This window comes from Aotus nancymaae, unplaced genomic scaffold, assembly GCF_030222135.1.
Source record: "Aotus nancymaae isolate 86718 unplaced genomic scaffold, 86718_ANA_hifiasm-v0.15.2.pri h1tg000008l, whole genome shotgun sequence".
Lineage (NCBI taxonomy): Eukaryota > Metazoa > Chordata > Mammalia > Primates > Aotidae > Aotus > Aotus nancymaae.
Window position 1 is genome coordinate 3,628,660 of NW_026988419.1, and position 144,179 is coordinate 3,772,838.

The window sequence follows — 144,179 nt, forward strand, 5'->3', positions numbered from 1 at the left end:
CTCAGCCTCCCGAGTACCTGGGATTACAGGCATGTGCCACCAGGCCCAGCTAATTTTGGTATTTTTAGTAGAGATGGGGTTTCACCATGTTGGCTAGGATGGTCTCGATCTCCTGACCTTGTGATTCTCCTGCTTTGGCTTCCCAAAGTGCTGGGATTACAGGTTTGAGCCACCGCGCCGGGCTCTGTAGTATTTCTTTTGAGGCAGGCCAGCTAGCAATCAAGTCTTTCAGTCTTCATTTATCTGAAAATATCTTCATTCAGCCTTCATTTTTGAAGTACAATTTTGCTGGATATAGAATAGTTGATTGACAGTTTTTTCCTTAAGCACTCCTACTATGCCATTCCACAGCCTTCTGGCTTCTATAGATGCAGATGAGAGAAGCCAGCCATTAATAGTATTATTGTTTCCCTGACGGATGGGTGGTTTTTCTCTTGCTGCTTTCAAGATTTCCTCTGTTAAAACAAAACTTTTCGTCAAATTAAATGTAAAGGAATGTAATGTAATTGAACAATGAATGATTCATGAATCAGGCAGCCCCGAGTCACAGCAGATTCAGAGAGACTCCAGGGGTGCCTTGTGGTCAGAACAAATTTATAGACCAAAAAAAAGTAAAGTAACCTACAGAAATCGTAAGTGAGGTGCAGAAACAACTGGATTGGTTACAGCTCAGCCTTTGCCTTATTTCAACACAGTCTGAACACTCAGCAGTGTATGAGTGGTTGGAGGAGGGCCACTGGGATTGGCCAAGGCTCAGCTATTGTTACAGGTGCATACTCCTAAGTTAGGTTTTCAATCTTGTCTACCTATTAAGTTAGGTTGCAGTTTGTCCACAAGGGCTCAAACATAGAAGTACGAGTCCTTCTCAGGCCATAGTTAGTTTGCTTTAACACCTCTCTGCATGTTCAACATATTTGAGGACCTACCATGTGGATCTCTTTGCACCGATCGTACTTGGGGTTTGTTGAGTTTCTTGGATGCGTGGGATAATGTTATTTCACATATGATCATGTTGTTGATGGTAAGCCTTTCCCATCATCTGGTGCAAGGGTGGATCTTTCAGATTCCTTCTAGAACAAGGTTTGACTGGGTTGCAGCTTTAATCAGGTGCATTCTCTGTGGGGAGCCCAGTCCCCAATCTCCTGAGCCACTGCCTTTTGATCTTATAGACTGGGAGCCAATTGGTTTCAATTTCAGCTATTTTTGGTTCACCTTTGGATTCAACTCTGGCAGAGCCCAGAATCCAATCACTGCACGAATGTTTCAGGCTACCCAGTTTCTGTCTAGTTACCATCCTCTGCCCTATCGCTATTTTCTTAGCAAAACTCAGAGGAGGTTATTTCCGAGCCAAGTGATCTGTTCTTGTGTTTGAGGCTTGTCCAGACTCCAGTCTGTCCCACAAGCCCTGTTTTCCAAGATCTGGCTGACTTCCCCTGTGCTGGCAAATGCTCTCATCCAGATGAGGCATCACCTCCAGGTACAGAAGCTGCCCCAGCTTCCCATTCACCTACAAAAGCCTCAGAATGCTCTGGAATTTACTTCTTCCAGGTTCCTTGTTGCTACCACTTTTTGCTAGCTTCATAAGAAGCACGCTCGTTCTTATTTTGCTTGTTTTCTTCTTGTTACTACAAGACTGCAGTCTCTTGTGACCTAAATCCGAGCTGGAAGCAGAGGCCAGATCAGGAGTGCTTTCTTGGGTGTCCTGAACTTCAGGGTTACTGCTCTTGAAATCACCATTGCAAAATTATAACTGAGACATTTAAATAAATCTGACCTAACCAATTCCATCTTGCTTCTAACCTCCAAGCTGTCCTTGTTGATTCCTGGGTGTGGAACAAACTGGGAGAAATTTAGTTTATAGTTTAAAACAAAGACAATAACAGCCCTTTCCCAAAACAAACCCGTCTTACCTGGGGACTAGACAGCCTCTACAGGACTAACACATTAGCCAAAAGAATAGAAGTTATGGTTTAGGAGTCATGTAGCTGGAGGCTGCAAGATTCTGACCCTCCCCACATCGCTCCTGGGAATAACGTCACTATTGCAAAACCTAAGATCAGTGCTCGAGATACTTTGCAGATCCTGCACTTGATGGATCAGCTGGCACCACCTAGATCAATAAACTGGCTCGTCTCATCTTGTGGCCCCCACCCAGGAACTAATTCAGGGCAAGAGGATGGCTTTGACTCACTATGATTTCATCTCCTACCCAACCAATCAACATTCCTGACTCACTAACTCCCCACCCACCAAATTATCCTTTAAAACTCTGATCCCAGAATGCTCAGGGATACCGATTTGAGTAATAATAAAACTGGCTTTGTGAGCATTACTCTTCTCTGTCGCAATTCCCCTGTCTTGATAAATTGGCTCTGTCTAGGCAGCAGACAGGGCGAACCTGCTGGGCTCTTACCCACTGTGCTTCACTGTCCTGGCAGTCCTGACCTCACTGTGTGAGAGTAGAAGGACCGAGGCACAGCCACACTCAGCACCATGCCAGCTGGCAGCAGGGCTCAGCACACACTAGCTGTAACAGTGGCTACAAGGCACAGTGGCCCAAGCAGGGAAGGCACCAGGATGTTTCTAGCACAGTAAATGCCAGTGAGTGGCTGTGCTTTCATCCATCAAACAGGGGTGATGAGTCAAGGCAAGCAGTGTCCTAAAGGTCACGGCTACACACATGACACCCAGTGATGTTTCCAAGCAAGCGTGTGTTAAGCTGGGCACTCTCTGAGGTCCTCACAAACCCTGGCTTATTTAGTGCTCACAGAAGGCCTAGGAGGTAGCTCTTACTCTCTCTGGCCTCCACGAGGAAAGCAGGCTGGGGAGAGGGAAATGCATGCCCTGCTGTTGCACTTCGCTTCAGTGCCTGCATGAACTTGACGTTTCGTCTCTCACATTTGCAAAATGTAGTAATATTTAACCTGACAGGTTTTTTTCACTGAGACAGTTATTAAAACTTTGTCCTTCACAACTGCAGGTCCAGGTCAAAGGCCCACGTCTTACATGAGGAATAAAGGATTTGCTGTCTTTCTGACCTCACAGACATTCCCATGTATGTCAGGGAGAAACCGCCTGTGGTGTCCATGGGGACAGTCGCTCACCCAGGCTTCCTCCCTCGCACCTAGGGTTGCCCACGGGGGTCTCGGGGACCCTTTCCTCAGGAACTGTGATTGGATGCAGGTGACAGAAGCCATGTGGCAGTGGCATGGGGTTCTCCTCACTCCACAAACGCTACGAAGTAGGGAGTCCACGCCTGGGCCGTGTCCAGGTCCACACCAAGCCTTTAGGATGCTTTCACCCCGCCCAGCCCTCCAGAGCCCAGCAGTCATCCTCAGGGTCCTGTCTCCATGCCTGGCTGGTGGTGGTCTGGGGCATATTGAGCAGGGTGATGCCATGTGTATTGCTTCTTCCCTGGACTCTCAGGGGGGCCGAACTATCAATCCCTGGATTGGTGTTCCTTAGAGTCACCCAGTGAACTAGGAGGAGTGCCTCCCTGTCACCACCTCCCTGGGTGCCAGGCTCAACAGCAACTGCCTCTTGCAGAAGCGTCTCCCGTGCTTTCCAGGGCTCAAGGAGGGTCACCCTTCACACTGCACCCCAACAAGCTGCCGCCCTTAGGAAGAACTAGGCCTTTGAGGGTCACTGCCAGGCCTGGAAGACCTGAGTCCTGTGCTCAGTGGGGAGGCAGAGGCTCCCACCGCCATAGGAGCAGAACGGCTGCCTGTCAGCTGGACACCAAACATCACCTGGGGACTCTTGAGTGTCCACTTTCTAGGCCTAGGCCCTGGGCGGGGACAGGCCCTCTGAGTGGAAGACAGGGCCTCGAGTCTGGCACAGGCCTTCGACACAGCAACAGGCTCTCTGAGCCACAGGGACAGGACCTCGGGGCAGCAGGGACAGGCTCTCGGGCGCAGGGACAGGCCCCCTTGGCAGGTCTGAGGCGGGCTTGGCGACGATCCTGGCCTGGGCAGGCGCCTGCACTCAGGACTCCCCAGGGACCTGCCAGTTGCTTTCCCAGGCTCCAAGGCCCCAGCCCCGGGGTGCTGCCACCTGGCTCCAGGGAGTCCGAGGATCTGAGCCACTGGAGGTCTCCCTGGGTAGGGCCACCCTGGGCGGAAGGACAGGGCAGCCTCCTCTTCAGCTACTGGGACCCTCTGCGGGGACGCGGCCACGTGAAAGCCTCACACCTAGGAGCCCTGGCTCGCCGCAGCGTTGCGCTGAGCCCTGGGTGGGGTCGGGGTGAAAGGCGCGCGATGCCGGCTTTCGACCTGGCCACGCTCTGGCTCGGGGTGCGGGGACGCGTGGCGAAGCCCACAGCCCAGCCTCCGCGCGGGTGGCCATCGGCGCGGCCTCGCTGAGCTCCCGGAGATCCAGTATCCCGGCGACGCCGCCGTCCGCCCGGGTGCGCCCCGGAGACGCCCCCCTCGGCCCGGGCACTCGTCTAGGCTGTGCGGCCCAGCCCCGCCACCCCCTGGAACGCGCACGGGGGGGGCCTTCGTCCCCGCGGCTGGGGTCGCCCCCCCACAACCCCGTGTGGTCCTTGCGGCCCCACCCCAGACCGATGGACCCCTGGCGGGTGGCGTGGACCCTACAGTTTTTGAAGCCTGCTCCGAGCCTGGCCCTGGCCGTGGCGCAGGGGGGCGGGATATTCCGGTTCTAGCCTATCAGGGGACGGTGGCAAATCACCTTTCCTGGCCGGCGGTCCTGTGACTGTGGATCAGAGCAGATGGGATTCCGGAACCCTTGACACTGCTCAGGCCCCAGCAACGTGCTCTGGAGGTTCTGGAGGAAGCCGGGCATTTGGAAGAGGGCGCAGACAGCTGGGCTGAAGAAAAGATGTCGCACCCACCTCCCTGCCACTTGCCGCTGTGTGGTCTTGGCTTAACCTCTCTGTGCCTCTGTTTCCTCCTCTTAAAATCAGAATAGAGTAGCCATGCTTCTGAGTGTCCTGAGGACTGAGTGAAGTAGCCCTTGCGAAGCCCTTGGCAATCACTCAGTAAACATTAAGGAGGATTGTTGGCTGTGAAGGAAGAACTTAATGAATGGGGAATCTCCTGTCATGGTGCTTTAGGAAGATGTAGTTGGATTTCTCAAATGAATAAGGACAAGGTTAGCGAAGATTTACCTGTCAGTTACCAGAACACTTAAATGAAATGTACCTGTATTCTGCATGGCTTCCTCATAAAATTGCATTTCTGTTTCCTAAGAAGGGAAACGAACTTTCTTGCAACTTTAGGAGGCTTGCTCTAATAATTTCAAGGATGTTTGACTTGCAACTTTGAAACTAAATCGTTTTAAGGTAGAATGTAATTTGCTTTCGGTTGGATGGGGGAGGAATGAACTGTGATTCCCACATTGGTGGCTTAAGAAACCAGGGGACATTGGTACCCTGAGTTTGAGGGTCCTGATGGGTGTGCCTCCATCTAGTTCTGTTTTGGACACAGTGCAGGTGAGATTGTTGTTGACATCTGTGTGTTGCAGCGGGTGGGTAGTTGGTGTATTAGTCAGTTCTCATGCTGCTGATAAAGACAGACCCGAGAATGGGTAATTTACAAAGGAAAGAGGTTTAATGGACTCACGGTTCCACATGGCTGGGGAGGCCTCACAATCATGGCCAAAGGTGAAAGGCACATCTTACATGGTGGCAGACAAGACAGAGAACTTGTGTAGGGGAACTCCTTTTTATGAATAAAACCATCAGATCTCGTGAGACTTAGTCACTATCAGGAGAACAGCATGGGAAAGACCCACCCCCATGATTCAATTACCTCCCATAAGTTCCCTCCCACAACACGTGGGAATTATGGGAGCTATAATTCAAGATGAGATTTGGATGAGGACACAGCCAAACCGTAACAGTTGGGAAGTGAACTCTGGAGAAGGTGCTGCGTGTGCTGCTGTATCCCCAGATTCCCCTGAATCCCCCATGCCCTTGTATTTGGTAGCACGTGCAGGGTGTATGTAAATCACCACCCCCACCCCAGCCAGATTTTCTTATCATTTATTTTTTCTCCCACCTTTTCATTATGAAACATTTGAAGCATACAGAAAATTGAAAGAATTTTACAGGAAAAAAAAAAACATATAATAGAAAAGAGACAAATCTTCATGCAGAAAAATTTTAAATAATTTATGTAGATACTCCGTTCTCAAGAAGGTGAAGCATAACTCCCTACTTGGTAGGTGTGGGCTGCACATAGTGACTTCCTTCCTCAGAGTACAGAACTGAAAGAGGGAAAATAAAAAGTGATTGTGGAGAAACCTGACAAACACAACCTCAGCCAGGTGATCAAGGTCAACATCAACAGGGAGAAGTCAGGTCCATAGTGTGCACCCTTGATATGACATGATGAAAACAGCACTTTACACTGGGAGCCGTGGCTCACGCCTGTAATCCCAGCACTTTGGGAAACGGAGGCGGGCAGATCGCTTGAGCTCAGGAGTTTGAGACCAGCCTAGGCAACATGGCGAAACCCTGTCTCTACCAAAAGTACAAAACATAGCCTGGTGTGGTGACACATGCCTGTGGTCCCAGCTACTCTAGAGACTGAGGTGGGAGGATCGCTTGAGCCCCGTTCGAGGCTGCAGTGAGCGGAGATCGAACCACTGCACTCCAGCCTTGGTGACAGAGTGAGGCCCCATCTCAGGAAAAAAAAAAAAAGCACTTTATCTGTATGGTCTTCCTCCTGAACCCCATACTCTCATCCTACTCAAAAGAAAAACAGCAGACAAATGCCAGTTGAGGGAGATTCCACAAACAACTGACCAGTACTTTTCAAAACGTCAGCAAAAACCAAAGTCTGAGAAACTCTCCACTAAATAGAACATAGGGTCCTGGATGGAATCTGGGAACAGGAAAAGAACATCGGGGATATAAGGAACTCGGAATAAAGTATGGACGTCACTTAATAATAGTGTATCCATAGTGGTTTCTTAATTTTAGCAAACATACCACAGTCATGTGAGATGCTAATAACAGGGAGGATGGGGTGCAGAGTATATGAGATCTCTCTAAGTTCATTAGCAAACAAAGCAACCAGGTACCTACCACCTAAATTCTACCTTTCACGTTACTCTCATGCATCTGTCCCGCCCTCTGTCATTCTTTTTACAGCCCCCTTAGACTATCCCTGACTTTTTGCTCAAAACGGTGTCCAGGAAGCTCAGGGCAGTTGGGTCATGACATCCCAGGGTCTCTGTTGTTGCCCAGGTTTGCCCTAAGAATACTCCATTTCCTCCCGCTCAGCACCTGCTAAAAACAAGGAGCTCTACTGCCACCCAGTGGACGTTTTTAAAAAATGAAAGCAAGTTGACTGCAGAGAGAGCTCATGGGGACTCGCAAGGCAGAGGAGCCCCTTTCGGCATCTTTGAGCTACAACAGCACCTGGGTTAGCTCTGCCTCCACATGGACCCTAGCCCTCTCTCCACTGTCCCCATCCCAATTCTTGTCTCAACCAGGACGTTTCCTAAATTCTGGCTCCAGTTCCCAGTTGTGCAATCATTTTGTTGGGCTAGAGTATACCTTTCAAAAATCTTTTTAAAAGAGGGCAGAACATGAGAAAATCTGGAGTTTTCCAGTTTTGTTAGCATGTTTGATGGCCATGAAGAACTGTTTGGTTGCAGATAGTTTGTCCTATCCAGCTGCTTTTGAAAGGTAAGAGTCAGGAGGCATTGGCTGACTGGGGGACAGAGAGCCTGTGTCTGGGGTTTCAGAACACAGGGAATTATGGGAGCTACACTTTTTTTTTTTTTTTTTTTTTTTTTTTTTTTTTTTTGAGATGGAGTTTCACTCTTATTACCCAGGCTGGAGTGCAATGGTGCGATCTCGGCTCACCGCAACCTCCGCCTCCTGGGTTCAGGCAATTCTCCTGCCTCAGCCTCCTGAGTAGCTGGGATTACAGGCACACGCCACCATGCCCAGCTAATTTTTTGTATTTTTAGTAGAGATGGGGTTTCACCATGTTGACCAGGATGGTCTCGATCTCTTGACCTCGTGATCCACCCGCCTCGGCCTCCCAAAGTGCTGGGATTACAGGCGTGAGCCACCACGCCCGGCCGGAGCTACAATTTAAGATGAGATTTGGGCAGCAGAAGCTGTGGTCAACAGCGGCTCTGCTGAGCTGGGCTTCTCCGTACCTGGTGTCAGGCTTTGATGTATACTTGGGGGCCAGCATCTCTTAAATGTTGAGGCAAAAGAGACAGAAAGGATGCTTCCGGAAGGGTAGGCAGCACTGTTAGCTGCCCCACTGGCCTCCTTTTCCAGGAGAGAGGCCTGTCACCTGGCTGACCATGGGCATGGCTGTGAGTTAGAAGAAACAAAATGAGCATGTCTTAGTTTGGGTTACCCCAGAAGCACACCCTCAGACAAGGGTTCCAATGTTGGTTATTTGGGACTTGATCCCAGAAGACACGACAGAGTGGGATGTGAGCCAGGGATGGAAAGAATCTCACAAAAGGTTTCTAGCAAGCTGGTTAATGCAGTGGGTGTCGGAGCTCAGCCCTGCTGTGGGCTCTGGAAGGTGGGAGTGCAGCTCTCCCAGCTGAGGGCCAAGGACACTGGGGTATTTACCCACCAGCCATCATTATCTTCATCAGCTGAGGGCTGATTCTGGGGACAGTCATTCCTGCATTTGGGGCCAGAGGGGAGTGCTGAGGCAGAGTCACAGGTGTTCACAATTAGCAGAAGTGGGTGTCAAGGACAGGGTGTGGGGACTGACAGGGTTCAGATGACACAGGTTGGCACCCGACCCTACCTCATGCCCTGGATCTTCAAGGAGCGAGATCCCAGAAAACTTAGGGAGAGCCCAGGACCACATAGATTCAGCTAAGGGAGGGCCGGATGCGGTGGCTCATGCCTGTAATCCCAGCATTTTCGAGGGTGAGGTAGGCAGATCACCTGAGGTCAGGAGTTTGAGACCAGCTGCCTGACCAACATGGAGAAACCCCGTCTCTACTACAAATTACAAAATTAGCTGGGCATGGGGCGCACACCTGTAATCCCAGCTACTTGGGAGGCTGAGGCAGGGGAATCACTTGAACCCGGGAAGCAGAGAATGCAGTGAGCCGAGATGGTGCCATTGTATTCCAGCCTGGGCAACAAGAGTGAAACTCCGTTTGGTTGGGGGGAAAGATTCAGCTAAGCATGAGAAGGTGCCCCTGAGGTTAGGAGGGGGCTTGGTGCGGTGGGACTCTCACTTCCTTTTTCTCCACACAGGCGAGGACTTTAACATGACGGGGATATATGCAAAGGTCCCCATGAATGTGTGTGAGCAGTTTCTGGAGCGGGGTCTTTGCTCCCTGGGACTGGTTTGGGCTGAAGGGGACTTCAGGTCTTCAAGCCACAGCCCATGGGAAAGAAAGAGGGAGCCGCGGAGTGCAATCTTGCCTGGAAACTTCCTCTGGGCAGAAGCCTTCCCAGATGACTTGCGGCTCTTCCCGCCTTTGCATCTCAACGAGACAGAAGACTCAGCTACCAAAACATAGAGCCAGACCACGCTGTGCCATGGAATACCAAGATTTAGGTGATAATAAATTATTACCAAGGGAAAGGGGCTTTTAGGAGCTAAAGCTCATCTGTAAAACCTGTCAATCTTGTGCAGAATGTTGAAAAAATGTCAATCTTTTCCTGAAATCTCTGGGGTCTTACCACTGAAGTGCTACCTAGAAAAAAACAAGTTTAACAAACTGCAGAGGATGAAGTCTCCTGCATAGAAACCAGGGGGTCACCATCCTTGGAGACTTAGCTCCTGGGGAACGTCCCCTCAGGTGACACATGCCCCACCTTCCAGCCAGGGTGGGGACAGGCACTTGGCTGCCAGTTCTCGCAGACACGAGCAAGGCTTTAGAGGACAGGAAGGGCACACACAGCGTGACAGCGACAGCCAGCCTTGTGCAACCACCACCATCCTCTTCACTCAGCGTGAATGCCAGTGGCAGAGTTCCTGGAGGCTTGAAAGCTTATGGTCCTTATTAGGCACTTCCTGGGTCTTAAGTGCTTGGTGGCAGGTGTGCTGGCTGACAGTAAGCAGAATGTTAGCAGGTAGAAGCTGATGGTTTCGTAATGAAAAGCTCCAGTGGGATATGTTCAGACTGTTCCTGAGGTTTTCTGCAGACTTGGTTTTCGGGAGCCAGCAGGACTGAGATTGCTGAGTGAGGAGAATCTTACCCTGTCCTGCATGTCTTCTGGAAATCAGATGGTCAGTGAGCATTTGGCCCTGAGAAATGTGGTGAGGACACAACAATGGTCCGGGAGAACTCTCCTGACACATCCAGGAGCACCTGAAGGTTGGTGCGTCCTGGCTGCCCTCTAAAGGACTTTGGCATATCCGCGGGTTGGCTTTCTCATGACCTCGAGTGGCTCTAGCCTCCAGAATGAATGTGGTATTGGGCACTGACTGCGGCCTCAGAGCACTTCCCTGACTGTGGGGGTTGGGGGACCTTGTTGGATCCTGACTGGGAAGGCTGGGTGGGAATCGCACTACTCCTGAGCTGCCTCAAGTGCAATGTTCTGGGGCTTTCTTGGCAAGGGGAGGAGGGCATTTGATTGGTAATTGTGTAGGAAGCGGAATTTGAGCTGAAGCGTGAATCCAGTCCTCAGCCTGGAGAGCCTAGGAAGTGGCAAAGTCACAAGTTATGACTTAATGGGCCTTTGTCGCCTTCGGGGAACTACAGCATACAAGGAGATTGAACTACTTGGCAGAAATAACAAATAGGACCTTGTTACCCGGATGAAGTGTTTTTGGCAAGAGCGCGTCCCATGCCTTCATTCCAGAGAATAAAGACTTCATTTACTGATGGGTTAAAATAAAGCCGTAATTAAGGATTACAAGGCACCCTGGAAGACAGATGAGGGACGTTCTTTATGGCGGCAGAGTTCTTGTTCCTGCTTCCATGGTCCTCTCGCCTTCACGATCATTTCACTCTAGTAACCTGTAAGTACTCCGGGCTGAGAGCCCTAGTTCAGCCTTGCAGTGTTGACAACAAAGAAGCACAGAACCAAAGACCGAGGAGCTGCTCCTCCAACGTAAGGTCTAAGAAACGGTGCCATTTAATTTTACTTAGGAAAGGCAAGGAAAACATGGGCAGGGGGAGGGTCAAATGAAGCCCTGAGTAGGACAGGTGGACAAGAATGGGTGTTAACTGTCTCTCTGCTTTCAGCTGGTGACAAAATTCGTGCTTGTGTGCCTCCTGATGCAGCTGTTCACAGTAACACAAACACAACTGTCTATAATACATCATAAAGACAGACAATGCTGTTTCTCCAAAATTTTATTTTAATTTAAATTACAGGGCCAGCCAGATATTCTGATAAGAAATTCACTTTTCCTCAGGAGAAAGAAAATGCTTTCATGGCATTGTTAACAAATGTATACATCTCCACTTTTTTAAGGGTTAAAAATCACATTAAGTCACTGCCTTAGGTAAAATTAAACCTTTATAACACAAAAAGAAACTACTTCCAGTATCATAGTCTTGGTAATATGAATATATTAAACGATCATAACTTCAAATGCAACATTTCATCCTTAAATGTTTTCACATTGTTTTGCTTAAAAACAAAACCCAGGAAGTCTACAACCTTCAGATTCCAATGCGAGAGTAACACATGAATGCCTCTGCCACGCTGCACCCCTCCCCTACTGTCTTCCACCGAGGCCACGACATCACTGCCAAAGTGGAAGCTGTTTTACTGTTTAGGTTCTAAGAATGAGCTTGGCAGGGAGACATTTCTTCCACTTGGTGTAATCCATGTTTTTACACTAACTCCATACACACAGCACGACACCACAATAGCCAGGACGCCACATCACCGCCAAGTCTGCCTTCCTAAACATCCAAGAGTTTCTTTTCAAGGAGACTAGATTGCCTTTCCTACTTTCCCTAGAAAAACATGAATTAATTCACACAGATTCTGGTACAGACAGTCTCAGGAAGAGCCAATTAGGATACAGACTGCCGTTTTAATAAAAATAAAATATACCTCTATGTTCTGGAACTATCTTCCTAGCTGGTGTTCCTCGAAGGTTTAAAAACCTGCTGAAACAGCAACTGGGAGGCCTGTTTTACTGGCCGATGTATAATTCCATTAGTTAGAGAGGCTAGCAAAGAATAATCATATCAATTTCTTAATCAGCTGCAGCCATGCTAAATTTGAACTGGCAAACTCTGATTTGTAAGTTGTTAGTTGTGATCTTCGTATCACTAAAATGAACAGATACCATTCTAATAACTTGACATAGATAGAGTCTAGAAGACATTGTTCTGCCGTGGTCACAGTAACAAAAAAGTGGTGCAAAATCAGTTACTTTATAAATACTGATAATTTGCAGCATTAAGGAACAGGACATTAAAAAAAATAAATTTCCCCATAGGACACCTATGACTAGGAACTCTTCTTTTTCTAAGAGAAGCCGAAGTTTTCGTTATTCAGTTTCACAACTACTGTACTGGGTTACTTAGTCTAAGAAAGAAAAGGTGCTCTACAGAGGTTTCCCACACACACACACAAAGAATCAGCATTAACTTAGCGTAATCTCTATCATTCACAGATCTGGCGGATTCGTTAACTCACTTCAAATGAATAAGGCCAATAGGATGCAGGAAGGTGTGGCTGACTGAGCTCCAGGGCTGGATCTAGGCTTATTGATGGCACCCCATTAGGTAACTGAATACAAAGGATTGGTTTACTTTTTTTTTCTTTTAATGCTGTGATACTTAAATGTTAAATCAGCATTTTCATGTGATCTGAAGTATTTCAATTACATATGAGCATTCATTGTTTTTTGCAAAAACTCAGTATTAGGTAATAGTTACATACTACTACAATAACATTCCTCTGCTGTACAAATTAAACCATTTAAAAGAAATGAGCATTCTAATAATTATATACAAAAGAAACCTGTAAGCAGTGTTGAAATGAAATGCAAGGTGTCATTGCTAGCTCTACTGTTTTAAAACATCTTCAAAAAGTAAAATTAACAAATACTCTTCAACATATCCAGGTTTACAAGTCTCAAGAAAATCAAATGTCAAAAAATTCTAGAAAGCTGTGAAAAGCATATATACATTTTCCTTATGACCTTATGAGGCTTCTTCACACTTTTAAGAAGTTGCTAAGTTTCAGTATCAATTTATTTGCATGTCAACTTTATCTGCCCCGAAACTCCCATTTTTGGATACAGTTCCCCTCTGATTTCAGATAAAGCTCTGCGTGATCTTCCTTCAGCGAAGGCGCGCGATCTGACGCAGGGATGCCAGGTGTGCGCATGCCACACTGCACTCAGATCACCAGCAAAGATGGGTGCAAACACATAGGTCTAATCTGATCGTATCAATGCCCTCTTCCCTAAACCACACTCTCATCCATACATTTGCCTTCATGAACCCAGCCATGTTCAGAACTCCCGCAGCACACGGAGTCTTTGAATTCTGAAATGACACAAAGATCAAGAGAAAGCCCACATGTGCCCTAGTGTGCAAGCAGCAGCAGCTACGATCTCCAACCTGGACTGAAAAACAAAAGGGTAAAATGAAAAACCGTTCACTTAACAGTAGATTAGCAGTAATGTTCCTCATGAATCAATAAGAGTGCCTGATGCTCAATAGCTAACAGCAAACGCTGAATTTGGATTTAATATAGATGTTTATTGGAGATTAAGCTTCTTGCTGAGCTGGTCTCTTCAAATCCCTGATCTGTTTAACTAAATAGGTCTTCTCATCATTAAACTGCTCATCCTCCGTCCTGTCATTCTGAAACTTGCTGAGGAACTCTATGAGTTTGGTCTGGTTCTTGAGGAGGATGTCTAGGATGGGCTGTGTCTTGTTAGGATTGGCTACAAACACCTGCATGGAGAGAAATGCACATCAGGCACAAAGAAAGAACAAAATGTAGAGACACACGTGAGCTGCGGCCACAGCACAGAAAAGCACGCGTCTATGCTCTCTGGGGCTGGTGGTGAAGTCGGGGTAATCAGGTTTTGCTTTAAGCCTTATTTTACAATTTGGAGAAAAAAATCATAATAATTACATGTTTTAACACAACGGCTGATAAACTCACTCTGCCAGCCCTGAAACACAGTGTCTAGTATTAAATACAGACTTTGATGTTAGAATAAAATGGGCAGAAATTACTTCTCAGCACAAGAGGTCAGACTGGATTTTAAGAATGAAACCTCAGGACAGTCGCGGTGGCTCACGCCTGTAATCCCAGCACTTTGGGAGTCCGAGGCGGGTGGATCACGAGGTCAAGAAATCGAGACCATCCTGGTCAACATGGTGAAACCCCGTCTCTACTAAAAATACAAAAAATTAGCTGGGCATAGTGGCGCGTGCCTGTAATCCCAGCTACTCAGGAGGCTGAGGCAGGAGAATTGCCTGAACCCAGGAGGCAGAGGTTGCGGTGAGCCGAGATCGCGCCATTGCACTCCAGCCTGGGTAACAAGAGTGAAACTCCGTCTCAAAAAAAAAAAAAGAATGAAACCTCTATAGAAAGCATGAATAAATGCTTTTGTTTTACAGTTAATAATCTTCTACGCCAAAGATAAGTGACACTGCTCTGTAAACTTTCTTGTTCCTAAATCCAAATAGTAACCTCTGTTTCCAGGTCTACCTTTCTGTTGAAGTCATAGCACACAAATATGAAAAGTGACTGAACTTAATTATGTCACCTGGATTACCAAAATGAGGCTCACAATTTCAGTTATTTGTAAATGGAAGATGAACAATTTGAGTGGAAAGCGTCACTGATGGCTTTACTACTCTACCTTAAAAACGTGAAAGGCCTCAAACTGGATGTTGCGACTTTTGTCTCGCAGCAGGTTCATCATTAACTTGAGGTTCTCAGGTTTACTGATGTATTTTGTCATAATTGTGAAGTTGTGTCTGTCTAGTAGTAGTTCACCGAGAAGCTGAAAAGACATTTAAACAATTACTCTTACACTGTCATTAAGATTTAAAGAAAAATCAAAGTTCAAAAAAACCAATGTAATTTATAATCATCATTAAGTATAGAATATTAGCAGGCACTCAAAAGCCTGAAGAACCGAACTGAATTATGACCCAAAAGCTATCAAGGACCCACTCTCTGCCACCTTTCCTCGAGGAGATGACATCTAGGGCAGGCCTGACACTGCTTTCTGCAGGGGATGTTCCAGACGCCCCTTCGGCCCAGGGTGGGAGACCGTCACAGCCTACTACCTATGCATGCATCTGTGCTGGCTCACTAAAAAGAAACTATTCAAGAAAATGGTCAAAAGCAAAGTTATCAATTATTCCTGTTAACTAACCATAAACTTTAGCTTAATTTAAAACAATTTTTAAATTTTATTTAGCAGGACTTCCCAGGATAAAGGGTTTTCTGTCTGAAGTTTTCTGTATGTGTACGCTGCACATGCCGCAGATTCAATTTTTATTACAGCTAATTCAGAAAGATTTACACCAGTGAGTATTTTTCTGCTCCTCCTCAAGTATCCTGAAGACAATCCAGTGTTTCTTACTGACCCCTCATCATCACTAATGATGCCAATTATGCTAAAAAACATCTGTGTACTTCAGGGTTTACTAATTTCTGGAGAGCTGGTTATACCGTATCAACTCCTAGCTTTTAACCTGTTATGGCACACTCTAGATTTTCCTCTTCCTAAAACCAGCAGTCACTTCTTCAGGTTGCAGGCAGTGGGGCAGGTGCCAAGCTGCGGCCCTTGCGGGCAGAGGCAGAGCAGTGGAGAGCTTGGTCCCCGGTGCCAGAATGCCTGGGTTCCAGTCCTGGCTCCCCACTTGTGAGGGCTAAGGGAAGAAAAGGTGCGGACAGCGCCGCGGTGTCTTTGCTTTACTGCTTTTGTTGCTTCCCGTCGGGGTTTCTGGCTATGTTCTAGATAGCTGAAGTCTCCAGACAACTGATCTCTGGGCAAGTAACTGGTCATCATAATAAATAAAAAATAAGCTGATGTGCAAGAAAACAAATCTATTTTACCTAGGCTTTATAAGGAACTCATAGGAAGAACTCAAAAGCTTAGACAGACTTCATATCAACGTGAATCACAAAATCTATTCTTACGGTGAGAAGCAGCAAGTATCTACTCTTAGGAAGACTCGAAAGTTAGTATCATGTGACTTATAGCTTTCATGGTATTCTTTTTCTATCACAGAAACCAAAGAAAATCTGAAAATGGATCATTTCAGTTATCTGAAGGAAGATGGCTTTAAACACATAATTCTTTTTTAATTTTTTGAGACAGTTTCACTCTTGTCGCCCAGGCTACCGTGCAGTAGCACAATCCTGGCTCACTGCAACCTCCACCTCCCAGGCTCAAGCAATTCTCATGCCTCAGCCTCCCAAGTAGTTAGGACTACAGGCTTGTGCCACCACACCTTGCTAATTAATTTTTGGGGATATTTTTAGTAGAGACAGGGTTTCACCATGTTGGCCAGGTTGGTCTCGAACTCCTGACCTCAGGTGATCCACCTGCCTTGGCCTCCCAAAGTGCTAGGATTACAGGTGTGAGCCACCGTGCTCAGCCCAAACATGTAATCCTTTACTAAAAAACTTGAAGTCTTGCACAGGAAATATAAATTTTCTGGCAAAACAAATGTGGGAATAAATAAATGCCAATGTGGCTACAAAAAAGAGAGTGCAAATTAAAATCCATCTTTAAAGTACTAGTGGTGTGGAAGCCACTCCGCGTGCTCACGAGGCACTCACAGGCCCACCACTAACATGAACTGCAGGAGCCAGCGACTTGCTTTATATCCACTCCTAAGGGCTTGCAAATTGTGGTCTCAGCCTTTCTTTTCATGTTGGTAACTCTGAATGGCAGAAGGGTCTTGAAGGCCTTTCTCCTTATCCAAACAGCCCAAGAATCCAACATTTGGTCAAAGTTGCCAGTAACCCCCCTCACTTCCTTCTATAATGGCCCTAGAAGCTACTATCCTAGACTATCCTGCCTGGCCTTTGTGGCCGTAGAAGATACTGACTCCAGTGAACTGTGTGCATTCGTGTAACCACTGGCAAGAGTAGTACACCTCAGCTGTTTGAGGATCACAGAGCAGGAGAGACCCCAGGAACCTCCGCTCTATCACACAGATGTCCAGGGAGGAGAAACTCCGCCCACAGCTGCCAGAAGTTCTATCCAACCCCCAAAGATGAAAGGACAGCAGATGATCCTCTAGCCAGGGGAGGCAGGAAAAAATCTTTAGGGATCCCCAACACTAGACGAAGAGGATGGTTGGGAGGCTGGGCCCAAGCAACAGCAATGAATGGAGAGCACGGGGCCTGGCTGGACTGTGCCCATGCCCCAGCTGTGGCTGTCACGGATCCCCTGCTGCAGGAATTACAGCCTTATCGGAAAGAAGGAATATTCTGGTCCAAAAGAAAGGACTGATTGAAAATGTGGATGGTGGAGCGTTCCTATCAAAGGACACAGTGTTCCAGATGCTCCTGGTGTCCTTTAGTCTTTCCACAGAAAGACAAGGTCTTCAAGGGAGATTTCCCCACGGTAGGAAGGGGATGAGGGGATGGAGTCTTGGTCTATTGGTCCAGACACCTATGAGGGGAAGAACTGTGGGCAGAGTCAAATTTTAAATGGACCTGGCAAAAAACTGAATGAAATTATGACTTCCCCTTTTATCTATACCTGCTGTCAGGACTGTTTACTGACAGAATGGAGGGTATGCATTTATCAACTGCTTTAAGAATTTTCTGCAGCAGGGTCAGCAAACTATCAAGGGCCAAACGGTAAATATTTTAGATTTGCAGGACACAGGGTCTCTGGGGCATCTCTTTAATTCTGCTGCTGGAGCTCAAAATAGCCACAGACAATAGGTAAATAAATGAGCACGTCTTTACTCCAGTAAAATTTCACTTACGAAATAGGTAGTTGGCTGGATTTAGCCCATGGGTTGTAGTTTGCCTTGTTCTAGAGTTTACATCTTAAATTGAACATCTGATACAAAGCAGCCAAGCCTGTCTACGGTCCATAGCCTCACACGCACACCGCCTCTCCCACCCTCACACACCTGCCTGTGCTGCCCAGGAGCACAGCACCTGCAGTGCCTTCATCTAGTTGACAGGACAATGGCTCAGAATCTCAAATAATGCATCGCTAGGAGACAGAAGTCTTCTTCAAACTCCTGTTCATTCCCTTTGCGTATCTCTACCTTACAAGGAGGCAGGAAAAGTGCCCGCATGGATCACTGTCCAACTCCATTCGTTTCTGAAAAATCCTAACCGTGGGCAAGGGTATTTATTTCTCCCAAAGGTCTACAACCCATCCAGGACATCTCCCTTTCCCCAAATCCAAATTTCAAACACAAAGTGCAGAAAAATAAGCTATATGAAATGGTCTGTCTTACCTTGAGTGACTGTCTTTTTGTCACATAATTTTCTGAATGAAGTAACTTCTCATATTCACTGAAAAACTGAGAGATAAGAAAAAATGTATCAGGATTATTGCAAGGAAAAACAAAGACTGGTAGGTAACATTGTAAATCAGCTTAAGGACACAATTCTCATACCATGAAGGCCGACGGCTTCCCTAGCTCCCCTGCCATTCTGTTTCATGTCTTCCTCTGATGTGATTGCTCTGAGACCCTCAGGTGATGCCACCAATCCCCTCCATGAATAGGGCTCCTGGGACTGAGCTGCCCCAGTTCCAGCCAGGCCCATAGAGAGAGCTTAAATCCAGGGCTGTCACCCCAAACGCCATATGCACGAAGCCTGACTCCCTGACCCCACGCTTCTGCTTGTTGAGTCTGCTCTCGTATCTTGGTGTTAGATTGAAAAATTCATATTTTTTATAAAGAAGAACTCAATTTGCTCAAAGCACAACCACAAAGAGGAAAGTTACCTGCTCTTTCAATGTATCAGACAAACAGAGAAAATAATTTAGAATAGAAATTTAGAGAGGAGAAATTCAGCACTATGTTAACCAGGCAGATGGCCCACAGAAGGTGGAGCTTAGGCTCAGATCTGACGGATGGGAAGAATTTCACTCAGAAATGGAGGGGAGAACGGAGATTTCTGGGGGATAAAAAAGGAAGGGCAGAGCACGAATGAAGCCCCGGAGAGAACAAATGCCACAGACTGAAGAACTGACAGGTCCACTGAATCTTCAAAACAGTGGTCACTGGCAAGAGTGGCATTGCTGGAATGGTGAGGGCTAGAAGCCCAATAAAGCAGAGAGTTAGAAAACTGAAATGATGGGCACTCGGGGCCAAGGCTATCCTTCAAAAACCTAGTAGATAAGGTCAGTTGGCCTTACGATTTTATTTTTTGTCTGTCTGTAAACCACAGATAGGTTTAAGACATTCTAAAAGTCTGCAGCACTAGGATGACTGCTGCATCTTGGTGCTTTCCTGAGACTTTCCTCTGGTCATGGCGAGTGAGTGCCAGGGAATGCCAGCTTTGTCATCTGTCTGTGGGAAAACTATGTGTGTCCAGGATTTATGATGGGTCCTCATTAGCCATTCATCTGTGGTCTAGAGCAGGGGATGGCAAACTACGACCTGCTGCCTGTTTGTAGAAAGTTTTTCTGCAACACATCCATGCTCATTTGTTTACTGAACATGAATTCACTGATATGTTTATGTATTATTTACCGCTGCTTTCACAGAACAACAGACAGGAGAGTTAACAGAGACCACAAAGCCTCGAATATCTGCTTTATTGGTTTAGAGCTAACACAGAATTATACATGATTTCTTTTGCCTACTTCTCGGCAGTCTGTAATAGTTGGCCATCTATTTAGTAAGTATTTCAGTTAGATTTCTCTCTTTTCAGAAACAGCTGTTAAGTCTACCTTCTCAAATGATCATCAAACTGAAGATCAAAACAACTGGACCTGCTTTTTCAGTAACAAAATATATACACCTCAAGTTCTTGATAGAAAATGCAAGTTAAGATTTCCTGCTGCATAATTCTTTGAACAAGCTTGGTTGCAAGAAGTTTTTCATGGAGAACTGCCTGAAGAGTATGTATGTAGTCCCTGTTTCCTTCCGGTTACGTTAGATTTTTTCTCTGAATTAGGACAAAGGATAAGTAACGAACCTAGATCCCTGCCCTCCCGCGCACTTCTGGGTTCCTCAAAGACTGCTTTCAGGGAACTGCATCGGAACTGGGCATTTTATTTACTGCAGAGCCATGGCAATGACTGTCCACTACATGACACTGTAACTTGACTCTCCTTTAGGAATGCCAAGGGGAGAAATTGGTTTCAGGTTCCAGTGTTAGGAAAGGCTACTTTCCTTTTGGGCAGCCAGCATATATTTTACTCTACAAATACTGTCATCTTTTAACTGCTTTTCTTTCTTTCTATGCTTTGGTTATTAGAAAGCTCAGAGCCAAAGTGTACCAGAATTTAGAGCATGCATTTTGGTGCAATAATCTCACCTGTGGCTGTAAATTACCCACACCCCTCACTGCTTCTCCCTCTGTAAGATCTGACTGCTTTCCATATATTTATTAGTTGCCTCACATACATTTTTCTAAAATCCTGTTAACTGATGTCATCTACTAATAACATACAGGAAGTTATTTTACTGAAGAGTAAACAGATTTCACTGTAGCAAATGTCTTGGAAATTAGCTAGTCTGTGACTCTGGTAGGCCTTAAATTACTGGTATGTTAAAAAATCTTTGTGGTGATGATAAATAAGCTAACATTTATTAAATGCTTTCTGTGTTCTGGCACTGTGCCATGTTCATCACATAAACATTCTGATCCTCATGATGACCCCGGTAGGCAGGTATTATGAAGAGCCTTGTCCAGTGTGGAAGACCCTGAAGGCACAGAGGGTATATGAAGGCAGTGGCTGAAGTCTTCCTAGTCCAAGGCAGGGATGGGACTTGCAGCCAGACTCCAGGCAATCGAAGGCTCAAGTCCATGCTTCTATCTACTGTAAAAAGGCCCTGATGATGACAAGGCTCCCATTTTAAAGCAATGAACATACAAGAAGAAACACACCCATATCCAAATATACATGAGCTGAAATAAAAGACCAGCAATTTGTAAGTCATTTATGAGGCTACTTCTGAGGGACTTAGGTGCTCAGTGTTGTGTTATGATCTTACTGGGAGTGGAGGGCAGGGGGAACAGACAGGAAAAAAAGAACACAAAAGAATGAGGAAGCATATATTTTTGCCTCTAAGAATCTCATAATGTATTTGAACAGCAAAGTGAATAATGAAGTATTCATAATACTTAGGATTTCAAAAATTTAAATAAGTAGTGGGAAAATTAAAATCTAAACCAAATCTTGCAGGATAGATAGGAATTTTAAGTGGATTGTCATTCTTCTAACTTCTCTAAGGGTACCTATCAGAATCTTCGAGGATGTGTAGTTAAACTGCATTACAACAGTGTGTTTGTGGGTATCGTGGAAGATCCTCCTGAGGCTGCAGAACTGGCAGTGGTGGAAGAGATCGTTTCACGTGGCAGCCCTAGAGGCGGCTGTGCGGGTCTAGGGAAATCAAGTAATTAAGCACTCTGGGAATCATTTACAAATCTCTGGGGGACACTATTACCAGGAACATCTGACATTGACTCAGTGCTGGAAGGGACCTTACTGACAGGCTAGTCCAATGTCCTCATTTTACAGTAAGGACGGACTTCTAAGTCCCCAAGCGGTTAACTGCCTTGGCCATGGCCACAAAGGAGTTAGCAGTAGAGCAGGAGCAGAGCCGGGCTCCCATCCCCTCTGGCCAGGGCTGCTCTCATCCTGTCAGCTGCTGCCTCCCTTTCTTTCTATTTGTATGCAGCAGAAATGTGGGGCAACTGATGGAAAAGGAAGGAAAAGTTAAAAAGTCAGATAATTTTCCTACTATCTTTACTATCATTTTAGCAGCAAAATGCTCTATTTTCCTCTTTAAAGCAATAAAAGCTTCAAAGGGCAGTATGTCAATCAAAAAGATCTACTTCTGACCAAATAATATTCCACAAGCTGTTTTAGTAGAGAAATAACTACAGCACCATTTATAAACATTACATATACAAAATAAATATTCTAGTATAAAACCTAATTTAAGGCTTTCATTTCTGGTAACAGAAGTTACAATTTGTTATTTAAAAATATTTCATATACTTACTCTATCATAATGTTGTTCCAAAAATTCTGCACTGAGCAATTTATGTCTTGTAAGTAAATCCTAGAAAAAGAAAAAAAAATTTTTTTTACAGTTGTTCTCCAAGTTTTCAAAGAGAATCTTAAAACATTTCACACCATTTTACCTGATAAAAACTGTTGTTAAAAAATCACCATACTTAACATTTGTTTATGAATTGTATTAAAAATGTTGATTCCATAAAAGCAAAATACATTCATTATTTGAAACTGCAATTTTAATGATTATGATGAGTCATGGATCTATAGCTCATTGATGGAAAAATTATAAAGGCAATGGAAATATAAACTAAAAGAAAAGAATAAGGAATTGTAGTGAAATTAAAGTTAATTCTCCCCAAGTGAGCTGGTTATTTAAAAACAAAAACAAAAACAACACCAAAGCTAACAGTAGTGGTAAATTGTCAAACAGAATTCCACGCCCACTTAGCGCTCCTGCAGAGAAAGAGGAAATTTTATTAGAATAAGTATTAGAGGCTCTATTTTCTTCCTCCTAAATTCAATCACATTCAGTTTCATAGCGAATGAGGATTTTTTTAAAGGTAGAACGTGTTTTAAAAGCCCCATCATATTATGAACATTAGCTTCTAGGTAAGCAGAATGCTGGTGTGATAACGTAGAATTAACAATGAGTGTGACCTCCAGTCTGATTTTGTATTACCATGAAACAGAACCCATGCCTCACCCTATAACTTTCCCAAGGATAAATCATTCAGAAATATTTACTATGTGCCAGGTAAAGTTCTAGGTGCTAGGGCTTCAAAGACAAAAAGATGTGATCCCTGCCTTCAAGGACCTGGAAGTTAGCAATGGACTAGCCTTGGTCTCACTGGGTGGGAAGAGAAAGGGAACAGGTGACAGCAGGAGTGCCTGGCCAGCAGCTGCTAAACTAATGGATCAACGTCCTTTGTACCACTGCTAAGGAATACAATGCCAATCACCGCCTTTCTCCCAACCAACTTTCCTAGTCTTCTTTCCTGTTTATGTTTGAAGGTTGCCCAGGTTACCAAGAACTGGTGTTTCCTGAAGTATGCCGACATGAAATACTGGTTCAGAGAAATGCTTTAAGAAATGTCCCATGGTCAAACAAACGAGGGAAGTGCCACAGCTCACTCGATGTCAGGTCGCAGACTCTACAGGGAGCTCTTTTGTCACCTACTTTCTGTTAACATCCTTCCTGAAAAGGCCTCTGTACAGGCTTTCCCTGCTCACCCTTCGGACCGCCACTCCTCCTAACTGGGCACCAGCACGAAAGCATTGGACACAGCTGTGATTTTACACTGGTTAGTGGGATTATTTGATTCAAGTCTCTCTTATACTACACTGTAAGTTCCATAAATACAAGGATCAGGTCTCTTTTTATTAACCTTTGAATCCCCAGCACCTATGTAGTGCCCAGCGCATAGTAAGAGCTTTATATTTAATAAATCAGTGAATGAACCAATAAAATCAGGGAACATGTTTGGAAAAACGCCACATTCAGCAATCTTCAAAGTATGCTTTTGTGAAGGTTTCTAACCCCACCCCAAAGACAGTTGTTCAAACTGCTGGATAGGGTATATGTTGTATTTCCTGATTGTAAAAGGGATGCCCAGAACGACCTACCCAATTTTTCCCAAATCCTCATGGAGGATTGAACAGACAAAATTAGAAAACCTGGAGTTTATTTTGAGTACCCTCAAGAGTTTGGCAAGAAGTGCTACAACGTTTCCCCTCAGGGGAAGGAGAAGAGGAAAGTGGTTAGAGAATTTCTATTATCGTGGTACCTTGGTCCATGGGGTCACAGATGCAAAGGAGCGAGGAACATGAGGACCTGAAGGGGAATGTATCAAGTATGGACAGCACCATTTAACATGCTGTTGTGGTGTGTTTATGGCTGGTGTCCTGCTGTGGAAGTGCCACAATGGCAAGGTTTGTCTTAATGTTCACTGCTGAATCCCCCACACCTAAAGAATAGTGCCTTGCTGAAGTGGGTGCATCACCTGAGGTCAGGAGTTCAAGACCAGCCTGACTAACATGGTGAAACCCTGTCTCTACTAAACACAAAAAATTAGCTGGGCGTGGTAGCGCATGCCTATAATCCCAGCTACTCCAGAGGCTGAGGCAGGAGAACTCTTGAACCCGGGAGATGGAGGCTGCAGTGAGCTGAACACCATTGTACTCCAGCCTGGGCAACAAGAGCAAAACTCCGTATCAAAAAAAAAAAAAAAAAAAAAGAAAAAGAAAAAGTGCCTGGCACAGAGCAGGCATTGAGAATCTTCCCATGTAGGAGAGATTCTATGTGTTATCATCTGGAAACTCAAGAAACTGCTGCCAACCAGAAATCAAATCTCAATGGCCTTTGGGTGGGAGAGACTGAATGGGGCACTCAAGAGTCTGCTCAAGGAGGAGCTGGACCCAGGGCATAACAGGATGAAAACCCTTTGCTAAGAAGGGTCATTCAAAAGCCTGGAGTGGGGTTGGGGGGTAAAACACCAGCAGGAAAAGAGCAACTGCTAAGAGCCAGCAGAGAGAAAAAGGTGAATGAATACTAAGCTGGGGAAAGGAGGAGATGAGGATGTCGGCAGTGCCTCTATCTGCTGAGATGAGAAGGAACCTTAGCCTAGTGACTGCAGCCAAAAACTTTAGACAGCTCAAACTGGGGTGAGCATGGGGTGTGTGTGGAAACCAACAGAATAGAATATAAAGGGCAAAAGGCATGTGGACCTGCAAAGTTTAGGGTGCATGTGACCCAGACCAGCAGAATTGCTCGGTCAGTCAGCAGAGGGAAGAAGAAAAGGATTCCTGATCTTCCATCTATCTGAATTCCAGTCTATTCCAGGCCCTCATATAACAGAAGAAAGACTAGGAATCATTTCCCAAGTCCAGAAGACTGAGCAGCCAACTTTTAGGGTGGGCTGAATTTAAAAGCTTCCTAAAAGCTTGAGTTTAGGCCAAAACATCACGTGACTAAGACAGCCCTGAATCCCTGAAGAAATCCTGCTTACCCGGGGGCTTATTTTCACACTTTGACAAACCATTTGACCCTATTTCCTACTTGATGTTTGATTGTGTCTAAGGACAAGAAATTCTTCCAGCTGTGTGGTTCACCTCTGGAACTTTTATAGTGAGAAAGTTCTTCCTGTGCTACGGTCAAACCTAACACCAAGTTCTTTCTAGGAACCACTGAGCTGACAGACACATACTAGTCCATTTTCTATGGGCCTTGCTTCAAATACAAGTAGTGATCTCATGGCAGGCCCCTACCGAGTCTTCTCTTCTCCAGGCTATGTAAGTCCAGTTCCTTTAACCACTCCTCCAATGACAGGGTTTTGAGTCCCTCTCACCATCTACTGTCTTCTGAAAGTCATCTATTTGTCTATGTGCCTCTTAAAGTATAGCGCCTGGAATGGAACACATTTATATGTTGTTACCTAATAAGTTCACAGTGGAATGAGACTATCAAGCTCCTTAGGCTACACACTACACGGTCACATGGAGCTCCGGGGGAACGCATTATCATACTGCTTAATTGTATTGGAGGTATTCAAAATTGTTTACTCAAAGTGGGCTCTGGGAGGCAGCCTGCCTGCCTGGGTCCAAAGTCTGACTTCCTCATTTATTGTCTGATTTCAATCAACATTTCCAGGCTGCACTTTCCTGTAAAGTCAGTAATAACAATACTTCCTTCCTAGAGTTAAGTATGATATGAAAATATCTACATTCTAGTAATTACTATACTTGGTATCTCATTTTGTATTAATTATTATTGTGTGCTTCCTCCATCCCACATTTTATACAGTTGGGTCCTCAAGTGGAAGAACTCAGTTATCTGTATTTAATGTCATCCTGCTATATTCTGGTCTCTCTGGATCTTTCTAAGTTTTAGGATCCTCTGTTATCTGCTGTCCTTCCCTTCACAGCTAACATCTATACATTTAGGGTGCCTTGTCACCCTTTATTTCAGTCATTAATAAAAACATTCAGCTGTGCTGGGTGGGGAAAGCCCCATGGAGATTCACTAGAAGGTCCTCTGTAGGGTGACGGCAATTTACTTGCCAATAGCGTATGGATATGACATACAACTCGTTGTGAATCACTATACTGAAACTCCATCCAGCACAGCTATTTTACAGTTTCCATGAAAACAGATTTGTAGAAGTATACATGTAGTATATCCTTATAATGAAGGAATAATTCTAACAGCTAATGTTTACTGCACAGATACTGTGCGAAGGCATAATAACTGATATGCTCATATTACCTGCATCTGAACAGATGAAAAGACTGAGTTGAAATCAGCAGCAGAGCTGGTTTGAACCCAGGCAGGCTTTTAACCCCCAATCCACCAGTACTGATGAGATCAGAATGACTGAACCTCCTCTTAGTGAATGCATGATGGGTGTGGGTACAGTTTCCTTTCCAAAATGCTCAGAAACCATCTCTTTAGAAATACTTTCTAGAAGCTTATGCGGGTATAGTATCAAGCTGCAAGTTCCATCAGCCTTCTGGGGAATCTACCTTCTTTCATTCTAGAACACTGGAAACATTTTTGGCCTTCTAATTGCCCCTCCCCATCTCCTTAATTCCTCAAAAAAAGAAAAAAAGTTAACAAATATTTGGCCATCTGAATTTTGGACATATTTAGAGCAGTTGTTGTTTTTTTTTTTTTGAAACAGAGTCTCACTCTGTCACCAGGCTGGAGTGCAATGGCATGATCTCGGCTCACTGCAACCTCTGCCTCCTAGGTTCAAGGGATTCTTGTGCCTCAGCCTCCTGAGTAGTTGGGACTATGGATGGGCACATGCCACCATGACTGGCTTTTGTATTTTTTAGTAGAGACAGGGTGGGGCAGGCTGGTCTCGAACTCCTGACCTCAGGTGATCCACCCACCTCGGCCTCCCAAAGTGCTGGGATTACAGGCATGAGCCACGACATCTGTCCTAGATCAGTTTTAATTTCCTTTTAAGACTCAGCACCCGTTTCAAGGCTATGGATGAGCCACCACATGTGTTTGAAAATTTCTGTGTGTAGAGCACGTTTTCTGGGAGGGTGCTCTTGTCACATTCTCAAAGTATGGCATTAACCATAGATCTATTCTCCCTTTCCATTATAAAAATATTCTCTGCAAAGAAGAGACTAGCAGCAAGGCAGGAGAGGGCTGCAGCTCTGTGTCCCTCCTTGTTGGCACCTCTGGTGTGCAGCTGGGAGACTGTTCCTGCTGGTCTTTCTTCCTCCTCTGACTGGAGTTTCTTTCAGGGAGGAGTAAGAGGGTGACTTCTACCTGTCTGGTAGTTTAGCCACCCTGAGATTATGATGGGAGGTCTGTCCTCTCTTTCATGTATTGTCTTGGTGTAGACTCTGGTGAATTTTGTTTCTTGGAGAACCCTCTGTCTGGGGGCCTCTCCTCTTTACTAGCTCCTTCCTTTGCATGCAATCACGAGCACCTGAGATGCACAGTCCAGGCCAGCTCCCCAGTGCTCTCTCTTCCAGAGTTCACCCTTAGGACGCTACCTTGTTTTATGAAGCTTTCCCTTTATCAATTAGGGGTGACCTGCCTGGCTGCTCAGTCCCCCTCTCTGGCCACCATGACCTAATAGGGCCGATTTACCCATAGCGATCCATCACTGCCATTTTCTCCTTGGTGAGAATTATCAAAAGAAGTAACCCTAACTGAAATGAAAACTATCAGCAAGGCCAGACAAGACTCACTGCAAAGGCCATTTTAGCATGTAGTCAGCGTCTCTCTCTCACCTCTGGGCCACCTTTACCATCTGTGCCAGAAGCATGTCATCCACATCCTCCACAGGGTCAGGGGTCTTGCTGCATTCTCCCACACCACTGTGGCTGCTCAGTCCTCTTGCCTCACCCTCATGTGCCCAGAGTGCTGCCACCCTCGGGTTCCTGGCTGTCCTTCAACACAGGGGAATCTCTCCTTGACACAGGTGCTGCTACGCCTCCCTTCATGGTGGGTCTGCTGCTTCTGAATGGGGCACACCCTTCCACCGATGCATTATAAGCATGAGTCCTAGCCCACCACCTGCAGTGACAACTAAGACATTATACCGACCACTCTATGTTATAATCTCAAATTCATTTTGTTTTGCTTTGTACACTGACATACAAATAACTGGGCCCTCACCCGAGGCTTCTGATTCCCTCTTTAAGATGTTTGGGCAATAAATCCCTGGGGGCCTCTCACACTATGACCTGATTCTTATTCAATGTAAAACCCTAATGATCAGGTCCCCAGGTTTCATCCTATCTTTAGGGCATTTATTCATCCTGAGGTGGGACTTATTTCACTCAGACACTAAAGTGTGTGCTCATTATCTCGTGGCCTCTTCATAATCATAAAACTGGACCCTCCTAAGAAAGGTGGCCACTTCTCATTGTGACAGTGTTCATGGTTTCTGAGCATGGTTGTCTGCATGTCAGTATGCTACATACCGGTTTACATTAAAATAGTTCTAAATATTTACTGATAAAGTTAGGCAACTTACATAAGGGAAAGTAATCTATAAAGACTTGCTCTCATTGTAAAAAAACAGATTCCTTCTTTATTCATATACTGTAAACAGCACAGAGCCTTGCAACTCAAAACAAGAATCTGCATCCTATACAGTGCTGTCACATCATGTATGTATTTAATTATACAAATACCCACCAATGGGGGGAAGGGAGACGGGGGAGCGGGGAGGATCCACTATGATTTGAATAGTGCAGGTGATTGTGTCCACACACTACATGCAATAGACACGATCCAGTGTGGGCAGGAGATGGGAGAGGTGAATCCACTGTTTCCTTGGGCCTGTCCACAGTATGAGTATCTCTGTCCTGAATGTGGTCCTAATATTTCATGACATGTATATTCCAAATTAACATAACCCTGAACAGAAGCCAACTACTTCATCTGGTGCTTAACCAAAAAAAACTGCTACACAATGTTTCAACACAGGAGAAAAGGTGGTTGTTATACATGCTGTACAGTATGCCATACTTAATCATAATTTAACAGCAAAGTAAAATTTTGAGCATACAGGACTTCTGTCTTTTAGACAGACTTTAGAATCTAACTTTTCCACCCTTTTAAAGCTGTGACTTTACTGCACATACCTGTATCACACAAACACATATAAAATGTATCTTTCTCTTCCCACTAGAGGGCAGCCACGTGTAGATTTAGAAGGGCAATGAATGTTTAGAAAACCAGCACACCTGTTAATCTTTCAAGCATATTTAGAATTCTACAGTTTTTACGTTACCTTGAATGTGGCAAATGCATCTGAAGCTATGTCAAATGTTGACATTTCGACATATCTGAAGAAATCATAAAACTGTTCTGACCACAAAATGATTTTTGCAAGTGGTTCATGTCTGATGCATTCTCTTAACATTATTCCACAATTTAAAGCTATTTCTGGAGATTCATACCTGCAAAAACAAAAAACCCACATGATTGCTCTTTCAAAACTCCAACATTGAACAGTTCAAACTTTTAGGACAGGAAGTTTTCAGATATGTGTCCTAACTGAATGACCATCGCAGATTACAGAAGCTATTTCTCTCAGAGCAGCACTTGTACTCAGGTAAACTGACTCTAGAGCGCGCACACACACTACTTGGTGATGACTGCCTTAAATCAAAGAAAAATAGCCATACGAGTGACTGTGTGACCAAAGGTTTATTATTTAAGCAAAAAGATTTCAGGAGAAGTATTTCGGGTTATACCACTCCATACAGGGGGGTTAGCTATTACAGATGGTGCTCGTCACACTCAGAAAACCCAAAAGCTAAATCAAAAAACAGAAAACAAAATACTTCCCCAAATTCAGAGTATCTAAATAGGTCTATAAATATATAGGATTTATACCTTGTTGCTTCAATTCAATACTCAACATAGTACTTAGAGACTCTCCGCCACATGTAAACACTACCAAGCTGATAAGCCTCCTCCTGAGGACTTCACAGTGTCCCCATCAGAGAGCCTAGGGGCCATGGAGCAGGCGGCCCCCCTCATCAGCTCTCTGCACACAGCCTTCTCTGTGCTCATCCCAGCGTCTCTCACTGCTTCTTCCCCTACCATTAGTGAGAATACCTCTCAGCCAAGCAAGAGAGGCCTTTCCCCTTCAACATGCACAAGCCCTCTGACTGGACTCTGCCGCCCCCTCAAACATGTCACTCTCTTCTACTTCCTCTCCAGCTGCACACATTGGCTCTTTCCACCTCACATTCTCCTCTAGTTTCTTGTAGTCACATTCCGTTTCCCAACATGCTAGTGAAATAACTAATCGCCCAGCAAAGATTCCCTTGGCTAAATAGATTCTTCTACTTAAGTGTCCCGACAGTGCTGTAAAAACCAAACCAAACCCTTTCATGGTTCTTCTTTTTATCTCTCTGACTGTTCCTATTTCTTGCCTGGCTGAGGTCTTTACCTGTAGCCTACAACCTGCTACTGAAAGCCCATACAATCTCATGGCTCCCACCACGACTACTAACCCCACCTCTGCCTCTACCCCTGAATTAGAGTTAGGCATTTTCTGTTGACTATGGACAATTTCAGTTAAAGGGCTACTATAAACTCAACGTGTCTCAAATCAAATCTCATCCCCCTCCAAAAAATCACCCCCTCAACTCCCCTGCTTCCTCATTTCTATAATTTGGTGTCATTATTTTGTTTCAGTTATACAGTTCTAAACCAGGTCTCACAGAAATTTCCATATTCTGTATCTGTGCTGTTCATTGTGGTAATACTGGCCACATACAGCTACTGAGCACCTGAAGTTTGTCTAGTGTGACTGTGGGGTTGAATCTTAACTATTATTTAATTTAAATTAATTAATCTGGTTGGTAGCTACTATATTGCACAGCCCAGTCCTAAACCTTTCCTTCTTTACTCCAAATCTTCTCACCTTCAATGTCAGGTTTTAAAAGCCTTCAAAGGCTTTTAAAACTATTTCTCTGATTATCTTTAGTTTCATTTCCTTTTATCCATTCCCACTGTTACACTAATTCATACCTGGACAACTACAAATGCTTCCTAGTCAGCATCCTTGTTCAAGCTCTGTGGTAATAAATCTACCCAACACACAAGTGTATCAACAGCATTTCCAGCTCAGAAGCTTAAAATAATTTCTTCTAGCTAATCAAGTAACTTCTGGACTTACTGTCCAGTCTTCCCCCATCGGATCTCCTGTTCTAGCACAACGCCACCTCCCACCCTGCCATACAACTTTCCAATTCTCTCCTTATTGCTGCCAATCATGGTATATTCATTACTGCCCCTGTACCTTTGTTCCCAGTCATATGCCATTAGGATGCCTTCTCTCTCTTTTCTGCCTATGTAAATTCTAAACTACTAGGAGCTCCAATCTCAAGTCTCATTCCTTTTTATCAACCCTTGCCTTATTAACCCAAATCACATTTTATTCTCGGAAATCCTGTAGTACTAACTTGTTATCTAGTAGTAGTATCCTCTTACACATATGCTCATCATAGGTCCTCAACAAGATAAAGCACATACTCCTTGGCATCAGTAGAGGGATGAAGCTAGGGTGCTGACCGGCTCTTACTTGATGGAAATACCTGCTTACAAAATGGCTGATCATACAAGTCATCTTTGCTGATATTTAGTAGGCAGGAAGGACAAGGGTAAGATAGTTTGGTATAACAAGTTGAGCAGGTTTTGATGGAGGCTTGTCAAGCTTGTCTAAATGATTAAACCATAAACCAATAAGTACAAGGCAAACAGTTATGCTGTATAACCTGTGAGCACTAGAGTGAACAGCACATTAACATGTAAAATGCCAGTAAAAAAAATCCTATCGCCTCCAAATGTAGTCTAACACTAGCAGTAAGACTTCAAATGCATGCTAATATTAGCAGCATAGCCCTCCAAATAAATATCTAACACAGAAGCACTTGCAGCTTAAGAAGAGAATCACATTATATGGAAGCGGTCTAAATTAATCAACAAAAGTACAAAAATCTTAAAATGCCGTTCACAGGGCTCCTTGAAGAAACAGCTGTTTCCAGGTCTGGCAGGACTCGTACAAAACGAGCAAGATGGTTATCCTATGCCAGAAAGCAAGGAAGCTATCACAAACTGACGGGGCCTTGCCAAAAGAACACAGAAGCCAACTTCAAGGAGCTCCCAATGGCCAAAGATGGGGTAATCTGGACACAAGAAAGTAATGACTGGAAGGGACTGAGACATATCAAATATATTTTTTAAAAAAACTTGAGTTTAAGGACAGGCATGGTGGCTCATGCCTGTAATCCAAGCACTTTGGAGGCCAAGGCGGGCGGATCACCTGAGGTCGGGAGTTCAAGACCAGCCTGACCAACATGGTGAAACCCCGTCTTTAAAAAAACAATAAAAACAACAACAAAAAAACCTTGAGTTTATAATGACCCTTAAAACAACTCAATGTTTATCTAAGGAAGTGGTCCTATCACCAACTGATTATACTAAAAAATAATACCCTATTATACTAAAAAATGAGATAATATTTTGACATCACTAAGTCATCAAAAAAAGGAAGGGTTCTTCTTTATATAAACAATTATATGAAGAAGAAATAACACAATTGGGAAACTGCCATTCTGAATCTAGGCAATGATTCTCAATGGAAACTAAAACCATTAGTGAAAGGTCAATGAGAATTTTGTAATGGGCAGATTACAGACTGACAATACCTACATCCACTGGTCAATCCAAACATCACCAGAAATGGGATAACCAGTGTCACCCGATATGAAGCACACACCACCATCTATGAACTTCCTCCCCACCTTGCCCCCACCAAAGTGAATCTGAATCTAATAAAAAAGCCAGATCTAACTATCCACCACTTAAATTGATAGTAGATAGTGGAACACATTCAAGAAGCAACAGAAATGCAAGTCTAAAATAGAAAATATATGATTTTTCTACAAAACAAGCAATCCAGGCTTCAACAAAGAAATGGCATAATATTAACTGTTATAGATCAAAAGAGAGCTCAGAGTTCTATTAACCAAATTTAGTTTGTGGACCTTGCTTGGAACCTTTTTTTTTTTTGAGACCAAGTCTTGCTCTGTCGCCCAGGCTGGAGTGCAGTGGTGCAATCTTGGCTCACTGCAACCTCTGCCTCGTGGGTTCAAGTGATTCTTGTGCCTTAGCTTCTCAAATAGCTGGAATTACAAGTGTGCGCCACCACGCCCAGCTAATTTTTATATTTTTAGTAGAGACAGTGTTTCACCATGTTGCCCAGGCTGGTCTCAAACTCCTGGGCTCAAGTGATCCACCCGCCTTGGCCTCCCAAATGCTGGGATTACAGGATTACAGGTTGAGCCACCACGCTCAGCCTGGAACTAATATTAAATAAACTAACTGTAAAATGCTCTTTTTGTGAAAATTGAGGAAATCTGAAAATTGGGCAATATACATCAGGTTTGCAAACGGTATCATAACTGTGTTATACTGTGTTTCGTACTGTGTACTAGGGACACATACTGAGATGATGTCACGTGTCGGACGAAAAAGGAGGCAAGGAACAAGAACGACAGAACATTCCTAACTGCTGAAGTGGGTTTAGGGTAGGAACTGGTATGTCACATTATTCCCTCTAGTTGTATGTACATGTTTCACAACAAAGGTGGTGGGCAGGGCTTCTGGTTGATCCACCAGTTGCATTCTCCACGCTACCTCCTGGCTGGAAGTGTCTGCCCTGGACAGCGTAGGTGAGAGCTCCAAACTGTAAATTGTATCTCAAAAGTCTTTCTTTACATGTCATTTAACAACATTTATGTCATGCCTCTGATTACTCTCAGGTGAAAATGTCAGCAGCTAACTAATATACTGATTTGAATAATCACTGGTTTCTATGGAAAAGGAAATATGGGCTTTAAAAATACACAAAGGCACCTGAAAGCTGCTCTAAGAACACCAAAGTTTCACACTACCCACTATGTGTTTACACATACAACTCTGAATTGATACAACAAAAAGTTAGATGCCAAAAGTTCTGTAGCCCAACATCTGAAGAAGTAACACAGATGGTTAGAGAAAGAGGGAAGCAGAATGCTGGCGTGCAACACAGGCACTGACTCATGCTTTGTCTAAACAAGTTTGAACTTGAGGGAAGTGTTAAACCGCAGAGATGTGAATCAGACTGAGGCAAGCTATAAAGCCAGGAGGAGGACAGCAAGCTGATTCACGCCAGTGGTCACGTCAGGAACATGCCTACCCACCAACTTAATAGAACGGACCCCACCAATGCTGGGACAAACAGATGCACACCATACTTGGGCTGGCACACGACTCTGGTGGGAAACAGCAGGAGTTTACCTTGTCAGTCAAGAAGCCTCATCAGGGAGAAGGGCATTTGTTTCTATGGTTCAGTCTTTAGGCTTTTTTGTTTTTCTCTGCTTTTAAACTGACAAGACCACCCAAACATTAATGCCTGCTTAGACCAGTAGTAATTCCAGGAAGATGCATTGTGAATTGCCAAATTATATGGATAAGTAAGTGGACACACAGAGGTAAAAATCAAAGGGCACTAATTCATAAACATGTACTTTGCTGACTCAACAAAGTAAAGCTGTAGAGAAATCATGCTCCACTTAAGGGGCAGCTTTTACTGTTTTATGGTGTGCATATTATGTCCAAAGGAGATGTCTTTCAATATATAACTTAACTAATACTTCAATGAATTCCTACTTTTTAAAATCCTAGAGAACAGAAATAAGACCACAGAGGATTATTTTTTTTCCTTCAGTCATGCTGAATTTGTGAATTTAAAAGCTCAGAATTCATCTAATTCTAAACTCCCATCTATAGGGTATTTTCAAATTCAATTTAGCTCAGAGATTGAATTTCAAGGAGGAAAATGTGTTCAAAATCTGTGGAAAAATTATCTGACTCAATTACAGAAAAAATGCTTCCCACATTCAGCATCCTGCTTTTTTCCCAAGGCAACCTTTCCTTTATGTTCAACTAATAATACGAATTTTATTATATTGTACATACCCTTTCAATAACATGAACAAAATATTCTGTTGGGTGCAGATGTATTCAACAGTAGGAGTTCTTGTACCAATTTGTCTTCTGAGAATATTGTTGAAAATTTGAGCCACGTCTTTTTTGCCCTATTAGGAATACAATCATTAACATGTTTTCCTGACTAAACATCAAAATGCCCATTCACCCTCCCAAATGAACTCGAATAAAGTGATTGTATTTATTGTTATGACTGAATATGACTTTAACACATTCATAGACATTATTTTATCTCTTCATTTGTAATTCCAAATTCTAAGTTTACTAGCATACTACTTTTAACATGAACAATGTGTTGACAAATGTGTTGACTATATTCCACATATAATTTCAACCATTTCTAACTCTCAGGATCATGCTGACTCTGATATGAGAAACAAAACTCTGCAATGCTAACAGTCTAAGGGATCTGAATTCCAGCCAAATGGAACAAGCAGCTTCAAATAAGATGCTTATACTGGGAACATTATATGTGCTTTCCTTTTACAGTGATGGAAGGAAAGGAAAATATACTCTGCCTCTATATTAATTCTGTATAAAGCTGAGCTTTAATGGCAAGTACATCTATTTCCCAATTAAACTAGGCCTATTTAGGGAAGACTTTATATAGATTAATAATGAAGGCACTAAGTATCCAGTGAATCTTACAATCAGAAAGCTGCACAAGAAATTAACAAATGGAGAGAACTGGACTTCAAGCGGCGTTTCTGAACCGCCACTTCTTACAAGGCCAACAAGCCCATAGGAGAGTGAGTGAAATGCTAACTTTCCAGCATATACCTAAAGCACAGAGATCATCCTGCACTAGCTCAGGAGCAGTAATGGCAATCTCTAAGACCCAGCCTTAAGGGCACACTTGTCTTTTAAGTTGACATGTATTAAATTCAGTGTCCAGGTCTGGTGGAGGCAGACAAAGGAGAAGGAACCCAGATGTTCCACTACATCCCCAACTTTGCAGAGGAAATAAAAATTGCTTTTGGAATTTGATACATTATTAAAAATACATGAAATCAGCTATATAAATGGAAATATTGCAGTTCTATCTGCTCTATAGGACAGAAATAAAATTTTATTTTCTTTTATTATCAGTATTAAACTCAACTTATGAACCATACCCTCTCATCCTTTTCCAAAATTTAATCTGACTGTACATCTGTCACTTTCTCCCCTGGAACATGTGCCTGCCTTTCAAGCACCTGTACAGACATCCATTCACTCAGGCTGACAAACACTGGGGCTTAAAACAAAGCACACGGATGACAAAGAGTTAAAGAGGTATGGCCATGCCACAGTGCTTCATGACCATATATGCGTCTCGACTACTCAGATGGTATCCAGGATCATTATTCTCACTGTCAAATTCACTAAATATTTAACATGGCGTGATCCAACTGTATTAACTTGGGAAACAATCTCAAATGCCTACCAGGGCTGGGCAGGAGACACAAATGGGCCCTGAGACAGAAGTAAGCTGTGCCGTCTCCAGCAAACACAAGTGTGGATGCCCTGTGTTGCTACTCTGGTCTAGGTGAAGAGCCAAGTAGGACTACAGACCCAATATTGCTGGAGTCAAATTTTTCAAGAGAAGCCAGAAATGCAGACCTGTGTATAAAATCTCCTGCCACTTAAGTATTATACTAATTTAAAATTTAAAAGCAGTGCTAAGTAAACGAAATACACATGATCTCTGGTTACAATGAATTAGCAGGTAAAGAAAAGATATAACTGGATGTTCTCTAAGACTGTATCTGCCTCTGAAATTCTAATATTCTATAGTTGTCTTTAGATTGTTTATTCCTTGAAAGCCAAGGGCCAGTGAATTATCAGAACACGACAGTGATCTAAAGAGCAGCTGTTTATTAAATACAACCTAAATGAAAGGGCATAATGACTAGCTAAGAAACTCCACATCCAATGTGATGAAACAGAGAGAGGAACCCTGTCCCAAGCCTGAAACACCCTTGGGTTCCTGGCTTTGCTCTGCTAATTAGGCAGGCAGCCCAGGCATGCTGACATTCGAGGTCAGTAACCTTGAGCCAAGAGCCCAACAGGAATCTTAAGATGTTCCAAAAGAGAAAACGTATGGAAAAGGATTATAAATAGGGTACTGTTTTTAAAAAATAAGAAACTGATTTCTTACCTCAAAGTCAATGAGCTGTAAATCGGCTACCAGGGTGCTAAGGAGCCCACTATTATAGAGTTCTTGAGCAAGCTGAGCCACTGCTTCTGTCTGAGGCTCTTTTTCATTTGTGCCATACAGAATTTCTTTCATGGCAACCAGATTTTTGGAAACTTCTTCTGTAGCCTAATTTTAGAGAGAGGGATTGGGGAAGAGGAGAAAAAACAATTCACTTTAACAAACATATAACACATCAACATTTGTCAAATCACACCTCTATATTATAGACCCATGGACCTATGAACAAGAAGCAAAGTGGGCAAGCTCCATCCTTGCCCTCAGGGGCTGAGTGCTACACACGCGTGCACATGGGGACCAGCATGCATACTCCACAGGAAGGCCAGCATGTGCAAAACAAAGACAGCCAAACACTGAAAACCGTATTTATGTACGGCAGAAACAAAACAGGGAGAAAGCTTCAGTTCCTCAAGTGGGAGACAAACATCACCTAAGAGGCAAGTGGGCTAATTCCTAAGAATGAAGAGATTCTGACAGATGGCATGAGCTAGGGATGAGGGAGAAGGGAAAGTACACAGCCTATCACAGAAAATGTGGTGGGAATAAGGGAGAGTGAGCAGAAAATGGCTCTGAGTGCAAAGCTAAGGTGTTAGTGATAGATAAAAAGTCATTAAAGAGCTTCTACTTCTGCTCAAGACAGAGGAATAAGGGCCAGATTTACCATTCCCCATGCAAAAGACTAATAAGTAGGGTAAGATATGTGAAACGACTGTTTTTTTTTTTTTTTGAGACAGAGTTTCGCACTGTTGCCCAGGCCTGGAGTGCAGTGGTGTGATCACAGCTTACTGCAGCCTCAACTTACTGGATTTAAGCAATCCTCCTGCCTTAGCCTCCTGGGTACCTGGGACCAGAGGTGTGTGCCACCATGCCAGACCAATTTTTGTATTTTCAGTACAGATAGGGTTTTGCCATCTTGCTCAGGCTGGTCTCAAACTCCCGGGCTCAAGCACTCTGCCCAACTTGTGCTGGGATTACAGGTGTGAGCCACCGTCCCTAGCCGAAACAATGACTTTTAAATACTGGACTTCAGGCAGCACAAGACAGCGATCCCTGAGAGAAGGAAACAAATGAGGGGAACTTCATAATTACCCCAGTTTCTTGCTGGGCCACAGCACAAGGAGGGGGAAGCCAAGAAGACTAGAGTTTACAGGGCAGAGTGGCAGAGAGGTGAGAACTGCACAGAAAGAGCATGGCAGAGACTTGCAGAGCCCACTCATGTCTTTAACTGAGTACTGATAACCACGTGTGTACGGAAAGTAGCCAAGGCTAGGGATCAGGACCTTGGCGCTCACACAGGGCTGGAAATAGCTCTTGTTTCCTACCAGCCTAATGGAAACCTCATATTCATCAGTCATCAAGCAAGTACTCAGGGGGTTTTGCCTCAGTAGTTACACAAAATTAATCCTAGGTCAAACCCTGCTCTGGTCCTGCCCAACAAAGCTTAACAGCAATCCTGGAAAGGACCAAAACTGGAAAACATGACTAATAATAATGAGAAGAACTAATCAACAGAAACAGCTGTAGAAATGGCACAGAGGCAGAATTACTCAACAAGGACATTAAAATATTTACTACTACTGTATTCAATATGTTCAAGAAAAATGTAACATGTTAAGTAGAGAAACAAAAGCCATAAAAAACACCTGAGCAAAACACTTAGAAACAAAACTACAAGGTCTAAGATAAAAATTATACCAGATGGGATTAATAGCAGATTAGATAGTACAGAAGAATAGTAACATAAAGTTTAGATAGTTTGTAGGCTCTCTCTTAGTAAACACAAAGAGAGAGCCTACAAACTATCTAAAATGAAACTCGGGGAAAAAAAGGACATCTCATTAGTGAGCTAGGGGATAACATTAAGCAATCTCACAGATATGTAGCTGCAGTCCCCAAAGGAGACGGAAGGGCAGACAAAATATTTGAAGACATAATGGATGAGTGTTTTCCAAATTTAATAAAAACTGTAATTCCATAGAGCCAAAACATTAAAAAATCCCAACCACGAGAAACAGGAAGACAATACCAAGGTATAGAATAATCAAATTGCCTAAATTCAGTGATAAAGAGAGAATCTTAAAAGTAGCCAGAGGAAAAAATATTATGGACAAAGAATCAAAGAACAACAGACTTCTTGACAGAAATGATGCAAGTCAAAAGATAGTGGAGGAACATTGTTAAAATACTGAAAAACACAACCAAACTGTCATCTTAGAATCTTATACCTAGCAAAAATATCTTTCAAAAACAAAGGCAGAATAAAAAGTTTTTGAGACACAGAAAAGTAGAAAAATTTCATCACCAGAAGACTTGTACTTCACGAAATATTTAAGGGAGTCCTACTGGCTGAAGAAAAATGATTCAACATGAAAATCTGTAAATACACAAAGCAATGAAAAGCAATGGAGATAGTAACGTGAGTAAATATTAAACAAAAATTTCCCTATTATTTAAAAGACAAATGGCTTTTTAAAGCAAAAATAACAATGTATTCTGGCATTATAAGTAAGTAGAACAATAACATATGGTAACAATAGCTCAAAGAGGGGTAATAGAGGTATACAGGTATACTGTTGTCAGGTTCTTATAGTAACTGAAGTAGTATATTTCCTGAAGATGGACTATAGTAAGTTAAAGGTGTATACTATAAGCCCTAAAAGCAACCACTTAAAAAAACCCCAAAACAAAAAGATTTATAGCTAATAAACCAATGAAGGAGACCGAAGTAGAGTATTAAAAAGATGTAACATAAAGGCTATAAAAACTTATATAAACTGAAGCATTTATGATCAGAGATATACTTCAGGGAGATTACTTTGCACAGATTCACAAAACCTCAGCATTTAATAGTACTTAGAGGATCATATAGTTTCATGGTACTCAGTTACGTAAACTTCTAACCTTCCTACCAAATCACATTGCTTTACCTTATATTTCCAGTAATGCAGGATTAGCAGAATTCAGAATCAGAGAGTGTTAGACAAATTTATAATCAGACAACCATTGCTTCACTACACTGTTGGCTGGCCCTGGGTTTATACTGCAGATCAGGCAATATTTTAACTTTTCTTCCACATAAATCTTGTATTTGAAGGCAGCTTGCCTAAATTCCCTAAATTGTCATCTTCTTCAGAAAACCTCCCCACAGGTTCTTTGATTAACCTCCTAAGAAAGGCAGAGCTAACATTTCAGCCCTATCCAGAATGGTACAATGCAGAAGACACCAGACCACCACTCCTCCATTACAAATGTTAGTGTAGCCCAAGGCTACCTTTTAAGAATTTTTGCAATTATACTGTATAACTGACTAAGGGAGAGCTTACAGTGAACAGAAAGTCTTTGGCTTTCACAGATACTGATTAGTAAAGACAGGTCTTTCCAAATGTTAAACTGGGGTGAATGACACTGCAATGAAGACTGTAACTCTTCTGTTTAATTTAATCTTATTATCAGCCCATCATTCAAGATTATGGAGGTAACTCTGGATTCTGATGGCCATCCAATGTATTAGCTACTGCTCTCACATTTGTATCATATGAGAATCTCATATGCGTGCCTCCCATGACCTGCCTCAATCAATGACCAAAATGCTGGAAAGAAATGATGCATAAATAGAGCCCATCATCATGCCTTTGAATCATCATGCTCCTTTCAGTAATGATCTACTACAAATCTTGGGGCAGGGCTGCTCAGTCCTGTATATATGCAACTATTTCCAAGTTATATTCAAAAGGTCTTTTGTCAAATACTTTGATAAAATTATACTATTTCTTTCCTATTTCCTGACCATGAGAAAATAAAAATATTTATTGTACTTCTGAGTTGAATGCTGTCATGGACTGGAATTCCCTCACCAGCTGACACAGCACCCATCACCTACATTAATCCTCACCTACTTTTGGATCTCCCCATCCCCATGCCTTCTTAGGAACTCACCCTGCCTGTAACCTCATCTCCTCATAGAGTCAATCTCCCCTCACCTAATTTCTTCCTATCAGTTTTAAACTTGATCAAGACTCCACTTGACAAAATCACATAAGCCCTCTTTAGATTCTACAACTCTCTCTCAGCTACTACCCACACCTCATAATTAAATCTCTCAAAACATTTGCCTGCATTTACAATGGTGCATGTTTTTTTCCTCATTTACTCTTCAGCCCAATTCTTTTGGCTCTAGTCAATGACCTGCATGCCATTAAATACAATTTTGTGTCTTTATTACACCTGAACTTTCCACAGGATTCGAAATTGCTGATTACACCCTCCTCTAAAAACCATTCTTCCAGTCCTCTGTGACTCACCACCATCCTTATTTTCCCTCCTTACTCTCTGGTTGCTCCTTCTCTGTCTCCTTTTTGCCTCATTCACCCTAGGCCATTTAAACACAGGGAATCCCTCAAGGCAGGGTTCTAGGCCTCCTTCTCATTCTCTACACTCTTCTTTGGTGATTTCATACACACCCACTACTTTAATTAACAGTTAAATGCAGATGGTTCATAGATTCCTATCTCTAATCCAGTTCTTTTCTCCCAGGCCTTATCAGTACCTTTGTGCAGCCTTCTCAAAACGTCTCAAATGTCTCCACTTGTAATGTCTCAGGGTATCTCAAATCGAATACATCTAAAATAGAACCCAAGATCTTGCCCTAGTGCCTGGTATCCCTCCTTGTTCCCTGTTTCAAGTGATGATACCACTACTGATGTTATTACACGTCAGAAACTTGGGAGTCATCTTCAACTCTCCCCTCTTCTTCACCTTGCCCCAATATCTAATTCATCACTGACTCCCAAATCCATCCATTTATCCTCCTCTCTACCATCACCACCCAAATCAAAGTTCCCATAACTCTTGCCTAGATTAATATATAGTGTACTAATTGGTTTCTTTGGATTGTAGGGGGCCTAAAGGGGATGCATTCTCCACATCACACCCAGAATTATCTTTTCATAACATAAATATGATTAAGACATTGCCGTTGCTTAAAATGCTTCATAAATTATTGATGAATGGCTGAACATCAGCATTCCTGATCACAGGGATATAAAATCCAGAATACAACTGGATGTAGGGAAATGTGATGTTATCACACCATAAAGTCAAAGGCTTCCTATGTTTAATTAAGGCAGGCCATGGTGGCTCACACCTGTAATCCCAGCACTTCGGGAGGCCGAGGCGGAGGATCGCTTCAGTCCAGGAGTTAAGAGACCAGCCTGGCCAACATGGTGAAACCCTGTCTCTAGAAAAATTACAAAAATTAGCCAGCCATGGTGGCACGTGCCTGTAGTCCTAGCTACTCTGGAAGCTGAGGTAGGAGGATTGCTTGAGCCAGGGTGGTGGAGGTTGCAGTGAGCCAGGATTGCACACTGCACTCCAGCCTGGGTGAGAGAGCCAGGCTCTGTCTCAAGAAATGAAGTAGAATATTGAGTTGATACAGGGACCTAAAGGAAGCACAACCTTTAACATCTCACTAAGAAAGCTAAGGGAAGAGATCTCAGCAGAACCCAGAAAGAAACGTAGCTACACCAAACAAAGACTGTGCAATACACTTAACTCTGGCCAGAAAAAGAACAGGGCACAGCCTACCTGGTTTATGCCTGGAAACATGCGGGAAGGAAGGGACCCGACTTGGACTCCCACCTCTTAACTTCCTCCAGGCTGCTGTTGGATCATTGAACAGGCAAAGCAAGATCATAACTGAGCAAATCTTTTAGTCATTGACAGAAAAGGAAAAATATTAGAACTGAAAAATCAGAATCTCTGTTCAATACTGGACAAGAATGGGTATAATGGCTGACAGCTGTAATCCCAGCACTTTGGGAGGCCAAGGTGGGTGGATGGCTTGAACTCGGGAGTTCGAGACCAGCCTGGAAAACATGGTGAGACCTCATCTCTACTAAAAATACAAAAAATTAGCCAGGATGGTGGTGCATGCCTACGGTCCCAGCTACTTGGGAGGCTGAGGTGGGAGGACTGCTTGAGCCTGGGGGCCAGGGGTATGGGGCGGTGCGGAGGCTGCAGTGAGCTGAGATGGTGTCACTGGGTGGCAGAGTGACAGAGAGACTCTGTCTCAAAAAAAAAAAAAAAAAAACTAGACAAGAACAGACTTTCCTGTAAGAATGGGCAAAGAAATAAATCACCAGAGATGTGAAAACGTAACTGCAGTTTAAAGGAAGGGAGCCAGCTAAATAATTACAAGCAAATGTCTTCCTAACAAAGAGTTACAGCAGTGAGCAAGGAAAGAGACTGGCTGAGTGATTCAACGCTAGCCATTTTACTTAATGAGCATATGCCCCGAGCTTGGGTCTCGGTGTGCACCCACAGCTCACAGTGTGGACATGTCCTCAAGATGAGCCCAGTGAAAGCCAACAACTGCATCTGGTGCTCCACTGAAGAAAGAGCAGTCTGTTTCAATGCTGGAGGAAACACTCGCGGTGTTGGAAATCTTGAGTCATAGTACGCCCACACTGTTTACTGCTCTGTATGGACAATTAAGGGGTTTTCAAAGGTAAGTTTGGTTGTGATTTGCCTTGTGCTCAATTTAACTAACTCCTTGTGGTCTCACAGAGAAAATACTCTGGGAGAATACATACCAAACTCAGTATGGTTGTCTACCTGTGAGGCAGAGTTAAGAATGTTTTCTCTTGCTCCATTTCAGACTTGTTTGAATATTTTTTCTTACAATTCACATTCTACTTTTATGTAAAAAAGAAAAAGATGAGGTAAATTATATAGATCAAATGCTCATTATGTTGGTACTCACTGATTTCTTCCTCCATTTCTCCTTTTTCATCCCTCCCCACAAGACATCCCCCCCCAACATTTTAAAGATTTATTTCTGACAAATAACCACATAACTATGGACAATTATAAGCTGATTAAACAAAAAGCTTTAAAAAATACCCAAATATTACCAAAAAATGATCAGAAAATTTTAATAAGTGTTTCACAAGAGAAGGCAATTCAGCAAGTATTTACTAATTGAAGATGCCACACACAGAACAAATAAACTTGGTTGTGGCTGGGTGTGGTGGCTCATGACTGTAATCCCAGCACTTTGGGAGGCCGAGGTAGACAGATCACCTGAGGTCAGGAGTTTGAGACCAACCTGGCCAACATGGCAAAACTCCATCTCTACTAAAAAATGCAAAAATTAGCCAGGTACAGTGGCATGCACCTATAGCCCCAGCTACTCGGGAGGCTGAGTGACAAGAATCTCTTGAACCTGGGAGGCAGAAGTTGCAGCAAGACAAGTTTGTGCCACTGCACTCCAGCCTGGGTGACAGAGCGAGACTCTGTCTCAAAAAAACAAAAACAAAAACTTGGTTGTTCTTGTTTAGTTTTGACTTGGGTTCCCTCCATGGGAGCTCGCATTAGTGACTAGGCCTGGGGCCCCAACTCTGGCCTGCAGGCATTATGTCAATATGTTATCTGCCTTCTAACCACATCCTCCTCATCTTCCACCTCCATCTGTGCCCTCACACCTACTGAGTAAGGTATTCACACTTACAGCTCCTCCAAACACTGTATCCTTTTCAAGCTGCTGAATCATCACGTCACCTAATCCACTGACCCCTTACGACCACATTCTCTGTCCTGCCAAGACTGCACATTTCAGGGCCACTCATGCTAGCAGCTCATGTCTCCTGGTTCCCCTATACAACCTTGAATGTGCTTTATTCAAAACTTTCTCTACTTGAGCTCCCAAATTTCTGAGCATTGTAGAAAAAGTGACAGAACTTGTGCACATTTGGTTCACCAATACACCATGGCATTCAACTTCAAAGCAGCTCAGTATTCCTTTAAACTGGGTTGATTTCCAACCACTAACTCCCAGGAGCAAATATTTCAAAACTGCTTCACTTTTCTCAAGAGCCGTCAGTCTCTCTTTACTCCTTTATCTGAACATCTAGCTTCACTCCTTCTATATTAACACAAGACTTTCTAATCAAAACATTTTCGACTTCCTCACTCCATCTTGATGTATTTCTGCATCCTCTCTCAAACCTGGCAACACACTCACAATCACTTGACAAACTTTTAGAGGAGATAACCCGTTCCCACAAGATACTTATTTTTCTTGAGACCGGGTTCTGCTCTTTCACCCAGGTGGAATGCAGTGATGCAATCATGTCTCACTGCAGCCTTGACCTCCCAGGGTCAAGTGATCCTCCCACCTCAGACTCCTGAGTAGCTGGGACTACAGGTATGCACCGCCACGTCTGGCCAAGTTTTAAATTTTCTGTAGCAACAGAGCCTCGCCATGTTGGCCAGGCTGGTCTCAAACTCCTGAACTCAAGTTATCCACCCACCTCAGCCTCTCAAAGTGTTGGGATTACAGGTATGAGCCACTGAGCCTGCCCCAAGATACTAATTAATGACAAAAGGAAAAATAGTAATTTTCCAGTAGACACCACCTTAACCAAGTGATGTGACTGAACATCGTCAGTAATGAGAGTATTGACATCTCTGCCTCCTGAAATGATGCACTGAAAAGGGTACTTCACTTCTGTGGTATTCTTGCAAATGCATAATTGACACTGAGTCATGAAGAAACATCAGCCAAACCTAAATCAAGGGACACTCTATAAAATAGCTGGCTAGTATTTCTCAGAAGTACCAAGGTCATAAAAGTCATAAGAAAGACTGAGGAACTGTTCCAGATCAAAGGAGCCCTAGGGAGATGTAATGTGTGATCCTGAATCAGATTTTGGTTCAGAAAAACGATATTAGTAGGACAACTGATGAAACTTAAAAAGACCTGTGCATTAGTTAATAGTATTATACCAATGTTATTTTCTGTGTTTTTATCATTCTCCCGTGGTTATAAAAGATGTTAACATTTAGGGAGGCTGGGTGAAAGCTCTTCTTCAAAACCATTTTCTAAGTCTGAGAAGTTCGTCAGTCCTCTTTTTGCCTTTTCTTCACAGGTAAGGGGCATTCTACTTTAGTTCCAAGGCTGATGGCTCTCTCTCTATGCGGTGGAGAAAGGGCAAAATAGAGGTTGGCTTTGACTCAGGGACCCCTTTGCAATTGTACCAGTTGTGTGGCCTCATGGAAACCTGTCGGGTATTACTGGATCACCTGATAATTAAGGGAGCTGGACCAGATGACCCCTGAGACCCACTCCATTTTGTTAAGATCTTAAATTCCAAATAAAAGTCTTCAATTCTCTTTTGCCCAGTCATCTACATTCCTATCCTCACCCTGGGCATCTCTGTTTCTACTCAAGCTAACCTAAAAGCCTGAGTGCTCACCTCCTTCTCTCCACTTTTAGAGCTCCTGCATCCAGACTCTTCTCCCTGCCACGACTCTCTCCTCCTCTGATGCCTCCAGCAGCTGTGACCTTATTTCAGTCACTGACCTTGTAGTGCTATAACTCTCACATGTACCTCTCATCTCCCTCACATATTCAAGGGCTTTGGAAAGCACTTAAGATGGAGATTTACACATGGAATGACTTGATTTTGTTAACTGACTGCATTGTCTGGGAAGTTTCCTCAGTTGAATATGGTGTTCCGAGACACAGATGCTACACTTCTATGGACCAGTTAGCCTCACATTGCGTTTCACGGGCAGACTGCTTTATCAACAGCTGCCAACCATTTTATAAATACATGGTGAAAAAGAAAGACATGACAGAACAGGCCCCCTTACAACAAACCCACTCACATGCCTGGAAAGTGATACGGAGCATCCCTTACTGCTGACTTGTCTGGGAGAGAGGTATAAAGTTTTGTTTCAGTTCCTAGTTATCTCCTTAGTAGTGTGTGATCCTGAATTGGATTTTGATTCAGATAAAGGACATTAGTAAGCTTCTGAGAAGTGCTTCACCCTGTGTGGCTGCGCAGAGCAGCCGTATGTGGTGGGAGTGTGGAGGCTCCAAAAGAGCACAGCACATAGAGGAAAGAGTCTGGGCGTGGCAGAGACTCTCAGATCAAGGCTCTGAGTTGAGAGGTGAAGTCCCTATGTCCCATGGGGCCAGGCATATTCATTCTAAACTGTGAAGCCTGACTTTCACATATGATCAAATGATAACTTCATTTTTAATTACACTTAATTTTAAAAAATAAAATATTTAAGTTATAGGATCAACTTATATAGTAACCAATACCCCAAAGTTCACACTTAATGCTCACCTCACTAGTAACAATATCAGAACTAAACTGCTTTCCCTCCGAGGGTGAGGACACAGGTAACTAGAGTCACATGCCACCTAACAGCAGACCACACAGACAACAGTGATCCCACAGATATAATACCATATTTTTGCTGTACCTTTTCTATGTTTAAATAAACAAATACTTGCCATTGTGTTCCAACTGCCTACAGCATTCAGTGTAAGTAACATGTTATATAGATTGGTAGCCCAGGGGCAACAGGCTGGAGGAAATCGCCTAATGATGCATTTTTCGGAATGTATCACTGTTGTTAAGTAATATGTAACAGGACTTCAAGTTTCTAAGGATAGAGTCCATAATAACCTCTTCAAGTAGCACTAAGACTATGAGACTTTCCACTACCTGCTTTCCCATTAAAAAATAAAAGAGGGTGGGGAAACAAGCAATTAGCAAGCCAAACATTAGTACGAATGGCCTTTTTAGAGATCACCAAAAGCTCTGGAGATTTCATTTAAACTCTCTTGACTTAAATCCAGTATTTCCACAGTACCTATCAGTGCACTATTTTATTGTCACTAGAGGCAACTGTTGATAAAAAATAGTGATACAAAAGTACAGTTTCAGAAGACTCGAGAAGACAGCTCACATATCCATTAGTGCTTCTATACCACGTCCCTGAAGTACTCACAGCCTGTCCCAACATTCCTCTCCTGGACCCAAGCACTCAGTAGATCTAAACCAGCCTTACATTAGGAAACATAAGGTGACAAGAAGGCTACTCCCAGATGGAGGGACAGGACTATACTTGGTGAGATACGACTGGGCTGCCCGCTTCATTGTCCCCAATTTTTAGTAGTTAGTAGGAAGACTAACCTCAATATAGAAAGCACACTTAAAGACAAACATAGTAACATGGTTGAAGTATAGAAATGGCTAAGTCAGACATTAAAAACCTTACACAAGATTCTATTTCATAGTAATAGTAATAATCTTAAAAGGATAAAATATTCTTCCCTCTTATGAGAGGCAAAGTCCTTTAGATACACTATTGGTAGGAAAATAAATTGGTACAATTTTACTGGAGGGTAATCTGGCAAAATGTTACCGAAGAGCTTTAAAAGCTACAAGCCCTCTGACTCATTTCTGCAACTTCCTGTGAATTATACTTTTAGGAATTTACTCTATGGAAACAGACAAGTACATAAAGGTAAGTACATGCAGTGTTATTTACAATAGCAAAGAATTAGAAGTAAAAGTCACCCACTGAACTAGTTTCATCATGATATATCCATAAAATGGAAAAACCATGGTAGGCTTTAAAAATAATTGAGGGCAGCGTGCGGTGGCTCATACCTGTAATTCCAGCACTTTGGGAGGTCAAGGTGGCAGATACTTGAGGTCAGGAGTTTGAGACCAGCCTGGCCAACATGGTGAAATCCCATCTCTAGTAAGAATACAAAAATCAGCTGACCACCTGTAATCCCAGCTACCTGAGAAGCTGAGGCACAAGAATTACTTAAACCTGGGAGATAGAGGTTGCAGTGAAGAGATTATGCTACTGCACTCCAGCCTAGGTGACAGAGTGGGATTCCATCTCAAAACAAAACAAAAGTTGAGATCTATATGAACATGAAAAGACATTAGAAAACAAAAACAAAAACAGGCTACGATGACTTTAAAGTTAAATTTTACCACTATTTGTAGAAATTTGATTCTCAAGTTGGTAAAAGTCACTATCAAAGACCAATAAATCCAAAATCTTTAAAAAGAAAAAAAAAAAAAAAACAGGTTCCAGGACAGTATGACCCCATACTCATTTACTTCTTTACCCCAGAGAGACAGAGAGCAAGACAGAATAGGAATGAGAATCCCCACCATGTTAACAGTAGTTGTTTCATATGGTTCTGAATTAAGGATGAGCTTTTTTCTTTATAGTCTTGTATTTTCTGCTTTTTTGGAAAATAAACATATATATTAGAACATGACTTTGTATAGATATAGAAATAAATTAGCATTTATGAAGGAAAGATATTTCGCGCGCGCGCGCGCGCACACACACACACACACACACACACACACACTTCCCCACTACCCAATGCAGAATTCCAATATACTAGTTAGTATAAAGTAAAACTAAAAAAGTGGATGAAGGGGCCAGGCGCGCTGGCTCACACCTGTAATCCTAGCACTTTGGGAGGCCCAGATGGGCAGATCACCTGAGGTCGGGAGGTCGAGACCAACCTGACCAACATGGAGAAACCCTATCTCTATTAAAAATACAAAATTAGCCAGGGGGTGGTGGCACATGCCTGTAATCCCTGCTACTTGGGAAACTGAAGCAGGAGAATTGCTTGAAACAGGGAGGCGGAGGTTACAGTAAGCCGAGATCGCGCCATTGCACTCCAGCCTGGGCAACAAGAGCAAAATGCTATCTTAAAAACAAAAAAAATTGGATGAAGGGAGAAAGAGCACCTGGAACCACAACCTACTTATTTCTCCAGAGCAATGAACTATTGACACTCACAATCACTTGCATGGATCTCATGGGAATGATGCTGAGTGGAAGAAAGCTCATCTTAAAAGTTTACACACTATATGATTCTATTTATATAACATTCTTGAAGTAATAAAATATATAGACTTGGAGAACAGATTAGTGGTTGCCATCAGGGGTTAGGGATAGGGGAGACGGGTCTGGCTATAAGGGGTAGCAAGAAAGGTGGTGATAAAACAGTTCTATATTATGAGTGTAACAGTGGCTATAGAAGTGTGATACAATTGCATAGAGCTATATGCACACCCACACCAATTGCAAAACTGGTGAAATCTGAACAAGGTCTGTGGACTGTACCAGTGTCAATGCTCTGGTTTTGATATTGTATATAGTTATGTGAGAGGTTACCATGGGGACATGGGTGAAGGGTACATGGGTTCTCCTGTACTCATTTCCGTGACTTCCTGTGAATTAATTAATTTCAAAATAAACAAAGCAAAGCAACATAAGAAGACTTCTATAGCATAAGACCTCTTGCACTCCCCCTCAGTATACCCTTAGGTTGTCTACAAGGCCCTTTTCATTCTACCAAAGCTTGTACCTCTAGCCTTACTTCCTACCATTCCTCTTTATCTCCACCCCTTAAGTCACACTGAACTTGTCACTGTTTTCTGAACATGCCATAGTCTGTTCCCTTTCACTCTCTGCTGCCCAAAACCTTAAAAACCAGCTTAAATGTCACTTCAAACCTAATGTCATCTCTATACCTGTCTCTGACAGACATTAAGTGCTTCATCCTACCGATTCCCACAGAATTTTACCCACGTATCCAAGTCCCTCTATATTACATTATTCACATGTGTATTTCTTCTACTAGATTATAAATTCTTTAAGAACAGAGACAAAGTTTGACTCCTATGCCTATCTGCCCAGACAGAGAGGCACTAAAATGTCTGTGGATTCAATCAAACTGGGGATCTCTTGCAAGAGATGCCGATACAAGTAAGTACAGTAAACTATGACAAAAGGGACCTATGCATGAAAAAAACATTAACTCCAATGTGCACCAATGTTGATAAAGTCATCTTTTTAGAAAAATTTTGAAGGGATCTACGTAGCAAAATTTTCTATGCCTGTGTTCATTAGTTTACGTAACTGAATTGATTCTAACTTACATGTAACTAGTTATTATTAAGAGAGCCCTCAAAGAGGCTGGGTGTGGTGGCTCATGCCTCTACTCCCAGCACTTTGGGAGGGCGAGATTGGTAGATCATCTGAGGTCAGGAGTTCGAGATCAGCCTGGCCAACATGGTGAAAACCCATCTCTACTAAAAATACAAAAATTAGCCAAGTGTGGTGGCAGGCGCCTGTAATTCCTACCACTCAGGAGGCTGAGGCAGGAGAACTGCTTTAACCCGGGGGAGCAGAAGTTGCAATGAACTGAGGTCACACCATTGCACTCCAGCCTGGGCAACAAGAGGGAGGGAAGGAAAGAGGAGAGGAAGGTTGGAAGGCGGGCGGGCAGGCAGGCAGGCCGGCCAGCGGGCCTCAAAGAGGCCAGGCACTGTGGCTCACCCCTGTAATCCCAGCACTTTGGGAGGCTGAGGTGAACCGGATCACAAGGTCAGGAGATTGAGATCATCCTAGCCAACATGGTGAAACTCCGTCTCTACTAAAAAAAAAAAAAAAAAAAAAATAGCCAGGTGTGGCAGCGCATGCCTGTAATCCCAGCTACTTGGGAGGCTGAGGCAGGAGAATCACTTGAACCTGGGAGGTGGAGGTTACTATGAGCCAAGATCATACCACTGCACTCCAGCCTGTAGACAGAGATAGACTCTGTCTCAAAAAAAAAAAAAAGAAAAAAAGAAAGAAAGAAAAGGAAAAGAAATGACTCAAAGAGCTCAGATTTGGGAGGAATGGGGAGGCTTAAATTTTTTTTTTTTTTAAGTTTCTTTAAACCCAATCTTTAGCAAAAGAATCATTTTAAACAAGAGCCCCTAAGTATTTACCAATTTATATTTACTGCTTGAAATATCAATTGATTCTAAAAGAAGAGATTAAATGACCTTGTTGAAAAAAGAAAAGTTCTATATCAAAGTAAATGAAGACACAGATGTGAAATGGAATCTAAAAGTGAACTGACAGATACTGTTCGTGCCAAGTATTTGATAATAAGAATAATTTTTATTATCACATTAATTCCAGTGATAAATGCTTTTTACCTCCCCCACCCCGACCTCTTCACTAAAGAAAATGTGTGAGTATTCTAAGCTGAACGATTACGGATTAAGAAAAGTCTATTAATAACCTTCTGGTGTCCAAGATTACTCTAAACAAGTTTAGTAACCATGAGTCACTGCTAAATGGCCATGCTATGAAAAGGTTACTCCCTTTCCCCCTCTTAAATATGTTAGCAAACTTACTCCTCTCATGAAATGAGTGAATATAGCTATTCAACCCTGTGAACACAAGCATTCATTGTGAGGAAGGGAACCACCTATAAGCTGAGGAAGACAGCCATACCTCCTTTATACAGCATGTGGTGGGCAAGAAGTGTGTAAACAGTCATCACATATACCACATCTGTTAGGTTGTTGGCAGTGAAAGACTACGTCCCACCCACCCCTGTCCCCCAGTCACCTAAAAATAAGGATGGTAAGATTAACTGCTTTTTTAAAATGTAAGAAAATTAGTTTTGTGTGAATTCTTTTAAAAGCTGTGGCATAGTTCCTAAGAGACTAATCTATTTGTATCATACATGATTCTTAATGTGGTAACTGTGGATCATATAAAACAAATACAACACATTACAAATAAAGGAATAAATGCTTAAATGTTATATTTATCATTCTGTCTATAAGATCACAAGAAATGAATAGAAAAAGCCCAGGGTTATAATGAATAAAGTGGAAAAAGGCATAATTTTACCATGGGTTTGGCAGAGCTAGGTGTGAATTCTATCTTTGACTCTAATGTAACAGCTTACCTAGCAAATAACAGCTTTCTTCATCTGGATCACGAGAAACGAGAACCAATTCTATCTCAAAATAAGATGGGGGACTCTATAAAAAGGCACCTTGCAAAGTATGGTGGAATATCAATGTAAGGATGTGTCAAAGATGCAAAGCTTGAATTCCTTCTAGTACACTTAACTAAGTGGTCACTAGCCCATGCCAATACCTCTCCAAGGTTTTTGTTTTGTTGAAGAAACAAAAAACTTGCTATCTTCTGAAAAAGCCAACTTCCACTTACTGTTTTTCCTAATATCAAGACAAAACTGGGCTTCCTGCTTTAATTCCACTCACGGGTCTGAATTCTACCTCCTGCCACCGTCAGTTCTAATTCTACTGTCATATGATATGGTCTCCCAAATACATATTACTAAGAGCTACAGTGACTCCCTCCGCCCTACAACCTTACTCTGCTCAACTCTTCTCCCTAGGCTGCACCTCACATCTTCAGGTCATTCAACTGTTCCTTACAGTAGTTTTGAATTTCTATGTCAGCCTGCTCACTCCTCTCTCAGCACACTCTAGTTTCTCTACATCCTCAAGTGCGGACTTGCCCACACAGAGTAGAAGATAATCACTGAATTTCAATTATGTATTTCAAGTATTGCAATCTAGCCTTCCAATGGCCTTTCTGGGTGCGTTATGGTTTCTAAGCCACATTTGCCCCAGTTGGTACATGAAGAGTCTTTTCTTATTCACTATTGAGTTACAAATGATATACAATGAAGTCCACATATTTAAAGTAGGTAATGTGACACATATTTACACACTCATGAAACCATTATGATAGTGAACGTATCTGTAACCACCAAAAGCTTCTTTATGCCCCTTTGTGGTCCCCTCCCTTTACCCCGCCACCCTTCCCCCACCCACCCCCCCTTCCCCCTACGCATCTTTACCAACTCTAAAGCAACCGCTGATCTGCTTTCTGTAATTATGGATTAGCTTTGTTTTCTAGAGTTTTGTGCAAATAGAATCATATACTGTGTGCTCTTTCTAGTCTGGCTTCTTTTGCTCAACATAATCACTTTGAGGTTCATCCATGCTGTGCAGTTGTTTTTTTTTTTTAATTGTTGAGTAGTATTCTGTTACATGGATGTACTACAATTGGTTTATCCATGCATCTGGGCTATTTACAAATAAAGCTGCTATGAACATTCAGGCAAAAGTCTTTTCATGAACATGTATTTTTTGTTCTCTTGGGTAAATACTTAGGAGTGGGATGGCTAGATCAAATGGCTGGTTCGAGTTTAGTTTAAGAAGCTGGCAAACTGTTTTCCAAAGTGGTTGTATCATCTTATATTCCCACCAACAGTTTCAGCTGCTATGTATCCTTGTCAACATTTGGTATAGTCAAAATTTTCAATTTTAGCCACTCTAATAGCTGTGTGGTGGAATCTCCTTATGGTTTTACTTTACAATTTCCAAATGATTAACATCTTTGCAAGTGCTTATTTGACATCTGCCTATCTCCTTTAGTGAAATGCATCTACAAATACCTTGCCCACTCTTTACTAGATTGTTTCTTACTGTTAAATTTTAAGCATTCTTTATATATTCTAGATGCAGTCTTTTATCAGATCTTTGCAACTTTCTCCCGGTTTGTGGTTTGCCTTTTTCATTCTTCTAACAGTGTCTTCTGAAGAGGTTTTAATTTTGATGAATTCCAATTTTTCAATTTTTGTTTTTAATGAAGTGTGCTTCTGGCAGAACATCCAAAAATTATTTGCCTAACCCAAGGTCACAAAGATTTTCTTCTGTCAACTTTATAATTTTAGATTTTACATTTGGCTATGTGATCCATTTTGAGTTAATTTTTACATATGGTATGAAGTCTGAGTCCTAACTTTCTGCCTACTAAATAGTTTCAGCACCAATTGTTGAAACAACTACCTTCTTTCTTCACAAATGCATTTATGCCTTTGTCAAAAATTAATGTTCCACACATGTGTAGGTCTATTTCTGCACTCTGCAATCTGTTCCATTAGTATATTTGTCTATCTTTACATTAACACCATACTGTTTTAACAACTGTAGCTTTTTTAGTCTTGAAATAAGACAGTGTGAGCCCTCCAACTTTGTTTTAGTGAGTTATTTTGATTACTCCAGGTCTTTTGCACTTCCATTCAAATTTTAGAATAAACTCTTTGATTTAAAAATCCTGCTGGAATTGAACAGAATCTCTAGATACACCTGGAGAGAAGTGACATTTTAACAATATTGAGTTTTCCAGCCCATAAACAACATGTATCTCCTGCTTATTTAGGTCAATTTCTCTTAGCAGTATTTTGCAGGTTTCAGTGTACAACTCTTTCACTTCCTTTGTCAGATTTATCCCTAAGTATTTCATGTTTTTAATGCTATTCTAAGTGATATTTCTAGCATTTCATATATATTTTTTAATGCTATTCTAAATGCTATTTTTCTTTTTTTTTTTCCCCATTATTTTTTCCCAATTATACCTAACATTCTTGAATACAGGGTATTTTTAAATTTCAATTTTGGACTGTTCATTGCTGCTATACAGAAATATAATTGATTTTTGTATATCGACCTTGTAACCTGTGACTTGCTAAACTCATTTACTAGTCTATTAGTTTTGTAGATTCCTTCAGTTTTTCTATGTAGATTATCATGTCATTTACAAATTAAAAGTTTCACTGCTTTCTTTCCAATCTGAATGACTTTAATTTCTTTTTATTATCTGACTGCTATAGGCTACAGTCTCCAAGTACAAAGTTGAATAGTTGTGGTGAAAGTTGATATCCCTGTCATCTTCTCGATCTCAGAGGTAACATGATTTAGCCTTTCACCAATACGAATAATGCTAGCTGTAGTATTTTTGCAGATGCCCTTTCTCAGCTTGAGAAAGTTTCCTTCCTCTATTCCTAGTTTGCTGAGATTTTTTTTTTATCAGGAATAGATGCTGGGTTTTTCTTCCCCTTTTCATCAACTGACATGTACTGATTTTCAATACAGTGAATTATACTGATTAACTTTGTAATATTATACTAGTTCTGCATTCTAAGAATAAAGCTCACTTGCTCTATTATCCCATAGTTAGATTCAATTTGCTAAAATCGAGAAATTCTGCATTTATGTTTGTGAGACATACTAGTCTGTAGGTTTTATTTTATTGTAATATCTTTGTCTGATAATTATAATGCTGACCTCATAGAATGAGTTAAGAATGATTTCTTTTCTCTTAAATTTTCTGGAAAGGTTTACATAGAAATTGTATTATTTCTTCCTTAAACATTTGGTAGGAATCTCTAACCAAGCCATATGGGCCTAGAGTTTTCACAGTGATAAGGGAATTAACTATGTAGGGCTATCAGGTTATCTATTTTTTCCTGAGTTAGCTTTGGCAATTTGTGTCTTTGAAGTTTGTCCGTTTCATCTAAGCTGTCGAGTTTAATGGCATGAAGTTGTTCATATATTCCCTATTAACTTGTGGAATCTGGTAATATCACTACAGAAATCTCTCAGTCCAGATAATGGGAATTTGTGTTTTCTTTCTCTTAGTCAACTTAGCTAGAGTTGATCGATTTTACTGTTCTTTTAAGTTTTTTTTTTTTCTGTTTAACTGATTTCTGTTTTGATAGCTATTTCCTTTCTCCTGCTTCCTTTGTATTTAATTTGTGCTTCTTTCTCTAGTTTTTCAGGTAGAAACTCAGAACATTTTTCTTTTTAGAAATTTCCCTGAGTAAAGCCTAGCAGCACTCCACTAATTCTGAAATGTGTTTTTGCTTTTATTTCACTCAAACTACTTTCTTTTTTCTTGAACTCCTAACCTCATGATCCACCCGCCTCAGCCTCCTAAAGTGCTGGGAGTACAGGCATGAGCCACTGCGCCCGGCCTACTTTCTTTTTTCTTGAGACAGGGTCTCACTCTGTCAGACTAGAGTACAGTGGTGCGACCTCTCAGCTCACCGCAGCCTCCATCCCTGGGCTCAAGCAATCCTCTCACCTCAGCCTCCCGAGTAGTTGGGACTACAGGCACACGATACCACGTCCAACTTTTTTGTATTTTTAGTAGAGAAGGGGTTTCGCCATGTTGGCCAGGCTGGTGTCGAACTTCTGAGCTTAAGTGATTTGCCCACCTCGGTCTCCCAAAGTGCTGGGATTACAGGCATGAGCCACTGTGTCTGGCCTCAAACTACTTTCTAGTAACTTCTTTGATCCATGAGTTATCTAAAGTATGATATTTAGTTCCTAAATATTTGGGGATTTTTCCAAGGATTTTTCTGTTATTCATTTCTAATTGAATTCTATTGCAGTCATGGAACATCCACTGTATGACTTTATCCTTCAAAATGTGCTGAGACCTTTTTCTTTGACCCAGAATATAGTCTACCTTGGTAGATCCTCCATGTGAACTTCAAAAGAATGTGTAGGTGTGTTCCACAGTTGTTAAGTGTTCTATATATGTCAATCAGGTCAAGTTGGTTGACAGTATCATTCCGGTCTACCTAGAAAATCCTTGCTGATTTTCTGCCTGCTTGTTCTATCGTTCTATCAATTCTTGAGAGTGGGGTACTGAAATCTCCAACTATTAATTGTGACTTTGACTACTTCTTGCAGTTCTATCAGGTTTTATTTTGCTTTATTTTGAAGCTCTGTTATTAAGTGCATAAATGTTTAGAATTACTGTATCTGTTGGAACATCTGACCCTTACTTTATCATAAAATGACTTTATCTCTGGTAATATTCATTGCTCCAAAGTCTATTTTGCCTGCTATTAGTAGAGCCACTCCAGTTTTCTTCTGATGAGTGTTAACAACGTTTATCTTTTTCCATTCTTTTTACTTTTAACCTATTTGTGTTGCTACCTGTAAAGTCCATTTTTTAATAGGCACCATACAGTAGGGATTTTTTCATCCAATCTGACAATCTCTGCTTTTTAAATGGGTTATTCAGACCATTTATATTTAATATGATTGATAGAGTACATCTGAGTCTAACATCTTACTATTTGTTTTCTATATCCCATCTGTTATTTAATTCCTTCCTCCATTTTCTGCCTTCTTTTAAATTAATCAAGCGTTTTTAATGATTTTATTTTCTTTGTTAACATATGGTCTGTTTTTTAGATAGAGAACAGAGCCATACTTTTATTTGCACTGTGTTTTATCAATTACTATTATACATTCCTTCTAACCACTGACCCACCACCTCCAGCTAATCAACCCTTTTTTGGTGCCTAATTCAGGCACTCACAGAATTTGCTATTCTCCTCCAATTTTTGTCATTCACAAACTTGGCTAATTAAATCCTTTAATTCTCTTCATATAAGTCAATCACAATGAATGTCAGCTTAGACTTGAGAACTGTTATCCTATAAATCACGAAAACTCTGTCAACAAGCTCACAGTGATTCAATCACCACATCCATTAGGTATGATTATTTATCTAATCAGGAAAAATGTCCCCAATCATCTTTAAATATAGGGAAAGATGACGAACATAAACCTATATGGACAATACCACTAGTAGAGATCTCTTGAGTAAGGACATTTATCTTACTAGTTCTGAGGGCAGAAGCACCGAACAGAAATATAATACAGTACTTGGCCACCATCACAGAATCCAGAGAACAATATGGTACTATCTCCTCAGTCACAAATTCAATACGTAAACTACTACACTAGTCTTACCAATATATATATATGTGTGTGTGTGTGTGCGCGCGCGCGTGTGTATGTGTGTGTATTTTTTTTTTTTTTTTTTGAGACGGAGTCTCACTCTATCCACCCAGGCTGGAGTGCAATGGCATGATGTTGGCTCACTGCAACCTCCACCTCCCGGGTTCAAGTGACTCTCCTGCCTCAGCCTTTTAAGTGGCTGGGATTACAGGCACCCCCCACCATGCCTGACTAATTTTTGTATTTTTAGTAGAGATGGGATTTCACCACGTTGGCCAGGCTGGCCTTCAACTCCTGGCCTCAGGTGATCCACCCTCCTCAGCCTCCCAAAGTGCTAGGATTACAGGCATGAGCCACTGCACCCAAACAGCAACATTTGTTTTAACTAATTCAGATAAGATATTAAGAATTCAGAAGAGTACAAGATGACAGTGTTTCATGTTATTAAACACTCTGTTTTCTATTCCATTTTCAATAAATACACCTATTTGTTGAGCTCTACCTTTGAAAGACTGAAGGTCTAATCCGGGGAAAACAGTAAGCAAGTATCATTAAGTATACTGCCTAGGAAAATATAGCAAGATAAGGGGGAAGAGGAATGCCACAGAGTAGGCTTGCGTTTTATATAGCGGGTTGGGTGAAAAGTGGCATTTGAGCAAAGACTTGAAAAAGACAGGCGGTAAGCCAAACAGAGCACGAGGCAAAGCATCTTTCAGGCAAAGGAAAAAGCCAAATGCAAAGGTCTGCAGGCAGGAGTATAACTGGAGTGCATGAGGAAAGGAGACCCATGTGATGAAGAATATTAGGAGACAAGACCACTAAGGTCATGGGCCTCATTGTTCAGGGCAGGAGTTGGCATTTATGTAAAAGAGCAGACAGCAAATATTTTAGGCTTTGCAGGCCATATAAGGTCTCTGCCTCATATACTTCTTTGCTTTTTTAACCAACTCTGTAAATGTAAAAACCATTCTTAGCTCACGAGATTGATAAAAATAGACCTTACAAGATTTGCCTGCAGAACTTATTTTAGGCCCCTGTTAGGACTTTGACTTTTACTCTAAGGAATATATTATTTGACTCATGTTTTGAAACAATCACTATGGTTGTAGGGAAACCAAGGGAGACCAGTGAGCAGGACATTGCAGTAATCCAGGGCAGAGAAAATGACAGCTCAGTGGGAACAAAAAAATGAGGAGAAGTGATTAGATTCTGGACTCTTTTCTTTTTCCAGATAAAGTGGATAGATTTGGGGAGTGAGAAAGTAGTCATGGGTGACCCTTAAGACTTTTGACCTGAAAAACTGGAAGGACAGAGTTCTGCTAATGATGAGAGTGAAGAATGTGGGTGGAACAGGTTTTGAAGTATGCATTTTGCTTTAAAACAGAGTAGAACTTATATCTGTAAAGTTTCAAAATAATCTTGCTGTGAACAGAATTGCTTTAAGCATGATTTAGGAAGAAATGGCATTTTAACTATATTCCATATTTACATCTGGTAACACAGACCAGGTAATTTTTGTATCTCTGAAAAAAGTCCTAAAGATTTCTTCATAGAGGTTCACCATGCTTCCCGATGAAAATGTTCCTGGACATTTTATACTGTTTTTTTGGTTGCTATGGTGAATTAGTTACTTTTTTGTAAAATTACATTTTCTTGATATGGTTGGTGATATGATTGGGATATTTGTCCTTTCTAAATCTCATGCTGAAATGTAATCCCCAGGCCAGGCATGGAAGCTCATACTTATAATCCCAGCAATTTGGAAGGCCAATTTGGGTGGATTGCTTAAGCCCAGGAGTTTGAGATCAGCCTGGGTAACACTGTGAGACTCGGTCTCTACAAAAAAACAGAAAAATCTGCCAAGCATGGTGGCATTTGCTCATAGTCCCAGCTACTTGGGAGGCTGAAGATCGATTAAGCCTGGGAGGTAGAGGCTGCAGCAAGCTATGACAGTGCCACTGCACTCCAGTCTAAGTGACAGAGTGAGACCCTGTCCCAAAAAAACACCACGTAACCCCCAGTGCTGGAGGTGGGGCCTGATAGGAGGTGTTTGGATCATGGAGGTGGATCCCTCATGAATGGCTTGGTGCCCTCCCCATGGTAATGACAGCATTCTCGCTGTGGGGTCATGCAAGATCTGGCTGCTCTAAAGAGTGTAGCACTTCCTAGTCATTCTCTCTCTCTACAGCTCATGTGAGATCTGGTTGTTTTAAAGAGCGTAGCACTTCCTAGTCACTCTCCTCTATCTCACTACCCCCATCTCTCTCCTGCTGTTGTCATGTGACATGCTGGTTCTCTATGGCCTTCCACCATGACTGTAAGCTTCCTGAGGCTTCATCAGAAGCAGATGCCAGCACCATGCTTTCTGTAAAGCCTACAGAACTGTAGCCAATTAAACCTCTTTTCTTTATAAATTACCCAGTCTCAGGTATTCCTTTAGAGCAATGCAAAAACAGTATAACACAGTGTTTAGGAAAGCTATGAATATTCTATTCATATAACCACCTTAATAAACTCTTATTTTCCCATTAATTATCTTGTATTTTGTAAATGTTTATAAGTATCTCTACATTAATTTTCCCTCTTTATTTGCAATAGGTATATTTTTTATTTCTAAACCACTTCTTTATGAATTGATTAGAATTTCTAGAACAATGCTAAATAGGTTGCAAGCACCTGGGTTTAATGTGATTAGATTTTCAGTATAACATCAATTGTTCTTCACTGTTTTTAATTTAGTGATTCAATTTTCATCTTTCCATTGTTTTCAGGTCTCAGTACCCTCTTCACCATTTGCATTAGTTGCTACTTCCTTCTGAATCCTGGTAAGAAAGTGAATAGGAAATTCCAGGGTTTTTCCCTCCTAGTCTTAAATTATTTCAGCATAAGTAATTTGCATGGACTGCTCTTCAGAAAACAAATGGGATGTATATATAAAGTGCCTTTGGCTCCTTATAGAATGACTGGTTATCTTAAATAAAAGTACTTGTATCATTATTTCAGCTATAAATTGAACTAACTGCTTTTGTTATTGGAAGATTGATAAATTATTCAGACTTGAATTATTTGGCAGATGTTTTCTCCAAAATGACTGAAATGAACCTGTCACTTGAAGGAAAACGACAAACTGTATTTGTTGCCAAATCTGAATTCTAAAATTTAAATACATCATGGATAAGGCTGACCACATCCCAATACTTAAGACTCTTCTAATGAGATCAGTGGTGTTATTTTAAAAAGTTTATCTTTATAATCTGTACGTGTCAACATTTGGGAAATCTGTATGTCAGTGATCCAATACAGACGCTCCTCATCAACTGATGATGGAGCTATTTGCAGATATAACCATCAAGAGTTGAAAATATTGTAAGCCAAAAGTGCATTTACTATATATACACCTACCCCACAAAACATCAGAGCTTAGCACGACTTAGCTAAAATGTGCTTAGAACACAATAACCTACCATCGGGCAAAAAATCCTCTTACACAAAGCCTATTTTTTTTTTTTTTTTGAGACGGAGTTTCACTCTTGTTACCCGGGCTGGAGTACAATGGCGCAATCTCAGCTCACCGCAACCTCCGCCTCCTGAGTTCAGGCAATTCTCCTGCCTCAGCCTCCCGAGTAGCTGGGATTACAGGCACGCGCCACCGTGCCCAGCTAATTTTTTGTATTTTTAGTAGAGGCGGGGTTTCACCATGTTGACCAGGATGGTCTTTTATAATAAAGTGTGGAATACCTCACATAATTTACTGAATATTGTAATGAAAGTGAAAAACAGAATGGCTGTACGGGTACTTAAAGCACGGTTTCTACTGAATGTATATCTATTTTGCAACACTGTAAAGTTGAAAATTCTTAAGTCAGGGACCATTTGTACTTTTTTTTTTTTGAGACGGAGTCTTGCTCTGTCATCCAGGCTGGAGTGCAGTGGCACAATCTCGGCTCACTGCAACCTCTGCCTCCCCCATTCAAGCAATTCTCCTGCCTCAGCCTCCTGAGTAGCAGGAACTACAGGTGCGTGCCACAACGCCAGGCTAATTTTTGTATTTTTAGTAGAGACAGGGTTTCACTATGTTGGTCATGCTAATTTCTAATCCTGACCTCAAGTGATCCACCTGACTCGGCCTCCCAAAGTGCTGGGATTACAGGCATGAGCCACCATGCCCAGCCACCATCTGTACTTTCTAAATGACCAAAACATGTTATAAAATCACGTACTGGTAAAAGTTCCTTTCAAAGTACAGAATATAAAAAGTACATTCATATAGTTTCATGCTCTGTAATGCAACAAAGAAACCACCAATTGTGTGGTATTAAATATTTTAAATTATCTGAAAGGCTATTAAAATACTGGTCTCTGTTCCAACTACACATCTATGAGGTCAGATTTTTTTTTTTTTTTTTTTTTGGTTTTTTTGAGAGAGATCTTGCTTGTCACCCAGGCTGGAATGCAGTGGTGTGATCTCAGTTCATTGCAACCTCTGCCTCCCAGATTTAAGAAATTCTCATGGCTTAGTCTTTCAAGTAGCTGGGACTACAGGCGTGCACCACCATGCCTGGCTAATTTTCATATTTCTAGTAGAGAAAGGGTTTTGCCATGTTGGCCAGGCTGGTCTTGATCTCCTGGCCTCAAGTGATTTACCCACCTCAGCTTCCCAAGGTGTTAGAATTACAGGCATGAGCCACCGTGCCCAACTTTAAGTATACATTTTCTTTATATACTTAAAGCAAAATAATGTTTGAGCAGTTTGAATACAAACATAGATATGAGAATCCAGCTGTTTTCTATTAAGCTAGATACAGACTTTCAAAACTCAAAACAATGCTACACTTCTCACTAAATTTTTTGTTTTGGACAATATGGTTATTTTTCATAAAAACCACATTATTTGTAACTTGTAATGAGCTTATTACTTTTAAATGTATTAACAAATATTTTTAAATTTTTCAGTTTTAATTTCTAATAAGGTAACATCAATAGAGAAAGCATCTATACTTATACGAATCTCTTTTGGGTCCTCAATAATAAAACAGATCTTGAGACCCAAAAGCTTAAGAAATGTGCTTTATCATCACATCAGTACATTCTATTGCTTTTGTGGCACTTGCTGCCACCAGAAATTCTTACTCAGTTATGTTTACTTATTTACTGTCCAGCTTAATTAGAACAGAAGCTCAGAAAGAACAGCAACCTTGTCCATCTTACTGAGTATTGTGTCCCCAGTGCCTAAAATCTGACCGAGCATTTAATAGGTGTTCAGTATGATTCTGATGAATAGAATGAATGTAATGAGTACACAACATATTTAGCCACAGACAAAAGATGAACCATTAAAAAAAAATTTTTTTTTTTTTTTTGAGACACAGTCTTGCTCCGTCACCCAGGCTGGAGTGCAGTGGCACAATCTTGGCTCACTGCAACCTCTGCCTCCCAGGTTCAAGCGATGCTCCTGCCTCAGACTCCTGAGTAGCTAGGATTACAGGTGTGAGCCACCACACCTGGCTAATTTTTATATTTTTAGTAGAGATAGTTTCACCATGTTGGTCAGGCTGGTCTCGAACTCCTGACCTCATGATCCACCCCTCTCGGCCTCCCAAAGTGCTGGGATTACAGGTGTGAGCCACCGCACTCAGGTGAACCATTTTTAATTTATGGGACATACTTATTATCCTTTCATCAATTTGCAGTTTTAGGATACGGATAAAGGAATACCACTGAGGGAAGTTCCGGCAGGCAAGTATCACGTCTACTCTGTGGGGTCTGCTCTCTCCCGACTGCCTCTAGAGCCCAGTCATGGGTAACACCTCTGCTTTTTGCGGGCTGTAGCCGCCTCCACCTCGTGGAAGCCCCATAGGCTATCAGGACTTCTGCATGTTTCCTGAAGTTGAAGATGTCCAGCAGTGAGAGGGAGGCCAACTTAAGTGCTATTACCCTCTGAATTAGTAGATGTTAATGAGGTTCAGTCAAACTTCTTGAGGTCATTTTGTTTCTAGTTTCTGGAACTAAACTTTTCATATTTTTATATCCCATTGACCAATAAAATGAGAAATGTACTTGAATCCCGTGTTTACAGTACCACTTACCTTACCTAAGGAAATTCTCTTAGAATCTATATTCTCTTATTAAAATTGTTTCAATTAATCTAGTTTCCCAGTCCAAAGGGCATTAGAAACATTGAAAAGAATGAGAAAATGAAAGGAAGCTGGGTTAAGCTTAACATCAGTTAGCAGCACATATCAAAAGATTACAACAAGCAATAAAAGAAAATACAGACAGAGCAGAAATGATAGCTCGTAGGCACCAAAGCTAGGACCATTTAGAGTAGGAATAATTAGTCATATACTCCTCAAACTCACCTGAAAGCATCCATACTACACCGCAGTATAATAATACTTATAACAGAAATCCTGGCTGGGTGCGCTGGTTCACGCCTGTAATCCCAACAGTTAGGGAGACCAAGGCAGGTGGATCACGAGGTCAGGAGTTCAAGATCAGCCTGGCCAAGATGGGGAAACCCCATCTCTACTAAAAATATAAAAATAAGCTGGGCGTGGTGGCAGGTGCCTGTAATCCCAGCTACTCAAGAGGCTGAGGCAGAGAACTGCTTGAACCTGGGAAGGGGAGGTTGCAGTGAGCTGACAGCGTGCCACTGCACTCCAGTCAGGGCGACAGAACGAGACTCCATCTCAAAAAAAATAATAATAAAAATAGAAATCCCAAATCAAATGATTATGATATTCTATCTAAGAAGTAATAACAGATACAGATGACACAACAACCATGCTGCTTAGTTACCCTGAACTGAGGTACCACCTTAGTTCCAGTACCATCGCACTCCAGCCTGGTATTATTATTATTATAATATTTTTATTGAATTTTAGGTTTTGGGGTACATGTGAAGAACATGTAAGACTGCTGCATAGGTATACACATGGCAGTGTGGTTTGCTGCCTTCCTCCCCATCACATATATCTGGTATTTCTCCCCATATTATACCTCCCCAACTCCCCACCCCCTGCCATCCCTCCCCTATTTCCCCGCCACAGACCCGTGTGTGATGCTCTCCTCCCTGTGTCCATGTGTTCTCATTGTTCAACACCCGCCTATGAGTGAGAACATGCGGTGTTTGATTTTTCCGTTCTTGTGTCAGTTTGCTGAGAATGATGTTTTCCAGGTTCATCCATGTCCCTACAAAGGACACGAACTCATAGATTTTATGGCTGCATAGCATTCCACGGTGTGTATGTGCCACATTTTCCCTGTCCAGTCTATCATCGATGGGCATTTGGGTTGGTTCCAGGTCTTTGCTATTGTAAATAATGCTGCAATGAACATTCGTGTGTATGTGTCCTTATAGTAGAACGATTTATAATCCTTTGGATATACAACCAGTAATGGGATTGCTGGGTCAAATGGGATTTCTATTTCTAGGTCCTTGAGGAATCGCCACACTGTTTTCCACAATGGTTGAACTAATTTACACTCCCACCAACAGTGTAAAAGTGTTCCTATTTCTCCACATCCTCATATACGTCTTCTTTTGTAAAATGTCTGTTCATATCCTTCACCCACGTTTGAATGGGCTTGTTTTTGTCTTTTTTTTTTTTTGAGATGGAGTTTCACTCTTGTTATCCAGGCTGGAGTGCAATGGCGTGATCTCGGCTCACCGCAACCTCCGCTTCCTGGGTTCAAGCAATTCTTCTGCCTCAGCCTCCTGATTAGCTGGGACTACAGGCGCGTGCCACCATGCCCAGCTAATTTTTAGTAGAGACGGGGTTTCACCTTGTTAACCAGGATGGTCTCGATCTCTTGACCTTGTGATCCACCTGCCTTGGCCTCCCAAAGTGCTGGGATTATAGGCGTGAGCCACCACGCCCGGCCGGGCCTGTTTTTTTCTTGTAAATCCGTTTTAGTTCTTAGATTCTGGATATCAGTCCTTTGTCAGATGGGTAGATTGCAAAAATTTTTTCCCATTCTGTTGGTTGCCAATTCACTCTAATGACTGTTTCTTTTGCTGTGCAGAAGCTGGGGAGTTTGATTAGTTCCCATTTGTCTATTTTGGCTTTTGTTGCCAATACTTTTGGTATTTTAGTCACGAAGTTCTTGCATATGCCTGTGTCCTGAATGGTTTTGCCTAGGATTTCTTCTAGGGTTTTTATGGTGTTAGGTCTTATGTTTAAATCTTTAATCCATCTGGAGTTAATTTTAATGTAAGGTATCAGGAAGGGGTCCAGTTTCTGCTTTCTGCACATGGCTAGCCAGTTTTCCCAATACCATTTATTAAACAGGGATTCCCCTCATTGCTTGTTTTTGTCAGGTTTGTCAAAGATCAGATGGTTGTAGACATGTGGCGTTGCCTCTGAGGCCTCTGTTCTGTTCCATTGGTCTATATCTCTGTTTTGGTATTATTAATGGTATGTCATATGTATATATTTTTTTGAGACGGAGTCTCACTCTGTTGCTCAGACTGGAGTGCAATGGCACGGTCTCAGCTCACTGCAACCTCTGCCTCCCAGGTTCAAGAGATTCTCCTGCCTCAGCCTCCCAAGTAGCTGGGATTATAGGCGCCTGCCACCTGCCCAGCTTATTTTTGTATTTTTTAGTAGAGACAGCGTTTCACCATGTTGGGCAGGCTGGTCTCAAACTCCTGACCTTGTAATCCACCCGCCTTGGCCTCCCAAAGTGCTGAGATTACACGTGTGAGCCACCGCGCCCGGCCTGGTATGTCATACTTTTTACTGTTAAGTACTTAAATGTGTGTAAGTGTAAGAAAATGGCTGCTTACTGTTAGCATATAAATTCAGAGTCAGGAATGATGATGATGCCCAAGAACCACAGACTGGTGAGAACCACATTGGTGGCTGAGATAGCAACATCTTTGCCTTCTGACAGTTCAATGTACACAAATTTCATTTAATGCACAAATTAAAAATATTGTATAAAATTACCTTCAGTCTATATATATATATACACACACACATATATGGTGTATATAAAACATAAATGAATTTCATATTTAGACATGAGTCCCATCCCCAAGATATCTCATTATGTACATGAGAATATTCCAAAATTAAAAAAAAAAATCCAAACTCTGAAACACTTCATATTCCAAACATTTTGGGTAATAATTCTAAACCTCTACAATTTACTTAGAGAAACAAAGACCAGATCACGAAGGTCCCATGTGTTACAAGAAGAGACTACACTGAAGATGTAAAGCAGAGATGATGTTTAAAAAGTACAGTAAGAAGGCTACTGCTAAAATTACAAAGACTAAAAATCACAAAGACTATGACCAATTTCTTCAAGAAAGAATGGAAATCAGAATGATTCATAAACAATTTAAGGAGTTGAACAAGATTTAGTGGAAAATGATGTTTTAGGGAAGAGAGGGCAAGACACAGTGGGATGAAAGTCAGGTTTTGGACTGTGGTAACAGAGTAGATGGAGATACTTGGCATGGATACAGAGAACACAGAAAGAAAACCAGGAGGGGTATCCTGCCTGGAAGATTGTGGGGGAAGAACTGATTTCAAAAATCAGGTAACTGTGACATTTGTATCTCTCAAGCTACCTGTTTGGCCTTCTTTCAAGTGTACTTTATTTCCTTTTGTTCTTGCTCTAAAACTTTATAATAAACTTTCCGTCCTGCTCTCAGCCAATCAACCAACCAAGCAGATAACTGATAACTGTAATCCTAGAACTTTGGGAGGCTGAGGCAGGAAGATCGCTTGAGGTTAGGCATTTGAGACCAGCCTGGGTAACACAGCACAACCTTGTCTCTACAAAAATAATTAATAATAAATAAGAATCAGGTAAAACACTTCAAGAATGAAATAAACTCAATTTAAATAAACTCAAAAACCTGCAAGTTAGAAATCTATTTGTTAGATGAAAGTACAGAAGAAAAAACATGTTGCGACAGCAGCATATGTTGCTTTTTTAGATGTTATTTTTAAAACCCAAAATAAACCCAAATTGGGACTTACTGATTTCTCACATAAATTGTCTTACACTTGCTAATTAAGAGATTTCAAATATAAATAAAGCCAAATCCATACCTTTTCTGCTTTTTTGTCAGAAATGTCTTGCTTTTCCAGAACGGCCATGCTTTCCTTCAGATTCTTCACAATGTCTGCTGGAGATTTGTGAGACTTCCCGAACGGGAACGGCATGACGGCAGGGGCAGGGGCCTCCACTGCACTCCGCCTGTGCTACCTGCAACACAGCACAAGGCTCATGTGAGCAAACACTAGAATCAAGAGAAGACAGACTTTGTAAATCCTCATCTGGGAAGAAAACCTGTGTTTGGGAAAGTCATTTTACATAACTTTCAAAATAAGTAGGAATAGGGAAATCCATGAATATATGCAAGAAATGATAATACATATCGCTTAGAATTACAGAACACTGTATTTTTCAAAACATTTTATTTTTCTTTTCATTCGAATCAACTGCTCTCCTAACCACCTAAATGAGGACAAACATGCTGACTGCTGCTGATGAGGCAGGGAGCAGCAGCTCCCACTCACAGGGCAACTGCTACTCCCAGGCCTGATGCTGAGTACTAGAATTCTTCATCTCATGGAACCCTTTCTAATAATCTCCTGCTCCTCTTTACCGGTGAAGTCTAGCAAGGTTGAGAGTCAGGCTCAAGGTACTAACTAAGTGGTCAAACTTAGGTCTGTCTTGATCACCACACTTTACCTCGAATTGACAGGTATCTATTATACAACTGAGGCAAAAAGTTAGGTAAGGTGTTTAGCCAAACACCACTAGTGACAGCCTACTATCTAGGTCTCTCCAGATGCTCTTTTCCTGGTGTTCACGTTCCTCCTAAGCACCCCAGTGGGGTGCCCCGAATACGGCACGTACTTCCTCAGCACACCCATCCTCTTATTCAGGCAGTCACAGGGTCTCAGAGCTAGAGAGAAGCCTGGATGGCGGCAAAAACCTCTCGTTAGATTCTCTAATCTCCTATGTGACAGTTGTCAACATGTACTCTCTTTGCCTGGATTTGACCATCTCCTATGAAAGAACTCACTGGATAAAACTTTGGATGATGAACTTCTGGAAGTTCTTAATTTTTTGTGGGCAGTAGGAAACAACATTTCAACCACATAAACCACAGTATTACATCATCTAAAAGGAGGACATGCAACTGTTCCAAAAAGGCACTATGAAGAAACAAAGTTAACAAGACAAACAATGGAAGTCACTTGGGAACATATTGGAAGTTACCATTTTTCAGTAAAAAAACTAGAAATTAAACTCACAGGCACTAAACAGTCTCATATCAGACACCAAAAGATGATACTTTTCAGAAAAACCTTATGGATAACTTAGATCACTGGTTTTCAGACTGTAAGTTTCAACACGCTTTATTTAACTGCCCAGGTGCTCCCCACAAACACCCAAGTAAGAAGAGGTGGCTCTCAGATACCAACCCTACTTTGTTTTCCTTCTATATAAACACAAAAATACCTCCATTGCATAGTATCTTAACACTGCTTTTGAGCTTTGCTTAAGATTTCATTTGATGAAAAAACTTGAGTGTTCTTTTCCCTTAAGTTTGAAATAATGACTTACATATTTTTTATAAAGAATAAATGTTTAAAACATGCAAATGAATGCAATGTTAAGCCTACAACTAAATCATAAATAAGTATGTTATTTCTCAACATGTTCTGATGTGAACTGTTCTGACCAATCTCTAACCCCAAATATTGCCTACCTCACCTTGTCACCTTGTAAATCCTTTTTTGATAAAATTAAAACTACATTTTAATTAACGAAAGAAAAACAGTCTAATGCATATCCTTTGTCTTAGGTTCTTAAATATCCAAGGATTTTTGGGTTTGTTTTGGAGACAGTCTCGCTGTGTCATCCAGGTTGGAGTGCAGTAGTGTGATCTTGGCTCACTGTAACCTCCACCTCCCAGGTTCAAGTGATTCTCATGCCTCAGCGTTAGCCTCCCAAGTAGCTAGGACTATAGGTGTGCGACACCACACACAGCTAATTTTTGTATTTTTAGTAGAGATAGGTTTTCACCATGTTAGCTAGGCTGGTCTCAATTCTTGGCCTCAAGGGATCCACCCACCTCAGCCTCTCAAAGTGCTGGGATTACAGGTGTGAGCCACCATGCCCAGCCATAAAATCCAAGGATGTTTAAGTCCACTTCTAAATAACTTTTCTATGCCTACAAGTTTGAACTGACATTAGGAGAGTCACTCTCAACTAGCTGTCATATGATCGCTCTACAAGCTAGACGGGACACAAAGCCTGGATCATTCTTTTCCATTACTTTTTCCTTTGGGCAGGAGGGGCAAGCAGGTTGCTTCTCCAAAAACAGTGGATCACACTTACAGTATCCTCTGAAAATATTATCTTTCCTATCTGTAACTCTGCAAATAATAGCAGTGATGTGGAGGGTGGGAATGTTTAGTGGTATTTTGCAGGATGTGTTATGGTGCTATGCAACAGAGATATTTTCAGCTCTGGCTTAATGGTGAAAGGGATATGACTTTCCAGGGTAACAGAGGTTTTAAGTCCTATCACACACCAAATGCTGGTTATAGCAGAAAGAGTATAGCCACCAAAGAGAACACAAATATAAAATGCTTCTGTGTGGGTAAGAGGAGGCATGACATAATCATTTCTGTTAATATACCAGGCAGTTAAGATTTTACGGAACATATGAACTAATAAGAATGTATTCGGAAGAAATACAGGCCAGGTGATGTGGCTCACATCTGTAATCTCAGCATTTTGGGAGTCTGAGATTGGGGGATTGCTTGAGGTCAGGAGTTTGAGACCAGCCCCAGCAACACAGTGAGACTCTGTCCCTACAAAAAATTTAAAAATTAACTGGACATGGTGGTACATGCCTGTGGTCCCAGCTAGCTACTCAGGAGGCTGGCTGGAGAATCACTTGAGCCCAAGAGGTGGTGACTGTGCCACTGCACTCCAGCCTGAGTGACAGAGTGAGACCCTGCCTTAAAAAAATTAAATAAGAAGGAAAAGAAACACAGTAACAACTACCCAAAACAAGAAGTAACATTCCTCAGCAGAATCCAATCACACTGGTAAAGTTAATAAATCATTTTTCATGATTTAGTTTTAAAAATACAGTTAAAGGCTGGGCGCGGTGGCTCATGCCTGTAATCCCAGCATTTTGCGAGGCCAAGGTGGGAGGATTCCAGCACTTTGGGAGGCCGAAGTGGGAGGATCACAAGGTCAGGAGTTTGAGACCGGCCTGACCAACATGGTGAAACCCCGTCTCTACTAAAAATACAAAAATTAGCTGGGCATGGTGGTGTGTGCCTGTAATCCCAGCTACTCAGGAGGCTGAGGCAGGAGAATCGCTTGAACCCAGGAGGCAGAGGTTATAGTGAGCAGAGATCCCACCACTGCACTCTAGCCTGGGTGACAGAGTGAGACTCTGTCTCAAAAAAAAAAAAAAAAAAAAAACCTCTTTATTTTTAAAGTATGAGTGTAATAATTCTCAACAATCATTTATGTCCTCAGGCTCATCAACTCTTAATACAGTTACCCAAGATTTTGGTAAGCATAAACAAGTAAATAACACTCCCCAAAACTTCTGCATGACAAAATTTGTTTCTTATGTTCAGGTTTGCTAAGTATTAAGCTTAAATGTCTTACACAGTCATGTAGCTGCCTGATGTGGTTTCAGTCAATGATTGACTGCATTATATGACAGTAGTCCCATAAGATTATAATGGAGCTGAAAAATTCCTATCACTTAGTGCTTTGTGTTACAAATACCTACAGTATTCAACACAGTAACATGCTGTACAGGTTTACAGCCTAGACAAGCTATATCATATAGATTACTATGTAGTTGGTTATACTATCTAGGTTTGTGTAAGTACTGTACACTCTATGATGTTTGCACAATGACAAAATTGTCTGGTGCATTTCTCAGAATGTATCCCAGTTGTTAAGCAACACAGGAGTTAATTCCTTCACAGGATAATGTGTGACCTTCAGACAATGCTCAAATGATACCAAAGGCACCTTTAAGAGTGAACTCTTCAGCTGGTACTGATTTCTACCAAGGAGGGAACACTGCCTTCCAAAGGACCTGGGGTCCACCATCAAGCCATTCAGAATACTCTTGTTACCTTGAAGGATGTGAAGCACATGGGCACGTATCTGAGTTTTGAAACTGACAATCCCTAGAGTATGGAGATGCCCAAGTTGGAAGTAACAATGGTTCTAGAAGGGCTACAGTGGTATAAAGATATATTTCACCGTAACAATCCACCTGCCTCTCTCATCTCCCCTTTATCATCAGCAGTATTTCCTTTTATACATATTTAGAAGAACTTAAAGGAATAACAAGAATCCACTGGTAAGATCTTCAATAGCTTTTCACTGTCCTTAGAATAAAATCCAAATTCCTTGACCAAAAACCCAAAAACAAATGCAATAAAAGCAAAGATAAATACCTGGAGCTTAATTAAACTAACGTGCTTTTGCATTGCAAAAGGAAACAGTCAGCAGAGTAAACAGACAACCCACAGAGTGGAAGAAAATCTTCACAATCAATACATCTGACAAAGGACTAATATCCAGAATCTACAACAAACTCGCACAAATCAGTAAGAAAAAAACAAATAATCCCATCCAAAAGTGGGCTAAGGACATGACTAGACAATTCTCAAAAGAGGATATACAAATGGGCAACGAACATAAAAAAAAATGCTCAACATCACTAATGATCAGGGAAATGCACACCAAAACCACAATGCGATATCACCTTCTTGCTGCAAGAATGGCCATAATGAAAAAATCAAAAAATAGATGTTGGCGTGGATGTGGTGATCAGGGAACACTTCTACAATGCTGGTGGGAATGTAAACTAGTACAGCCACTATGGAAAACAGTGTGGAGATTCCTTAAAGAACTAAAAGTAGAACTACCATTTGATCCAGCAATCCCACTACTGGGTGACTACCCAGAGGAAAATTGTGGAACCAATCCAAATGCCCATCAATCAACAAGTGAATAAAGAAACTGTGGTGTGTAGGGGGTGTGTGTGTGTGTGTGTGTGTGTGTGTGTGTGTGTGTGTGATGGACTACTACTCAGCCATAAAAAGGAACGAATTAACAGCATTTGCAGCAACCTGGATGAGACTGGAGACTATTATTCTAAGTGAGGTAACTCAGAAATGGAAAACCAAACATCGTATGTTCTCACTGATATGTGGGAGCTAAGCTTTGAGGACGCAAAGGCATAAGAATGGTAAAATGGATTTTGGGGATCTGGGGAGAACTGGGGGAAGGGGGTGAGGGATAGAAGAGTACAAACAGGCCAGGCGCAGTGGCTTACGCCTGTAATCCCAACACTTTGGGAAGCCGAGGCAGGTGGATCACCTGAGGTCAGGAGTTTGAGACCAGCCTGGCCAACATGGGGAAACCCTGTCTCTACTAAAAATACAAAAATTAGCTGGGCATGGTGGCGCGTGCCTTTAATCCCAGCTACCGGGGGGCTGAGGCAGGAGGATGGCTTGAACCTGGGAGGTGGAGGTTTTAGTAAGCTAAGATTACGCCACTGCCCTCCAGCCTGGGCAACAGAGCGAGACTGTCTCAAGAAAAAAAAAAAAAAAAGACTACAAAAATGATGCAGTCTAAACTGCTTGGGTGATGCATGCGCCAAAACCTCACAAGTCACCACTAAAGAACTTGTCACCAAATACCACCTGTACCCCAATAACCTATGGGGAAAAAAACTAAAAATAAATAAATAAAATCCAAATTCCTTACCATGGCCCTCTAGGTTTTACCTATCCCCAACTCACAGCCCAGCCTCTGGCCTTGATCCTAGAGGTTCAGACACACTGGTGTCCTTTCTGCTCCCCAAACTAATTCTAAGCTAGAATATCACATTTACATATATGGTAAAATAATAATTTTAAAATTTAGATATGGGCGTATGGGTTTTGTTACTGAATTTTTCTGTTAATGTCCTAACTTTTTCTTAATATTGTTTTAAAACAGCCTTAACTATGTTTTAGACATAACTGAAGTTCACGAAGATAATGAACAGAAATAGATATTACAATTAAAAAACTCATTTGGCTTCCAAATACAATTCCCTTGTCCCTTAAAAAAATGGTTTTTTTTTTTTTTTTGAGATGGAGTCATGCTCAGTCGCCCAGGCTGGAGTGCAGTGGCACAATCTCAGCTCACTGTAACCTCTGCCTCTCACGTTCAAGCAACTCTCCTGACTCAGCCTCCTGAGCAGCTGGGACTACAGGTGCCTGCCAACACGCCCAGCTAACATTTATATTTTTAGTAGAGACGGGGTTTCACTAGGTTGGCCAGGCTGGTCTCAAACTCCTGACCTCATGAGCTGCCTGCCTCAGCCTCCCAAAGTGGTGGGATTACAGGCGTGAGCCACCTCGCCTGGCCAAAAATGGTTTATAATAAACCTCAGCAGGATTCCTTGGGCTAAGCCAAAATTACTAATGTGACTGGGACAAAGCCAGATGCTGACAGGATTCTAATGGGCTGTGGCAATCCACACCTACTATGGAGACAGGCTTGCTTCTGATGATAATTATTGGTGTATGTTTGAATCCCAAAGTGGTGGTGTTGAGGGGTGTTAACATATTACTTTCATATGAAATGAACACTTACAAGCTGAATCTGCATGGACATTTAGTTTTCCCCTTTCGCTTTCATGCCCTGCTCTCCACTAGTTGTTTTCCTCTCTCTCCCAATGCCCTTTCCTTTCCTGCATCTATTTATTTCTTTATTTTCCTTTCTGAATTTAATTCAATGACTCATCTCTACTCCAATGTTGATGTCCTTCAAGGTTCCACTCTTGGCTGTCTCCCTATATTCCCTCTGGGTGATCTCATCTATGTTTTCAACAATCTGAAACCCATTTCCAGCCCGACCAATGGCCTACCTTTCCAACTCTGCTTCCTACAGATGTCCTCCAGGCAATCCAAATCTCCTCTAAGTCCTGCTTCTTTTTCAGTGCTCCCCTTCACAGTGAATAGATCCACTGTTCACCCCATCACTAAACTTGATTGTCACAGCAAAATCTACTCAACTCTTGCACATATATTCAGCTCACGAATTTAGTCAATTCTGTTTTCTAAGTCTGTCTTTATAGACATCAAGGCTAGACCCTCAACATTCTCCACAAAAGCCAGGAGTTGTCAGTGGGGTCAATATCACCTCTAGGGGATTGCTATGGTCTGAATATACCTCAAAATCTATGGGTTGGAAATTTAATTCCCAATGCAAGTGCTGGGAAGTGGAAACTAATGGGAGGTGTTTAGGTCATGAGGACTCTGCCCTCCAGTCACTGTAACAAAGGCTTATGGGAGTGGATTGCTCTCTTTTGCCATTGTGAAGACACAGCATTTGTCCCTATTTTGACCTTCCAGCTTTCACTATGTGAAGATGCAGCCCTCCCCAGACTCTGAATGCCAGCATCTTGATCTTGGACTTAAGTCTTCAGAACTGCAAGAAGTATCTCTCTGTTCTTATAAATTACCCAGACTGAGATATTACAGCAGTACAAATGGAATAAGACAGAGACGCTGTGGGAAATCTGGCTGTTAACGATTGGGACATTTACTGACCATCGAAATACTTTTTTTTTTTTTGTAAATATGGAATGTTTCACAAACTTGTGTGTCATCCCTGTGCAGGGGCCATGCTAATCTTCTTGGTATCATTCCAATTTTTAGGGTATGTGCTGCCAAAGTGAGCATCGAAATCATCATTTTAAAAAAGACATTGCTTTTCCACGCTGTTGTTCACATAAGCATATCCTTCTGCTAGTTTCCATATCCTCTGAGGTTGAGGGTGTGTGGGGGGATCAGAATACAAAATCTTTCCATCTATTTCCGCATCTAAGTCCATTACTGAGAGCTAAACCTCTAGCTTTTAAAAAATGATCATACTGATTATGCAAAATTCAAACATTAAAGAATTACATAAGGTAGAAAGTGAAAGTCACCTGCAAAGCCTGTAAGATACAGTCATTATTAATAGTTTGGAATATATTCTCCTTTTTATTACTTGCTTTGTGTTTGTGGGGGTTTTTGGTACTAGAAGTCTACTCTCTTCTCCAAACCAGAGGATACCAGAAATGGCCACTTCTATCTTACAAAGCACGAAGACATCAAATCACTGCTCTATCACATTAATATTCTCAAGAATATTTTCAAGAGTACAAAAAACATCCCAAGAAAGTGCTGGAGAATATACAGAATACCCATTGGGAAAATAAAAGCCCACACTATTAAAGTTAGGCCCGTTAGGTACTGCCCATCTTTGGCAATCTGATTGCTTCTGGCTTATGCGACACACTCCTATTCATCTATATATTGACAAATACTGAAGAGAACTCAAAAGGTCCACAAGCCAGTGAACAGAACATTCATTAACTCCAAAACTAACTGTGTATTTACTATATGCCTCAAACTTAAGGCATCAAGAGTGCCTGCTCTCAAGACACATTCTGGTGTGTATGGATGTGGGCGTATGTGTTTCCAGACAATAATGAAAAGCTGCTGAATGACAACACATTCCTAGACAGCTGAGCTCACAAGACTCTACACTAACATATGTGTTAGATCTGACTCATGAACTTCGTGGTCAAATACAAAAAGCACAAAGAAAGAAAAAAACCCACACACCATAAGATAGTTGCTTACAAGGATTATAAAGCTTCTTAAGCAGTCATGGAGTGTGAAATGTAGTACATGCATCAATGTATATTCTTTTTAGATAGCTGGTTCTAAGACTTAATCCCTTGCTTCCAGCATTATTGTTACTTAATTCAAACAATAACTATTTACAGATACTGTATTAGGTGCTAGACTATATTTGGTAGTGCAGAACAATTATTTAAAGCACAGTAGTTAATTATATGGCCTTTAAAGATAGCCTGGGTTCAAATTCTGACTTTGTTATGTCTTAAGACATTTCTAAGCCCCCTTTTCCTTATCTCTAAAATGGGAAAAGCAATAGCTACTTCACAATATGGTATACGAATTAAAAAGTGCTTAGCATTCTATCTGTATATAGTATCTATTATATAAACTGGATAGCAACATAAAATGGAATAAAATGAATGAACTTATTGTTCTATAAGCCTACATCTAAAAGTCTTGATTCAGCTTCTGATGAATGGGACACAAGCCTTTCTTAGCTGCAAATAAATTGTGATAACTAAAAATTAAAAATAAAATTAAAAATAAAATTGAAAACTACATATGGAGAAGTAAAAAAATAAAAGATATGGTAACTTAGGTTCCATTAAAATAAATCAAGAGCAGCTTTAAGAAGTAGCTGAAACTCTGGGTAATTTATCAAGTAAAGAGGTGTATTTAACTCATGCTACTGGAGGCTGAGAGGTACAAGGTCAGGTGGTAGCGTCTGGTAAGCTTCTAGTGAGGGTTTTGTGCCATATCACAACATGGTGGAGAAGCAGAAGGGGAACTGGACATGTGTGAAGAGACCAAACAGCAGAGGTGGCCGCATTTTATAAAAACCTGCTTTGGCATTAACTAATCTAGTCCCCAAAAACAGTGAGAACTCAATCCCAGGAGAAAGGCATTAATCCCTCTTAATGACTTAATCACCTCTTAAAGGTATCCTCCTCCCAATACTGCCACATTAGGGACCAAGCCTCAACATAAGTTTTGATGGAAACAAACAACATTCAAACCACAGCAGGCACATATTGGTAGAATATTTGTAGAATGACCTATTAAATATTTATTTTGATCCTCAAAGAAACAGTGGGATTCTCCGTTCATTCCTACAAGAAGTTTATTATTTCTGTTCTATAGATGAGTAAACTAAGGCTCAAAATTAATGGCTAATTTGTTCAAATATCATGAAGCTACTTAGTAAAGTGAAAAAGCTGGAACTTCAAAGCAGGTTTTGACCAACTCTTATACAGTGTCTGTCAGGTTATCCAGTATCTTTCATACTACAGTCAATACATTCATATGTATCAGTAACCTTAAAAATGTTTCTCTTTAAGCCCGCAATTCCACTTCCATAAATGTATCCTCATCATCTATTGCTTCTCTAAGATTTATATACAAATATGGCCACTGAATAGTTATTTAATACAGTAGAAAAAGGAAAATCAACTAGAATCTTCACCACGTAGAAATGAACACTGAGAAGTCATTTAAAAATCAATGCTTCTGAAGATTTTTACTGACATCAAAAAATGTCTACAACTCCTCTTAAGTGAAAACACCTTGAATATAAACTTGCATTCATATAATCGCGTCTATGATCTATATATGCAGAAGGATATGCTAAGAGAAAAAATATTAAAGGTTAATAATGGGTAGTGAGAACATGACTTGATATTTATATTTTTCTTAAGGTTAAATATTTACAATGTGCATGCAATACTTTTTTCTAAATATAAAAAGTGTACTTTTAAAAAACCAATACATGAGGCCGGGCATGATGGCTCACTCCTGTAATCCCAGCACTTTGGGAGGCCAAGGCAGGCGGATCACAAGGTCAAGAGATCAAGACCATCCTGGCCAACATAGTGAAACCCTGTCTCTGCTAAAAATATGAAAATTAGCTGGGCGTGGTGGGATGCGCCTGTAGTCCCAGCTACTCAAGATGTTGAGGCAGGAGAATCACTTGAACCTGGGAGGCGGAGGTTGTAGTGAGCTGAGATGGAGACACAGCACTCCCGCCTGGAGACAAAGCAAGACACCGTCTCAAAAAAAAAAAAAAAAAAAAAAAAAAAAAAAAAAATCAATACATGATCATTTCCTACAAAAAGAAACCAAGACTTCATGAAAGAGTAGGAAATACCCAAGATGAGCCAGGGACATGTTACTCCAGAAAGCAAATATTGCACTTATGAGGTCATGCATGCTAAAAAAGACACAGGAGCTAAGTTAAGAAGTGCTGCACAAACCTAAGATGGTAGAATTTGAGCATTAAAAAAATGATGACAATGTAGTAACATGGAAATCAAGCATTTGCATACATTAAATTATTGTATATTTAATAGTAACATGTATATATAATAATATATGTAACACGATAGAGTCCATTAAAATTATAATACTAGTAAAAAAAATTTTCATTGGTTTACCTTGGAGGTTGTGAAGGCAACAATGCAATACACCAAAAATTGGTTAAAAAAAATGGAAATGTACATTTATCCTGCCTTTTTCTGAACAGACTATATTTCAGGATAATCAAATAGGTGACAAGGGAAAGTTCTTTATAGAAGATTCATAGCTAATAAATGTGGAAAGAAAAAAATTACCATTTTGTAATCTTTTTTTTTTTTTTTTTTGAAACAGAGTCTTACTCTATTGCCCAGGCTGGAGTGCAGTGGTATGATCTCAGCTCACTGCAAACTCTGCCTCCCAGGTTCAAACGACTCTTGTGCCTCAGCCTCCCTATGTAGCTGCGACTACAGGCTTGTGTCCAGCTAATTTTTGTATTTTTAGTAGAGACAGGGTTTGGCCACGTTGGCCAGGCTGGTTTTGGACTCCTGGCCTCAAGTGATTGACCTGCCTTGGCCTCCCAAAGTGCTGGGATTACAGGTGTGAGCCACCATGCCTGGCCCATTTTGTAATTCTTGATGAAATAATGGAACTAGGCAACGATCACCAGTGGCTTTAACTATTCGGTGAAAGGCTGATGGGGAATTTCATAGAGGATACGCAGACTAACTACATGGACAACACTAATCTATTAAGACAACCACACACCAGTGTGACTCATGATACAACACAATATGAAGTACAAAGCATCATCTATCAAAATTTGACTCTCCAACCACCCCCTCCCGTCCCCTTCCACTACAATTCTGAATCAAATCAAGCTTCTAGATCTAGTGGTCAGTCTACATACAGGCATCAAGAGAGAGGAACAAGTTTAACATCACCACAGGGAAGCAGTAAGTCAAACCCAGAAAATGGAACACTTCACAGGACAGATGTTGGGTTTCTCCAAAAAACCAAACAACATGAGAAAAAGAGTGGGGGGGAAGACAGCAGAGACTTAAATAATAAAGGACTCATGATATAGTCAAATACAATCCATGGGCCCTCTCTGTATCCTGATTAAATAAACCAACTGAAAAAAACATATGTTGGCAATCAGGAAAATTATAAACTGGGTATGACAATTAAGGAATGACTGTTAATTTTGTATGTATATAAAAAGCATTCTTATCAGTTAGACATACATATGGAAGTATGAGTGATTTGGGATTTCCTTTAAAATACTTTAGTTCCACCTCTCTCAGAGAACAAGGTGGGGGACAGATGAAACGGCTAGCAAAGTATTAACTGTTGAAGCTGGAAATTCATTGTATTATAGCCTATTTGTATAAACTTACGTATTTCATAATTTAAAAAATAGTAAGAGAAAAGTTTCTATTTGAAGAACTAGTATGTCTCCTTAAATAAATAATCACTGAAAGGTGAACTATATAATCCATTGAATTTTGCTTTACTTAATTTTCCCCTTATTTATCAAGAAGTTCAAAGTTAGATTTATGTAAAACTGCAAAATGACCACTGTAATCCATGTTTCAGATATAAACACTACCCTTTCCTTCTACAGGGTCTCAGAGCTCTCTTACTTAACTGTTCCAGTCTACATGTGTTTTCATTTTGTCCACTGCAATTCAATTGAACTCACCTTGTTGATGGCAGGTAAGAGGAAGAATATCTACAGAGGAAATAGTTCCATGGGCAATGCCTTCAACAACTGGTTCATAGTGTCCCTCCCCTTCTCTCCGTGAAATGATTTTTGGAAACTACAGCAATGCCAATGTGGGTAACCCCTCCTCACTCTACTTGTCCAAAATGCTGCCCATCTCTAGACTACTTTTTTCTTTTTCTTGAGACAGAGTCCCACTCTGTCAACAGGCTGAGGGCAGTGGCGTGATCTCGGCTCACTGTAACCTCTGCCTCCCAGGTTTAAGTGATTCTCCTGCACCTACCTTGGCCTCCCCACAGTGCTGGGATTACAGGCATGAGCCACCACGCCTGGCCTCTAGACCACTTTCAAACACCAGCTTCTCCATAAAGATCTCCAAAGTAAAAGTGTAAGGTCCTCCTTACACTTCTAAGATTTTTTAAATCTTAATTATAATGTGTTACTATGTATCTATGTATCACTTCCAACTAATCTGGAAGCCTCTTGATAGCAAAGCTGTCTATTAACAGTCATTTTATATTCTTATAACATTTGGTATGCTGCTTTGCACAACATCCTAGATACATTTGCTGAGTAGAACTGAATAACATTTCTCAAAACAAAAATCACACCAACAAAAAAAAATCTCACAGAAATGATATATAATCAAGAGTTAACTAGAAAATTTTCACCTGAAAAACATGCAGAAAGGAGCTAGAGGACAGAACCAAGATGCTCTTGGAGGGTAAGTGAGCAGGAACTCTAGCAAAGTGCCTATAATTTCCCTATTGCTACACACAAAGCTGGATGCACACCTTTGCTGGGCAACTCTAATTTGTCTGTCTGAATATTGTTTATGCCATGAATATAAACCTGGCAATATTGTGACTAAACTGTGATGGCTTCATGTAATACCCAAGATGGAATACTGAAAGGGCTGATCTGGGTTCCTAAGAGTGCAACACTATTTATAGAGCCATCCTGTTGTGGAGCTTCACAGCTTTTCTGGATTGGCTGTTCTTAACAGTGTTAAACTGGAATAAATAACTGATTAAGGCATGCTATATAGTGTGATGTGTATTCCTGACCACAATGTCTATCAACACTTTCCCTCCATGAATCCACCCTGTACCTTTCTCTAGCTCCCATGGTAAGTAATTCCTGTATATCAAGTCACATAAAAGGCTGGCCATGGTATTACACAATAACCGTAGGTGTCAGGATTCAAGGCAAGTCTCCTGATTCCAAATTCTACTTTTTGTACTTACTTGTTCTGTCATCTTACACACAAATCAAGTATTACAAAAAAAGTAATACATAAAAATATAATTTTAAACACAGTAATCACAAATAAATGTTTGCTAAGTGATTTTGTTAGATCCTGACCAAATAGGTAATTTCTAAGATTATGAGTCAAGTAAATATGAAAAGGATACCCCTGAATGCCCCTATCCTTTAAAAAATTTTTTAAAAAGATTTTTAAAAAGCCTGGCCTATACCCCAGCTTCATCTGCTTTCAAGATTACTGCTCATCATTGATAAAGTTAGCTGCATAGAGAGCTAAGCTATGAGTACTATATATGACCTTCTAGTCCCAACCAAGTCTCCAGAGTGCAAGCTGAGGACCATGAGCTTCTCTACATACTCATCATCCTTTGGGAAAACAACATCTTAACTAAAACAAAGTTCTTTTAGGCACATGTCTACATTTTTCTCAGAAGACTTAAAAAAACAGATTTTTCAAAGACTTCAATTTTTTTTTGAGACTGAGTCTCACTCTGTCACCCAGGCTGGAGTGCAGTGGTATGATCTTGCCTCACTGCAACCTCCGCCTCCTAGGTTCAAGCAATTCTCCTGCTTCAGCCTCCCGACTGGCTGGGACTACAGGCATATGCCACCATGCCCGGCTAATTTTTGTATTTTTAGTGGAGATGGGGTTTCACCATATTGTCCAGGCTGGTCTCGAACTCCTGACCTTGTGATCCACCCACCTCGGCCTCCCAAAGTGCTGGGATTACAGGCGTGAGCTACCATGCCCGGCAGACTCCAAATTTTTTTAACCTTTGCAGAATATAGAAGCAAGGGTAAAGGTAGATCATTGTTAGTGGAACATTCTCCACAATCCTAAAGCCAGATATACCTATTATTACATACATATATATATAATATATAAATTTTGGAATTAATGGTGTATTTAACATATATAATAAGTATATCTAGCTTTAGGATCATGCTCCCTTAAATTTTTTCTGGAACAAGGCAGGACATGTATAAACATCCACTACAACATCTAAAAGCAGTCATAGAATATACTTAAAAATATGGTTGGAAGCTGGGTGCGGTGGCTCACACCTGTAATCCCAGCACTTTGGGAGGCTGAGGTGGGTGGATCACGAGGTCAAGAGTTCGAGACCAGCCTGGCCAACATGGTGAAACTCTGTCTCTACTAAAAATACAAAAATTAGCCTGGCAGGGTGACACGTGCTTGTAGTCTCAGGTACTCAGGAGGCTGCGACAGGAGGATTGCTTGAACCTGGGAGGCAGAGGTTGCAGTGAGCTGAGATCATGCCACTGCACTCTAGCCTGGGCAAAAGAGTGAGACTCCGTCTCCCAAAAAATATATATATAGGGGTGTGTGTGTGTGTGTGTATGTATATATATATGTGTGTGTATATATATGTATGTATACATATGGTTGGAAGTCTTTTAGCCAAACTGACCACAACTAAATAACTCTTCAGAGTTAAGAATATACCATGGGGGCTGAGTGTGGTGGCTCACACCTGCAATCCCAGCACTTTGGGATGCTGAGGTGGGCAGATCACTTGCGGTCAGGAGTTCTAGACCAGCCTGGCCAACATGGTGAATCCCGTCTCTACTAAAAATAAAAACATTAGCTGGGCATGGTGGCAGATGCCTGTAATTCCAGCTACTAGCTAGGTGGGCTAAGGCAGGAGAATTGCTTGAACCCAAGAGAAGTTTGCAGTGAGCTGAGACTGCGTCATTCCATTCCAGCCTGGGCACCACCACCACCACCACCAAGTATCACGTATCAGAGCTCTGTGACTTTATTCTTCTAAGTTCTAATGACCATATATACTACACACACATACACATACTTACCTGATTTCTGCAGACAAAAGGTTTCTTTTTATACATTAATGTTTGGTTTTTGCCATAATTGAATACTGGCCCCAATTAGCAGTTTTCAAATGTCTTTTGTTGTTTACAAGAAAGGTAGTTTGCTTAGTACTGAAACAAGCTGCCATCACAGTGAATATTCTTCTAAATGAGTTTCTTCTAGTTTTGACTAAATGAGTATCAAGTTCTAAATTACCTTAATAAGATCATAAAGTCAAGTTTAAAAGGTCAATATCCTTGTGTTTAAATTTTCTATATTAACATAGCTTGGCAAAACTTTCAATATTTTTACTAACAACTCCACACAAAACTATCTTTAATAATGTCCTTTAGATTAATTATAAAAGCAAATACAGATTTTCTTCAAACTGTTGGACAAACACAACTCTGTCTGAAGTCAGCAGGGGGTCATCACAGCATTTTTACAAAGGACAGATTGCTCTGTAACTATTTCAGTAAAAAGACTCAAGTCTTTGGGGGGGTCTTATTTTTAATGAGTTACTATATCTGTCCCTTCCTTTCTGTGCAGATGTAGCCAGCCTTACTTTGTATTAGAGTTCCAGCCTAGTTGTCTGTGGAAGTCATAGAGTGAGTGAAGGGAAAGAAAGTGCAACTCCTTGTCCTCCTCTCTACTAACCCAGACTTAGGACAGTCACTGGACATAAAGGCCAGTTTCCTCATCTTTATAAAACTTGAAGTAATTATACCTGTCCTGCCCACCTTGGAAAGCCATTCATAAGGAATAAACAAAGGGCTGACTTGGCCACAAAGAGACCACACGATGGTCTGTGCAGTTATGTATACCAGATATGAGAGTAAAATGTGGCCAAGGAAGATTCTGAGTGACTCAGGTAAGGCAGCAGTCTGACAGTCAAAACACAAAGATTCTTAACTCATACCAAAACCTTATGCTAATTTACACAGTCATCAAAAGTCCATAAGGGTAGCCATTTCTTTGCCAGCTAATCAACACTAGAACCTATTAATCTTTTTGATTTGCCAGATTAAAAATGCTGTCTTCTTGACTTCCTCTTCTTTCCACCCCTCTGATCAATTCTTTTAATTTGAATTACTAATCATTAATGATAATGAACATATTTCCATTTGTATTTTCTTAGTGAAACTGTACATCTCTACTGCCCATTAGTCAACTGGATTTAGGGTCCTTTTCTTATTGACTTGTAGGATAGTCAATAATTACGAATATTATCCCTTTGGCTATTTGTTTTGCAAATATGTTCTCCTAGTTTGCCACTTGCATTTCTAAACTTTGTCACTTAATATGAAAAGTTTTCGTTTTCTTATAAGTTTTATCTGTAAATGTTTTTATTTACAAATTTTGGATTTTCTACTAGGCTTGCAACTGCATGCTGAATGTGAATCCAAAAATTCACATTCATAGATATCAAACATTTATAGATAAACAATGGTATCTTTCTGAAATAAGCCATTCTAGTAGAATTTCATTTAATGAATCTCACTATTCTATCCAGTTTGAGAAAGAATGACTGCTTTCATTATGGACCTGCTTAGTTGCAGACAAAAAAAGTCAATGAAGAAATCTATTGTAAGAATCAGTGACTTTTCTCCAGTTAACTAGCAAATAGTTATTTTGGGGGAGGCATAATATATTCTTTATATGGTAACCATATCTAAATACATGTTGAATAAATTAGCAATAAATAAACTTAATTAAAGTTGAAACATTGTTCAAAATTACAGCTCTATGATTTGAGGACTTTTAAAAAACTGAATTTATAAACATGCCTTTTAGAATTAGATTCCAGCTTATGTATGATGTGATCAAATTCCCATTCTTAGAGTTGGGCATGGATGCCTGTAATCCTGGCTACTCAGGAGGTAGAGGCAGGAGGACTGCTTGAGGCCACGAATTAGAGACCAGACTGGGACCTTATCCCAGTCCTAGCCAAGCCAGGGGCAAATATTAGAAGTAAACTGACAAAATATATTACCAAATATGAGCAATCATTTCCATGGGTGTCAGGTAGGAATATTCTGAAGCTGACCAGTATCCTTTATGTCTTAAGCATGGAGGCACCCAGGATTGGGATAAAATGAAAGGAAGAGATGTCATAAATAAAGAGCTGAAAGCATTTTGAACTGTCTAATCAGACATGTTGAATATACAAATAACCACCTCCGCACTAGCCTGTGAGCCATCTGGGAACGAGAGCCATATATTCACCTTGAATCTGCACCACAATTAGCATAGTTAGCGACCAAATTCCTATACAATTTATCCAGCTGTGGTTTTGTTACAGAGGGAGATGAACCTTGGGGGAATTACTCTCCAAGCATTCCTATCTGTCACTGCTCCTCTCAGACTGTGGTGCTCCAAATGGGATCCTATATTCCCCATAAGTCAGCTGACCAGGCAAGACTACCTTTCCATATATTTCATAAATGTGATCTTCAATTACATTAACAGTTTTAATAATGGCACAACACAGCTAAAACGTTTTCTACTGAGCAATTTAACTGACCCAGGTCTTTTGTAATGTTGCATAGGAAGCCCCACCTTCATACATTGTCTACCACTGCAAGGGTCCCCAACCCCTGGGCTGCAGACTGGTATGCGTCCAGTGACCTGCTAGTAATGGCAGGAGGGGAGCAGTGGGCAAGAGAGCATTACTGCCTGAGCTCTGCCTCCTGTCAGATCAGTAATAGCATTAGATCTCATAGGAGTTTGAACCCTACTGTGAACTGCACATTCAAGGGATCTAGGTTGTATGCTCCTTATGAGAATCTAATGCCTGATGATCTGAGGTGGCACAGATTCGTCCTAAAACCAACCTGCCCTGCACACCCAACCAGCACTAGTCCATGGAAAACTTGTCTTCCATGAAACTGGTCTCTTATGCCAAAAAGGTTGAGGACTGCTGTACTACTGCATTTTGGGACATGCCAGCAGGACTGAACAACTATTCCTATTCAGTGCCTTATGATTTAGACTCAGTACACAGTATGGCATTTAAATTTTTTTCTTGGACCTTAATGCTGTTATCCAGTATGCATTAGCTTCTCCTACCAGATTCGTGTCAACTACAAATCTGATTAGCAAGTCACACAGGTTTTCCTTTACTTCCCATTACAAGGATGAATAGGTCAGGGAAGACAGTACCGGAGCCTTCCAATAAAGCCTGTCATCAATGCGTATTTTGTGTACAATCATTAAATAACCATGAGGCCACCAGGCCACTTAACTATAGCATTGCTGGTGGCATACAGACTTCTTTGACCGCATGACTCATGATGCACATATATTCATACAAAAAAAAACAAGTGTCACCAAATAGCACTTATACTATGTAAAATGATACTAACATTCTTTATTCTATTTTGTTCTAACCCCCTACTCCTTCCCTTCCTAATAAATATCAGTCATAACCCACTAAGTTCATTTCATAACCCACTGATAAGACAGAACCTGCAGTTAGTAGAAGATTTAAAATCAATTTGAATAGCTCTTTTATACTAATGATAGCAATCGTATTCACAATGCTGAACTTCCAAGTTATGGCAAAGCACAAAGACTTTATCATGATTTAAGACTTCAAATTAGAGGCTGGGCATCCATGACTGTAATCCCAGCACTTTGGGAGCCAGAGGTGAGCAGACCACTTGAAGCCAGGAGTTTGAGACCAGTCTGGCCAACATAGTGAAACCCCATCCCTACTAAAAATACAAAAATTAGCCAGGTGTGGTGGCAGGCACCCGTAATCCAAGCTACTAGGGAGGCTGAAGCAGGAGAATCACTTGAATGTGGGAAGTGGAGGTTGAAGTGAACTAAGAGCCGAGATCATGCCCACTGAACTCTAGCCCTCTAGCCTGGGCAACAGAGTAAGACTCTGTGTCAAAAAAAAAAAAAAAAAAAAAAAAAGGGCCAGGCATGGTGGTTCATGCCTGTAATCCCAGCACTTTGGGAAGCAGGAGGCTAAACTAAGGTCAGGAGTTTGAGACCCCGTCTCTACTAAAAATACAAAATTAGCTGGGCTTGGTGGCACATGCCTATAATCCTAGCTACTCAGGAGGCTGAGGCAGGAGAATCACTTGAACCCGGGAGGCAGAGGTTGTGGTAAGCTGAGATTGCCCCATTGCATTCTAGCCTGGGCAACAAAAGCGAAACTCCGTCTCAAAAAAAGACTTCAAATTATAGTTTCATATTACAAAGCATTATTTAGAAACATCTGTAATACATGACTGACTTCTATGAATATGTTAAAGGTCTTTTATTAACATAGATCTGCCATCTTTAGTTTTATCTACAATGATTTATTCAGACACTCTAAGAAATAAAGAGTTATCATATTTGTAGAACTAGTTTCAGAATATGTGAACTTCAGCTCTTTCTAGACAAATTAGCACTGTATTTTAAGATAAAAAAGGTTAATCAGTGTCTACATATTTAAAGTATCTATTTTCCTTCTGGTTAAATTTACTCTCTCTGGCTACAAGGCTGTGTAAACGTAGTCCATATGATCACGGGCAAACATCGCAGCCTCACCCACGTTTTGGTAAATAAGAAAAGCAAATAGCCAATCCTGCTCTTTTATAAAGAATTCCTTTAAAAGAATACCTAAACAAAAGAGAAAACTTAAAAGTTCAAGTATGGGGAAAAGACCTTCCAGAAAATTATTTTTGTGTCAAAGAATTAAGGTAGATTAGAAATGCTGTGGTTCTAAAAAGTCACACCTGAGAGTGGTTGAAGATTTTAATTTTTTCCTTTTAGTCATTCCAATGAAAAACTGTATTTTCAAAAAAAAGTTTTCTTTGCAAAATTTATAACCTTAAACTTATTTCTACAGCATCAGATATAAACCTGGAAAATCACTCCCCTTTAAGGTCTAAGCAGGGCTATTTCTGTTCTGGCCAAATGCCCACAAAAGCACAAACATGCCACAAAACCAGCCTGAGCTGAACCACCATAGTAGGAGATTGGAAGGCTTCTTTTTAAACTGCTCAAAGGCTGCGGTATGGTGGTATTTAGTGTAAACAGACTTTTTCCAGCAGCAGTATTTAGAGTCACAGAATGCACAAGTACACAGCCCCCTACAGATGATCACACAGAACATTCTACCCAAGGATAATTTCTGATGAGAATTTTCCTAACCAATCAACATATTCTTTCCACTCCACTCCTCCACATCAACACGCTAACCGGCATATGAAGGCTTGATCCTGATGAAATAATGAGGCTAAACAACACTGAGCTTCAGAGGAAGTAACCAAACCTCATTTATCAACTGACCGGCATGATCAAATATAAAAGCTCTTGCTTGCGTTTTTGAGGAAAAAAGTTCCCAATCATACAGCCTAAACTCAGCTCATGAACCAAAAGATGAGAACTAAATGACACTATAGTAAGTGGCACATATTGATTAGCTGTTCCAGGACTTAGAACACAGCTGGGGAAAGGCACAAAATACAGAAGACTTAAATCTATGGAAGACTAATACGCACAGACAGGGCACTGTGTGCTGAAGGTCCCAGACTTCAGGGGAGATGTTTCTTGAACTGCATTTTGTAGAATGAAAAATTTGGATAAGGGTCAGAAAATGTTTGACTGGAAGACTTTATGCAACCGTCTGAACTATGATAAGGAAAGAAAAATTACTTTGTAATTTCGTCAAGCTCTGGTGGGTAATGAAGTATCGGGTGAAAAGTCAGGCAGAAGGTGAAAAACCCAAGTGCTGTTTACAGAATAACCACATACCTTCCTTTATTGCTCAAAGAACATTCCACACTTTATGGAGTGGTGCTTTCCAGGTAAGTGTTGACATCATAATACAGTCAATCTGGAAAACTTGCTTTTTAATCTCAAAGCAGTATCTAAAATGTACAACAAAAGCATCTTATATCCAAGGGAACATAAAAATTTAAGTTTCAGTGAGAGATCTAAAACCATTCAGGAAGAGCTACAAGGGATACATTTACTTACATTAAAACCTTATTTTCCTCTACAAAAATTCTCAACATGGGATTTCACTTTTCCTTTACTATTTCAGCAAAAGAATACTACTAACTCAAGTGACTATGAGGACTAAACAAAATATTTGTAACAGCGCTCTGCAATCTCTAACAAACCCAGATGATCATTTCCATGCAGGCCTCAAAAATCCATCCTCTTGATTTTTCTGTCTCCTCAGATGCTGGGGTTACTGTTAACCCTATCGCCAATCTCTCAGATTAGTGTTTAAAATTAGATTTTTGGCAGATATCCTAAGAGGGTAGAGGGGAGATAGGCTGAGCTTATTCTGTAACAGTGGGAGAACAGCAATCAAGGCATTGAAGTTTTTCAGACTAAAATGACAGTAGTAGCCATTCTTCTGATAGTGACTTTTAAACCTTGTTCTAAGATCTGGAGCAGGTGAGGGTCTATCTCCTCTCCAGCCCAAAAACCTCACTCTTAACAGTTTTATATATTGGGTTTCAGTGTCATCAATTAAAGAATTTTTTTCTAAAAATTTTATGACATAAAACAATGTCCATTAAAAATGTCTGCATGTTGGGCACAGAACTAGTTTCTGAGGAAAACACTAACCTGGCCTCCAAGTCAACTTACCTAACTAGATTAGAAATCAAGTCCTGGTTAAGTTTCTAAGGTAGGTACTAGTGTTGGTTGCCGTGTCAGCCAATTGTTGTACTTCATTTTTACAGACACTGTTGAGATTTGAGAAGTGTCGAATTTTTTGAGATTTTTTTGACTACCCTTCTTCCTCTCCTCCTGACCGAGATTTGAGAAGTTTATTAAGACTCAGGGCTCACATTAATAAAGGATCCACAGGGTCTCAGATACAGAAAATTATGCTTCTCCTAAGTGGCTGGCTTTCTTTTTTATCTCATAAACTGTCTTGGATTTGCTCTTTCTTTGTTCTGGCTACTCAAACTCAAAGCCAAATGTGTAGGCATCATCCAGCTAGTGTAACACACGTGCATTTGATACTAACCTTGCCCTGAGAATAATTTTGTCTCTCCTTATTTTTCCATTGCTTCTTATCTAATTTTTTGGGGTGAAGTAGAAGATGGGACAGAAGGGGAGAAAAAAGGGAAGGAAACATACCCCAAATTTTCTCCATTTCCCTAAAATGGCAGGCAAAGAACATGAAAAAAATCTAATTTTAGCATGATGATGTAGCTTTTAACTTTACCACCATGATAAACGTGTTAAATACTGTAAGATCTAGAGTGTCAATATTCTCACTGTAGTAGAAATAGGTAACAATGATATGGGGACATCCTGTCTGGAAAGAGAGTACTACATTAAGTAAAACAGGGAAAATGTGTCAAAGCAATCAACATGCACAATGTGCAGCAAAAGCGGGGACTTCCACCATTTTTCTTGAGATTCAAATACTTTCTATCCATGACCAACAGCATACCAGCCCCTTGAACATGAGAGATGGTCGCATAACTCCTCCATCTCTCAAAGAGCCCCTATGCAGTGTGCAACAAATGCTTAGTTCCTGTTGTTCTCCTTTCTGGTAAATAAAGATGAAGAAAAATACTTCCAAATTTATTCAACATATTTTTCAAGCCCCTATTAAATGCAAGCCATTATAGATATTAAAGTCTAAATGGTGTTTATAGAAAAAGATTTTTTTGGGCCAGGCATGGTGGCTCATGCCTGTAATCCCAGCACTCTGGGAGGCCGAGGTGGGTGGATCACCTGAGGTCAGGAGTTCGAGACCAGCCTGGCCAACATGGGGAAATCTTGTCTCTACTAAAAATATAAATATTAGCCAGGTGCAGTGGCAGGTGCCTGTAATCCCAGCTATTTGAGAGGCTGAGGCAGGAGAATTGCTTGAACCTGGGAGGCAGAGGTTGCAGTGAGCAGAGATCGTGCCACTGCACTCTAGCCTGGGTGACAGAACAAGACTCTGTCTCAAAAAAAAAAAAGATGTATTTTGTTGTTGAACATGGTAGCTCATGCCTGTAATCCCAGCACTTTGGGAGGCTGAGGCAGTTGGACGGGTTGAGCACAGGAGTTCAAGAGCGGTCTGGGCACCATAGTGAGACCTGGGCTCTATAAAAAAATTTTACAACTTAGCTGAGTGTGGTGGTACGCACCTAGGGTTCCAGCTACTTGAAAGGCTGAGGTAGGAGGACTGCTTGAGCTGGGAGGTAGGGGCTGCAGTGAGCTGTGAACTGTGCCACTGTACTCTAGCCTGAGTGACAGAAGTAGACCCTTTCCCCCCACTCTCACCCCCCAAAAAATATTTTTAACCAGGTATATAAACCATTCATAAATTAAAATAATGACTGAGCTGGGGGTAGTGGCTCATGCCTGTAATCCCACCACTTTGAGAGGCTGAGGTGGGTGGATAAGCTGAGACCAGGAGTTCGAGACCAGCCTGGCCAACATGCTGAAACCCCATCTCTACTAAAAATACGAACATTAGCTGGGCGTGGTGGCAGCTGCCTCTAATTCCAGCTGCTCAGGAGGCTGAAGCAGGAGAACTGCCTGAACTCGGGAGGCAGAGGTTGCAGTGAGCTGAGATCATACCACTGCATTCCAGCCTGGGTGCTAGATCAAGACTCCCTCAAAAATAAAAAAAAATTAAAATATAAATAAAATAATGGCTGAGCTGTACTTGTAAACAGCAATTCCACATTCTACTCCAACCTCTCCAAGGAAACTAAGGAAAACAACAAGAATTTGAGGAGTATCAGGGGAGGTGACCAGCAAAGAGCACAATGTAAATGGAAGACAGGCTGACGAGATAAACCAAAATGCTACCCAATCAACAAGTATTGGTCATTTGATGCCTTCCTATGATTAAACAAAAAACACAACCAAAATATTGGTGGTTTAAACCAGAAGACTAATAATGTGGAACAGCGTTCCACCTGGCGGGGTGGGGCACACATTCCAGTTCCTCCCTCTGCAGCTGAGCGAATACAGGTTCAGTGGCTTTTTAGTCGGAAGTGGAATGCCTCTGGGATCCTGGGGGCCAGCCCTTTAGACTCCCTTGTGCCTTCATGATATCTGTGGCCAAAAGTCCTAAAACTGGGCCTATGTTTAACATGAGACTTAAAGGACAAAATAACAAGAATGAAGATGTGGTCTGAGTCAAAGAACCAAGAAGTCTATGGAACTTTTATCTTGGACACCTAAACAAATAGGAGGGGAAGATGATTGACTCCACCAATCCTCAGAAAGGTCACAGGTCATTCTTTATCACCCCTGCCCCCCCCTCTACCATTTCCTTCTGGCAACTCCTCCACTCCCATATCACTCACACAGCTCCAGTGGGTGGTGCTATGGTCTTATATGACACACCCCCACTGGCCTGACCTAACCTAGAGGAGGGGTAAGCTAGACACTGAACAGGAAGTCAGTCTATCCAGGGGCTGAAGTTCCATGATAACATACTTATGAAATGCAGGTGGCCAGGTTTTCTATCAGGTGGAAAAAACTGGTCTGCACAGAGATCATGGGGCAAATAAGCAGGGAAATGCAGTAGGAAATGGGCAGTCTTAAAGGTGCCTGTATTCCTGGTTCCAGCTGTTTTTGAGAGCCAGATGTACCTCTTCCTTTTCTCTAAAATAAAATTTTACTAAACCCTTGTTTTGTTAGAAGAAACAAGAGAGTTCCAATAATACAAAGGGCTACCTCAAAGGGCAGGGGGCAGATCTTTCTCTTCTTCACCTTTTAGAGGGCCAAACTGGCCTAGTGCAGGCTGAAAGCAGCACTGTCTTTTATTCTTCCATATACTTTATGTATCTACTTTGGGGGATGGAAATCTGAAATGTGTCATAAAAAAATGGGAAGAAACAAAGAAAAAAACTAAAGCGTAAAAACAGTATGTCTGTTTATTTTCACAAATTAAGAATAAAGTTCAAGATTATATAAGCAAATGAAAATTAAATGCAATTTTTTCCCCTGGCCATCCTAAACTCAACTCCCAAAATGATCTTGTGAAACTCTTGGCATTTCCCTTGGAAACATTTGCTCTAAAATCAAGAATTAAACATTACATAAATATGTAAGTATAGGAATACTGGTACACTGTCTCCTTAAACAGTCCTTTTTAAGAGTTATAAGGCATCCAGTAACAACCATTTAAAATCTACAACTCCCCAACTTCTCTTTCAATAGTTCCTGAGAAGCTACTTATGGGAGAGTAAAGGAAGAGGGAATTTGGGCAAAAACAGTGTTTACATTTAGAATCTCCTTTCAAGCAAAGTCGAATACTTTACAGGCAGAAGTGCTAACAGCATATAGCTCTCTCATTCAGAAGAAAGTCAAGGCAATCTACTGAAAACCCTTTGGTTTCAAGAAAGGAATGCTACAACTCCAGAAGGAACACCCAAAATCAAACTACATTGGGCGTGTGTGTGTGGGGTCACCTGAGGACCTGGTAAGACAGCCTTGCATCCTTAACAGCAAAAAAATGAGAGGAGGGGGTCATCAAACAGCTAGTCTTGCAACTGGTGAATGGTAAGATGACAATTCATCATCCAAACCAGGGCAAGCTGGAGAATGGAGGAGGGCACAATAAATAATTACATGAAGACAACAGGCATAAACGTGTGCTGTCCCTGGGAAGTCAGGACATTTGGTCACCCCTACTAATCTGTGACTATTCGGATTCCCCTATGACCAGCCAACTTTTCTGTTCATGCTCATTTCTCAATCTAGCAAAGACAGGGCACCCTCCACTGACAGTAGGGTGCAGCATGGTAACCAGCACATACATGTTTGTTAGTCCTGGTTGAAAAAAATTCCACATTTAAAAATATATTTAAAAAAAATTGTCAGTGATGATGTAAACAAGTCTCTCTTGGCACTATTTAATACTTCAAATCAGTAAATATCTACAATTCACTAGATTTATTGGGTACTATGCCTATGTCATTAAATAACTCCTCAACCTCCCACTAACTACCCAGGCCAGGTGGGCAACTAGTTGGCATTTCTCCTACAGGCAAACTCTTCATTATCAGCATCATTCATACCATCTTGCTCCTAGAATCAGAACAGGCTGTTCTAACTGATCTCATTCACCCAACAGCCAGCATCTCAACATGAGTTTTTTTCTCCCCACTGAATCTTTGAGCAATTTTTCCCTGGTTTATGCACCCCTGTATTTGAAAATTAACAATAAATACATGGGGTGGTGGGGGTAAAAAAAGAAAAATAATTAAAAAAAAAAAAAAACAATAAATACATTTACATGCATGCCCCTAGACAGCAAGGGCCATCTTCATGTACTCCTCACAAGGTGGGATACAACTGAAAATCAACAAAGATTGTATTTGCATGCACACATTAGTTTTAAATAAAGATGAGGTAGAAGGTGTCTCCTTAAACCCAAATATGTGGTCTTAAAACTGACTTTGATAAACCTGAAACTGAGTTCTCCTGTTAAGAGATAACTTCACCAAGCTCTCAGCTCTATCCTTTACTCATTCATTGAGACAGTCTCAGCACTAATTCTACTTTCTATAGATTGATGATACTGCATTAAACGGGGTATACCAATAACAGTGCAGGATAAACTGGAAGACTAACTTGTTGGAACATTTTTAACAATGCAAAGTTCGAAGAAGCAAATTATTTTCTTCTTCCACTCAATAGCTAAAATAGCTAGATATTTTAAACATTAACTTTACTGAGATATAATTCACACACCATACAATTTACCTATTTAAAGCATACAACTCAGCTGGGCATAGTGGCCCACATCTATAATCCCAGCACTTTGGGAGGCCTAGGCGAGAGAAATGCCTGAGGCCAGTTTAAGACTAGGCTAGGCAACACAGCAAGACCCCATCTCTACAAGAAATTTAAAAATTAGTTAGGTGTGGCGGTTCTGGTCTGTAGTCCTAGCTACTTGAGAGGCTGAGGAGGGAAGATTACTTGAGCCCTGAAGCTTGAGGCTACAGTAAGCTATGACCACACTATTGCACTCACAGCCTTAATGAAAGAGTGAGACTTTGTCTCAAAAAAAGAATTTTCAAGCATAAAATCCAATAGCTTTCAGTATATTCAGAGTTAAGCAACCACCACCATAATCAGTATAACAGCTAGATTTTTTAAAAACATGAAAGACCACCTGTAGTAAGGATGAAAAAGAAATTTTATTTTTTCCTGGTTTACATAAAATGAATATCTTAACAATCTGGCTACATACTGGACCAAACTCTTTCAGAAAGGCCCTACCAGCAGTATATGAGATAGTCGTCTTTTGCACCTCAATGCAACCGTACTTGCATTAAAGATTACCACTTGTTAAAATCTCTAATAGCACCCTCATTGTTTTATTTTCATTTATCTTATTTAGCCACCACCTGATTTGACTGTTCATTTGTCCAGTGTTTTAGCCTTTAACTTGCTTGAAAGGCAGCATGCTTTAAGCGTTGCGAGCATTTCTTACCAAACCCCAGTTTAAATCCCAGCTCTTTTGTTCAGCAGAGGTATGACCCAAAACCTGGGGGTAAAACATTGACCTTCTGTTTCTCAGTTATAAAATGACTGTTAAAATTGTAAGATAAATAAAATGCCTAGGGCAGCATTTAAAACATAAAAGGAGCTTAATAATAAACAGCAGTTACCAATTTCTATAAGCTTTTACTATACTGAGGTAAATGTCAACACTCTGGCCATCATCGTGCAAATTTTTTTCCTATTTTTCTTAGTTATTTTCTTCTATCACTCGACACAATGAAAATAGCCTGCTTTTTCATCCAATGGTCTGATATTCATATAAGTTTTCTTCTAATGTATGGTTTTTATTCATTCACCCATCTGATATATTTTCATATAAAGGGTAGCTTAATTATCACAACTGATTTTCCCAAAGAATAACAATCATTGAAAAGTATTTTGCTCTAGCCTGGGCAACATGGTGAAACACTGCTAAACTACAAAAATTAACTGAGCGTGGTGGTGTGCACCTGTAGTCCCAGCTACTCAGGAGGCTGAGGTGGGAGATCACTTGAACCCAGGAGGTCAAAGCTGCACTGTACAGCGATCATGCCACTGCACTCTAGCATGGGTGACAGAGCAAGATCCTGTCTCAAAAATTCTAAGAAATAAATTTTTTTTTCTAAATAATTATTTTTCTCCACTAATATGTGATGTTGCTTATGTAGTAGGCTCTTATATCTTTTACTGAGTTCCGTAAGTCAACTTAAAAAAAAAAAACAAACTAACAGTATTCTCTGGACAATACTACAGTGATTTAACTTGGAAAAATCTTCTCTTTTGTTCTTATTTGTTTTTTCACTTAATTAAATTTGTAGTTTCCTTTGTAAAAATCTCAAACATTAATAGATTCCCTCGCCTTGGGCATTTCATATTTTTTATTGCTATAATGAATGAGGTTTTCTCTCAAGATTTTTCATACCTAAATGGTACCAATTATTAAATATCTTTATATAGTATAAAACCATCTTACTAGCCAGGCGCAGTGGCTCACTCCTGTAATCCCAGCACTTTGGGGGGCTGAGGTGGGCAGATTACAAGGTCAGGAGTTCGAGACCAACCTGACCAACATGGTGAAACCCTATCTCTACTAAAAATACAAATTATCCGGCTGTGGTGGAACATACCTGTAATACCAGCTACTGGGGAGGCTGAGGCATGAGAATCACTTGAACCCAGGAGGCGGAGGTTGAAATGAGCCGAGATTGTGCCATTGCACTCCAGCCTGGGTGACAGAGTGAGACTCTGCCTCAAAAAGAAAAAAAAACAAAAACAAAAAATACCCACCTTACTAAATCCTTATTTTTAACTTTTGATTTGATTCTCTTGGTTTTCCCAGGTTTAAAATTGTGACCATCTGTGCCAGGCATGGTGGTTCACGCCTGTAATCCCAGCACTTCGGAAGGCCGAGGCAGGAGGATCACCTGAGGTCAGGAGTTCAAGACCAGCCTAGCCAACATGATGAAACCCTATCTCTACTAAAAAAATCAGCCAGGCATAGTGGCAGGCGCCTGTAATCCCAACTACTCGGGAGGCTGAGGCAGGAGAATCGTTTGAACCCGGGAGGCAAAGGTTGCAGTCAGCTGAGATTGCACCACTGCACTCCAGCCTGGGTGATGCAGCGAGACTCTGTCTCAAAAAAAAAAAAAAAAAAAAAAAAAAAAAGTCCTTGATGTTTATTTTATTTGTGACCACCTGCAAATACTGCTATATGCCACCATTTTTTTTCCCAATAGTTAAGCCTTTTATTTGATGTATTCTTTCACCAGCCAAGATATGATCATACATCAGCAGTGTTACTGGGCATCCTTGTTTTGTTTTCCGATTTCAAGAGTTCACAAAAGAAGAACTGTTTAACACTGCTATCCTGGCACATATTGGGATGATAAAGTCTAAGGTTAAATATTAGCTGGTGAAAACCTCCCAAGGGTTCAAAACCTGACACTGTGGCTTATTTGCAATTAATCTTTGGGCAGACTATTTAACCTCCTGGCCTATATTTCATAACGTGTAAAATAATAATAATAACCTCTTTCTTTGGGCTGTGGGAATTAACTGAGATAATGTAAGTGCTTAAAACACTTGGCACCCAGGAAATACCAGGTTTTGCCTTCTTTGTTAATTTCATATTTAATTAGTTTTGCTGGTGTTTTACTTAGAATGTTTGTGGCTTCTGTGTGTGAAACTGTGGCAAGGTGCAATGGTTCGTGCCTGTAGCTCTAGCACTTTGGGAGGCCAAGGCGGGAGGATCGCTTGAACCTAGGACTTCAAGACCAACCTAGAAAACAAAGTGATATCCCATCTCCACCAAAAATTAGCTGAGTGTGGTGACACATGCCTGCAGTCCTAGCTACTCAGGAGGCTGAGGCAGGAGTATTGCTTACGCCTAGGGGTTTGGGGCTACAGTAAACTACAACTGTGCCACTGCACTACAGACTGGGTGATAAAGCAATACTCTGTCTTAAAAAAACATATAAAAGATAAATTGGGGCAGGGTGAGGTGGCTCACACCTGTAATCCCAGCACTTTGGAAAGCCGAGGCAGGTGTACTGCTCTGAGCTCAGGAGTTCAAGACCAGCCTGGGCAATATGGCAAAACACCATTTCTCCAAAGTTAGCTGGTCATGGTGGCTCACCCCTATAATCCCAGCTACTCTGGAGGCTGAGGCTGGAGAATCACTTGAGCTTGGGTGACAGAGGTTGCAGTGAGCAGAGATCATGCCACTGGACTCCAGCGTGGGAGACAGACTGGAGACCCTGTCTCAAAAAACAAAACAAACAAACAAACAAAAAAAGATAAACTGGAATGTAGCTTTCATCCTTTGTAATGTCTTATCAGGTTGCTGTTCTTATATTTTATATTTTATTAGGTTTTTAAGAATTTAGGCTAGTTTTTATTTATTTATTTATTTTCTGAGATGGAGTCTTGCTTTGTTGTCCAGGCTGGAGTACAGTGGTGTGATCTTGGCTCACTGCAACCTCCGCCTCCCGGGTTCAAGCAATTCTCCTGCCTCAGCCTCCTGAGTAGCTGGGACTACAGGCGCGCGCCACCATGCCCAGCTAATTTTTGTATCTTTAGCATAGACGAGCTTTTACCATGTTGGCCAGAATGGTTTCCAACTCCTGACCTCAGGTGATCCTCCTGCTTTGGCCTCCCAAAGTGCTGAGGTTACAGGTATGAGCTACCACGCCTGGCCTAGGCTAGTTTTGTAACATGATTTGGTACCTTTTGGTATTCTAGGATCTAGAATAAATAGAGTTTATGTTTTATCAAATTTTAAAGAGAACATTTAATTTCTATATGGGTATACATATTAGGTGTATCATTATTAAATAAGAGTATATAATTTCTACGCTATCTGGGTCAAGGACACTCCTTCTCCTATCTAGTTAGAAGGCCATGGCCTTTAATATATACTTAATATATTCCATGAGTTAAGGCCAGGCAAAGTGCCTTACGCTTGTAATACCAGCACTTTGGGGAGGCCAAGGCAAATGAATTACTGGAGCCCAGTTCTAGACAAGCCTGGGCAACATAGCGAAACCCCATCTCTACAAAAAATACAAAAAGATTAGCTGGGCATGGTGGTACACACCAATAGTCCCAGTCACTCAGGAGGCTGAGATGGGAGGATCACTTGAGCCCAGGAAGCTGTGGCTACAGTGAGCCAAGTCTGCACCACTGCACTCCAGCCTGGGTGATAGAGCGTGACCCTGTTTCAAAAATACATACACACACACACACACACACACACACACACACACACACACTCGGTTAACAATCTATTCAAGTGCTCTACTTCTTAAATACATATTTAAATATTTACATATATTTAAAATATTCCCCACCCCACTCTTTCAGCTTCCATGAGGAAGGATTGCCCTCTTCCCATTTATATATATTTAAATATATTATTAAATATGGTTGACAATCTATTCAAGTGCTCTACTTAAGACAATTCTGAAAAGCAATCAGTTCCACCTTCATTATTGGCTCTTTCAAAGTTGTGCGTGACGCATAAATTTAGACCTAGTGTTACTTGGTTACTTTCTTCCGGATATACTCCTATGTCTTGTTCCTCTTTCCTCTCTGTATTTATTATTCCTTCCTCTTCCCAATGATAATAACAAAAGCCTCCATAAAAGACAGTTTTTGACCTTTTCAAACACCAAGGGACATCAACATACACACTGATTCCTTCTGTCTTCCTTTCACTATATTTAAAAAGTGGGGAAGCTTCCATAAGATTAAAACATTAAAAAACATTCCCTGCCCCTCCATTTTAGCTTCCGTGGGGAAGGGCTGCCGCCCTCTTTCCACCAATTCAGTTTCCAATCACTATGTGAACAAGACCACGACTAGCTTTTGAGTAAACAAATAGGTCAGTAACAATCTTCAAGAACAGAAATGGATGATTTTAACAGTATAGATACTTACTCTGCTGAGTGTATGTACAGGAAGATGCTAACAGTTCCTAGTTCCTTCTTGCCTACATGAAAAGGTTGAGGCATAGGGACGCAGGCCACCCTATCTGTGACTACTGTGCCCATAAGCTGCTTGGGAAAAGCATATTAGATAGGTATAAAGAACACAAGTAAAAGCATCTTATAAAAACATCAAAATAAGGCCGGGCATAGTGGCTCACACCTGTAATCCCAGTACTTTGAGAGTCAGAGGTGGGCAGATCACTTGAGGCCAGGAGTTCGAGAGCAGCCAGGCCAACATAGTGAAACCTCATCGCTACTTAAAAAAAAAAAAAAAAAGGGCATGGTAGCATGCACCTGTAATCCCAGCTACTCCGGAGGCTGAGACAAGAGAATTGCTTGAATCCAGGAGGCGGAGGTTACAGGGAGCTGAGATCACGCCACTGCACTTCAGCCTGGGTAACAAAGTGAGACTCCACCTAAAAAAAAAAATTAATTAAATTAAAAAGCAAAAACACCAAAATGACTTTCAAGTCTCAGAAAATATTCCATTTTAAATTGTGTGATTTAACATTTTTCAGATAATCTCAAATATGGACAGAACTATGAATCCTGCCCCATCCTTATCCAAGACATTTAACAGAATTCTACTAAAAAAGGACATAGTTAATAAATGGATGGTAGCATCTAGAAATCAACACTTAACTAAGGACTCTGTCTGGCAATCAACATCAAGTGTAGTCTCATGATTTGTAGATATCACCTCTTCCTTTTATGGAAAAGCAGTACTTGTAACTTTTCTAATTTTCTTGCATGGCTCCATTCCATCACAACTCCTCAAAGATCATTGACAGCGACTCAGTAATATGAAATGAAAGTTCTCTGTGTCCTGAGATATCAAATATCCTGACCAGGAGACTTGACCTCATCTGTTTCCATATCAGAAATGTCCTATGTTCCAAGATGATTCTACATTCCAGTATCCTGTGGTAGAGGCAGCATGGCAGGTTGCAAGTTCAAGCTCTGTGACCTGGGTTTCAAATCTAGGATCCCTTTCTAAGTTCAGGCCAATTACATAATTTGCTTGTTTTTCTCCATTACTCACCTAAAAATATGAGGACAAAATTTGACATTAAATAGGGTTGTTTCAAGATTAAACGAGGTAAACTATTTATAGAGGTCTTAAACAACATAGCAGCAGCTAAATACATGTGCTATGTTAGCAATTACTCTTTTTACCACATTCCTGCTGCTCACACAAGTAGAGAATCTTTATGCCTTTATGCTATTTTCTTTCTTTTTTCTTTTTGAGACAGTCTTACTCTGTCTCCCAGGCTGGAGTGCAGTAGGGTGATCTCAGCTCACTGCAACCTCCACCTCCTCGGTTCAAGAAATTCTCGTGCCTCAGCCTCCCAAGTAGCTGGGATTACAGGTGTGTGCTACCACGCTCGGCTAATTTTTGTATATTTTTAGCAGAGACAGGGTTTTGCCATGTTGCCCAGGCTGGTCTCAAACTCCTAAAGGCCTCAAGGGATTCACCCACCTCAGCCTCCCAAAGTGCTGGTATTACAGGAGTGAGCCACCACACCAGGCTCTCTTTATGTTATTTTCATAATGAATTGGTATGTGGCAGGGATGCTGATTGGAACCTCTTATTTCAGCAACTTCAGGTCACAATGAAGACACTCTGGGGGATAAAAGAAACAAACTGAGAAACACTTAATCCATGGCTAGAAAACTCAAATGCCTCAGTAGTGACAATATATAAAGTAGCCAGCTATGTTTAAGATAATGGGAACCCTTGGCCAAACAATGTCACCAGGGCATGGAGAGGGCAGGGCAAGACATACGCTGAGTTACTTTTTGTTTTTTTTGAGATGTACTGTCATTCTTGTTGCCCAAGCTGGAGTGCAATGGCATGATCTCGGCTCACTGCAACCATCACCTCCCTGGTTCCTCAGCCTCCCAAGTAGCTGGGATTACAGGCACACGGCACCATATTAGGCTAATTTTTTTTTTTTTGAGATGGAGTTTTGCTCTCGTTGCCCAGGCTGGAGTGCAATGGCGCAATCTTGGCTCGGCACAATCTCGGCTCATCACAACCTCCGCCTCCCGGGTTCAAGTGATACTACTGCCTCAGTCTCCCGAGTACCTGGGAATACAGACACCCACCACCATGTCTGGCTAATTTTTTGTATTTTTAGTAGAGACAGTGTTTCGCCATGTTAGCCAGGCTGGTCTTGAACTCTTGACCTCAGGTGATCCACTTACACTGGCCTCCCAAAGTTCTGGGTTTACAGGCATAAGCCACTGCAACCAGACCAAGTTCTTTCTCCTCCTACCCTCTAATCTCCTGCCCAGGGCTTCCACTGGTTAAACCCAACCAAAGCCCAACCAGCAGGCAGGGGGTTCTGGGTGCCATGGTGATAGTGTAGTCCTCCAAAGACTGTACGGCACTAAAAGGAGGAGAAGGGTTTGGGAGGTCGGACAACTGGAGGATCAGCTCAAAGACAATACATTTCAGGAATGTACAGATGAGGACACACCTGTTGGTGAAGGGGCAGCAAGATTTCTCTGACGTGACTTTGAAGAGTAGAACTTACTCCCCCAACAATGTTTAATCAGAGACTTGTCTTCCTGTGTTTGGCAGAGGTTCAACCTTAAAATTTAAGTGGGGTGGTTTCTCCAAAGTGGAGAAATGAAAATAAAGTGTCTAAACCAGAATGAAAGAAAGAAAAAAGATAATGGGAAATCAGGCTCCCACTACCGTAAATCCTCTGTAAATGTCCCTTTTCTTAGGTCAGGACACAAAATTAAACCCCTCAATGGTAATATAAAATATTGAGGATGGGCAAACTCACCAAACCTGCAGAAAAGTGGACAAAACAGGAAATGGTAACTTTGGTCTTTGTCTTTTAATGAATTGAAACTACAAAAAAGCTAAATTAATAGGTTACAAGTATCAACATATTTGTATTTAATTACATGCTTATAAAGACCACTAAAAAAAAAAAGGCTTGAAAAGCCAACTATTCATTCTTTTCTTTAACAAAACTGAAATTTAAGAAAGTTAAAAAAGAATAGTTTTAAGACTATACAGTAAGATAGCATAAAGCTGAGCAACCTGAGAGTCAATTCGCAACTGAGACAAAACAACTTTAAGTGGCTCCTTTTCGCTATTTTTAAAACTTACTATTTCAGAAGGCTGATATCACAACAAATGATACATCCAACTAGAGATCAACAGTCTAGCTTTACTTGGAGGTTGCTTAAACACTTCTAAAGTCTTAAAATATTTTTGAAAGTACGTATAGTACAGCGGAAAGAATTTGAGACTTCAGCCATCATAAAAGCTAAAATGTATTGGGCACTTAGAGCACACTATGGGACACACTATGCATGGCATTCTTACTGAATCCTCACAACTACTTTATGTACAGGTTCTACTACTGCTATGTAACAAACAAGAAAGCTGAGGAAAAACGGGCATTAGACACCCTGCTCAACAACATACAACCAGGATTTAAAACAAGAATTTATGACCAGAGCCCCTTCCATCTTATCTCTGCACTGAGCTTTAGTTTTCTCACCTATAAAGCAGTTTGGGGCTGGGCAAGGTGGCTTATGCCTGTAATTCCAGCATTCTGGGAGGCTGAGGAAGGAGGATTGCTTGAGCCCAGGAGTTTGAGATCAGCCTGGGCAACATAGTGAGACTCCATCTCTACAAAGAATATTTTTTAAATAGAAAAATGAAACAGTTTGTATGGTATATTCTCACTCTAACCTAAGTTTATAAATTTATGTAACCTTGTAGTGTCTCTCATATTGCATGTTGAATTATTTTAGCAGTTCATAAAAAGCATTAAGAAATAAAATAGAAAGTACTAGAATGCATCATAAGAAGTATGACCTAAGTACTGTTACATGAAATTTCTTTTTCAGTTTTGAGAGTGTATATGTTGGGTCACTGATCAAAAATATAATTTCTCACTGCAGGCTGAAGTTAAAAAAAAAAAAAAAAAAAAAGAAGGCTCAAAAGCCACTACAATCTTAGCTGAATTCCAACTCTGATAAAAAAATTATCATCCCAATCAGCAACTAAATGCTTTGAATGCCATACTAATAAGTATGCAAATACGAGGGTTTCTCAAACTGTGTTCCAGTAGAACCTTTCTTCAAGATGTTTTTGGGTATTTCCTTGGGGGGAAGGGGTATTCTTTTGACCAAATAAACTTGAATGAAGGAAATAAAATGTGCAGCATTTCTCAATTTGCCAGCACACACTACTAAAACTCTGACGAGCTTTGCAGAAAAACAGTAACACAATCACTAACAAAAATAAAAATCTGTTTAACTATGTTAACCCAGTTTTCCCAAGTTATAATCTCGCTCTGGAACCTCTCCTATCAACAACTAATCTCTCCTAAGACTGGCATTCTACAAAACGCAATTTGGGAAACATCGTTTTATGTGGAACTTATCTGGGAAAAGGGGATCCTCATAACCTTCAATGATCATAGTATGTAAATCACCTTCAAACAAGCACAAATATAGCTGAGATTAAAAAATAAATAGAAAAAAATCATATTTTGGTTAAGTATTTCATCTCTGTTAAGCAAGTTTTCTTTTTCTTTTCTTTTTTTGAGATGCAGTTTCCCTCTGTTGCCCAGGCTGGAGTGCAGTGGCACGATCTTGGCTCACTGCAACACCTCTGCCTTCCCAGTTCTAGCAGTTCTCCTGCCGAAGCCTTCTAAGTAGCTGGGATTACAGGTATCCGCCACCATGCCCAGCTAAATTTTGTATTTTTAGTAGAGATGGGATTTTGCCATGTTGGCCAGGCTGGTCTTACACTCCTGACCTTAAGTGATCTGCCTACCTTGGCCTCCCAAAGTGCTGGGGTTACAGGCATGAGTCACCATGCCAGCTGCAAAAGTTTTCTCACACTACCACATAGCTGTATCATTTAATATTTATAGAAAGAATATATTATTATACTCTGAAAACATGAGGTGGGGAAGAGGGGAGAAAAGATAAATTTTAAAAGGCAAAAAAACAAAAATTATCTATTCAAATAAATTACAATTTAGAGAGACAAAACTTACATACATATAAAAAAACTAATAACCAACCAATATTAAACAGCAATGAAACCACACTGAAAACTAAAGAGATGGGAGCCAAAAGAGCATCTAAATGGATCATGTTAATGGCCTGAGTTTCTGTCTCTCCGCTATAGAATCCAAAAGTAAATGAACTGACTGGCTGATAATACACCATCAAAGCAGGAAAAAAACCTGTTTACCAAATTCCTTGAGGCCTGGCCTTTAGAATAGTACCCAGAAGAATGGGCATTAAAAACTGCTTAAGCCAGATGTGGTGACTCATGCCTGTAATCCCAGCACACTGGGAGGCCTAGGCAGGTGGATCATGAGGTCAGGAGTTTGAGACCAGCCTGGTCAACGTGGTGAAACCCTGTCTCTACTAAAAATACAAAAAATTAGCTGAGTGTGGTGGTGTGTGCCTGTAATCCTAGCTACTTGGGAGGCTGAGGTGGGAGAGTTGCTTGAATCTGGGAGGTGGAGGTTGAAGTGAGCTGAGATTGCACCACTGCACTCCAGCCTGGGGGAGAGGGGAGAGGGGAGAGGGGAGAGGGGAGGAGGGGAGAAGGGGAGAGGGGAGGAGGGGAGAGGGGAGGAGGGGAGAGGGGAGGAGGGGAGAGGGGAGGAGGGGAGGAGGGGAGAGGGGAGGAGGGGAGGAGGGGAGAGGGGAGGAGGGGAGGAGGGGAGAGGGGAGGAGGGGAGAGGGGAGGAGGGGAGAGGGGAGGAGGGGAGGAGGGGAGAGGGGAGAGGGGAGGAGGGGAGAGGGGAGGAGGGGAGAGGGGAGGAGGGGAGAGGGGAGAGGAGAGAAACGAAACCAGCTTGTGGACCAAATTAGAAATAGACATTTGAGGAGATATGAATGCTAATGGGTGCTGAATAGCACCCTCATCTCTTACTAGTGATAGAATCCTAAGCTGCAAAGAACTCTGTGATCTAAGCCAGCATGCCACGTTTACATAGGTAAGGAATTAATACCAACTACAGCCAAAGCATGTTCTTTACATCCCCAAATTTAATTCAACATTTTTGGTCCTTTCTTTCTCACTCTCATTGCCTTTGGTTAATATTTTTCCTTCCCCTGAAACACATAGCTCACAGAACTTTACAACAGTTGTGACAACGAAACTGATGTCAGGTTTGAGGATTTATTAATCAATAGCCTGACTTACTAAGCTTGTACTTTTACGACCATAAAACATTTAGTTCTTAACTATTTACTCATAAGCACAAAGGTAGAAAATTTGAAAACACACATTTTGATGTTATTCTCATTACCCTAAGCAGAGAACTTTGGTACTGTGAAAGAACACTAGGCATCTGACCAACTGGGACAAACAGGTTAAAGCATGGTCACATGCCATCAAGTGCTCAGACAGACTGCAAGATCACCAGCAAAAGGGAAGGGAACTAATGCAGGAGAAAAAGGCAAGTCAGAAGCCCACACACAAATCACTGAAAATAAGGGCAAGAGATCTGGAGGGGTTTTCAACCTGGGGCCCTTGACACAATAATGGGATGACTGAAGCCCAGAGAGATGGAGTTATTTGTCCAGAGTGACAACATAATTAGTCATGGAGTCAGGACCCAGCCCACATCTTTTGATTGTCAGGCTTCTGTGTTTCCCACTGTACACAGGCCTCACATCTTCCCTACAAAAATAATGTGGAAATTAAATACTATCTACTGGCCTAACTAAACTATAAGCCACTAATCAAATTATGACTATACAACTAAAGCATTTATAATAAACCATCTCTTTTAGATTATAACATGTGGTTACTGTTTGAAAACCTATTAAAATCCGAATTTGGATCTATTTATAAACTTTCATTCCAAAATACGAATTCAAAAATGCTCAGCAAGGAAAATAAAATTACTTCATATGAGGAAGTCATATTCTGTTTCAGGGAGCACATATTTTGAAGTGAGGCAGATCTGGGTTCAAATCCTGGCTCAACTGTGCAATGTTTGTGTGATCCTGGACAAACCCCTCACTTTGGTTTCCCATCAATAATGATGCTGGGGACAATACTAAGGGGTTTGCCCAACATTTAGACCTAAATGGTAATTTGTTCCCCCAACCTAACTAATTTTGTTCATCTCTCGTTTGTCTATTTCAACTTCATACACCCCTCCTAAAAAACTTGCCAGCTACATCACAAATATTATGAATATTAGTATATTAAACCTTAAAAAAAGAAATATATGCCTAAGAACATTTAATATATTTTGAATACAACATTTGTAAATGTTAGTGAAAAGGTCTGAAGAAGACAATACTGCATAAAGTATGAAACTTAATCCAAGTAAACTGGACAAAGAATGAAGAGAACCAGATTCAGTCCTGTGGCTAATAAGCCCTATAGCCCTAGGAAAGAGACTTCAGTTTGCAGAAACATCCACCTGTTACAGCTCAAAGTGAACTAAACTCTGCCTCAGTGTTCCCACCTGCAGAAAGAACCATTCTCCTTAGATTGTTTCTGAAATTCTAAAGTTTCTTCCACCTGCAAAAACCTATCACCGGCATTACAAAACTTATTATGTCTAGGCATTTGATACATGGCAGCATGTCAGATGTAGCAACTCATTTAACCATCTGACAACCATCTCAGATATGGTCTATTATTATTATCATCCAAGGAATCCAAGCCAGACAGAAGGAACTTGCTTAAGGTTATAGAGCCCACAGGCCCTGTAAAGAGCAAGCTACAGTTCATTAGACAAGGTCACAAAGTGGGAACTTAATTAAGATCAAGCTACACAATGTATATTTTGTTTCTCAGACAAACATATTATCAAAATAAAGTGTGTGATGTTTTTAACAGTATCATACTTCCTTGGTCCTCAACGATTTTTGCTGGATAATGCTCCCAACAATTACTATATAAAACCAAACTGCCACTAAATAATGGCTAACTAGATTTTCTCAGTCTTTGAAAATATGCATACAAATACACATATAAACAAGCAAACACAATCTATAACTTAAAACACTATACACTAAGTACCAAGGCAAAAGCTATTAAAGATCATACAGATAGGTATGCACTGGATATGGTCAACATAAATGGCCAAGGCAGGATTTACCTCCCTCCTTTGGAGCCACTTCACACCCTAATGACCGCTTGCAATTCTCTGCATGCCATTCTCCCTTCCTCTGCAGGCTTAACATCACAGCTGCTATAAACCACAATTCTGCTGTCCCCTCACCCCTTCTGTTCTAAAAGTTAAAAGCACAGTGGGACTGGGAAGCTCAGTGAGACACAAATGGCACAACTAAGGACTACAATACACATCCCAAAAAATGCAGATGGCAACAAGCTGTTAACCTGATTTCATTGCCACCAGTCTATGATATGCCACCTAGGCCCGCAGTAACTCTTTGCATAATCCTTGAAGGGCCGGAGAAACAGAAGCAGAACACTCATCATTTTATTCACAGACTGGTCTACTCTACAAATGGTGATGGCAGAAATATTTGCTTCACTTTGCTCCATCCCCATATTCTGGGCTAATAAAAGCAGAGATTAGGGGTGTCGAGCCCAGTCTCTTTCACTGCAAGACCCCCTTGCAGGAGAATTTTTTAAAAAGTAGTGGTTAGGATCTGGTAGGATAGTTATTAAGAGCACATAATGTGAGAACTCTCACACAGCTCAATCCCTTCTGTAATTAAAGGTGGCTCTAATACAATTCTTCTCACAGTAATGGCCAAAAGATAGACTAGTGACTAAATCTCGATGCAATTTTAGTTACTTGCTCTCATAATGCCAGATCTTTACACCTCAATAATTAAATAACAAGTCCCAAGTAATTTAACCTAGAGATTCAGAGATTTGATCTGTTTTCCCCACAATTCTATCACACAACAAAGTTTGCCAAAAAAAAAAAAAAGTTTACCAAAGTTTTTCTGTTATCCATATTAATCCACCTTCCACAGTCCTATTTCTGTAACACATAAAGACACTCATAAAATCAAATGTCCAATTAAAAGGAACAATGAAAAAGAGGAAAATTTTTATTTTTATTATTTTTATTTTATACAGACATTTTCTGAGACGCAGAATCACTCTGTCACTCAGGCTGGAATGCAGTGATCACAGCTCACTGCAGCTGCAAATTCCTAGGCTTGGGCAATCCCTCCTCAGCCTCTTGAATAGCTAGGACTACAGGCACACACCACCATGCCCAGTTAATTTATTTTTGTAGATATGGGGTCTTGCAATGTTGCTCAGGTTGGCCTCCAACTCTTGGTCTCAAGCAAACCTCCCACCTTGGCCTCCCAAAGCACTGGGATTATAGGAATGAGCTACCCTGCTTGCCCTGAACTTTTAAAATAGAGTTGGAGGCTGGTGTAGTGGCTCACGCCTATAATCTCGGTTGCTTTAGAAGGCTGGGACAGGAAGATGGCATAAGCCCAGGAGTTCAAGACCAGCATGGGCAACAGAGCGAGATGCCATCTAATTTAAAAATTTTTTTAATTGAAAAATAAAATAGAGCTGGAATAGAAACAATGCCAGAAAGATAACCAAAAGACAATACCTGAAATAAAATTCTGGTTTTTGGAGGGTGGGGTTTTATTTTTGGAGGGTGGGGTTGGGGAGGTTGGATTTCTGTATTTTCCTGGCAGATGGCTAAACTGTGAGTGATTAGTCATCAATCTGGGAAAAAGCCTCTTGGGCAAGTATGGCAGTTAATTAAAGAAATCTACAATCCTACAAAAGTTGATCAAAACAGAAAACTTCAGTAAATATTCCAAGGTAATAAAGACCCTGTGTGACATACACATTTGCAATATACAAATATTCAAATAAAATCAAGTTACCAAACCCCATGCTTACACTGGATTTTCTCAGCAATTCTTTTATATTAACTTTAGGAAATGTACACAGCCTTACTCAGCATCTCACTTTATATGTGATGAAACAGAAATCTTATTAATACACCTTAGAACGTAAAATACATGGGAAAAAACTAACTTACTGCAAGAACCTGAAGTCTAAAATGTTAATGAAGGGAAGTAAGCTGCCTTAAAATTAAAAAACAAATAGCCAGGCAGCTGTGGTGGCTCCCACCTGTAATCTCTGCACTTTGGGAGGCCAAGGCAGTATGATTACTTAAGCCCAGCAGTTCAAGACCAGCTTGGGCAACACGGCAAGACCCTGTCTCTACAAAAAACATAAAAATTAGCCAAGCCAGATGTAGTGGTGTGAGCCTGTGGTACCATCTACAGGGGAGGCTGAGGTGGGAGGATGGCTTGAGCCCAGGAGGTTGAGGTTGCAGTGAGCCATGTTCACACCACTGCACTCCAGCCTGAGTGACAGAGCAAGAACCTGTCTCAAAATACAAAACACACTTTGGGAGGCTGAGGCAGGTGGATCACCTGAGGTAGGCAGTTCGAGATCAGCCTGACCAACATGGAGAAACCCCATCTCTAAAAAAATAAAAAAGAAAAAGAAAACAAACCAAAAAAGTAAATACCACCCATTTGTTACAGTAGCAAATCATTTCATGAAATATTCTATACTTCTATCTAGCCTGAATCTTTGTGATGTTATGTTCAAAAAATAGTTAACCTATACGAATTGGCCTAGTGTAGAGACTATTTTTCAGGAGTGAAGTTGGGGGGGGAGGTGGGAAGAGGCACTGCATCACTGTCTGTGGGAGACAGTATGACAACACACATCCTGCCAAGTAATAAAAACTTTATTCAACAAGCAAGAGGAACCAAATAAGTCTTACAGAGAAAGTAATAAACATACTTCAAGGGCCGGGCACGGTGGCTCACGTCTGTAATCCCAGCACTTTGGGAGGCCAAGGTGGGCAGATCGCAAGATCAGGAGTTTGAGACCAGAATGGCCAACGTGAAGAAACCCCATCTCTACTAAAAATACAAAAATTGCCCGCGTGTGGTGGCGCGTGCCTGTAATCCCAGCTACTCAGGAGGCTGAGGCAGGAGATCTGCCTGAATCCAGGAGGCGGAGGTTGCAGTGAGCCGAGATTGTGCCACTGCACTCCAGCCTGGGTGACAGAGCAAGATGGTCTCTAAATAAATAAATATCAAGTAAGTAGCCTTTAGAAAAAAGTTCTGTCCACAGTAGTAGTTATTAAGCATAACTACTGCACTTCATCTGAGGTAAAAAAAATACAACTTTGTCAGAAAAACATAACCCACTTAGACTTCCATTGTTGAGTAAAAATATTTTTATATAAAGGTATTTAATGACAAGAAAAGCTTAATAAGAGATGTGTATTATATGCATACAATATATTTCGTTACGCAGAGAAAAAATACACAGAAAAAGACTGGAAAGGAAATATGCAAAAACGTTAACAGTAACCAAATCTAAGTGGCAAGACTACAGACAATGTTTTAAAGATTTTCTAGTACTCCCTGAATTTTGCAAGCTTCGATAAAGATCAGGTATTATTTCGAAAAGCAGAAAAATTTTAAACTGCAAACAGGTGGCGTTCACTTGTCATACAGGCAAACAACAAGTGCATGCTTACAAAACATAGGCCCTAAGCTGCTTTCACAGATCACAGAGTCTAGATTTCAAATACAACTGCTAATTACTTGCTAGCAATTTTAAGAAACCACAAAATAGGTCTAAATACTTTCACTTCTGGCTCTACTATAAAGATTTCATAATTAATAAAAAATAAAAACGAATAAAGAAAGCTTTACCCTTTCTACAAAAAGGTCTATGTCCTGCTTTCTGTATCAGAATATTAATAACCATTTGATTTTTTAAAAAAACATCAGTTTATGTTATTTTACACAAATGCCACCTCAAAGAATGTAGGTTTAGTTTGGCAATTCCAAAGTGTAGACACTTAATACAAAGTGCAAGAAGTTTTTATGCATTTTAGCGTTAGCGAACGCACAAAAAAACCTTCTGTATGAAGATGAGCTTATTTTATATACACCTTTCTATTATCTCTTAAGAGCCTGACATCTAATGAGGCTTTCTGCAAAAGTACTTTGCTTAGCCTGGGCATGGGAATATCTGGGAAGCTGTCAAAATCGATCTCAACTGCATTATATTCAAGGCACAGAATGTCAACTCCTGACTGGGCTTCCTTCTCTCTTCTTTCACAAGAGCGCCTTTAATATCCCCTAGCCTACATTTCCGGGCTTATGAGTCACTGAGAAATGAGCTCTAAGTTTCTCTTAGAATGCTGCTCAAATAGCTCCTCTACAGCATTCAAGGATCTGGCCCCAAAATACCTCTTTAGCCCAATACCCCCCGCCCCCTGCACTATGCAAACAAACGGAACGATCCATGATTTCTAGGCTTTGTCTTCTCGTTTTTGCTGCCCTTCCACACTCTTCTGCAACCCTCCTCTCCTAAATCCCATCAGGCCTTCAAGACTCTGCTCGGCACCCCCCACCCAGGAAGCCTTCCAGGTTTCTGCTAGGCAGAAGTGATCGGTTCGGTTCCGCCGGGTGCCCTTCTAGCTCTCTGTCCTTCTTTCACAGGACTTATCACCTCCTTCCCCGTATCGCAGTTATTTGTGTACGCGTCTTATCTCCCACACCAGAGCCTAAGCTCCTCGGGGGAGGGGACAGGGGCTGACTTCACCTTTGAATCCCTCCGGCGCGGGCCGACTACGGCGCCTGCACGCAGTCCGCGCTCGGGCTGGTTCCATTGCACTCGAGAACGCTCCAACCGCACAATTCCTAACCAGAAATCAGTTAGGCATTTCCCTGAACTGATCACAAAGCTGGTATCCGCCTCCCGACAACAGGAAGTTTACCAAGGGCGGGAGCGAGGCGCTGGAGCCCGGGTGCTTGCCGGTGACAGTTGGCCCGGCCCGCACTTCCCCGCCCTCCCGACTCCGGCCCGGGCGGCCCCGCGCCGCCAGCCCGGCCAGAGAACCACAGAGGGGGCGGCAGGAGCGCCTGGACCGCAGGCCCCCGGGCGCCCCGCGCCGGCGAAGGCAAGGGGAGCGTCTCAGCGAGGAACCCGGGCCGAGGCGGGTGGAGAGGGCAGGCCGGGCCCGGCTGCTCCCGCGGGCTCCGGGGCCAAGCCGGGCTGAGGCCGCCGCCACCCGAGAAAATGGAGGCAGCCCCGGGGCCGGTGAGGGCCCGGCGGGGCAGGCGGAAGCTGGGCGGGCGCCCGCGCCACGAGCAGGGCCGGGCCGGGGGTCACTCACGGGGCTGGGCTGGGCGTTTCCTTCTCTGCCTCCGCGTCGTCGCCGTCCCCGTCCTCGGCCGCCGCCGCCTCGGGCTGCTCGTTCGGTCCCCGCGGCGTGGCTTGGACGCTCGGCCCCTCCGTTGTCTTCTGCCCGCTCCTGCTCCAGGCGACGGGCTCCCGCGGCGGCGGCGGCGGCTGCGCGGGCGGACGGCGGCCCAGGGGCTCCCGCGGCGGCCGCCGCGCTACTGCGCTCACTTGGGCTGCGGCTACTGCTGCGGGACCCGACGCTGCCTTAGTCTTCGCCTATGCCCCGGCCCCGGCGCCTAAAGACTGTGTGTCTCCCAGGCCGCGCCGCTCCCCGATCCCCGCGCCCCACTCGCTGCCCGAGCCCGGCTTTGACGTGCGCACTGCGCAGCCGCCGAGGACGCGACGTCGGGCGGCGCCGCAACGGCCTCTTCCGCCTCGGGCGCCCCCGGGCGGCCGGCGGACTCAGTGCGCTGCGAGTCGGCGCCAGGCCCCAGCGGGAGGGGCCGCAGAGAAAAGCAGAAGCCGAGTCCGCAGTTCCTCTTCCTGCGCTGCGGCTTCCGAGGCGGGGCTCAGCCCCTTCTCCGCCTGAGCGCTCTTCCTACGGGAATCGCACGCTCACTTTCAACGACAGCTTCCTCAACTGTTCAACCTGATTTCTGCGAAAGGCCCGCAGCCCACTTTGTGCAGATCGATTCTTTCTTACTTGCGATCAGATCATTTTAGCATCTAGGGGGACACAGCATAGAAAGTGCCGGAACGTTCCGGATTAATGGGAACATTCCTATTTAAGTCAGCAACCTGGATTTAAATCCTACTCCACCATTTGCTATTTGTGAGCTGTTTCACGTCCCTGTGCCTGGATTTCCTCACACATTAAAAAAAAAAAAAAGGTGTAATAATATAGTGGTTCCTCCCACGGGCCCCTGAGAATGAACGGGACAGTGCATTATAAAGCTCTGACAGTGGAGACTGGCACAAACAAATGCCTTATGTGTGTACTTTTGTTTCTTTGTTATTAATGTGTAATTGAGCTATTTTTTTAAGCACCTCCTGTATGCCAGGGTGTGGGGCAGTGATCGAAACAGTCTCCGCTCCTGGCACAAACAGTAGACAAATCATTGACTAATAAACCTAAATATCTATAATACTGGACAGTTTTTTGTGTGTGTCTTTTTGTGTGTGTGTTTTGAGATGGAGTCTCGCTCTGTTGCCCACCCTGGAGTGCTCACTGCAACCTCCGCCTCCCGAGTTGAAGTGATTCTCCTGCCTCCGCCTCCGGAGTAGCTGGTATTACAGGCGCCTGTCACTACGCTCAGCTATTTTTGTATTTTTAGTAGAGACGGGGTTTCTTCATGTTGGTCAGGCTGGTCTTGAACTCCTGACCTCAGGCGATCCGCCTGTCTCAACCTCCCAAAGTGCTGGGATTATGGGCATGAGCCACTGTGCCTGGCCCAATACTGGACAGTTTTAAGTGCCCTGGAGAAAAACAACACTGGGTGAGGAGGAGAGAGAAGGCAGGCTGTTGTTATTTGCAGTGCTCCTCCAGGGAGCCGCTTCCTGGAGGGAGAGGGACTGGGAGTTTTCTGTATGGAAAGGCAGAGGGACCCGAAGGACCAAGGTCCTGAAGCCAGAATGTGCTGTTGTGAGGCTCCAGAGAGGGCAGGAGATAAGGAAGGAGTGGGGACCTGGACACCAAAGTTAGGCCTTGCTGTTTTTACTATAAAGGAGTTGGGAAGCAATTTGAAGGGTTTTGAGCAGAGAAAGGACGTGGACTGACATTTCAGAAGGATCCCTGTGGCTGTGGTATGAGGACCAGTTGGAAAGGCCTGGGGGTTTCAGCAGGGGGACAGCGAGAAGGCTATTGAAATCAGCCAGCCAGAAGATACATTAGCTCGGTTCTGGGTGGTGGCAGTAGAAGAGTAAAATGGTCACCTCTAGACACATTTAAAAGGTGGCTCGGAGAGATATCCAAGATGGCTGACCACTAGCAGCTCGGGATAGTAGCTCCTAGTGAAAGTGCAGAGAACGAGAGGACGCCACACTTTCAGACGTTTTTTTGTTGCTCACGGACCAGGAGATTCCCAGCAGAGGAGCCCCACGGGTCGCTAGCGTGACTCTTGTGGCCGGCGTGGCGGTTTTGCTGGCACCTCAGTGCGGCAGTTCTTGGTGCGGAGTGAGTGGGACTGGGTCCCCTTTTGGCTGATTCCCGGGCAGAAAAGCACCATCAATCTTAACACCACTGTTTTGGCTGGTGCAGTGGATTGCTCAGATTTCGGCGCTGGGAATCAACAAGTTGGATGTCCACTCAGAAACCTAATTTGAAAGTTGGAAATCACAAAGACGACAGGTGGATAAATTTATAATGGGAAGAAACCAGCGTAAAAAGGCTGAGAATACCCCAAATCAGAATGCCTCTCCCTCTACAGGTGATCACAGTTCCTCATCAGCAACGGAACAAGCCCTGATGGAGAACGAGTGTGTTCCATTAACAGAAGTAGACTTCAGAAAGTGGATGATAAGAAACTTCTGTGAATTAAAAGAACTTGTTCTAACCCAATGCAAAGGAACTAAGAACTTTGAAAAAAGGTTTGATGAAATGCTAACAAGAATAGACAATTTGGAGAGGAATATACGTGAATTAATGGAGCTGAAAAACACAACACGAGAACTTCGCGAAGAATGCACAAGTTTTAACAGTTGAATTGATCAAGCAGAAAAAAAGGATATCAGAGTTTGAAGACCAATTTAACGAAATTAAACAAGAAGTCAAGATTAGAGAAAAAAGGACAAAAAAGAATGAGCAAAGTCTCCAAGAAATACGGGACTATGTGAAAAGACCTAATCTACGTTTGATAGGTGTACCTGAATGTGACGAAGAGAATGAATCCAAGTTGGAAAATACTCTTCAGGAGATTATTCAGGAAAACTTTCCCAACCTAGTAAGACAGGACAATATTCAACTCCAGGTAATACAGAGAACACCACAAAGATATTCCTCAAGAAGACCAACCCCAAGGCACATAATCGTCAGATTCACTAGGGTTGAAATGAAGGAGAAAATACTAAGAGCAGCTAGAGAGAAAGGTCAGGTTACCCACAAAGGGAAGCCTATCAGACTTACAGCAGATCTCTCAGCAGAAACTCTACAAGCCAGAAAAGAGTGGGGGCCAATATTCAACATCCTTAAAGAAAAGGACCTTCAACCCAGAATTTCATACCAAGCCAAACTGAGCTTCAAAAGCGAAGGAAAAATAAAATCTTTTGCAAACAAGCAAGTACTTAGAGATTTTACCATCACCAGGCCTGCTTTGCAGAAGCTTCTGAAAGAAGCACTACACATATAAACAAACAACCAGTATCAGCCTTTCCAAAAATATATCCAGCTAGCATCAAATGGCAGTATTAAACTCGTATATATTATTAACTGGATAAAAAGGCAAAACCCATCGGTACTCTGTATCCAGACCCATCTCACATGCAACAATACACAAAGCTTCAAAGGGACAGAGGACGGTTTACCAACCAAACGGAGAGCAAACATAAATAAATAAATAAAAAGCAGGAGTTGCAATTGTCACCTCTAATAAAATAGACCTTAAAGCAACAAAAATCAAAAGAGGCAAAGAAGGACATTACATAATGGTAAAAGGATCAATGCAACAAGAAGAGCTAACGATCCTATATATACACGTACCCAATACAGGAGCACCCAGATACATAAGACAAGTTCTTAATGACTTATAAAAAGACTTAGCCTCCCACACAATAATAGTGGGAGACTGTAACATCACATTGTCAATATTAGACTGATCAACGAGATAGAAAATTAACAAGGATGTCCAGGACTTGAACTCAGACCCAGAACAAGTAAACTTAATAAACATTTATAGAACTCTCCACTTCAAATACACAAAACATACATACATTCTTATCAGTACCATATCACACCTATTCCAAAAGTGACTACATAATTGGAAGTAAATCACTCCTCAATAATTGCATGGCATTTCATGGGTTTGGATGGGGTGTTGGTTGGCTGCTTGTTTGTTGTTTTCTTTCCTTGTTCCTTCCTGTCTCCATTGTTGGGCATGGTTGTTGGCATGGAGGGGGTTTTTGGTTCCCATTTTTGGACTGCATTCTAGCCTGGGCAGTGGGGCGGTATTCCCGTTCTCTCTCCCTCTTTCTCTTCCTTTTTCTTCCTCTTCTTCATTTTTTTTTTCTTTTCTTTCTTTTTTTTCTTTCTCTCTTTCTTTCTTCCTTTTTCTTAAAAAAAAAAAAAAGGTGACTCATGCCTGTAAAAAAGTGAGGCAGAGGTGGGAGGATCATTTGAGGTCAGGAGTTCCCGATCAACCTGGCCAACACAGTGAAACTCTGTCTCTACTAAAAATACAAAGCCTAGCTGGGCATGGTGGAGGGCACCTGTAATCCCAGCTACTCAGGAGACTGAGTCGTGAGAATCACTTGAACTTGGGAGGTAGAGATTGCAGTGAGCTGAGATTGCATCACTGCACTCCAGCCTGGGCAATAGAGTCAGTCTCAATAATAATTAATAGTAATAATAAAAGTTGGCTCACCAACACTTTGGGAGGCCAAGGTGGGAGGATAACTTGAGGCCAGGAGTTGGAGACCAGTTTGGGCAACATAGTGAGACCCCTATCTTTGGAAAAAAATAAAAATTAGCCAGGCATGGTGGCATGTGCCTGTAGTCCCAACTACTTAAGAGGCCGAGGTGGGAGGATCACTTAAGTCTGGAGAGTCAAGGCTCCGGTGAGCTGTGACTGTGCCACTGTCACTCCAGCCTGGGCCACAGAGTAAGACCCTGACTCAAGAAAAAAAAAAAAAGCTAAAAGGATTTTCCTGATTTCTAATTTTTTTTTCTCAAGCAACTGGAAGATACAATTTGGTGATTGGGGAAAATTTAAGCAGAAACAGATGTGAAGGAAGGAATTTGGGAATTTATTTAGAGACATATAAAGTTTGAGCTGCCTGTTGGATACCCAAGTTCAGAGGAAGTTGGGTGCAGTGGCTCACGCCTGTAATCCCAGCACCTTGGGAGGCTGAGGCGGGCAGATCACGAGGTCAGGGGTTCAAGACCAGCTTAACCAACATGGTGAAACCCCGTCTCTACTTAAAAATACAAAAATTAACTGGGCATGGTGGTGTGCACCTGTAATCCCAGCTACTTGGGAGGCTGAGGCAGGAGAATTGCCTGAACCCGGCAGGCGGAGGTTATGGTGAGCCGAGAGCTTGCCATTGCCCTCAGGCCTGGGCAACAGAGCAAGACACTGTCTCAAGAAGAGTTCAGAGGAGAAGTCTGGGCCAGAGACAGTATTTTGGCAGTTCTCAGAATAGGTAAAACCTCTGGACAGTGAGATTCTTTAGGATGTGAGTGTTAGTGGTAAGCCCAGTCCCCCAACAATGACAGGTCAGGGAATGATTAGGAACCAGCAAAGAACCCTGAGAGGGAGGAGCCAGTGTGGTAGGAAGATATCCAGGAAAATCAGGCCAGGCACGGTGGCTCACACCTAAAATCCCAGCATCTTGAGAGGCAGAGGCAGGTGGATCACTTGAGGCCAGGAGGTTGAGACCAGCCTGGCCAACGTGGTGAAACCTCATCTCTACTAAAAATACAAAAATTAGTGGGGCATGGTGGTGCACACCTGTAATCCCAGCTACTCAGGAGGCTGAGGCAGGAGAATCATTTGAACCAGGGAGGCAGAATTGCAGTGAGCCAAGATCACACCACTGCCCTCCAGCCTGGGTGACAGAGCGAGACTATGTCTCAAAAAATAAAAAAAATAAGAAGGAAGGAAGGAAGGAAGCCATCTGCTGGAAGACCGGGGACACCTTTCAGTGGGGAGGATGGATCTCTGCTGCCAAATGCGGCTTATAGTTAAGTGAGGTTACTATTGGTCATTGGTCTCAGCTCCAGCGAGGCCACTCCTTGGTAAGAGCTGTTTTGGTGGAGAGGTAAGTGGCAAGCCCTGATTGGAGTGGTCTTTAGAAAGAATGAGACTGGCTGGATGTGGTAGCTCACGCCTCTACTCCCAGCACTTTGGGAGGCAGAGGCAGGTGGATCACCTGAGGACAAGAGTTCGAGACTGACCTGACCAAAGTCACAAAACCCTGTCTCTACTAAATACAAAAAATTAGCCAGCCATGGTGGTATGCACCTGTTATCCCAGCTACTTGGGAGGCTGAGGCAGGAGAATCACTTGAACTCAGGAGGCGGAGGTTGCAGTGAGCTGAGATCGTGCCATTGTACTCCAGCTGGAGCTACAGAGCACAGCTCTGTCTCAAAAAAAAAAAAAAAAAAAAAAAGAGACAGAGAGCGAGTGAGAGAGAAAGGAAGGAAGGAAAGAAGGAAAGAAGGATGGACAGACAAGACCTAGAAAGTCTCTAGAAAGAATGGGGACTCTGAAAGAGACCGTTGGTGTAGACAACATTTTCATGAAGTTTTGTTTCTAATGAGGAGCAGAGAAATGGTGTGGTGGTTGGAGGGAATGTGGGGTCCAAGCAAATGTTTCATTTTATTTCATTTAGTTTTGGTTCTGGATTGGGAGCTCTTCCAGTGTGCTTAAATGCTGGTGGGAATGATTCAGTAGAGAGGGAAAATGTGACGATCAGGGTCATGGGGTGTTTTCTGAAGAGCTGTCCCTGAGTGAGTGAGAAGCGTGAGAAGGGAAAGACGCAGAGTGCACCGGAAGGTGTGGCCTTGGATAGGAGCAAGGCAGGTGAGGTCACGGTACCAGGAGGGCAGGCAGAGAATGTGGGCACGAGGCAGGGAGCCAGGCAGATGAGGTTCCTGGAACTTGCAGACAGTCCCTCCTGAGGGTTTCCATTTTCTCAGGGAAACAGGAAGAACAGTCATTCATTTATTTGCTCAGTACAGAGAGGGAGGAGGTGTTGGAAGTTCGAGGTGGGAGGAGCAGGTGTAAAGGACCAGTAAGCTGGCTTATTCCGTGTTTTTCAGCAGCCACATTTTGCTGGGAAGGTGACGAATTCGATTCCACCAGGGTTGTTTTTGCTAGATAGTTCCATGGAGGGAGGCAGAGGAAAGGAAGGTAAAGGTACAATGAGGTAGTAATAATTACGGTGGAATGTTGACTCCACGCCTGTCCAGGAGGGAGTGAGGAGGGGTTGTGGGCGGTGGGAGGAGAGCGGTCCATGTGAAGGTGGCAGGATCAAGGTACAGTTGGGATCAGCGTGGTAAGGGAGTGAGCTGGAAAGAAGAACGGGCCGGTTGGAGAGCCAGGTCGCTTGCTCCTGAGATTATGGAAGGAGTGTTTTTCAGGAATAAGGCCTGGGGCAGCTTCTCAAACTATGTGAATTTGTAATGCGATTTTCCAGGGGATCTTGTGGAAATGTAGATAATGGTTTTAGTGGCCTGAAGTGGACCCCTAATTCTGCATTTCTAACAAGCTGAGATGGGGAGGGGTGGAGGAAGATACTGATTTTGGTTTGTTTGTTTGGAGATGGATTCTCAATCTGTCACCCAGGCTGGAGTGCAATGGCACCAACTCGGCTCACTGCAACCTCTGCCTCCCGGGTTGGAGCAATTCTCCTGCCTCAGTCTCCCAAATAGCTGGGATTGCAGGTGCCCACCACCACATCCGGCTAATTTTTGTATTTTTAGTAGAAACGGGGTTTCACCATGTTGGCCAGGCTGGTCTCGAACTCCTGACCTCAGGTGAACCACCAACTCCGGCCTCCCAAAGTGCTGGGATTACAGGCGTGAACCACCTTGCCAAGCCAGATACTAATGTTATTCTGGTTATTGGCATGATACCACAATCTCAATAAATGCAACACAAAAAAAGAAAACTAGACCAACCTTGCTCACTAACCTAGATAGGCAGATAGATGGAAAACCTCACTACAAAATATGAACTATAAGTAAAATGTCAGCACGTTAAAAGTAAAGTCCACCCCAACCAAGCGCAGTCTATCTCAAGCATATTGGATACTGTTAGAAAACCAGCTGTTCTCACGGAGAAGGAGGCCCACGGGCCTTGTGGGGCTGGACTCAGAGAGAAACCAGCCAAGGAAACATCCCGCAGCCCTGGAAATGAGGAGGCGCAAGCTTGCCATCATCCATTGAGGCTAACGGACGGAAGCTAACCGGGTAAGGGTGGAGGGAAGGTGACCAGCCCTCACAGGTGAGACCACAAGTGATGCCAAATTTTGAAACTTTGTTCATTAGGACTTTACCAACACAGCTTTTTTTCTTCCCCCATCCCCCCTTTTTTTTTTTTCCCGAGTTGGAGTTTCGTTCTTGTTGCCCAGGCTGGAGTTCAATGGTGCTATCTCAGCTTACCGCAACCTACACCTCTTGAGTTCAAGCGATTCTCCTGCCTCAGCCTCCCGAGTAGCTGGGATTACAGGTGTGCTCCACCACACCCAGCTAATTTTGTATTTGTAGTAGAGATGGGGTTTCTCCATGTTGGTCAGGCTGATCATGAACTCCCCACCTCAGGTGATCCGCCCACCTCGGCCTCCAAAAGTGCTGGGATTACAGGTGTGAGCCATCGCTCCCAGCCTTCTTTTTTTTTTTTAAGATGAGAATTCTTTGTAACCGTATTCCCAAAGAGAGGCTTTTATTGTGCTGACATTCCACAAAAACAAATGTGGACTCAGTTTCCCACAGAATAAAAGAATCCCTAGGGGTGAGGAATCCCATATGTAGGGCTTTGATTGCTTTGCTTTAAGATGAGAGTAAGAATCCAGATCAATGTCTTAATGGGAGAAACAGCTGAGAATTATAGCAGCAAGACAGTAGAAATTTCTGAAACAGGGGTTTTAACAAATTCCGAAACCAAACTGGAAGAAAGCATGTCATTTGACCACTTGAATTTACACTTGGAGATATCTTCTAAACCCTTCTATTGGGCTCTCTGGGAATACCTTTCTATTAAAATACTTCTCTGTAGGCACAACCACTTTCTAGAAAATTCTTCCACCTGTTCATCTACTAAAATACTTCTCTGTAGGCCAGGCGGGGTGACTCATGCCTGTAATCCCAGCACTTTGGGAGGCAGAGGTGGGCGGATCACCTGAAGTCAGGAGTTCGAAACCAGCCTGACCGACATGGTGAGACCTGGTCTCTACTAAAAATACAAAAATTAGCTGGGCATCGTGCGCCTGTAGTCCCAGCTACTTGGGAGGCTGAGGCAGGAGAATCGCTTGAACCCGGGAGGCAGAGGTTGCAGTGAGCCAAGATGGCGCCATTGCACTCCAGCTTGGGCAAGAATAGTGAAACTTGTCAAAAAAAACAAAAACAAAACAAAACAAAAAAAACCTGTCTGCAGCCACAACCATTTTCTAGCAAATTCTCCCACCTGTTTATCACGAAAGGCTTTTGAACAGAGGCCCTTCATTCGCTAACGAGGGCTCGCAGAGCTCAGGGTTATAAGGCAGTGTCTTCATTCTTGAGTCAGCCCTGGCTCCCTGTGAGTCTTCCATCACTTTCATTTCCCTTCCTATCCCCTGTGAAGCTTGGAGGTAGGATGGAGGAACCTCCCTGCCTTAATCAGACCATCTCTGAAAGGACTTTGGAGTCTGACTCACAGCTTTCCTCCCCACCCCACCTGGTGCCTGACCCGACTTCTCCTGGGCAACACAACTGCCACTTATCCCATCTATGGGGTCATAGTTCCCTTCTATTCTCTGCCCCAGTGACCTTCACTTCTATTCCACTTCAAAAGCCACTTGTTTAGCCCCACCCTGGATACTGCAACTGAAGGACTCTACCTCTGAAGCTTGAACTCTAGCTATCTCTTGCTCCTCCCATCCGCCCACCCAACCCACACCCTCAGACTCACCCAACCTGCTCTAAATCTCAATGAAACTTTGTTTATTCAATAAATACTTATCAAGAGTAAATGATTACTGAGCACAGTGAGAATGAGACATTGAATAATCTGTGGTCCTTGCTGTCAGTGAGTTTATAGTCCTGGAAAGACACACAAAAAAACAGACAACTGCAGAAGAGTGAGACATGAAACATGAATAAGACTTAGTCAAGTGAAGGCCAGGCATGGTGGCTCACACCTGTAATCCAAGCACTTTGGAGGCCAAGGAGGGCGGATCACCAGAGGTAGGGAGTTCAAGACCAGCCTGACCAACATGGTGAAACCGCCTCTTTAAAAAAAAAAAAAAAGACTTAGTCAAGTGAAGATGGGGGAAAACGTTCAAGGAAAAGCATGGTGAATTCAGGGAACGTCATATGAGTAGTTAATTACATAGAGCTTAGAGTTAGAGGAAGGGAATTGGCACCAGATAAAGTTGGAGAGATAAGCAAAGGGCCAGTCTTGAAGAGCCATGCCATCCATATTAAGGAGATTGGGTTTCAACATGAAGATAGTGGGGGTGGGTTAGGTAGGTGGGCATTGAAACTTTAAGCCACTGAGTGACACACTCAAATGTGTACTGTAGATTTGGTACTCTGATCCTGGTGAGTGCTGTGGTTAAGAGGAAGCCCAGATTAAAGGCCGTGAGACCAGTAGGGGGTTGTTCTCATTCTGGGAAGGGGTAATGAGGGCCTGAGCTAGGATTGCAGCAATGGGCGTAGGTAAAAGTGAATCCATTAGAAAAAAAATATTTAGGAGGTAGTACTTGGTGTTCTGATGGATATAGAAGTCTAGGGTGTGAGGTCAGGAGTTTGAAACCAGCCTGGCCAACCAACATGGTGAAACCCCATCTCTACTAAAAGTACAAAAATTAGCTGGAAGTGGTGGCAGGTGCCTGTAATCCCAACTACTTGGAAGGCTGAGGTGGGAGAATCGCTTGAACCTAGGAGGCGGAGGTTGTAGTGAGCCAAGATCTTGCCACTGTACTCCAGCCTGGCGACAGAGTGAGACTCCTTCTCCAAAAAAAAAAAAAAAAAAAAAAAAGTAGAAGAAGCATCCCATGATCGTCCTCCCTGCGGAAACACCAAACTGAACAACTATCCACACAAAAGCACCTTCCTAAGAACCAAAAATTAGGTGAGCGATCATAGCACCTGGTTTTAATTTCCTAGCCCTGAAAGAGACACTGAAGAGGGTAGGAAAGACAGTCTTGAATTGCTGATGTCCCCCATGCCCCATCCCCTGGCAGTAACCATCGGGCGCAAAGAGAATCTGCTCTTGGGGGAGGGAGAGCACAGTGACTGCGGGATTTTGCATCTTCAGCTATGGCGGCTGTGCGGAGAGAATGCGTCTGCTTGAGGAAAGGAGAGGGAAGAGTAAAGGGGGCTTTGTCTCGCAGCTTAGGTATCAGCTCGGCCTCCGGGGAGCAGAGCAGCAAACAGGCTCTTAGGGTCTCTGATTCCAGGCCATGGCTCTTGGATGGCATTTTTGGACCTGTCCTGGACCAGAGGGGAGTCTACTGCCCTGAAGGGTGAGTCCTAAACCTGGCAGCAGTCACCATAAGCTGACCGAAGAGCCCTTGGGCCTTGAATGAACAGTGACAGCGGCCAGCCAGTACTTACTGTGGGCCATGGTGGAATAGAGCACCAGATAGACGCCTGAGGTTTCCTATTCCAGGCCCTGCCTCCTGGATGGCCTCTCTGACCTCTCTGGGATCTCGTTGCCCTCAAGGGAAGAACCCATGCCTGGCCGGCTTTACCACCTGATGATTGTAGAACCCTAGAGCCTTGAGGGAACACAGGTGGGAGCCAGGCAGTGGTGACTGTGGGTCTTGGGCACGACCCAGTGCTGTGCAGGCTTTAAGTCTGACCCAGCATGGTCCCAGTGGTGGTGGCCACAATGGCGCTTTGTGTCACCCCTCCCCCAGTTCCAAGAAGCTCCGCACAGAGAGAGAGAGACTCTGTTTGAAAGAAAGTGAAGGGGCTGGGCAGGCTCATGCCTGTAATCACAGCACTTTGGAAGTCTGAGGAGAGAGGATCGCTTGAGTCCAGGAGTTCCAGACTAGCCTAGGCACCATAGCAAAACCCCATCTCTACAAAACATACAAAAATTAGCCTGGCGTGGTGGCACATGCTTGCAATCCCAGCTGCTCGAGAGGCTGAGGCATGAGAATTGCTTGAACCTGGGAGGTGGAGGTCGCAGTGAGCTGAGATCATGCCACTGCACTCCAGCCTGGGTGACAGAGTGAGATTCTGAAAAAAAAAAAAAAGAAAAAGAAAGAGGAAGAGAAGAAGATTCTCTACCTGGTAATTCAGAGAATTCTTCCAGATCTTATCCAAGACCACCAAGGTGGTACGTCTATGAATCTACACAAGTTGCAGCATTACTGGGTTTGTGGTGCCCCCTAATACAGACATAGTAGCAGTGACCGAAAACTTAGATGACAACACCCAAGTTCCTTTGAATACCTGGAAATTTTCCCAAAAAGGGTGGGTATAAACAAACCCAGTCTGCAAAGACTACAATAAACATCGAACTCTTCAATGCCCAGAAATCAGAAAACACTCACAGGCATCAGGACCATCCAGGAAATCATCTCACCAAACAAACTAAATAAGGCACCAGAGACCAGTCCTGGAGAGACAGAGATACGGGAACTTTCAGACAGACAATTCAAAGTAGTTATTTTGAGGAAACTCAGTAAAATTCAAGATAACATAGAGAAGGAATTCAGAATATTATCAGATACATTTAACGAAGAGATTGAAAACATTAAAAGGAATCAAGCAGAAATTCTGGAGTTGAAAAACACAATTGAGGTGCTGAAGAATATATCAGAGTGGCCTACCAGCAGAATTCATCAAGCAGAAGAAAGAACTAGTGAGCTTGAAGATAAGCTATTTGAAAATAGAAAGACAAAAAAGAATAAGAAAGAATGAAGCATGCCTACAAGATCTAGAAAATAGCCACAAAAGGACAAATCTAAGAGTTATTAGCCTTAAAGAGGAGGTAGAGACAGAGAGAGCTAAGCGTAGAAAGTTTATTGAGAGGGACAATAACAGAGAACCTCTCAAATGTAGAGAAAGATATCAATATTCCAGTACAAGATGGTTATAGAACACCAAGCAGATTTAACCCAAATAGAACTACCTCAAAACATTTAGTAATAAAACTCCTGCCAAGCCTGGTGGCACACACCTGTAATCCCAGCACTTTGGGAGGCCTAGGCAGGTGGATCATGAGGTCAAGAGTTCGAGACCAGCCTGGCCAACATGGTGAAACCCCATCTCTACTAAAAATACAATAATTAGCTGGGCATGGTGGTGTGCACCTGCAGTCCCAGTTACTTGGGAGACTGAGGCAGGAGAATTGCTTGAACCTGGGAGGCAGAGGTTGTGGAGCCGAGATGGTGCCACTGCACCCCATCCTGGGCAAGAAAGCAAGACTCCATCTCAGAAAAAGAAAGCAAGAGTGGCTATACTTGTATCAGACAAAAGAGATTTCAAGACAAAAACCGTAAGAAGATTCAAATAAAGTAATTATATAATAATGGGGATCAATTCAGCAAGAGGATATAAGAAATGTAAAAATGTATGTATCCAACACTGAAGCACCCAAATATATAAAGCAAGTATTGTTAGAGCTAAAGAGAAAGACACCAATAGCTGGAGCCTTCAACACCCCCCTTTCAGCATTGGACAGATCATCCGGACAGGAATCAACAAAGAAACGTCAGACTTAATCTGCACTATAGACTTCTGCACTATAGACTAAATGGACTTAATAGATATTTACAAAATATTTCATCCAATGGCTGCAAAATACACATTCTTCTTTTCAGCTCATGCATCATTCCTAAGGGTAGACCATATGTTAGACCATGAAACAAGTCTTTAAAAATTCAGAAAAATTGGCCTGGCATGGTGGCTCACATCTTATTCATGCACCACAACACCTGGGTAATTTTTTCTCTGTAAAGATTATGTTCTTCTGTTTTTATAAATTGGAGATAGCATTCACTCTTCTTTGCAAATAGGGTTGCTCATTATGTTTGTACATATTTCATCCAAAACAGTTTTTAGATTAACTTTATTATTTTGATTTGCATACCACTGAAACAACCAATGTCCCTGTCAGTTTCACTATTGTTGTTATAAACTCCCAGCAGATCTTTTACTTCTGAAAATTGTCAATAGTAAGTTAAGCACAGACATTTTTATTTTGTCATCTGTGGATAGGGTTTTTTTTTTTTTTTACTCTGGTGCTTCTCTCTCTCTTCTCTTTTTTTAATTTTAAAATTTTTATTTTCTTTTTAGAGTCTGGGTCTCGCTATGTTGCCCAGGCTGGAGTGCAGTGGCTATTCACAGGCGTGATTCCACTACTGATCAGCACGGGAGTTTTGACCTGCTTTGTTTCTGAACTGGGAAGGTTCACCCCTCCTTAGGCAACCTGGTGATCCCCTGATCCTGGGAGGTCACCATATTGATGCTGAACTCACTGTGGACACCCAATCGGCATAGCACACTACAGCCCAGAACTCCTGGGCTCAAGCGATCCTCCCACCTCAGCCTCCCGAGTAGCTGGGACTACAGGCACAGCCACTCTGGTGCTTCTCTGAAAGCTCTTATAATCAGCTACAGATCACAATGCTTCATCTTTAACAAAGCACTGTCTCAGAGACACGTGGTAAAGGTCTATGCAAGGTACTTTAAGTGCAAGCTTCTGGTGGCATCATTTAAACAACTTTAAGACCACACCAGTGGACTGAGTCAGGATTTCTAGAACTCCAGTTGAGAGGCTGATGAGATGACTAACCCAAAATCCAGTGGAACAAGAATTTATTACCTAAGACCAAATGAACTGATAAGAAATGATGGTGGGTTTTGTTTGCAATGTTTTAGATGTGGTTTTAATGTTCTGTTTTTCCATATATATAAGGAATCTTTTTCTCTTTTCTCTCTTTTTTTTTTTGTTTTGAGAAGGAGTCTCACTCTGTCACTCAGGCTGGAGTGCAATGGCATGGTCTCAGCTCACTGCAACCTCTGCCTTGCAGATTCAAGCAATTCACCTGCCTCAGTCTCTGGAGTAGCTGGGACTACAGGCATGTGTCACCATACCAGGCTAATTTTTGTATTTTTAGTAAAGATGATATTTCACTATGTTAGTCAGTCTGGTCTCGAACTCCTGACCTTGTGATTCATCTGTCTCAGCCTCCCAAAGTGCTGGGATTACAGGTTTGAGCCACTGTGCCCGGCTCTCTTTTCTCTTAAGCTGTTTATGACTCATAACAGTTTGGTAGACTTCGGTAACCAGAAACAAACCATTTTTAAATATCTTATACTGTCTCCCTGATCTCTCCAAAATTCAGAAACTCTCATTGACTATTCTTCATTTTGTGGCAATATGATTATTTGCACAGGTTCAATGAGAATCTGCCTTCCTTGTTAACAGGACATAATTGGAAACATTGATTATGCACTCAAAACTTTGCCCGAAATACCATGTTTGAGAATGATGCCCATTAAATCAGAAATTGCCGGACACGTTAAAGTAACTAGGATTGACTTTATGGAGCCAGTCCTTACCAGCCCTCTGGCTTACGGAGCTGTCAGCTTTACAGGTGAGTTAGGAAGGTCACTTCCTGGCAAGCCCATGAACTGTAGGATATGGAGGGGTCCTTGAGAAGAGAGGAATTTGCTCAGATGTATAGGCATCAGAAGCAATTTTGATGTCAAGTTCTTGGTGTAGCTTCCTAGCCTCAAGAGTCTTTCAAACGTCCAATCTGAGATACCTTATTAAAGCTTCCAGCAAAGCAAGTTTAAGGAGGCCTATCTGTTAAATTACAATTCTTGGCCTGGAGTGGTGGCTCACACCTGTAATCCCAGTACTTTGGGAGGCTGAGGCAGGCGAATCATGAAGTTAGAAGTTCAAGACCAGCCTGGCCAACATAGTGAAACCCTGTCTCTACTAAAAATACAAAAATTAACCAGGCATGGTGGCAGGCACCCGTAATCCCAGCTACTCGGGAGGCTGAGGCAGGAGACTTGCTTGAACCCAGGAGGCGAGTGAGCCTCCTGCAGTGAGCTGTGATCATGCGACTACAGTCCAGCCCAGGCAACAGTGAGAGACTCTGTCTTAAAAATTAAAAAAAAACAAAAAAACCATTCTTGCTGCTCCTTGCTGCTCCTATGTAAATAATGAGACTATATCTAATAAGGCCAGCCTTATTTTGTGATAAAGAAAAATTTTTCTTTGAGAAAAAAAGACAGGTGTCTAAATGAGAAATTTTATGTTTCAATATATAGCACACTATTCTGGTTAATTGCCTTTGAGTTTTCTTGTACCTGTTTATACACTGCAGGTAGCGATGACTTTGCAAACTCTGTCTTGTCTGATGAGATTTAATTGGCTGCCTTTTCCTACACCTCATAGAAAAACCAGTTTGGGGACCTTTAAATTTGACCAGCTCCCGTTGCCTTGCCCAAATTGCCAATTCTTACCAAGTTTTCAATTTCTCCAGTTTTCTTCAGTATCTTACTACAGTCCTCCAAACTAGCTTTCTTTTTCTTTGTTTTTTTTTTTAAGACTCAGTCTCGCTCTTGTCTGCCAGGCTGGAGTACAATGGCATGATCTCAGCTCACTGTAACCTCTGCCTCCCAGGTTCTAGCGATTCTCCTGCCTCAGCCTCCCGAGTAGCTGGGATTACAGGCACCTGCCACCACGCTTGGCTAATTTTTTTGTATTTCTAGTAGAGATGGAACTTCACCATGTTGGCCAGGCTGGTCTCGAACTCCTGACCTCAGGTGATCTGTCTGCCTTGGCTTCCCAAAATGCTGGGATTACAGGCGTGAGCCACTGCACCCGGCCTCCAAACTAACTTTCACATTTTTTCTTCCTCAAGCCTGAATTGGCATCACCAAGAATTAACACCTGATTGCCTAAATCCCTATGAGGACTTCAGGTTGCCTTGCAGCTGGTCTTGTCTTCCAGAATCTGATGGAGTTCCACAAGCTGAGGCTTAGTGATTTGACATAAACCTTGAAAGACTCAGCCCCTCAGCGTGCCATGCACAGGCAAAAATTCTCCCTGGACAAGCTGCTGTCTGGACCACTAAGGAAGCCCAGCAAAATGTTCAGGCCATGTATGCCCTTGTATGACAGGTGCCAAATTGTGGACAATATCACAAGAACATTGACAGCTTTAGGAAACTCAAACACTGGTGCTGGAAGATTTTCTTCTGCTGACCTCTTGGAATTCACTGAACCAGCTAATTCTCAGATTCAACTACTAGCTTTTACTTTAATATAACTTTTATATAATTACTTCATTATTTTAGACATCCCTCTTTTATTTATTTATTTTTATTTATTTTTTTGAGATGGAGTCTTGCTCTGTCACACAGGCTGCAGTGCAGTGGCTTGATCTTGGCTCACTGTAGCCTCTGCCTCCTGGACTCAAACAATTCTGCCTGAGCCTCTCAGCCTCCTAGTAGCTGGGACTACAGGTGCCCTCCACCACGCCCAGCTAATTTTTATATACTATGCTTAGACATCCCTCTCTTTTTTTCTTTTTTTTGAGACAGAGTCTCATTCTGTCACCCAGGCTGGAGTGCAGTGGCGTGATCTCAGCTTACTGTAACCTCTGCCTCCCGGGTTCAAGTGATGCTCCTGCCTCAGCCTCCCAAGTAACTGAGACTACAGGCGCCCGCTACCACACCCAGCTAATTTTTGTATTTTTAGTAGAGATGGGTCTTACCATATTGGCCAGGCTGGCCTTGAACTTCTTTTTTTTAAGAGACGGGGTCTTGCTATGTTGCCCAGGCTGGAGTGCAGTGGCTATTCACAGGCACGATTCCACTACTGATCAGCATGGGAGTTTTGACCTGCTCCATTTCTGACCTGGGCCGGTTCACCCCTCCTTAGGCAACCTGGTGGTCCCCTGATCCTGGGAGTTCACCATATTGATGCCAAACTTAGTGTGGACACCTTATCGGCATAGCACGCTACAGCCCAGAACTCCTGGACTCAAGCGATCCTCCTACCTCAGCCTCCCGAGTAGCTGGGAATATAGGCATGTGCCACTGCGCCCGGCTGATCTCGAACTTCTGACCTCGTGATCCACCTACCTTGGCTTCTCAAAGTGCTGGGATTACAGGCATGAGCCACTGCACCTGGTTAGACATCCCTCTTTTTTTTTTTTTAAAGACAAGCTTTCACCATGTTGGCGAGGCTGGTCTTGAACTCCTGACCTCAGGTGATCCACCTGCCTCGGCCTCTCAAAGTGCTGAGATTACAGGCATGAGCCACCACGCCCGGCCGACATCCCTTTTTTAAGATGCCTGATCTCCAGGACCCTAAAACAACTTACCTCTTAACAGATGGTTGAACTGGTTTCACAGGAAGAACACCAACAAGAATGCAGAAGGGGCTGCTCATTAGGCCCTGCTTCACCACCCTCTGACGGTGCCCGCCTGCTCTGAATTCCTCAGTGATGAGGGATATTCATCCTGAACCAGAACTGGGACTGACAATATTGAACTTTTTTTTTTTTAATACAGAATCTCACTCTGTTGCCCAGGCTGGAGTGCAATGTCATGATCTTATGATCTTAGCTTACTGCAACCTCTGCCTCCTGGATTCAAATGATTCTCCTGCCTCAGCCTTCTGAGTAGCTGGGATTACAGGCATGCACCACCATACTCGGCTAATTTTTGTATATATATATATATATATTTTTTTTTTAGTAGAGATGGGATTTCACCATGTTGGCCAGGCTGATCTTGAATGCTTGACCTCAAGTGATGCACCTGCCTTGGCCTCTCAAAGTGCTGGGATTACAGGCATGAACCACCACGCCCAGCCTGAGACATTTCTTAATCATCATTGCTGAGGTTGCACAAGGCTTGAACCCGGGAGGTGGAGGTTGCAGTGAACTGAGATCAAGCCACTGCACTCCAGCCCAGGTGACAGTGCGAGACTCTGTCTTAAAAAGAAAGAAAGAAATGTCTCTACTTTTGTGTGTTTCAGAAACAGTGAATCAGATGACCACAAGGCCACTCTGCCCTCACAATTTCTTCCAGAATACTGGTCTTCATCCTGACTCATCACTCCCATAGACTCTGGGATGCCTCCCTCTTTTACTTCCTCTGTAAAATCCCAGGCCCCCCTCCTTTGCTTTGAGATGTTCCTCATTAATGAGCATTCTCCTTGTGGCACTAGCTTGAATAAAACCATCTCCTTAATTATCAAGTGAATTTCGTCTGTCACAGTGCCAGCGACGAGCTCCCAGGGCAGCCAGCACATCACCCCTGACTGTCCTGCTGGAGTGGGAACCGTCCATGCTGAGACTCTTTGCAGTCCTCCTGGGGCTTACCCCTGTGGACAGCCACCCTTTCAACATCTCAGGCCATGAGCAAGTTCAGAGAAGGAAGTTTGGCCTTAGATACCTCAGGTGCAGTTGTGGAGGGGAAACTCCCACATTCTGTCTTGAGTGAAATAGAAAGGAATTGGTCTGAGATGCTTCTGAGCTGAGACAGTGGTAAACACACCCAGTATACCTTTATCGGAAGGAGGAAATAATATCCAGGCAGCTTAGGTCCCACCCTGGACAGGAATTGGACAGAAGGCAGGCCAAGGCAGAGCTGGACTGGAGCAGGTGCCACTTAGGTCTTGGAGCTGGCTTAGTGACCAGTATGAAGGCCAAGAGTAAGCCTGGAAGTTAAAAGTGCCAAGGGGAGGCTGGGCGGGGGGGCTGACGCCCGTGATCCCAGCATTTTGGGGGACTGAGACGGATGGATCACAAGCTGACTTCATCTCATTCCCCTTCTTGGTGGGGGAGTAGGGGCAGGCAGTGGTGTCTCCACTGGTTGAGTGTGTAGTCAGGGGTGTTTGAAGGCAGCAAGCGACAGGGCTTGCCATTTCTGCAACTTCACAGGAATCGAAAGGTGGCCTTCCTGATTTCAGCAAGGGCATGTGACAAGAAGGGTGAGGAGACCCAGATGATGTCTCCATTCCGTAATCATCTCCCTTGCTGCCTGAGACTCCAGACAGCCGTAGTTGATTTTCCTCTGATGTGTCAGATATCTCTTTCAGTCTGATAAAGCAGGCGTGTCGCTGACGAGGCTCTGGGGCTAGTGATAACCAGGGAGCCCCTGAGAATTCTTAGGGACTTTGGGTATTCTCTGCCTGTGCGGAGGAGGCATTTCATGGTGCTTGAGAAGCTGTACTTACTGCAGAAAGTGTGTCCTGGGTCATATAAACAATAACAAAGTAGGCCGGGCATGGTGGCTCATGCCTGTAATACCAGCACTTTGGGAGGCCTAGGAGAGTGGATCACTTGAGGCCAGAAGTTCAAGACCAGCCTGGGCAACATGGCCAAATGCCCTCTCTACTAAAAATACAAAAATTAGCCGGTTGAGGTGGCGCATACCTGTAATCTCAGCTACTCAGAGGCTGAGGCATGAAAATTGCTTGAACTTGGGAAGTGGAGGTTACAGTGAGCCAAGACCATGCCACAGCATTCCAGCCTGGGTGACAGAGTGAGACTTTGTCTCAAAAAAAAAAAAAAAAAAAAAAATGACAAAGTAGAAAAACTCATCAGAAGCAAGATAGGAGAATGAGTTATGCTGACTATATGGTGTGTAGCCAAGGGTGATATTAAAATTATTCAGTAAGTGTAACTAGTGGCTGGGTGCAGTAGCTCATGCCTGTAATCCCAGCACTTTGGGAGGCCGAGGTGGGTGGATCATGAGGTCAAGAGATCAAGACCATCCTGGCCAACATGGTGAAACTCCATCTCTACTAAAAATACAAAAAAATTAGCTGGGTGTGGTGGCACATGCCTGTAGTCCCAGCTACTCAGGAGGCTAAGGCAGAAGAATCACAGAATCTCTAGAACTTGGGAGGCGGAGGTTGCAGTGAGCCGAGATTGCGCCGCTGCACTCCAGCCTGGAGACAGAGCAAGACTCCATCTCAAAAACAAAAAACAAAAAACAAACTATACACGCACCAACTAAATACAATGGATTCCAGCTGAAAATCAGTCTTGTGTCTAGCAATGGTAGGATGCCTCTGAGGACTGGCCCACTTACTTTCTTTTTTCTGAGACGGATTCTTGCTCTGTTGCCCAGGCTGGAGTGTGGTGGTGCAATCTCAGTTCACTGCCTCCCGGGTTCAAGCGATTCTCCTGCCTCAGCCTCCCAAGTAGCTGGGGCTGTAGGTGCCTGCCACCACATGGGGCTAATTTTTGTGTTTTTGTAGAGGCAGGGCTTCACCATATTGGCCAGACTGGTCTCACACTCCTGACCGCAAGCGATCTGTCTGCTTCGGCCTACCAAAGCACTGGGATTATAGGCGTGAGCCACTGCATCCAGCCACACTTATTCTTTTAACAAAGATGGGGGCTAGAGAGATGGATTGATATACGTTAGGCTTCGTACTATGTCTCCGGAATTGGGATGCAAACTATGGCCACTGGGTAGTTCGTGGATTTAGGATTCAACCTTGATGAACAGGGCTGTGATGGCTGGAAGTGGGGCTCTGGTACAGTAGATGGCATGCATAGTCTTGTTGCTGTCATCCGTAACACCAGCATTTCAAGGGCCAAGAATATTACTGAGTCCAGTTTTTCAGAGGCTCCGGCATCAGAAATGAGTAAAGGAGCTTCCATGGTCTTCCTGGGCCTGACTTTGAGCTGAGCATGTCTTGCTAGAAGACCTGACACCTGGGTCCGTCTACCTTGATGTCATGGCAGAATACACACCCATGTTCTGGCTTGTCCCCAAAGGAACATGCTGGAGGGGGCAAAATGGCAGAGCTAGCCTCCCCCCATTCTCTGCACTTTGGGGATCCCTGCAGAATGGATGTAGGACCTTGTTTAAGGGCGGCTGACAGAAGGCATTGGCTTATAGCTGGTATCTGGTTATGCTGGTGGGTTTTAAGAGAGCTCAGTGATAACTGTTTCAGAATGGAGGATCTTCTTTAAGTCAAGGCAGTCTTGGCTGACTCCTGCTAGTTGGGCTTGTATGACAAGGTTTTAACCAAGTGGTTGCCTAGAACCTGGTTGTTTGAAAACTCCAATCATTAAACGTTAAGTACCTACTCTAAGTGACCAAGACTAATTTATCCTGGCTCAAAGTGGTGTCAAGCTTCAGTGGCCATCCCTCAGGGACCTCTGATGACACGTTTCATCTCTCTAAGCCTTAAAGCCTATTTTTATGTAATTCATGTGCTGGGACTGGTCTTTGAAAAATGAGCAAAAGAACAAAAATTCTCTAGCAACATCACGGCCCCATATGCGTGGCTGAGAGGTTTCCAAGTCGGCAGGCATGGGTGAGCTGGGTTGGGATAGGCTTGGAAGAGGGCAAAAGAGAGCAGGTCCTTGGTTTCCTGGGAATTTTTTTGCTCACTTTGGGGTCCAAAGAATATTCTTTTTATTTTGGGAAAGCCCATTGACAAGGCAATGATGGAAAAGTAAATTTTTGAATATTTATGGTAACTAGAGAAGTTCGATTCTTCCTGGCATTATAAAGGTTTGCAACTTGACTGCAGATACCTGGCCAAGTCAACCTCACATAGTTGGTTTTTTGTTGTTTGTGTGTTTGTTTGTTTGTTTGTTTTTGAGACAGAGTCTCCCTCCGTCATCCAGGCTGGAATGCAGTGGTGCAATCTCAGCTCACGGCAACCTCTGCCTCCCAGGTTCAAGTGATTCTCCTGCCTCAGCCTCCTGAGTAGCTGGGACAGCAGGTACGTGCTACCACATCCAGCTACTTTTTTGTGTTTTTAGTAGAGATGGGGTTTTACTATGTTGGCCAGGCTGGTCTTGAATTCCTGGCCTCAAATGATCCGCTCACCTTGGCCTCCCAAAGTGCTGGGATTAGAGGTGTGAGCCACTGCACCTAGCCCCAACTTCACGTATTTTGAATATGCTTTTTGAGCAAGGGATGGGCGAGGCACTAGTCCACATGTGTGCTAAAGACAGGGCCCAGGAAAAACCGTGAGTCAGGACACCAGCTTCTCTGAGTTGGCTCTGTGATTTGAAAATGATCAGAAGTGATTGAGGGTCTCTTGTGATAACCGTGATTAGGGTTACCAAGACAAGATCTGGGCCCTGGCAAGAAAAAGTAGGGGTGGATGTTGGATGGCTAAAAATATTCACATGGGATTTGCACGGATAGGAAACACAGGTGGATCCTAGCTTCTCTTCCGGACTTCTCTTGTCTTGCTGGGCCCTGCCTGATTCTGGGCAGTTGTTTTAGTTGGAGTTCCCCGTTTTGTTTTTAGAGACGGGGTTTCACCATGTTGGCCAGGATAGTCTTAATCTCCTGATCTCTTGATCCACCCACCTCGGCCTCCCAAAATGCTGGGATTACAGGTATGAGCCACCGCACCCGGCCCCCGTCTTTTCCTTCTTTACAAAGACACCAGTCCTTGGTGGGTATGATCGAATAACAGCTAACTCCCATAGTGGGTGTCTTCCAGATTGTTCTGGATGGAAGACCTGCACTTCAAAAGAGGAACGAAACCATCTAGCTGTGCTTCTGGTATAATCTGGATGAAGGACACCTACCTAGGATAGTTTTGGTTGCAAGAAGCTAGATGAAGTTCCATGTCCAGTTACCTAAGTGAGGATGAAACCAAAGGCTTCCAGTTAGGGGGGCCGGGAGCAATGGGGTGTCCAGCAAGAGTTACAGGGATTAGTCAAGGACCTCTGTGGTTATGCTCTTGGCAGCAATGGGGCACCTTAGAAGCAGGGACTTATCTGTGCTGTCTGTCCATACTGGTGTGTCCCTGAGTTTAGAAGACTCCTTGACATCCTGTAATCTGATGTAACAAGGATTACAGTAACTTGCAATTTCACAGGTAGCCAGATCCTTTCTGCCTGAGGTCTTAGGGCAGAGGGTTGAGTTTGGATTCCTGGTGGATGACATCATTTTTGATAGTTGGGAGGGGAATAGGAAAAGAGTATCTATTTTTTTTTTTTTTGAGACAGAGTCTTACTGTCACCCAGGTTGGAGTGCAATGGCACGATCTTGGCTCACTGCAACCTCTGCCTCTTGGTTTCAAGTGATACTCCTTCCTCAGCCTCCTGAGTAGCTGGAATTACAGACGCGAGCCACTACGCCCGGCTAATTTTTGTATTTTTAGTAGAGATTGGGTTTCACCATGTTGGTCAGGCTGGTCTCGAACTCCTGACCTTGTGATCTGCCCGCTTTGGCCTCCCCAAGTGTTGGTATTACAGGCATGAGCCACCGCGTCTGGCCCCAGGAGCATCTATTAAGCAGAGGAATGTGCCATGGTTCCCTTGGGTGATTTGCCATTTGGCTGGTGAGTATGGGTGTTGGGGGGAGGTGCACATAGGTGAATGTGTGTGTGTGTGTGTGTGTGTGTGTGTGAGAGAGAGAGATGTGTAAATGTGGCAGAGGTTCAATGAGAGGTGGCCCAGAGCACTTGTATAGGAAGTGAACTGGCCACTGCAGGCAAGGCCTGCTGTCTGGGCTGGTCAGGAAGTCAGGAAGAGGTAGATCTCTGTTAACCTGGCATCTCCTGCCCTGTTCATCTACAGATAAAAGTAAAAAATAAAAAAGTGGGCTGAGTCTGCCTGGTGGGAAAAACACCAATACAGACATGCCTGACTTCCCACTGAAGGACAACCAGTGACCTCTGCCAGTGTGTGCACTGGGTCACCTTCTCGAATAAGAAGGATCCAGGGATCAGAGCCATGCAGGAAATGGGATGGAGGCACCAGACCCATACACCGAAGCAGCAGCCATGGCTGGAGTCCAGCCTTCTCAAGATCCTGCTACAGTGGAAGAGAGCCTGGGGAAGCTGCCAGCTTAGTTTAGTCCCATTGCTTCCAGAAGGGATTGTTCAGCTGCTCCTGGAGAGATGCAGAAGATGGGCTCTTTCTGGTCCAGGCATGGTCTGGGTCACACATACCTGGACTGGTGCAGCTATGATGCAGCTGATGGGCTTGGCAACTGGCCCCCACTTGTCAGCAGGGACCCCAAGAAGGAGCTGCAATATCTCCAGTTATTTTAGGACCAATGCAGAAGATATGTGTATTGCCACAGTCTGAGGAACAGTACATCACAGTACATAAGGTGCATAAAGTGTGTTGGAGATGGCCCAGATCAAGTTCATCAAACTGAAACTTGATTTATTTTGGGCTAAAGATCTGTGTGTACAGTCACAATCTCAGTGCAGCTTCTGCAGACCCTGGTGGGTCCAGTCATACCAATTCCACATCCGTAGCACCTTCTGCTAGCCGCCTCCAGGATCATTAAGATACATTTCCGGCCATTTCTGGACCTAGTCCAAGGATAGAGACTGACTATGCAATGAACAAATGACAGATTAAAAGAGACAAAAATTACTTTCACAATGTACAAAGCATCAACAATGTCTATAGTCTGTATGTCTGAATCGATTATTTGTGTTCAGTGGCCCAGGCCTATTTCATGGTGATTATACCACAAACCACTCCACACCCCAAAGCATAAGGCTATATTATGGTTGGATGAGATACCTCTAGTAACATAAAATCCCAGTGAGTTCAATAATCACTTGCATGCCCCTTATTAAAATTACCAAGCAAATTAACCCTAACGTGATGGAATGTTTCTAATTAAAATTACACTGAAACAGGCTGGGTGTGGTGGCTCATACCTGTAATCCCAGTGCTTTGGGAAGCCAAGGTGGGCAGATCGCTTGAGGTCAACCTGGCCAAGATGGTGAAACCCTGTTAAATAAAAACAGACTAAAATACAAAAATTCGTCGGGCACAGTGGCAGTTGCCTGTAATCCCAGCTTCTTGGAAGGCTGAGGCAGGAGAATCGCTTGAACCTGGGAGTGGGAGGTTGCAGTGAGCCAACATAGCACCACTGCACTCCAGACTGGGGGACAGAGTGAGACTCTGTCTCAACAAACAAATGAACAAACAACAACAACAACAAACAAAGAAAAGAAAATTACATTAGAACAGTCCAGGCCGCATACGGTGGCTCACACCTATAATCCTAGCACTTTGGGAGGCTGAGGTGAGTGGATTGAGGTCAGGAGTTTGAGACCAGCCTGGCCAACGTGGAGAAACCCTGTCTCTACTAAAAGTAAAAAAATTAGCCAGGCGGGGTGGCAGGCACCTGTAGTCCCAGCTACTTGGGAGGCTGAGGCAGAAGCATAGCTTGAACCTGGGAGGTGGAGGCTGCAGTGAGCCGAGATTGCACCACTGCAATGCAGCCTGGGCGACAAAGCAAGACTCCATCCCCAAAACAAAACAAAATCCCACAGCCTAGTTTCTTTTTTTAATTTTTATTATTTTAAGGTTGGAATTGCTTTTATTGGGGTGGATGCCCATGGTCAGGTTAGTGTTCTGTCCTCTAAGAGGTGCCAGCAGCCTGCCACCTCCACCTGCCACCCACTGGGGTTAGTGGAATATGCAAAGCTCTGAGGGTGGAGGCAGGGGTGGAAACAGCACAATTTCTGACTGGCATTTCAGATTAACCCATTTATGCCCGAGGTTGCAATTTTTTGAATCTTTGCGTAGGCTATAAATAACTCCTACATACTGAGTGTTCCAATAATGGAACACTAGGCATAAGTGGGCTAAGTTCTATCACTGACTACTTTTAACAAATATTATCTCTAGAGACATCTTGATTAAATCATAGGACAAATTATGTCACAGAAAATATTTATAAACATGGCTATTTGTCAAGCTATCTTAGGACCAAAAAATTCGTTCTGCATTTTTGTGTTATTTGTATTTTCTGAATAAAATCTGTCATGGGACTTTATAAGTCTCTGACTTAGCAGAATTGGCCACACATATACAGTCATATGCTGAATTATATACAAAACCGAGCATTTGCACATTTGATTTATTTTATCATAAAACTGACATAAAATTGGCAATTCTACTCCCGAATTAATAATTCCCTTCTCATAAAATAATGAATGCCCTGAGTCACTACTTACACCATCTCTGTGTAAGCTGATTTAGTTTTTTGTTTTTGATGCCCTTCTGATTCTTGTAATTGGGACCTGCAAAACCATAAACCTTTGATATACTGCAGACCTTCTCCAGATCAATACAGATTGGACCTTGATTTTACTTTTAAAAATTACTCCATTAAGTAATAAAATACTTGTATAAAAAGTATTTCAAAAAGCAAATTAAACCTTCAAATATTAAACTCAAGTACATATACCCAGATATTCATGCACTAACAAAATTGTAACACGTTTTGTGAAATTCAAATTGGTGCAATTAAAATGAAACCAATCACTTGTGGTGGAGGTGGGAGGAGGAACAGTAAGAGGGGAAGGGGCAGGATTCTAAGCCCCAAGATAAACTAGCATCCTTCCCAGACCTCCCACCTACCTAACAGCATTCTTTTCTTTCTTTAAAAATCAGCAGAGAGATTTGCACCAAATGACAGTCTCTGTCTTTCCAATGGAAAAAGAAAACATTTTATGTGTATAACTTTCAAGTTTACAATAATCAAGATTCCTGATTTATCGATTCTTTCAGGTCTCTGCTTCTCTGAGGCTAAGGAATATTTATGTCTTCTTCTGCATGCTCTCTTTGCTCTTGGCTGAGTCATCCGTGGGCTGGATCACTTTGCCCTTTTGCCAGGCTTGGAACCAGCATCTCAGTCACCACTGTAAAGTTTCAACGAGGCGTTGGATTCATATTTCACCTTTGATTTTTCCTTCTGCCAACCTCTGTGTTCTCTCTCCTCTCTCTGTGTTTTCTCATCTCTCTTCTCTCTTGGTCTTCTCCCTCCCTCTCTTCCATCATCTAGCCTTTACCGCAGTCCCACCTGCGAAGTCCATGTACTTTGCCCGTCTTACAAAGGCACTTCCTAATTCTGCAATGGCAGTCGTATAGAATATGAGGGCAGAAACCAAGCAAGTCACAAAGACTTTCTTTTTTTTTTTTTAGACAAAGTTTCACTCTTTCAACTAGACTGGAAAAAGTGGCGCAATCTCGGCTCACTGCAACCTCTGGCGCCCTGGTTCAAGCAATTCTCCTGCCTCAGCCTCCTGAGTAGCTGGGATTATAGGCACACACCACCACGTCAGGCTAATTTTTGTATTTTTAGTGGAGATGGGGTTTTACCATGTTGGCCAGGCTGGTCTCAAACTTCATCTCAAACTCAAACTTTCGCCACGTTGGCCAGGCTGGTCTCAGTGATCCATCTGCCTCAGCCTCCCAGTGAGACACCGCACCCAGCCTATCTTTACTTTTAATTCTTTAAACTTTTATTTGAAGTTCAGGGGTTCAAGTGCAGGTTTGTTACACAGGTAAATTTGTGTTGTGGGGGTTTGTTGTATAGATTATTTTAGGTATGAAGATTAATACTCAGGTATGAAGCCTAGTATTACCCATTAGTTGTTTTTCTTGATACTCTTCCTTCTCACCCGCCGCCCGCCGCCGCCCGCCGCCGCCCGCCGCCGCCCGCCGCCGCCCGCCGCCGCCCGCCGCCGCCCGCCGCCGCCCGCCGCCGCCCGCCGCCGCCCGCCGCCGCCCGCCGCCGCCCGCCGCCCACCTCCACCGCCCTCCTCCACCGCCCTCCACCGCCCGCCGCCCTCCTCCGCCCTCCGCCCTCCGCCCTCCTCCGCCGCCCGCCGCCCACCGCCCACCGCCCACCGCCCACCGCCCACCGCCCTCCTCCACCGCCCTCCTCCACCGCCCTCCTCCGCCGCCCGCCGCCCGCCGCCCACCGCCCTCCTCCGCCCTCCGCCCGCCGCCCTCCTCCGCCCTCCGCCCACCGCCCACCGCCCTCCTCCGCCCTCCTCCGCCCTCCAAAAGGCTCCAGTGTGTGTTGTTCTCCTCTATGTGTTCATGTGTTCTCATCATTTAGCTCCCACTTATAAGTGAGGACGTGCAGTATTTGGTTTTCTGTTCCTGTGTTAGTTAGCTAAGGATAATGTCACAAAGACTTTTCTTTAAAAAATAAATTTTGTTGTGTGTATTTCAGATTTATAGCAAATGTTATGGGATACATATAGATAGTAACGTGGTTGCCATAGTGAAGCAGATTAACATAGCCATCATCTCACATGGTTACTTTCTCTTTTGGTGACAAGAGCAGCTGAAATCTACTGACTTAACAGAAATCTCTAATACAGTTTTATTAACTTTAGTCCTGATGTTGCACATTAGCTTTTTTTTTTTGAGACGGACTTTTGCTCTTGTTGCCCAGGCTGGAGTGCAATGGTGCGATGTCGGCTCACCACAACCTCCACCTCCCAAATTGAAGCAATTCTTATGCCTCAGCCTCCTGAGTAGCTGGGATCACAGGCATGTGCCACCATGCCCGGCTAATTTTGTATTTTTAGTAGTAGAGACAGGGTTTCTCCATATTGGTCAGGCTGGTCTGGAACTCCCGACCTCAGGTGATTGGGCTGCCTTGGCCTTCCAAAGTGCTGGGATTACAGGCGTGAGCCACCATGCCTGGCCTGCACATTAGATTTATAACCCTGTTCATGCTACATATCCCACAAAGACTGAAGACGTTTTCTTTTTTTTTTTTTTTTTTTTTTTAGAGAGAGAATAGGAAGGAGGAAAAAGGAAGAGAAAGACAGAGAGAGAATGGGGAGGAGGGAAAAGGAAAAGAAAGAGGGAGAGAGAATGGGAGTATTGCTTTCTTGCCCAGGCTAGAATGCAATTTAGTAATGGGTATTGAAAACCTCTTTTATACTGATAATTATACTTAATGATGTAGTCAGGAAGGAATAAGG

The 144,179-nt window shown here is 42.5% G+C and overlaps 1 protein-coding gene and 1 non-coding gene across 2 annotated transcripts; both read right to left on the reverse strand.

Moving 5' to 3' along the window:
* Positions 1 to 11,253: 11,253 nt before the first annotated feature.
* On the reverse strand, positions 11,254 to 114,651 carry CAB39 (calcium binding protein 39). Its single transcript, XM_021676868.2, has 9 exons — positions 114,579 to 114,651; positions 68,670 to 68,826; positions 37,277 to 37,441; positions 35,107 to 35,225; positions 29,360 to 29,528; positions 22,081 to 22,140; positions 18,352 to 18,417; positions 14,766 to 14,909; positions 11,254 to 13,845 (listed from the first exon to the last, which is right to left on the reverse strand). The coding sequence occupies exons 2-9, from the start codon at positions 68,781 to 68,783 to the stop codon at positions 13,657 to 13,659; spliced, it is 1,026 nt and encodes a 341-aa protein (XP_021532543.1). The 5' UTR covers positions 68,784 to 68,826; positions 114,579 to 114,651; the 3' UTR covers positions 11,254 to 13,656.
* LOC135273697 (U6 spliceosomal RNA) lies at positions 76,257 to 76,364 on the reverse strand. Its single transcript, XR_010341513.1, has one exon. It is a non-coding gene; the product is annotated as a U6 spliceosomal RNA (small nuclear RNA).
* Positions 114,652 to 144,179: the final 29,528 nt, after the last annotated feature.

Bases quoted from the DNA above. Each gene is read 5' to 3' on its own strand.
- CAB39 (XM_021676868.2), bottom strand. From the start codon at position 68,783: ATGCCGTTCCCGTTCGGGAAGTCTCACAAATCTCCAGCAGACATTGTG. The intron at 37,442-68,669 runs GTATGGATTTGG...CTCTAAAATTAG, and splicing joins CTGACAAAAAAGCAGAAAAG to GCTACAGAAGAAGTTTCCAA. The intron at 13,846-14,765 runs GTAGAGTAGTAA...CTCTCCATGCAG, and splicing joins AGGCCTTTCACGTTTTTAAG to GTGTTTGTAGCCAATCCTAA.